General features: G+C 40.1%; 9 protein-coding genes and 1 non-coding gene across 16 annotated transcripts; 6 read left to right on the plus strand and 4 right to left on the minus strand.

Moving 5' to 3' along the window:
- Window positions 1–2403: 2403 nt before the first annotated feature.
- LOC138617172 (retinitis pigmentosa 1-like 1 protein) lies at window positions 2404–12988 on the minus strand. Its single transcript, XM_069691924.1, has 5 exons — window positions 12320–12988; window positions 9663–9822; window positions 9593–9600; window positions 7739–9002; window positions 2404–7324 (listed from the first exon to the last, which is right to left on the minus strand). Exons 1-5 carry the CDS (start codon window positions 12986–12988, stop codon window positions 2517–2519), a joined length of 6909 nt encoding a protein of 2302 aa, XP_069548025.1. The 3' UTR covers window positions 2404–2516.
- A 4434-nt stretch (window positions 12989–17422) lies between these two features.
- tcea1 (transcription elongation factor A (SII), 1) lies at window positions 17423–23692 on the plus strand. 2 transcript variants are annotated; one of them, XM_069692313.1, is made up of 10 exons: window positions 17423–17723; window positions 19116–19178; window positions 19265–19370; window positions 20393–20492; window positions 20656–20801; window positions 20882–20938; window positions 21284–21438; window positions 21544–21690; window positions 21869–21940; window positions 23271–23692. In XM_069692313.1, exons 1-10 carry the CDS (start codon window positions 17649–17651, stop codon window positions 23277–23279), a joined length of 930 nt encoding a protein of 309 aa, XP_069548414.1. In that variant the 5' UTR covers window positions 17423–17648; the 3' UTR covers window positions 23280–23692. The 2 variants fall into 2 exon arrangements, with proteins under 2 accessions (XP_069548414.1, XP_069548413.1); XM_069692312.1 differs by having other exon boundaries at window positions 17426–17723; window positions 20653–20801.
- Window positions 23693–25406: 1714 nt separating this feature from the next.
- On the minus strand, window positions 25407–33187 carry rgs20 (regulator of G protein signaling 20). The gene is made up of 5 exons (XM_069692314.1): window positions 33030–33187; window positions 31235–31401; window positions 29004–29078; window positions 28673–28907; window positions 25407–28019 (listed from the first exon to the last, which is right to left on the minus strand). The coding sequence occupies exons 1-5, from the start codon at window positions 33138–33140 to the stop codon at window positions 27831–27833; spliced, it is 777 nt and encodes a 258-aa protein (XP_069548415.1). The 5' UTR covers window positions 33141–33187; the 3' UTR covers window positions 25407–27830.
- A 6534-nt stretch (window positions 33188–39721) lies between these two features.
- On the plus strand, window positions 39722–61916 carry atp6v1h (ATPase H+ transporting V1 subunit H). 2 transcript variants are annotated; one of them, XM_069692315.1, is made up of 14 exons: window positions 39722–39744; window positions 40465–40625; window positions 41516–41615; window positions 42290–42379; window positions 43162–43275; window positions 44321–44425; window positions 45648–45707; window positions 46670–46767; window positions 47726–47918; window positions 51258–51436; window positions 51854–51979; window positions 53645–53746; window positions 54881–54994; window positions 61524–61916. In XM_069692315.1, exons 2-14 carry the CDS (start codon window positions 40522–40524, stop codon window positions 61591–61593), a joined length of 1455 nt encoding a protein of 484 aa, XP_069548416.1. In that variant the 5' UTR covers window positions 39722–39744; window positions 40465–40521; the 3' UTR covers window positions 61594–61916. The 2 variants fall into 2 exon arrangements, with proteins under 2 accessions (XP_069548416.1, XP_069548417.1); XM_069692316.1 differs by lacking the exon at window positions 45648–45707 and having other exon boundaries at window positions 39724–39744.
- Window positions 61917–70008: 8092 nt separating this feature from the next.
- On the plus strand, window positions 70009–77149 carry oprk1 (opioid receptor, kappa 1). Of its 2 annotated transcripts, none has more exons than XM_069692317.1 (4): window positions 70009–70918; window positions 71112–71435; window positions 72440–72792; window positions 74392–77149. In XM_069692317.1, the coding sequence occupies exons 2-4, from the start codon at window positions 71191–71193 to the stop codon at window positions 74928–74930; spliced, it is 1137 nt and encodes a 378-aa protein (XP_069548418.1). In that variant the 5' UTR covers window positions 70009–70918; window positions 71112–71190; the 3' UTR covers window positions 74931–77149. The 2 variants fall into 2 exon arrangements, with proteins under 2 accessions (XP_069548418.1, XP_069548419.1); XM_069692318.1 differs by having other exon boundaries at window positions 71115–71435.
- A 6541-nt stretch (window positions 77150–83690) lies between these two features.
- On the plus strand, window positions 83691–88350 carry chmp5a (charged multivesicular body protein 5a). Of its 2 annotated transcripts, none has more exons than XM_069692319.1 (8): window positions 83691–83867; window positions 84962–85066; window positions 85159–85205; window positions 85844–85937; window positions 86230–86301; window positions 86511–86619; window positions 87233–87348; window positions 87903–88350. In XM_069692319.1, the coding sequence occupies exons 1-8, from the start codon at window positions 83799–83801 to the stop codon at window positions 87951–87953; spliced, it is 663 nt and encodes a 220-aa protein (XP_069548420.1). In that variant the 5' UTR covers window positions 83691–83798; the 3' UTR covers window positions 87954–88350. The 2 variants fall into 2 exon arrangements, with proteins under 2 accessions (XP_069548420.1, XP_069548421.1); XM_069692320.1 differs by lacking the exon at window positions 83691–83867 and adding an exon at window positions 84629–84832.
- An 867-nt stretch (window positions 88351–89217) lies between these two features.
- On the minus strand, window positions 89218–89309 carry trnar-ucu (transfer RNA arginine (anticodon UCU)). The gene is given in 2 exon segments: window positions 89218–89253; window positions 89273–89309. It is a non-coding gene; the product is annotated as a tRNA-Arg (tRNA).
- A 209-nt stretch (window positions 89310–89518) lies between these two features.
- Window positions 89519–92868, plus strand: bag1 (BCL2 associated athanogene 1). Its single transcript, XM_069692325.1, has 7 exons — window positions 89519–89629; window positions 90416–90544; window positions 90775–90857; window positions 90938–91051; window positions 91181–91288; window positions 91384–91446; window positions 91591–92868. The coding sequence occupies exons 1-7, from the start codon at window positions 89593–89595 to the stop codon at window positions 91678–91680; spliced, it is 624 nt and encodes a 207-aa protein (XP_069548426.1). The 5' UTR covers window positions 89519–89592; the 3' UTR covers window positions 91681–92868.
- A 14-nt stretch (window positions 92869–92882) lies between these two features.
- Window positions 92883–95333, minus strand: myl12.2 (myosin, light chain 12, genome duplicate 2). Its single transcript, XM_069692326.1, has 4 exons — window positions 95217–95333; window positions 94343–94560; window positions 93967–94128; window positions 92883–93469 (listed from the first exon to the last, which is right to left on the minus strand). Exons 2-4 carry the CDS (start codon window positions 94524–94526, stop codon window positions 93297–93299), a joined length of 519 nt encoding a protein of 172 aa, XP_069548427.1. The 5' UTR covers window positions 94527–94560; window positions 95217–95333; the 3' UTR covers window positions 92883–93296.
- Window positions 95334–96168: 835 nt separating this feature from the next.
- myom1a (myomesin 1a (skelemin)) lies at window positions 96169–117582 on the plus strand. Of its 3 annotated transcripts, none has more exons than XM_069692322.1 (36): window positions 96169–96313; window positions 101757–101897; window positions 102022–102208; window positions 102306–102463; window positions 102670–102762; window positions 102900–102988; window positions 103408–103452; window positions 103940–104101; window positions 104201–104362; window positions 104915–105056; window positions 105414–105613; window positions 105694–105750; window positions 106727–106851; window positions 107424–107607; window positions 107797–107971; window positions 108435–108556; window positions 109463–109659; window positions 109905–110031; window positions 110746–110924; window positions 111028–111142; window positions 111279–111435; window positions 111586–111692; window positions 111903–111947; window positions 112142–112278; window positions 112408–112552; window positions 112884–112943; window positions 113031–113098; window positions 113191–113316; window positions 114266–114353; window positions 114464–114502; window positions 114651–114756; window positions 116100–116263; window positions 116394–116430; window positions 116672–116694; window positions 117016–117071; window positions 117206–117582. In XM_069692322.1, exons 2-36 carry the CDS (start codon window positions 101845–101847, stop codon window positions 117461–117463), a joined length of 4188 nt encoding a protein of 1395 aa, XP_069548423.1. In that variant the 5' UTR covers window positions 96169–96313; window positions 101757–101844; the 3' UTR covers window positions 117464–117582. The 3 variants fall into 3 exon arrangements, with proteins under 3 accessions (XP_069548423.1, XP_069548422.1, XP_069548424.1); XM_069692321.1 differs by lacking the exon at window positions 96169–96313 and adding an exon at window positions 97607–97803; XM_069692323.1 differs by lacking the exons at window positions 96169–96313; window positions 114266–114353; window positions 114464–114502; ... (4 more) ...; window positions 117016–117071; window positions 117206–117582 and adding exons at window positions 97607–97803; window positions 113895–114226.
- Window positions 117583–118746: the final 1164 nt, after the last annotated feature.

Genomic DNA, 118746 nt, shown 5'->3' on the forward strand with positions numbered 1-118746 from the left:
AATCTCCATAGTGACTGACAAAATCCTTGGAAAGTATCCAGAATGGTCACTTTGTAAAGACCTCCCTCTCTTTGTCCCCCTCCTTCTTTGTCTCACTCTGTGCATGAGTGTGTTTGCAGGGAGTGATTGGGTCAGGGACAGGGAGGGTAACCACACACACGCACGCACGCACGCACACACACACACACACACACACACACACACACACACACACACACACACACACACACACACACACACACACACTAATAGCTTGAGTACATCCCAGCATTTTCCTCTTTCATTACTGTATAATCATCATGTGTAACTTGTCGTGACATGTCCATATGAATTATTCCTATCCTAATTAACACCTGCTATCATCTGGTCATTCTTATTTCAAGGATAATATCCTCTGGTCACATATTTCAAGCCAGTCTGTCGCTGATGATCACATCATGTGTCACTTGCATATGCCTGACTGCATTGGGGGGGGGGGGATTCAATGACACGGAGTGACAGCTGCAGATGACACTCACTCTCTCCTCTGTCGCCTCACCTGCCCGAGGATCAGTGGATAAGATTGAGACAAACCATACAAGTGTGGAGAGAATGAAAACATACTTATAATACCTGTTCAGACCTTGCCATATTAATATTGTTTCCAAATTCAAAATTATACTAAATCATCTTTTTTTTTTTTTTTTTTTAACACCATGACATGATTGTTTGAAGACATTTGAAAGAAACACTTTGTATCCAGGCTGGGCTCTAGTACTCTAACGCCTAGAATAAACTAAGTATTATAAGCCCGAGGCTCATTCGGAATTCACATGCTTCACTTAGTTAATAACCTAACAAAAGTCAAAAGTCACAAGAGTCCAGAGATGCTACAGGCAATCATCACAAATGGGATCATTTTCACGAGTTTATATCTTAACCCTAAATGCTTTTTGTGAAGCATACTTGTGTTTGTATGCCGTGCTGTTTTTTCTTTCTTTCTAATAATGCATGAATTTGCTAAAGTCAATAATGTACTCCATCAAGCAAGTTTGTCACCTAAATCTCTTTCTGCTGTGTAATAAGTTGACAAAGACGCTGACTGAGTTACTGATGTGATGATTGATTGATTGATTAATTTATGGATAGAGTAGTTAACAAGCAAATGAAACTATGAAATCATGTCTTCTTTAGCAAAACTATACTGCTGTTAAGATTAATTCACAGCTAAAGATAGTGAAACAAAAACTGTATGAAATATGTTTCTTCTACTGTGCATCGGTGAACCTTTATAGGCTTGAAGTGCAGGTATACTTTTAATACAGATCAAAATATATGTTGAATATTTACAACAATACAACTTCAGCTACACACCCAGCACAGGTGTTGAGAGAAGGCACATATGGAAACATAAAACTTTGTAACAACATTTTTCTACCACTCGTTATCATGAGGATTCTTTTACAAGACCAACTGAGAAATTCCCTGAGAATATATCTGTGCATTTATAGATAGTATAACCTTTTGTTATTGTGTCATATTAGTTTAATGTCTGTCTTGTTTTAACCAGGTAGTTCTTGGTGAAACACGTAGAAATGTACAGACATTTGCATAAATTTAGCAGAAACAGTGAACACAACACTGACCTTTTCATCACCTTCTAAATTGATGTGGTGATCGTTACAGGAGCAAAGCAACATGATCGGTCTTTTGGAGTCGTGTTTGTGTCCACCTCATAAACAGGAGTCCAATATTTACTTTGTTTTTGCTCTGTTTCTGGTATCCACCAGCTCCTGAGGGAAATATCTGGTACTTTAGTTGACCCCTATGTCTCTCATTTTGGAGCATAAATCTGGGTAACAGAGGCAACCATCAGTTTATAGTCAACCAGTAATGTTTGAAAAACCCAGAGTGTTGTTTAAAGGCTCTTCTGCAGAATCCCCAAAGACTCCTCTAAACAATAGGGATGAAAATATATACTGAATAATAAAATACTTTTTTAATCATTTCCCACATTGCAACACAGTTTTATATCGAGGTAGCTAAGTGAAACTGACTTTCAATTAATGAAGGGATTTTGATTTTAAATCACCTCTTAATAAGTTGACATAGCCTTTTGTCAAAATCCTGTCTAATGAAATAAACATGTATTCACATTCTTGATGAAATGAAATGAGCAACAAAATAAAAGCAATACAGGCAATAAAATCTGCTTTCTTTGGCAGATACAGTCATTTCTCTGATGTATTGTTACTACATTCAAGAAGAAACGGATGACTTGTGGTAACACTGAAGTTATTGTGTGTAAACGTAGATTTTTGACCATATTCAAACCTAAATAAGAGGCACAACTCTCACCAGTCACCACACACATCTGAAGGTCTGGTGAGGCTGCAAAAAGGTTTGTGTTCATGGATACTTAACAATTACAATAAAACTTTTCTAGTTGCATCACAAAAAAATAGCCACAGTCAAGACTAACAGCACAACGTGCACAATCTTGTGTGTATATATCTGTGAAATATGATGTCCTGCTTTCATAGTATGGGGCAGTACTGTCCACATCTCACTTGTAGAGTGTCCAGTGAGTCCTGTGCTTGCAGTGCACTCCCTCCCCCAGTAGATGTCCTTCTTGACTGCGCCATGGCTGAGGACTCACCCTCGGGATGCACTTTCCTGTCTGGGATTTTAAACTCAACCGATGCAAATGAAGACGTGCTGCCGTTTTTGTTCGACCAAGTCTTGGAGGTATCGATAGGTGACACCCTGATGCCTCCTCGGCACAAGTCCTTTCTCACACTTTTGACACTGGCATTATCCAAGAAGGGGTCCGAGTCACTTCCGTGTGGCATGTTGAAGTAGTTGCACTTTGGAGTGGGAGGCTTCGCCAACTCCTCGAGCTCTGACGAGGATATGGCCGCAAGGGGGTTGGTCAGATAATGAGGCGAATCCTCGCTCGTGTTCTCCTGATCCGTGTCTACGGACGTGCTATCCAAATTATTGTACATCCCCAGGGACACCGGAGGAGATTTTCTTATGAGATGGTTCTCTTTTAGGAGCCATCTACCTTTTTCAATCAAAACCCCATCACTTAAGCCTTTTTCTGAGGAAAAAGAAATGCGCTGTACAGGATGTGTGGTGGCTTCGGCCTCCGCTTTTAATGAGCTTGCAGCACTGAAATAAGACAGATCCTCCTTTGAGGCTTTAGAGCCTGAGTCATTAGAAGAAAAACTCCCAGCGCTTTTTAATTTGGTACCCTGCAAGTTTTCTGAATTACTACAAATGAACAATTTAGAGTTGACCTGCTTCACATGTGTTCTCTCAGTCCTGCGCGCTGAACGAGTGTAGGCTGGGGAAGGTTTCCATGAAGCCTCCTCTCCGCTCTCTGAGAGAATATCTAGAGAATCCTGAGTTTTATATCCACCGCTCTCTGACGTTTCTGGTCTGTAATCAGATAACTCAGACGTGCTGGGGCTCGGGAGGCATTTAAAACCATACGAACTATCCTGTCTCTTTGGAATCGCAGTGGATTGTAAGACTCGAGTGTTTTCTGGCTCTAACCGAATATTCCCCCGAGTGTCGAATGTGAATGTAAGTGAGGAAGACTGGAGGGCGTTGTTCACAAAGTCCAGTAGCTCCTGTGATATTTCCACTGGATGGAATAAACTGTTGCTATTTTTCTCACACCGCTCCGCTCCTTCATCTGATTCGAGTTCATTGACAGTGTCTTTACCGTTGTCATCCTCACACTGATTCTCAGGGGAAGATTTGGTTGGCGATTCAGTCTTCTGTTCTTCACTTGAGACCATTTCTAGAACGTTTTTACAATCCGTGTCAGACTGTTCTTCTTCCTCTATGTATTTATCACTTTCTTCTTCGTCAACATCCTCACCATCTTCCTCCTCCTCTTCCATGATCTGCTCTTTCTCTTTTTCATTTCCCTCAACATCTTTTTCTTCTTCCTTCTCTGTCTCCTCAGTAATTGCACCTGTTTCCTCTTCCTCCTCACTTATATTTTCTACCTCCTCTTCCTCATAACTCTCTTCAATAACTTCCCACATATCCTTCTCCTCTTTCTGCATGTCAGTATCTTCCTCCGTTTCCTCCTCTACATCCGTATTAAAACGATCTGACTCTTCATCTTCCTCCTCCTCTTTCATTATCTGCCGTTTCTCTTTTTCATTTTCATTTCCCACAACATCTTTTTCTTCTTCCTTCTCTGTCTCCTCAGTAACTGCATCTGTTTCCTCTTCCTCCTCACTTATATTTTCTACCTCCTCTTCCTCATAACTCTCTTCAATAACTTCCCTTATATCCTTCTCCTCTTTCTGCACATCAGTATCTTCCTCCGCTTCCTCCTCTACATCTGCATTAAAACTATCTGACTCTTCATCTTCCTCCTCCTCTTCCATTATCTGCTCTATCTCTTTTTCATTTCCCTCAACATCTTGTTCTTCTTCCTTCTCTGTCTCCTCAGTAACTGCACCTGTTTCCTCTTCCTCCTCACTTATATTTTCTACCTCCTCTTCCTCATAACTCTCTTCAATAACTTCCCTTATATCCTTCTCCTCTTTCTGCACATCAGTATCTTCTTCCGCTTCGTCCTCTACATCCGCATTAAAACTATCTGACTCTTCATCTTCCTCCTCCTCTTCCATTATCTGCTCTTTCTCTTTTTCATTTTCATTTCCCTCAACATCTTTTTCTTCTTCCTTCTCTGTCTCCTCAGTAACTGCACCTGTTTCCTCTTCCTCCTCACTTATATTTTCTACCTCCTCTTCCTCATAACTCTCTTCAATAACTTCCCACATATCCTTCTCCTCTTTCTGCACATCAGTATCTTCCTCCGCTTCGTCCTCTACATCCGCATTAAAACTATCTGACTCTTCATCTTCCTCCTCCTCTTCCATTATCTGCTCTTTCTCTTTTTCATTTTCATTTCCCTCAACATCTTTTTCTTCTTCCTTCTCTGTCTCCTCAGTAACTACACTTGTTTCCTCTTCCTCTTCCTCACTGATATGTACCACCTCCTCTTCCTCATAACTCTCTTCAATAACTTCCCACATATCCTTCTCCTCTTTCTGCACATCAGTATCTTCCTCCGCTTCGTCCTCTACATCCGCATTAAAACTATCTGACTCTTCATCTTCCTCCTCCTCTTCCATTATCTGCTCTTTCTCTTTTTCATTTTCATTTCCCTCAACATCTTTTTCTTCTTCCTTCTCTGTCTCCTCAGTAACTGCACCTGTTTCCTCTTCCTCCTCCTCACTGATATTTTCCACCTCCTCTTCCTCATAACTCTCTTCAATAACTTCCCTTATATCCTTCTCCTCTTTCTGCACATCAGTATCTTCCTCCGCTTCGTCCTCTACATCCGCATTAAAACTATCTGACTCTTCATCTTCCTCCTCCTCTTCCATTATCTGCTCTTTCTCTTTTTCATTTTCATTTCCCTCAACATCTTTTTCTTCTTCCTTCTCTGTCTCCTCAGTAACTGCACCTGTTTCCTCTTCCTCCTCCTCACTGATATTTTCCACCTCCTCTTCCTCATAACTCTCTTCAATAACTTCCCTTATATCCTTCTCCTCTTTCTGCACGTCAGTATCTTCCTCCGCTTCATCCTCTACATCCGCATTAAAACTATCTGACTCTTCATCTTTGTCCTCCTCCTCCACTTCTTCATGTATAGTTTCTACTTCCTCCTTTTCATCTGTCTCCTCTGTATTTTCATCCACTTCTTCTTCTCCTCTTTTCTCCTTACTAATATCCTCCACTTGTGTCTCCTCAGTTTCCCCTTCCTCACTGTGTTCTTCCTCATCTGCCTCTTGTTCAACCTCGTCTTTTATATCCTCTTCGTATTCTGTCTCCTCAGCCCCCTCTCTCTCGTCTGTCTCTTCGACACTATCATATTCTCTTGCCTCCTCATCCAATAATCCTTCCTCTGACTCCTCAGCCACTTCTTTCTCTCCTAATCTAGCCCTCCATTCTTCTTCATCCACCGCCCTTTCCTCTTCTTTCTCAATATATTCCTCGACACTTCCAGGATCTATCTGTTTTGTATCTACATTTTCCTGGTCTGACTTTGTCATTGTCTTTGCTTGTTGGGTATAAAGGGATTGAATTTCATCAAGCTCTGCTGATTGCTCTGTTTCATCTCTGCATTGATTAAGAAATTGCTCCACATCTTCCTCTGAGTCTGACTGGTTTTTCTCAGTCTCTACAATTGTGCTCTCCTCCAGGGGGTAAAAACTTTTAACCTGTTGGAACGTCGAAGTAATCTCTGCTCTGAGGTCTTGCGGCATATTCAGCTCCTCCATCAGGTCATTGATGCCCAATTGCTGTTCCTCAAATACGTCAGTGCCGCCTTCAGAGACGACGTCCAGTGCAAACTCAGTTTCTGAGAACTTGGGAGAAAGAGGTTCACTTTCAAGCCTTTCCCTCAGAATCTGGAAATCCTTCCAGCGTGCTCTGAATTGAGAGGTTGCTTTGTCTTGTAAATCAGAAAGACTTGCCTTCTGTTCCTCCTCATCATCAATGACAGAAATTTTCTGCAGGGATTCTATCATTAACATGGCCTCTGAGGTGGTCCTCGATTGGCTGGCTTCTCCTACTTCGTCTTTCAGGCTGTCTCTCAGAGTCATCACCGACAAGAACGAAAGGAAGGCTTTACACGATGAGCCAAACACTGAGGCTACTTGTGTTTGGAAATCAGGAAGGCTGGTGGACTTCTCAAGATTGGATGTTGTGTTGATGTCAGATGCTCTTCTGATATTCTGAATCGATGAACAAATTTTCCGCAAGACAGGTTTTATCTTCGCTTTAGGGTTCAAAATGCTGGATGACGCCTCGCCATCATCGACTGAACCAATGACCTCGGCAGATTTGTGTTGCCTCAGCATGTTCTCCTGCTGTTCAGCATCACGTCTGACATTTGGCATGGAAACGCACAATCCTCGTATTTTCATTTCAGTATTCAGCAGAGCTGGCCCTTCAGGGAAAAGAGGGACTGATAGACAAGATGTGTATTTATTGACTGCATCACTGGTAGATGCATAATATTCATCTAAATTAGTGTTGGATTCAGTCTTTTCATCTGACTCAGAATCACCGCCTATCAGAAACACAACCTTGGACCGAGGTTCTGCTCCATCTGTATCTCCCTCCACTACATATGGCACTGGGTCTGGGCTGACTTTCTCCAACCAGTTCTCGACATACTGGTGGATTTCGGAAGGCGAAGGGTTGAGAGAAGGCATGGAAACACTCTCCCTCAGCTCTGAGGTGTTTTTGGGTGGCATTAGTCGGTTTTCCATCATGGCTTTTGGCTTGCTATTTCTTCTTTTGCCTGGCAAAAGTGATTTTTTGTTATGTAAAATGTCTGACATGTTCTTTTTCATTTGAGGCCTTCCAGTTGAAGTATTTTCATTATGGTCATTATATTTAGCAGCCGAGTCATTCATGCTTTGTCTCACGGGTTGTGTTTTTTTCAGTTGTTCGGTACTAACTAATAAGGCCGAGTCCTTCCTGGGCATCTTTTCATCTTTAACTGATCTCTTAAAATGAGGCATTTCTACCTTCTTCTCTACTCTTTGACTTTTTTGACCATTTTTAGCACGTTCTAATGAATTCAAACTATTTTTTCCCAGGCTAGCATCACTGCTAAGCTTGTCAGCAGATGAACTTTTGCTGTTTTTTGAGGGCCTAATTAATTCCTTTGTTTTTTTATCTAAACCGTTTATTGAAGGTAAACTCCTCTGACTCCTAGCAGGCCTAAACACCTTTTTCTTCATTACACTTTTAGCAGTGTTGTTTTTTTCTAATTCCTTCTGAATTTCTGGGTTTGTCGCCGTTTCAATTCCGTTCTCGGTATGCGCAGGCAGATTGTTTGTAATATCGTATGCCGGAGATAGTGGCTCTGATGACAGTGATAACATCTCCTCTTTCTGTCTTTGCAGTAAGTCAGCAGTGGGTGGCTGCCAGCTACAATCTATATCACAATCATTACTAGAGGAAAGAGGCCCTGATTCGATGGACGGTTGACTTTCTGGCAAAGGAGTGGAGCTATGTAAAGGACCGCTGTCTGCACTGCAATCTGTATTTGCCACATAGTTGTCATAGCAGCCTTGACTCTCATAAATGTGCATCACAGTCTCTGTAATCTCCATCCCGTTATTCTGGATCTGAAGGACCTCCGCTACTCCTGATGACCTCATGGAGGAGTTGATGCGTTTCTTGCTCGCTCCTGCAGACACTGTTTTTCGAGGTTTTGGGATTGGTTTGTTGCTGCTGCTGCTGCTGCTGTGTTTGACGACGCAATATCCCTCAGTTGTCTCACCGTGAGCGGCCCTCTCCATGTAGGAATAATGTCCAAGGGTGCTCTCTTGAACCCCCAACTCTGTAACCATTGTCACGCTCTCAACAGACACCTTCTTGTTAACATGCCGAGGACCTGGAGTAGGAGTGCGTTTGAGACTTTTGGTTTTTCCCGAAGTTGTAGAAGTGTAACCTTCATGTATTCGCTCATCATCAAAGCCCACTGCCTTTTCATCTCCAGCAGGATAGTTCTTTTCTTTGGTTTCATCCTCACTCATACGAGAGGAGTCTTTGGCAACGGCATTGTTTGAATCAGGTGAGCTGTTGGCTGACCCAGAAATAGAGGCATGAACCGTCCTCTTGGTAAGGTTAAGGCTGGAGCGGCTGAGCGTGGTAGTCCAATGGAGCATCTCCTCTTCCTTAATGGTCAGACGAACTTTCATCTCCACTGTCATGGTGCCGTCTTGATTCACTCGGAACGACTTTTCGATGTCGTCATCCTGAGGTACGACGCAAGAATGATGGCCATTGTCTACCCTCCCATTTCCACACGTCTCCGCTGACGTGTGATGGTGGTCGAACGATGCATTGTGGTGGTTCAGGCAGCTGTTCGTGCTTTCATTTTGAGACTTGTTTATCTGGTTGACAATATATCTCTCTGATGACAAGGAGAAGTTCCTTGAGCCTCTTCCACTCGAGAGAGATTTGTTCTTCGCTTTGGTTGGCAATGATGAAAATACAGGAGGGGAATAAAACGAGAGAAACAATTACTTCGGAACAAATGTCATGTAGTTTTTATATTGGTTTGATGGAACTACCTAAAGAAATAATTCAGCATTATGAGAAATATGGTATGAGAAGTTTTACCACTCTTAAATTTGTCTTTTAAAAATTAAGCTTTAGCCAGCAGCAGATTAGCTTGGTCAGTTAAATAGTTTTAGAGTTGATGGAGAAAATTCAGGTATCTCCAAACCAGGTCAGACAGAACCAAAACTATCTCAAGAGGTAAGGGAATTACTCTGTTTTTTGACAATTATAGTAAACTGAAACTTTAACAAGGAGTAACTACTGAATTTCACATATAAATAATACTGTAGGATCATCATAGATAAACAAAAGTGATGACATTGTTCTGTCTTTTAGCTATTGTATCTCTCTGATCACCAACTACTTAAAGATAAACTTAATTGGATGACAGCAATGTGTGCCAACAGTAAAATCCTCCATCTGTCTCTTAAGTTTTCATTGTTTTGACTTTTACATGCATTTACCATTTCTGACTATGTTGTCCTCAGAATACCTGACACACTTCTTAAATTTTAGAGTACAACACACTTCACAGTCTACCAGTTAGACTTATTAACACTTACGTGCTCCAAGTTGCAACACCGATGGTTCCACAGTGTCCACGAACATGGCTTGTGCCATCTGGCCCGTTCCGTGAAAACTGTGGCTTCCTAATCTGAATGGCTCGTTGCCCGCTGCCACCACGACTCCAGAGCACAAGATAAGCGTGGCAAGACCATCAACCTGAAAGAGGAACAAAAACAAGTTTAAAACGTAAGGAGCGTCAAAGTCAAAGGAAGCAACAGGGTTTTCTTTAAGTTCAATAATAGTTACTGTGAACTGGTCACTGTATATGTAGTCACTGTAAATACACTCCTGAACTTTACCTTTAAAAATTAAAAATGTAGTTTGCAAAGCCACTTACAATTTGCATGAACGACAGTGCAAACCAGTGATTACATCTTATAAGTTTGCAATGATGGATGTATTTTAAGTTTGTTTAAGGACATGTGGGATAACAGAGGTATGACTCACTAGGAAGCAGATATTTTGATGGCACCTCTTAATACTTTCTTGGAAGACTTAGATCAAGCATAATCACAGGGGAAAAGCCCTGATCTTTTACCTCTGAAATATTCATGACAACGAAAATAAAGCCCAAAAACAAACCTCTAAAAATTATTTTATAAAATCTATATATCAGTTCTCTGCAGCTATCATGTCCTTCTTGGTGGCATCTAAATCTTTATGATTCTATCATTTTCTAAAATTGATTTTGTGTGGCGTGACGATTAGATTAAAGGAAAGTTTGAGTATTTACAATTGTGTGACCACAGGAAAGACTCCATATACTAATAGAATCACGTAATACAGCCGAAAACTCTGAACAGGTGAAGTTGTGCATTTGGAGTTGAGATAGTTTTTTCCTAGATGTAGAGTGATCTGCCACAGGTAAAAGGGTGATTGTCAAAGTAAAGAAATGGTGGAAAAACACTTTCTTGTTGCGTGTTTGCTTCTGTCTGCCGTCAGCTTTTATAAGCCTTACATTTAAGACTATCCGATTTGAGTGAACCGGACGTATCCTTGCTTAATATAGCCTTCGGTGTCCTGATAAAGGAAGTAAGTTAACGACAACATCAGAAATCCCAAGAACTGAGATGGCTTGGTGTTAATTAAATTAAAAAGTGACAAATGACTTGAATACTTAAAGACATTGAATCGAAACTTTGTTTTCCAATATCTAAACCTGTGTCCCTGTACTAATATTAAATTTATCTTATGGTATATGCCAAGTATTTGTAAAAATATAAATAAATTGTTTATAATATCTAACTCTGTCAGTAAAAATATTTGGAATGACTCACCTTTATTTAAGATTTAGATGCCACCAAGAAGGACATGATAGCTGCAGAGAACTGATATATAGATTTTATAAAATAATTTTTAGAGGTTTGTTTTTGGGCTTTATTTTCGTTGTCATGAATATTTCAGAGGTAAAAGATCAGGGCTTTTCCCCTGTGATTATGCTTGATCTAAGTCTTCCAAGAAAGTATTAAGAGGTGCCATCAAAATATCTGCTTCCTAGTGAGTCATACCTCTGTTATCCCACATGTCCTTAAACAAACTTAAAATACATCCATCATCCTGCGAGGCAGTTACATGAATTTATCTAATCAAACGGGATTCAGAGTGACGAACCCTCCCATCATGTAAAACTACCCTTAAAATGTAGCTACTGAGTAGCTAGGAGAGCAAAAATACTCGTAGGTGTGTTTTCAAAACGTGTGTGAAGTTCAGTTACTCATCATTCATTCATTTCTCCCTTGTCAACCTCCTAACCCAACAGGTGGGCGAGGGAGGCGAGGGTGTAAGTAAACCGTCCTCTGCAGCTCCAGTACAATAAACTGTACTCACTAAACCACAGCAATTTATGAGTCATCCAATCAAACCTGAAGGACTAGATTTAAATCCCTCGTACTTGTTTTCATTTGAAAATATGTCACATTACTGAAGCTATTCTGCCCTCTAACTTGTTGTCGGTTAGTTTAGCTCGGCATAAAGACGGGACAAAGGTAAAAACACATAGCCTAGCTGTGTACAAGGGTAAACAAATTAGTCTACTGCCCCATCTAAAGCTTACTACTGAACCATCATCATTTCATGTGTGCTAGTGTCACGATTGTTGCCTCACCTTGGCATGAAAAGTAAGGTGTTATAGATTAAGCCATCCCAAAGGTTTCAGAAAAAAATACTTGGTTAAAGTTAGGTACAGAAGCTACTTGGTTGGGGCGACGAAAAGGTATCTTTAAAAAAATAAATCCACGTCACATTCCCTTAGACTCGAACCCTTGTCTCCTGAGCTCCATCCAACTGTCCCAACGTAGGTAGGTAGGTAGGTAGGTATATACTTTATTACCTACATCTAGTACCTTCATCCTTTGTACTTTGTCCAATTACCTCTGTCACATGATCTCCTTCTTTGACCCTGGTCATGCGTGTGTGTGTGTGTGTACTTATTACGGCTAGGTGAGGCCAAACGTGACATTGGCACGATAACTTTTTGTGGACTTTGGCACAATATTGGGGTCATTAAACACACTGCTTAATTAAATGCATGCTTCGCTATCCCTGCTGGTACATATTTGCAAATATAAGGACACCAGGTTAAGATAACACTTCAACCATTTCACAGCCCTATTGATCGACAATCATTCCAATTTTCAGTTTTCCAACCACTTACTCTTCTGCCATCTGTAGAGTAGAGTTTCAGCACTGGGAACGCCATTATCTGGGACAGGTAATCCAACAAAGCATCAAATGTTGGTGCCGTTCTTCTCTGCAGCACAATTGTGCGTTTAACAGTGGGTTCTCTGTTCTTGATGACCACAAGCCTCCTTGGTGTCCGTACTGCCACCCTCTCAGTGACCCTTGCTGGCCTGTTGGCGACTTCATTCCTTCTGCTAAAATGACCAAATCTGACTCCTTGATGCCTTCGTCGCCCTGCACTGAATGGTCTCGTGGTATTCCAAGGTACCTGCCGCCGGTTCACTTCTTCCATATTTAGTGGCTTCACCTTTTTCTGATCAGAACACACATAATTTCCTCCATCATGTAAGTCATCCAAAGCCTTCACCAGATGAGTTCCTCGAGGGGTGGTGATGGTCCTCACTCCAAACGGCAGAGGCACTTTCTTGGACAGAGCATCCAGTAGACCATCAAATGTCTTGAAGGTGCGGGCATTGATGACCATCCGGTGCCCAGTGAATTTATAGTCACCGCTTTTGTAGAAGCACACTCTTTTAGAAGCTGACGGATCAGAGATGGTCTGAGGGGGGCGGGAGGGCAATGTCTGGCCACTGCCCGTGGACAATCCTTGGACAGGGGCATCCAGGACAGGTGTGTTGCTCATATTGTAGTGTAGTTGTGGCTGGAAAGAAAGAACGGAGAGGGATGCTCAGATGTTAGACGGAGTTTCACTTTCCCTATAATGTACACATGTATACAATCACATTGGACTTAAGGTATACCCAGTTTATTACTTCGATATTCAGGTTTTTCTTGTTTAGATCAAGCCAACATGTGTTAATGGTGCCTGTGGGATAAACGGAAATAGGTAAATCCTTATTCCTGGTAAAAGAGTTTATTCTGAGCAGCCTTAATGCAAAACGGATTTTCCATTCTGTCCTGTCTGGATTTAAAAGAACTATCTTATTACCATTAAGTGAGAAGATAGACTGTACACTATTTAGTCCGTTGATATCTTTTTCAGAAAGAGACCAAATATCACGTGGTCATTCTTGTATTTTCTCCTAAAAAGTAAGTATCATCCTAAAATCCTGCATTGAAAGCAGCCCTATACAAATGACATAACTAAATTGACATACCAATTATTGTATTATTCATTGTTAAATCAAACCCACCTAATGCTGCAGTTCTTCTGAAGTCGGATGTGAAACTGAATCAAATTAATTGGCATAATTACAGACGACCACATTTCATCTTTTACTGGGAGTTGTTCCTCAGTGGGTTATAAGAGGTTGTTTTTTTTCATTGTGCCATAAGTAAAATAAAGTAGACATACATGAAGCAGATGCACAACATAATTCTTTTTTCTTTTTTTTTACTCGGTAAATGCTGTATTGCATTATTCGGTAAGGCTATGCTGTTATTTAGTATGAATGGGGTGAGGTATGAATGGGGTGGACAACATAATAGAAACACCCGGTTTATTTAATGAAACACGGTTTAACATTAATTACCCTAAAAAAAATAACCAGAAAACATAAACATATGTTGTACATTAAAAGATAACTTATTTACATCTTTAGAGCAAAGGGCTGTTGTTGTTTAGTATATTGAGAGAACATGGACAATCTGTGGAACAATGTCATAAATACATTGTAATTCACCACATTTAAACTAATATCCCATAAACAGTACTGTGAACAAGTCTAAGTCAATGTAGACACAGGCCTCAATCATATACACTAATCAGACAAATCACAACTTGTAGGTAAAAAAAAAAATCTAGCTGACCTACAACCAAACATGTTGATTAATGTAATGGTAAAACAAAAAAGGCTTACCGTACAGCTCACATTTCACCTTAATCATAACGGGTAAAACAACAGAAAGTGTGCATCTGTTACTCCTCCGAGCGCTGGTCAAAGCCTCTCAGCAGCATTCGAAGGCTATTTTTGGACGTCCAACATCACGGCCAATTTGCCTAATCTTTGCTCACACTTAATCAGCATTTCAAGATAAGGTGACAAAAGGAGACCCAGAGGAACTGTGCCATAGCAGACTAGAAATGTATACTTGTATTTGTGTGGCATTCAAGAATCTCTTACGAGTGTATTTTCCTTAGGGCCTGGGACATTAATATTATTTGTTCAAAACGGCTAAATTTGTATCATCTCTTATGTATCCTGCAGAAAATCTCAATAAAAAAAAATTAAAATAAAAAAGAAAGAAATTCAGAAGTCTTCTCTTCACATGCACTAAAAAAATAAAAAAAAATAAAAAAAACAAACAAGCAAGAAACCCACTGAGGGGATGAATGGATGATTAAGTAAAAGGCTTAGTAGGTGCCAGGATAAGCAATCCAAGGGGAAGCGGGTTAGTGAAAGTTCATGAAAGTAATGAATATTATTCCATCTTTACTGCTCCCAACAGATACCACAGGTGGCTGGGACTAGTTCTAATTTGCAAGCAGCCTCCTTAATCAGATTTAAGAGGTCTTGGCCTAATCTGGATTAGGTTAAAGTTTCTGAGCACTTGCTGGCAGCGTGAGGCAGAATAAGGTCTTTAGGGAGCACTTTTACCTCACAGCAGGTAATGGAAATCCACCATCAGATCTTAGAACACACGGTTCATCAGTATTCGGACCTGTCGAGTTTCCTGCTGTGTGTTATTGGTACAAAAATAATCATAACGTTGGAAAATCCGCTGCTTTGCTTGCAAACTGGGAAGGTTGACACATTACATTCATAGGAACATGTCGTGTAGTAGACTTTGAATTTTGGCCTTTTAAACCGTGGCTAATTGCATCAGGAGATGAGAGGTGTGTTACTGTACTGCAGTGGACGGACAGCCATGCCAGTTACCAACTGTCCCTGACTGATAGGAGCTGCTAATTCCTCCCATCAACATGTGCAGTGTCCTGGATGATGGGGGAGGGATTTGTGTTCAAAGGAGGTCCTGTTCAGGTCACACAAAGACAATAAATAACCCTTTATATTATTTGTTCAGAGAGTGATTGATCATAAAATAAAAGTGCGATTAATATTTTTTCAGGCGCGTTACTATTACCTCTTGCTTAAAAACAGTATGGATTTCTGTTAGAAAAATTACTCAGAGGCTTGGTTCAAAATCAAACACATCGGACATTTATTCTTGCAAGAAGGAACACATACATGCACCCTCAAAGAGAGGTGTCCAGCAAAAAGGGGGGGGCCTTCCCTCCTCTGTAGGTCAGCTTTTATACAGTGGGACAAACAGTAGATCATCACACCCATTCCCTTTGTACCTGCTTTTGTATGGTAATACAGAGTTGGTTGTAGGGCACAGGGGAGTCGTCAATTAGATGCGGAAAGAATCACTTGTAAATAAGACAGAAAACAAAGGAAACTTTTCGGGGCCTGCTTGACAAAGAGCCAGAATGCAAACAAGAGGAAGAGACAAATCTTTCCTTTCCATCATATCCCTCCTGTTTATACAAAGTATAACATAACATGTACATAAAAAGGAAAAAAACAAAAGAATCTTTCCATCATATAAAATAATTTTTCTATCAATTTGCCACAGTATTTGACCATTTGGTGATACTGTATTTTTTATTCACTGTAATTACCAGCGTACTACATTTTTCCTTGGTTAAATTATTTAAATCATTTGCGATGATTTCCTTACCTTCAATCACATGCTGATATGTTTGGATTAGGAAGATCCAAATTAGTGAGTCAATCAGTGCTACATCAGTGCAGTATAAGATCAACAGTGTGGCGTCACTGTGGCCTGGATCCTTACTCAAAGGTCACTGGTTTCATTTTTGCCTTCATCAAAAGCCAGAGTCCAACCAAAGGCTCCCTGAACAAGACAGAAACTCTTTAATGGACTTTTAATTACACTCAATGATACATTGTTAATTGCTGTTTGGAGCAAAACTAACACACACTGTATATTGATCTGTTTAATTTAAAGAATAAAATTGTAAACGGCACCAAACTGACAACATAACTGTCAAAACAAAAACCTAAATCCCTGGTTATCGTCTTTTTGGCTTAAAATGAAGCCATGTACAGTTGCGATTCATTGTCAGCAGTTTCCCATGTCCGCTCAGTCCTGCAGAATATGATGGATTTTTATTTTTCTTGTTTTTTGATTTGATCTTCAAATGAATTTACCTCCTTAGTCCCATGAAAGTTATTTAATGGATTATCTGAAAAAATACATATAACTCTGCATTGATGTTTTTTCTTTCTCCTCTGAGATATCCTGTGACGCCTTATAGGGATCCTAAACTGGAAATGGTATTTTCAGTTTGTGACAATACTTGGGCTTCAACTTGTTCTTATTTTTCTACTGATTATCTTAACTATTTTCAAGTCAAGTATCAGTATTGTCATTATAACAACAGTTACTATTAGTAATAAATAGATATTTATAAAAAAAAAAAAAAAAAAAAAAATCTGAGTCTGAGTTCAAAGCCACTGTGTAATACTTGCTTGGTAACACTTCTCAAGTGTGTAGTTGGTAATTGAAGAGAAAATAGTGATCCACGTCCTATGGCAATTTCTGAGAGCTCCAATTAATATTTTACAATTGGTTTCTTCACCTCCAAAATTCTATTTAGTACTTCAACTGACTTTTAATAAGAACAAATATTACATTTGAGAAGCTTAAGTCTTTGGATTTGGGCATTTTTGCCTAATTAATTAGTTAAAATAATCATTATTTCTATGCTTTTTGATTTTCTGTCAGTGGACTTATCAATCAATCAATCAGTACTTTGTATAGGCTCTGGATAGCAACCATACGAGTAAGTCTTTTAAGCGTATCCAAGAGAAGAACCAGCCATATTTGTTTGAAAAGTTGAATGGTCTTCAGCAACAGTCTCTTGTTGAACCAAGATCCAAGTGGTACTTTGGCGCTCTCTATCGACAGTCTGCGATACTGACAAAAAAAAATGCAGGCTTTGTGTTGGTAGCAGGAGAATAGATATTTGTACAGAACTTTACAAAGTATAGATTTCAATTGAGGTGCTCTTAAAAACGTAGTCTGATGACGACTACGCCTAAATGACAGTTCCAGGTGTGTGTGTGTGTGTGTGGGGGGGATCTCTGGCTCAGAGCTCGATTCATTCCCCTTGATCCCCCGTCTCGTGCCATCATCATCTAGTTGGGTCTGCTACACAGCGTAGGGGCCAGTGTGCGGTCCCGGTCCGCCAAGTAGACGCCGCCGCCGCCGTCACCGCTTTGACTCCAGCGGCGTGGTCTTTTGTCGCTAATTTTCTTTCCGGTTCGCTCCAAATACATTTTTTTTTTCACTGCACCGAAATCAAGTCCAACATGGGCAAAAAGGAGGAAGAGGAGATCATCAGAATTGCGAAGAAGATGGATAAAATGGCGCAGAAGAAAAACGGGGTGAGATGACTTGAGAGGAGCGGGGACTTGAACGGTTTACCTTGCCCCGCCGGCTCAGCCGACCCGGGCTTGATGTCGATGCGTTTTGAGTTTCACTCCTTTGTCAAACGCAATTCTGCATCTGTCTGTCATTTCACCAGAGTCCCGGTTCAACCATTCAGATCGCCAGTTAGCTCCGCGGCTAATACGCCTGCAGTTTATCAGAGCTAGCAGGTCTGTTTATGTTCTATGGGTTGCTAGGAGTTAGCTACCTAGCATCTGCTAGCTTTGTGCCTCGCATTTTGTAAATTGTCAGTTTTAGATTTTTATTTTTTATTTTTTTAAATGGCTTCGCGTCGCATCCTTAAGTACATTGGAGTAAAATAAAAAAAAAGGTACCCCGTCACTCTTCTGGTGTAAGCGGTGTTTGGGGAGGGGGGGGGGGGATTGTTTTTAGCGGCTAGGTAGCTAACCCATGTTGTGTTTACGGTTAGCCGCCTAGCTTCTGTAACTACTACGTTAATGAACGCGCGTGTGTTGTATCAACTCATTTATCGATTATTTTCCTCCCCAGTTATTCATTTGGTTTTAAAATGTCAGAAGATAATGAGGAGAAAAAAAAAAAAAAAAGTTTTGTTTTTTTTACAAATTTATGGAGCTCAAAGTAAAAAACTTGGGAAAGCACCAAATCATCACAACGATTAAACTGTTGTTGTTTTTTTTACAATTTCTCTTATTTATGGTTGTAGAATAGTTGTTTGCCAATTGACTTAATTAAATGTGTTGGTGTTTCCCCCTTTTAAACATAAATGTTGAACACTTACAACCACATATCGGTTGTTGTTGTTTTTTTTTGCCCGAATAATAACTTGTTTATAAATCTTTGAGGGCTCAGTTTAGTCCAGCTCACTTGCATCTGAAATATGTCTGCAGTAACTCCATGAAGAATATTGCAGTATCTGTTATACTGATGCAGTAGATGTTATCTAGTATTGATGGAGCAGCTCGGGGTTTGGGGAGGCTGACATGCTCTATACTTTCGAGACTAAAGCTTATAACTTGGCTTTAAGATGAAGCTTAGAGTTAGTGCAGACTTTAATGACTTTGAACCCTCACCTCGCTCTCCGGGCGTTGAACACGAGTGCATGTCGTTTTACCATTTCCGTTAATACTGACATTAAATTGGTATTGATATTTCTGTTCTGAAATTGATATTTTAATGACGTTGTTCTTTGTTTTTGTTTGCCACAAATGTTATTTTTAAGATGTATTGGGACTATGTACCATGGTGATTTTACACTATAAATTTTTTTTTTTTTTTTTTAAACCTGTTGAATTGAATTACTTAGTGTGTGAGATGGGTTAAAATGCACATACCTAAAACATCCTCCCTCCCTCCCCTCTCCTCTGCAGGCAGGGGCTTTGGATCTATTGAAGGAGCTGCGCAGTGTCCCCATGACTTTGGAGCTGCTTCAGGTATCTTCGCTCACTTGTTCTGAGGCCTTACTGTGGACACAAGCAGCGCTGAAACTCCCAGGCTCTGACACAATGTCTCTCCACAGTCTACCAGAATTGGGATGTCCGTTAATGCCATCCGTAAGCAAAGCACAGACGAGGAGGTGACGTCCCTAGCCAAGTCTTTGATCAAGTCGTGGAAGAAGCTTCTGGGTGATTATCATTTTTCGATGATAACCATACTTAAAATTGTGTGATTTACCGGAGAGATTTTTGCGTGACTCAAGCTGCCTCATTTTATCAAAGCCAATCAAGGTATGTTTTTTTTTTGTTTGTTTTTTATGGGCAACCTGTAATCATAATGAAGCCAAAGCCAGTTTTACATGTTTTTTTTTTTTTTTTTTTTTGTAACACATTGCACTCCAGGTGCACCAGCTGTCAAAAATATATTGTGGCTCTTTATTTAACATTTGCTGACACCTATTCTCAACCCACGGCGTTGAGTAAGTGAGCTGTTCAGCAGCACAAACAAATGAGCAGCAGCCAGCAGTTTCAGTCCAGATTTCAGTGAAGACTTCTCACCAATAGCAAGCATCAGCCAGAAAAGGTCAGAGATAAAAAAATAAATAAATTGGTTTATGAGGTTAAATCTACGCGTGTGCAGGAGGTTAAATTTTACTTTTATGCAATGCAGGGGATTATATTCAAATCTCCTCCATTTTCATTTGGTTTTCACCACAAATGCTTTATTACTGTATTAACTTCATGTGCAATTTTCAATTACCAAATTACTAAACCGACACATATCGCTTATAATACCGTGTCAGCTTTTAAAGTCATCATGCTTCAACTTCAGTGATATTTTACAGCTGGATTTCAAAGTTTCTTCTTTTGTGAAAACACTAATGCATATTTGCATATGCTGGTTTGATTCTTGGACCATTGTTACATACCTCCCCCTCTCTCCTCGTGTTTAACATGGATAAATCTTTAAGAAAAGATCCACGCTGACAATTCTGTCTCCACAGATATCATAAAGAAACACGTAACACTATTAAAAAAAAAAAAACGTTGAAGGCTTTTTTTCTTCTTTTTTTTTTTTTTTTTTTTGTAACACAGCGCTCTTCAGCTGTCAGGTCAATGAAAATGTTGACGTTTCTAACTTTGCTGTCATTTGTAACAGTCTCACTTAGTTCATATTGATGCCTACTTGATTTCTATCACTTGCGCTCCAGATGAGCCTGGAGGTGATAAATCTTCAGATGAGAAAAGGAAAGAGCAAACAACGCCTGTAGTTTCTCCCTCACAGGGAAGCCCGGAGGCAAAAGAAGAAAGGTAAGGAGAAAAAAAAAAAAAACATCGCTTTTATATACGTTTAGCATCGTTGACCATTTGAATGAAGAAATGGAAATACATTTTCTATACTTTTGAAGTTTTGTTTTCAAATGTGTTTTGCTTCGTTAACTGATTATAAAGTCTGTTATTCCTCCCACAGCAGCTCCAGCAGTAATTCCAGCAGCAAGAGCGAACCCACCGAAGTTGCTCCCAACACGTTAATCAACACCTTCCCTCGTGCCCCGGGCACCTCGGACTCGATCAGGCTCAAGTGCAGAGAGATGCTGGCCAATGCTCTGCAGACTGGAGGTACCAGACTCGCCTATTATTGTTTTACTCATGGTTTCTCCACTCGTTTTGTCCACCCTCTGATATTTTGTCTTTTTCAGATGATCATATTGCTATTGGTGGTGATTGTGACGAACTTGGAGCACAAATTGAGGAATATATCCTTTACACCGAATGCGTTTCAAGTTGATGCTTGTATTTTTTTCAGGATGTCATGAGATTCTGGAAATTGTTACTACGTTTTCAGTGACTAGCGTTTGTTTGAATACCAAACATGTGAAGAATTGATCAATTTAAGAAGCTAAAAACAAAGAATCGTAATCATGATTGGTAAATGATTAATCATTTATTGAAACGGAATAATGAACCTGTTAATCCACTGAATGTATCAACACGAACACCTTAAAGGCCGGATTGTCCGTGTAGTTTTAGGTCTTGCTTTTTGTAATTAGGCATGAAAAAAAATATCATTGACAGAATTGAATTCTTTGACTTGCCATCACGCATCTTCCAAGAGTTTAAGAACACAGACATGAAATACAAGAACCGTGTGCGGAGCCGGATTTCAAATCTGAAAGATGTGAAGAACCCTAATTTAAGGAGGACTGTGCTATGCGGGAGTGTAACCCCCGAGCGGATGGCTAAGATGACTGCAGAGGTCTGTTGGCTGTTGATGGACTCGATACTCGATCATACGTTTTACTTTCTTGTTTCAACGTAAACGGGTTTAAATTTGTTTACTAAAAGAGTTTCTGCTGCGTAGGAAATGGCCAGCGACGAGTTAAAAGAAATGAGGAAGAATTTGACCAAAGAGGCTGTCAGGGACCACCAGATGGCCACCACTGGAGGCACTCAGACGGATCTATTTACCTGTGGCAAATGCAAGGGGAAGTGCTGCACCTACACACAGGTAGAGTTTGCCATTTGTGGTAGCCTATATGCTTGATGGCAAAAATTAGTGTGCATGTAAAATGGGTGTATTCTGCGATTAGGTTACTATTCCATGACTTAAATAGACTAATGAATGACGTTGATAATTTAATTTATTGGAAAAAATGGTTTATTCTTATTTCTTTTGTCATTCCCAGGTTCAAACTCGCAGTGCTGATGAGCCAATGACCACATTTGTCTTCTGCAATGAGTGCGGAAATAGATGGAAGGTATGTGTCCTACTGCAGGTTTTCTTCACGCAATCTTTGAAGCCATTATCCCGTAGACTTCCATCACTTATCCGACTTTAGCTTGTCCTCCTGAAGTACAACCATTTCATTTAGCTGACGCTTTTATCCAAAGCGACTTACAACACCTAGGGTTCAGCGTCTTGCTCAAGGACACTTAGGCATGTGGACAGGAGGAGCTGGGGATCGAACCACCAACCTTCCGATTAGTGTGCAACCCACTGTACCGACTGAGCTACAGCCTTCCCATCGACCATCGACAGTTTTCAAAGTTTTAGGTTCAAAACTCCAGTCTGGTCTCTGTCCACCTTCGATGCAGACTGTTAACCTGCATTTACATTCTAAACCACCCGCCATGTTGAGCATATCAATGTTTTATGAGTTTGGGGATCTTGATGAAGGACATACCATACAAACACAATCTGCCTGTTGTGGTTTTATGGTATGTCATAACATTCTCTGAGAAAAGAGAGGACAAAAATCTAATGTGGTTGATTTGCGGGGGAGGCTGTGGCTCAGTCGGTAGAGTGGGCTGCACACCAATCACAAGGCTGGTGGCTCAATCCCCAGCTCCTCCCGTCCACGTCCCCGAGCAAGACACCGAACCCCAAATTGCTCCCGATGGTGTGCTGTAAGTCCCCTTATATAAAAGCATCAGCTGAATGAAATGTAATAATTTGTTGATGGAATTTCTTTCTTGCCCGCAAATGATAATAATTTGATGGTAATGAGTCACCACTTCCAAACATGGATTTATTGACATCATTAATCAGATGACCAAATATAAATGGTCAAAGGATACACACACACTAGAGTTCTCGAGTCTGTCGTATGATAAACATTTAGATGCATTTTGAATAAATAACTGAAATGAAGCAAAGAAAATAACTGCAACTTCCTTCGCCAAAACCAGCTAGCTTCTACTCCATTCAGACCAACACAGGATGTGGATTAAACCTTCTTCGGGGTCTGCCTGTCTTATCAGCGTCGCAGCGAGTTGATTTTTGCATGAATGGGGTCCGTGGTGACGACGTGGGTTTGACTTATATCTGACATGAACGTGCACCACCGATTGAATGCGTTTGCAATGCTTCACATTGTTCAACGCTCTAAAAGCACGCCTTAATTTGCGGTCATCTTTTTCAATTTACTGAATCGATATTTGGTTTTAAATTGAGACCAATAATTGAAATCAAATTACAAGTTTAGCAAAGCCTCACGACTATACTTTTGAGCTGCTTTTTAGTGACATGATCTTTAGCGACCAAATATTTTAATATCTGGGTATTCATTTGTGGGTTTTGTGTCCTAGTTCTGCTGAATCTGCACGCCTCATCGACGGCACTCTGACAAGTAGCAAAACTCCCGGACCAGGTTGTGTCTATCTATCTGCAACAGATTGGAGCTTCGTATTCTGTGGTACATGGTACACAACAATGCCATGCAACAATGCCACTGCAGTTACCGTTTGAATAAATACCTTGTTCATAGATTGAGCTCATTGCCAGTTCCCCAATGCCCCTCCACCTCAAAATCTTTTACTATTGTTATTAGTTGTTTCTCACTGTCAAATATATGCGATCGATCTTGTCTCATTCTCTTTTATCTGCATTTTTTATATGTAGTTTTAACACTTTGGACAATGTTGTTTTGCTTTCCCCTCACAACATTGCGTTGTTTTATTTAATTTCCCAATAAAGTGTAATCCATTTGATTAAAAAGAAGTGCTTTTCACTAGTTGTCTTTTATGATGCGCCTTCAGTCTCTTCTGGTTATGTAAATCTTTAACATTATACTAATGCAATTACGGATCTGAGAGCACAAACATTTTGTGTGTGTGTGTGTGTGTGTGTGTGTGTCGGGGAGTATATGTTTGTAATTGGTGGAATATTCATCACATCAAAGTAAATGCTGATGTGTGCATATTAATCTGCCCAGTGACAGGATAATGTCATTGGCTGGACCAGGGACGATGCACAATTGTTTCCTCTTTCCTCATGTTTTTTTTTTTTTTTTTTTTCAATGGCCAGGTGCAACCACTCTGTGTTGTTGAGCTGTTGTGCTGCCTTGCTGTCACACAAACTGACCAGTTATACAAGATTAAGACAGTTTTAATCATTTAAAAATTTTGATAGTGAGAAAGACGTGTTGATCAAAATGTTGTCTAATACCTACTCATTTAACACAAGAACAAGTGTGCAACATGATTTTTCTAATTCTGTTCATGTTAACTGCCTAACTTCACCTGTTTGTGTGTATTATCTAGGGTCAGCTTCTTGATGAAGTAGATGTACCTCACGTATTTCACAAACAACATAAACTGAATTGTAAATTTCTTCACCTGGACTCACCTGATGGACCAGTTTGTTAAAATACAAACTAACGTGCTTATTTTCTCTTATTTTTCTCAAATCTTTTTTTTATTTTTTATTATGAACTGTTGGATAGTCACATTTCTTGAGACCTCTGACGAAATGAAACACATTACTCTTAGGTTGAACTGCACATAATTCAGACATGTACAAAAAGGGCTTATATGGATATCTTTTAAAAGTACACTGCAATTTACAACTGCTCCATTACAACTAAAAGCCATGCATTAAAATATTCTACTAATGTAAATGAACAGAATAATTATTTGACCAAATTTATTTCCGTGTATGCAGTGGAAGCATTGATGTCTGAGCAGCATTCGCCTGTTAAAAGTTGCCACGGTGGAGTTAGTTTTAGGAAGGTATATTTCATGCTTGTAGGGTTTCGGGAATCTCTGAAGTATCACAATATAGATGTGAAAGATCATGAGATGGATTTTATCTTTTGGCTGAACCTTGTTTAAATGAAACCTTCTCAAAAGGTAATAAAGGGAAATGTGATAAGAGCAAAAACTATAAAAAAAAAAAAATCAAAATGCCATGCCTAAAGGTTGGACACATACAGTATATTGTATTTTCTAATGTTAACATGTGTTTTTATGCCGGAACAGCCGAGGCCGGAGTTTCTGTGAATTGAGTTTGAGCGTACGTACTTGTGTTCTATGATCGTAAACGTTATATCTCAGGGAAGCATTAAGGGAATTTCTTCTGTAATTTGGTACAAACATTTACTTGGAACTCCAAATGTTCTCCAAAACCACTTATCACATCCGAGCCATTATTCAACACCATAACTCGGGAACAGAAGGGGAGATTGTGACCCAATTCCAGAAGTGGTTGGATACCTCATCGGTGACACTAATCTTTTGTGTCTAGGTTGAAACTGGTGATTGTTTAGATTGTAGAGAAACATTTTGCTGATTATCTTATAGTTTATTTAAAATCTCTTTTGTTACCGATACAATATGTGATTTGGCTGGAATTTCTACAAGGACAGTAAATGAGTCAATTTCCCAGGTATTCTTTTGTACTTACTTGTGTTATGCGGTTTAATGATCAAATCATTCCAGAGTCAGTAAAATTATTGTGCTTTATTTTAGCTTAATCGAAATGCCCACAAGTCATTATTTTCTTGGAGAGTAGCAGAAAAAAAACTAAACCATATACTGTAAACATTCACATTATTTGTCTTTTCAAAAATGTATTCTTCAGTAAACTCAGCGCAAAATAACACATTTCATATAGTAAACAGAAAAAGAAACAACATTTATAGGCATCACTCCAAACCATTGGCTTAGATTGTGTTTTGAGGTTGATCTGCGCGGTGTACCCATCAGCTCAAATTGCACATAGTAAGTTAAAGTTAACTCTAAGACAAGTAGGAGTGCCACCGTGAAGCAACCAGCCATATCCACCGATCTTTGTTTGTCCTCAGCAAATAAAGACGTGCTGTCGTCGCCCTCCGCGCTACCAAAGTGAACTGACGTAGTCACGACTAAGGAATCAAGACAAAACACGCATGATAATTTGGCCAATGAGAGGGACAATTTCCAGTAAACTGGCTTCGTGCTCCAGTAACCACCCTAATGGCAAGAGCCTGAAACCAACTGTTGCCCATGAGAAAGATGTCATAAAACTGAATGTCAAGGCACTTCCCCATGTGAGGATCTTGTCTTTGAGTGACATTTTTGTGAGGCAACAAAGTAATTCAACTAAAACTATCAAGAGTACGTAAAAGTATTTAACACTTGGCAACTCCAATTTTAGTCAATGGAAACACTCTCAATAAACATATGAACACAGTTTACATGGTAGCTTTGGTGTTGCTGCTAACCTGGCCTGACCCCAGTGTCAATCCTGATCATAAGTCAATTTTATTTACAGGATTACATTATTTATCCTGTGATTTTGAAGTCAAAATCTTCTGAGATGATTCAGCTTGCTGTTGAAAAGAATCTGACACTGATGCTTTAATTTAAAGGTCTGTGATGTCTTGCTAATTTCCAGCAGGTTCTCCGAAAATAACTTTGTTTAGTAGTAATTATTGCCAGAATAGAGTTTAATTGGTACTCTTCTAATTAATCAATTCCAGTTAATTGCCAGCTTAACCTTCAGCTCCATTAGTCTGCTCAGATAAATGTGTCCACAGGCAAAACCTTTAAGTATAAGCGGAGAATGAAATACTCATATTCACTTTCTAGCAGAGCAATTGATGAGAAGTTCAGGCACATCCCTTATCTTCTCATCTTACTCTCTGCATGGAAGCAGATCAGACTATTTCTAAAAATGCTCAACTTTAAGTTTCCACTAACATATAAATAATGAATAAATTATTATTTGGGTTTAAAAGAAGCAGTTTCAATGAAATTATATTTTTTTTTACAGGAAACATCTCGGAGTTATTAGGAAATTACAGACCCATAAAATATATATATATATATATATATTTTTTTTTATAATTTCTTTCTCCATTTTCCTGACAGTGTAGTATAGATTACTTAAATAGAATCTATACTTGTTTTTGTTTTTTTCTGTATTGTCGGTAGATATGAATAAAGAAAAATACTCTCTAAGGTAAATATAATTACTTCGGTTCTTATGTCACACTGGTAAAATTATATTAAACTATAAGGTGTGCAGTAACACCTGATTGAAAAAAAAAGAAGAAGTGTCTTAAATAGGCAGTCTTCTGTGGTTAGGATTGAGTAACGAAAGTTAAAACAGCCTTCCATCATTGATTTGAGTTTCTTGAGGAAACAAATTGCACACCGTGACAAGAGCTGGTGTCCTTCCCGTTACTTCACTGATAACCACACTTGGAGTATTTTCAGTCACGTACAGGTTCTACGTGAACTGGAGTTGCCAAGTTGCTGTCACAGGTACCAAAGTGTGAGGTTAGGGAACGAAACGTGGAAATCAAGGGAAAATCGTACAGTACCCCACAAAGCTGCCTGCAAGTAGAGCTAACACGTAGCCTTTGACTTGAGCTTTGATTTTCATACGCAGTAAATAGAACCAGGCGTTTCCACATAAAATACCCACAATTCCATTTTTACTATTTACAAACTCAGAAATATATAGCCTACAGTAGGATTCATTCCCCCCCTCCCCCCCAAACAATCATACAAAAAAAACAACAGACCATAAAAAACTCTGAACACAAATAAAATAGATTATTTCTATCAAAAGAAAGAAAAAGAAAAGAGAAATAAAATGTATTCATATTCCTTTGGAGAGTTTTGCTATGTTGATCTGTAGCAGTACTTGTGATGTCGAGCCCTCGGGAGATTTTGAGACCTGAGTGTCTTCGGTCAGGTGCAGATCACAATAGCGCTGAGATCCCTGGGAGGGGCCTGGTTCATGTAATCCTACACTGAACATACAAAGAAAATTAAAAAAAAAAAAAAAAAGGGGGGGTAAGGATTGGGGGAGGGGGAGATGTGAGGAGGGATGGGGGGGGGGGGTTAAAGAGAGTTAAACGATCACAGGTCATCACCACCCTAAGATTCGGGGGACTGCTCTGACAGAGTGTTAAGCAGGTTTTTGTAGGCTGAGGAGTTCATGTAGCGGGGATACGAGTCTCTTTGCATCAGTGTGTAGATCTGCAGCTGGGCGTCGTCGAACGTGTGCAAGGAGGGTTCCTGCATGTTCCTGTTAATCGACTCACGCACACGGGAGTCAAGACTCACCTGCGAGTAAAGACAATTCACAGTTAGGAAGAACCGTGTGTTCTTGCGACAGAGATTTGAGAAATAGGATTGCTGTATTTCTTCCTGAGAGTGCGATGACAAACACAATACGCACACCAGATCTGAAAAGATACCTGAGTACAATTTTAGTTTGATCCATACAAAACACAAAGTCTAGAAAACAGAATTAATCATTTAGCAGGGGGGTTTCTGTTTCTGTCTGTTTCTTGGCTGGGACCAGTAACTTCCTGGAATCTCTGCTGGTTGCCTAGCAACTGCTCAGAACTGAGAAATACTCTGGCATATAACCTCCCAATATAACTTCAGTTTTTGGACGGACTAAATAAACCGGATACAATGTGTTAATTAGTGATCGTTAGGCCGAGTCAGGCAGCTGTTCCCTCCCGTTTCTAGTCTTTGTGCGAAGCTGGGGTGTTTACTGGATGTCGATTCATATTCATAGTGCAGCCACGAGAGTCGTGTTGTATATCCTCATCTCCCTCTCATTAAAAAAAAAAAAAAGTAAATAAAATGCCTAACTCTTTTCTTAATATCAGGGGAAGTGAGAAGAGACATTGGTGAGACATCCTGAAGTTTGAACACTTGAAACAATCACTACTTTAATAGAACGCTTAAATAAAGAGCCGTCAGACCTCTTTCGGCGAGAGAATGGAGATGTAGTCCTCGTAGATGACTCGAGCCTTCTCCTCTATCCCATTCTTGTTGGTCTCTTTGCTGAACTCGTCGCAGGCCAGCCAGAAGAGCATGTTCTCCTCGCTGAACTCTGTGCGAAGAAACTGTCGGAAAGCGTTCCTCCCCGCTGGGCAACACATCAGCTTGTCAAACGACTGCCCCCATAAACACACCTCCTCCAACGTGGGCTTAGGACTGCACACAGTTCGGGAACATGAGTGACTTCAAAATTTAGCACCAAAAAAAAAAATTTCAATACATGGGGTATTTTTTACAGTGACATCAACTGACCAGTCTTCACAGTCTGCGGTCCCTTCCTTGACGTCATAAGAGGCCTTTCGGTTCCTATCATCCCGGTCTTCATTCCTAATGATAACACAGACATAGAATCACACTGTGGAAGTACAAAATACACATTTTACAACCATAGCCACTATGGATAAAATATTATTTTCTTCAGTTTTTATGGACAATTTTTGTAATTTCTCATTAAAAAAAAAACCTCATGCATAGGTCTCAGTTCTTTCTTCTTTTATTCTGTAGAAATCATCTTACTGTACATATGTATGATTTAGATTAAGTGCAAAGTAAACATTATGTAACATAAATATCCTTTCACTGTCATACGCAAGTCTACGCAGACTGGATTTTGTAGGAATGCAACTAATTATGAATTCAATCAAGATTACATTCCCAATTATGCAATTCATTGTTATTATATAGCAAAAAAAAGGAAAAATTGCCCATGATAATTTCCTACAGCCCAGAAAGATATATTCAAATAGCTTGATTTACTTGAACAACAGTCTAAAACCCAAATATATTAAGTTAAATATAATATATGACTAGAAAAGCACCTCACATTGAAGAAGCTTTAACTAATAATTAAAATGTTGTTTGTTTTGTTTGAAATATTACTAAAACAATAGTAATAGTGGACTGTTTATTATATATAATGCTGTACATACTGTATAAACTCAATAGATGCACTTTAAACCACCTGCACCTGCAGTGCCAAACTTTTGTGTACCCCCTCTGCAAGCCAGAGTAATTACAAAAATTCCAGCGACGTGTGCTTACGTCACAGACTCTGTCGTAGCCTCCTCTATCGTGGCTTCAAAAAAGTGGATAAAGTATTTGGAGCATTAAAACCCCTGTAAAATGATTTGTTTCACAATCAGAATTTGATCTATTTGGTCCGATAACATTTAGGTAGCGGAGCTCATTGAGCATGCCTCGTATGCATTCATCCGGCGAGCACGGGAATGTCTCACCAGACACCAGATTTAAAAAAAAACTTCACATACTGTGAAATACAGAAAGATTTATCATTCGACAAGGACTTAAAAAATCCCGCACCATATGTGCAAATAGAGTGACTGCACTCTTAGACTACATGTACAACAACCCTTTAATACAGGGCTTAGTAACAATCGCACCTATTTGTATTACGTTAGATTAGAGTAGAATTTTTCATTAATTTTCAATGTTGATCTTTTCTCATTATTGCGCAAGTACTCAAACAACAAAATGCAGTTTGGCATCCAAACCAATACGATAGAATTTGACATGAAGGTGCCTCTGGTATGAGTGAGGTATGAGAGGAAATAGGGCTAAACAGAATTCTTTACAAAAAAAGGTGCTCCATTAAATGAATAAGGTGTGTTATGGTATACATATATACACGCATGCAGATACAATATATACATAAGTAAATATAGCCTAAATAAGAGGGACAGAATATATATATATATATATACAGTGAACCCTCGTTTTTCGCGGGGGTTACGTTCCAAATAGAAACCGTGATAGGCGAAATCCGTGAAGTAGTAACCTTTATTTTACAATTGAAATAGATAGAACTGGACATGAAATATATCTACATTACATATAGTCGTAATGTGATTTCAATGCACGATGCAAATCCGTGAAGCAACGAGACCGTGAAAGGTGAACTGCGTTATAGCGAGGGTTCACTGTACATATAAATATTTACATATTCTGTTGCTTGTTCATTTCTTGGCTGTATATAGTAACTGTATGTTTAATTTTGCTTATATGTGTTTTTCTAGTTCCCTTTTTTTTTGTTGCTATAAGTCTGTATCCACTCTGTCCTGTGAATTTTTCCTCTGCACTGAGTGAGTGTATTGAATTACTAAGAACTAGAGCCACATTTTCTTGTCCAAAACAGCTGCTTTTTTTTTGTAAATTCCTACGCTGTTTTGGCCATAATATTACTGAACAGTGGCACCGCTCATAGACTGCTTGTGATTCTATGCCAAGCAGATTCATTCCCAGCAGATATGTAGGTGATTTTTTTTTTTTTTTTTAGTTGTGTTTTACGCTGTAATGAGGCTTCTGCCAGACAAACATCCACGGATCGCATGCCAAAATGTCAGGGACATAAGACAGAAGCTGGAGCCTGCTGTTGAGACAGAGCAGCTCAGACTGTGCGCTCGCGTGCAATAATGTGGGCCATGCTGAGCCACAACGAGTGAGCTCTCAGTCGGTGGAAGACCTACCAGGAACAGCTACAGCAGCAGCACCAGCAGAAGCAACATGCATTCGAGCCCCGTGGGTTGGCCTGGCCCGGCTGGTCCTGCTGGGCCGGTGCAGTTCCCCCCGCTGCCGACTCCTGCTGCACCGACATCTGCCTCTTTCGCATCTCCATCCGCTCTGATCCCATGGGCTACAGACAGAGGAGAGGGGACAGAAAGGCACTGCGTTTACATTTCTGAATATTCAAATAAGAATCCGTCTTGCAAGAAAATATCTTGGCCTGCAATAGATTTGAGTGACACAAATCAGTGTCAGTTCAACACGATTAGTGATGGCAGCCCTGGCTGCACTGTAATATGACAGAAGAGGTGATGGCAGTGTTAAATTCTGAATATGGATCCAATTTTTTTTGCCAGCAACTTCACCTAAATAAGGATGAATTGAATTCATTTATATTTAGCTATGTGTGTGTTATATGTGTGGGGTTGCTGATGCTGTGTGACTGAAGCAAGTGCTGGCATGCCCAAAAGTCACACTGTAAAGGAATGCTGTTTTCTCTTTTGAGGAAAAAAGTATGGAAGAATAATTAGCTGATTTTGATTCCCCTGCTGCCAAACATGCAGCCGCCAAGAACATTTCAATCTTTCTAATCTCAAACCGGCTTTGTCTTCCCTGACACACTCTGACTGCATGTGAAAAATAAGGATGGATTTTAGACCATGGGTTCAATATCCATAATCCAAAATTTGAAATATCCCATTTGTGAAAGCCTGAGTGTAAAAGCAGTGCATTAAAGGATTTGCAATGCTCACTAGACCCAAGTGGAGCAATAAATTAAATACACTTCCAAATATTGTAAACATTTGTCTTTTTAGGATTAGTCCTTGTTAAGCGTCAGATTGTCATGAACCTTTAGGCTTCATTCATCATGCACATGAGGAATCACTGTGTTGTAATTGTGATTATAGGTCTCTGGTATATTCACCAGAATCCCTTTGGTTTGTAGGTCTATAGACGGGCAATGCTCACAGAATGACTTCTTGTCTGATTTTAACAAATGTGTCATCACCAGGTCAGACACTGCCAAATCCTGTCAGATCATTTATGTAACAAAGCTGTCGCTTCCAACACACACGGCACCATCCGGCTACTACCTGACACAAGAAACGATGCTTTAAAAAAAATGTCTGAAGATTTGGTTCATGGGAGCGGGGGCCTGAAGGCGCAGCTTGCAAATCTATAACCGCAGCATCTTCCTTTCAGTGAATACAATACCATTTGGTCATTTCTAAAATGGATCCGCGTTTTCACTCAGATTCGGAGCTGGCTTCAGCTGCAGATTTCGTGCGTCTCGCCAAATGGCATATTTTACGCGTTAGGCGTCGGGCACTTCAAAGCTGACACATTTGCAGTACGCTACGGTTTGACTCAACAGCTATAGACGATGAAATGGGAGTGGGGGTGTTCGTATCCATTCAAAGGATAAATCATGATAACACCAAATAAACCACTATTCTCCTCCCAGTCTTACAGCAGCACAAACGTGAACGACACTGGGATTTAATGGCTCCTGAGCGAGTTAACAGCAGAAACCATTGCATGATGAAGTCGCACATCACATCAATGGAAAGTGCCACCATGAAGAACCGTAGAGCTTCATCGCCCTGGACAACCACCGAAAAGACACTGCCTAGATCTGTTAAAAGCTACATAGTGACATGCCATAAAAAATCAAATAAAAATCCCCGGAAACGGCCTCAAACGCTCCGCTCACAAAATATCCGTGCAATGATTCATCGGTTTGCTACCAGTACTTACAATTTCACCATGTATGCACAGCGAGAAGAGGTAATTCTTTGCCTTGATTACATCCGATGGCACATAAGGCTTTTTTTTCCCCCCGACCGGCTGCTTCAAGTCAGTACGCATGCGTCTTCTCTCCAACTCGTAGTAGACCAGTGAGGAGCGTAAACCCCGGCAGTATGGCACAGTTGTACTGTGCATGTCCTTTACCCTTCCTTATATTTCTCGGATTATTCAAGGAGTAGCTGGACGATGTCAGTTTATAATAAAGAGGAAGAGACACGAAAACAAAATTAAGCATACTAATTAACACGCCAGGCATAAAAAAAAAAAAAAAAACATCCTCAAACTGAACTTGAGCTATTTATATTACTGCTGTTTACAAAGTTAAACATATTTCAAAGACCTGTCAGGAATATTACCTAAAAAAAAACATGATTTTGTTTGCTAAAACCTGCGCAATTGAGCTTTTGCCTGAAGTCGCTGTCTACGGTGCTGAAACCGTTAGCACCGCATTCAGCTGAAGGATAGCATGACTTTGGCTGTCAATGTTACATAATTTGTGAGGTTCAGTCTGACATTTGTCTTGAGAGTTAAGTGTTTTTAATTAATTTTAACTTACCATATGCATACTTTACACGCATGTACAAAATCCAGGACGTCCATATTTCAATGGATACACCGTTATGTACAGTGCACACACATACTTAGACATGGGTTTGTTGATTTTTGTTTTGTTTTGTTTCTTGATTTTCACCTGCATTTAAAAGCTTCACCGGGAAGTGGGGCTGCTTGTTTCAGCTACACACCACATGAACATTACATTTATTGCATCACTTCTCCCTGCATGAAAATAATATAATTGTATTGCCCTTTTTACATAGAAACAAATCAAATCATTGGCTGGTATTTCTCCTATAAGACTTATATACAGTACATCCTGCCTCATTCCCTTTGAACCTCACAGTCTACTTTATTCTTTTTCAGGTTATTGAAAGGCTGCTGTGTGTCTTTCCATCTACAGTGCAGGCCTGCAACCAAAAATGATGTAGAAGACAACACTGCCATCTGAAGGTAACTCAAGCACTAACACAGTGTGTTCTATATGCACATCATACGCAGGCATCCTGTATTGACCTATAGTGCTTTGATAGTCATGTGAAATTGAGAGAACCACAGCTATTTTTGCGAGATATTATCTCTTTGATATGACTCCTAATGATTTTACAGACATGTAAGATTCTTGTACTGTATGAATGTTGTGCCCATTTGACACAAAATTGATTTAGAATTAGGTGGGATGTGCATTCTTCACATATAACCTTAAATGTAATCTAGTCCTTATTGATACTTTGTTTGTTAAAGTGAACCCCATGACTTGATTTGTGTAATCACCACAAAGCTTTCTGCACTCAATACCTGTCTATTTCGGCAAAACTCGAATGTAACATCTATTTTACCAACTCAATTTACACCAATGTATTTGTGCTGTTGCCTTTCTGGGAGACGTTGCCAGTCAAGTCCACACTGTGGAGTAAGAAGTGCCACAAAATGGGAGCACAGACTCTCCATGGAGAACTGTTCTTGCGCTGTCAGCACAGACCTAGTACAGTTCTATTAAACTGCCGATGGACCCATTTCATCTGTTCTGTTATCTTGTCAAAAAAAAAAAAAAAAAGTGGGCAAAGATGAGATTTACTTCCTGTCTAGATTAATTACTTTCTGACTGGGCTGAACTGCACAAAACATCCGCACATCTTTTATTTCCCCCCTGAGATATAAACATGTGACTTTCTCCACAGCATTTCATTTAACACCTTCCCTTGTGTTCATGTTATGCAACACAGACCCACAAATAGCCCTGTGAGATTGATACGTACACACGAGCAACAAATGATACTTATGCTGCTGTGATTTGATGAACACACACTTTTCCCTCCGAGGGCACAATGCCAAGTGGAGGAGGGAGGACATCTGAATACATAAGGTCACAGAGGAGAGCAGGACGACAAAGCTGTGTGACAAGATGAATAAAGTCTTTTCAATATGTGATTAAGGGGATTCAAATCACTGTCTAGTTCAAAGGAAGATAGAATTAACTTTAGATTCAATCACTGGTGCTCCACACTCAGATAGATATACACAATTTCTCCTTTGATTATGATACGTCTTATGTGCATGCTGTGTGCCGTGCAGCCTGTTTACCCATAAAATAAACACCTGCCATCACTGACATAGTTTTCTGCTTCATTCGTATAACAGTAACCTTATGGGCATGCTGTATTCCCATGTTCCACAAAAAGGGTGGCTACCAACTTCAACAAAATCCTGCATGACATCTGTGAGCATTTTGAAGGTGAAGATGTCCAATCACAGCAACAAAAATGGAAACAGAATATAGGAGAAGTAATTTTCTCTCCATTTGATATTCAATTTAGTGCAATTGTTTTGGGATAAACACAATTCAATTCTATTGTGCTCACTTAAAGAAATTTTAGAGCCTTGCAGGAGAAACATTTTTGTAACTTTGTGCATGATATCATGAGGAAGTTGCAGGAAGTTGCAGTTATAATATGTTCATGTAATATATTGCAACAGTCCAGTCAGTGCCATTGTTGGTTCCTAGCAATGATTCACACGATTCAGAAGTTTTGTGCTCATACAACATCTACATGATGGTGGCTCCCTCTTGAGGCTCCTTGAGATGACATTTTTTTCAGTGAGTCACAGATTGAAGCACGATGTGGAGAAAAATAGATTAATAAATAATCATTAAAAAAAATTATAATATAAAACAATTAAATGATGATGAATTGCAATAAATTGATTATCAATAGAAATGATTAAGAATGAATATAAAATATATGTAGGTCTACTTCAGGCGTGAACAAGTAAGTTTCAGCTGTTATTTTGGAGGCTGCTTGACGTCCTCCCAGATCATATTCTATTTATTATGTTCTATAATTCTTTCATCTCGATTGTTTTATGTTGTGTGTATTCTATAGGTTCTATAGCGTGTTCTTCCTTGAAGACAGATCCTTCTTCAGTTGCTCTTCTTGAAGTTTCTTTTCTTTTCTTTTATTCTTTCCTGTGAAAATCTTTTTGAGGAGGAGTTTTTCCGCATCAATATTCGGGGTCAATAAATTTGTAAATTGTGATATCTGGCTATGAAAGTCCTTCAAATTGGCTTGAGAAAGTTACTTAGCCCCCAAATGTGCACACAAACAATATGATTATCTTCTTAAAAAAGTTCACTCAGTGGAAGGAGACCTTAGGTCTTGTTGCTCTGTTGACAGGAACTCTGAAATTAAGGTTAAGTCTTGGGGTCTTTTTCAGGACATGCCAATTGTAGAGTCTGTAATTGTGTCTGCACTGTTATAAAAAGGAATCTTTAAACTGATCGTTACAATTGGAGCATAATTAAGCGATGACTTGTGAACAGATTAAATCATTTCTATAGTTGAAAATGCTGTAGGTGCGTGTCCACCAAGGGCAAAGTGTGTACAACAAACACAAACTGAATGCATAGCCAATCACATCATGTGCCTGATATTAAAAGGTGGATGTGAACGATCATCACTGTGAGAGATGAGATGGCACATTTAGTGTAAAATCACAGTTATTCTAAAATAAAGCTAGGTCAGGGTGAAGAGGAATGTCCATGGTTCGAGTCTGGTGGTGGACGTTTAAACTGACAGCTCCCTGTTTGTCAAGTTAGTTTTGTAACATCTCTTTAGACAGCTAGAACCTCATTCACTTTCAGCGGCACACCGAGATCGAAAACGTCACGTAACTATGAACATAGTTCCTCCGAAAATCAACCTGAAAAGAGGTTTAATCAAACAGAATAAGTGGAAACACCTGTGAAGGAGTGCAGGGCTTCGTTACTGTTATTAATTACACCCGTGCTTTCCCCGCTATTATAACTTAAAATGTCTCAGAAAAAAAGATTCTTTAATGGACTTGGAACGAAAAATGGCTTTTAAAGCATATCTGAGTTTAAAGCCCTGACATGATCACCCACAAATATTCACTCTCATGGCTCGTCACAATCCCTTCCCCTCTCCCTACTACAGGAAGCCATCGTAAATCTTTATTTATCCATTTACCAAGAATGATTCTGTTGCCAGACTCCAAAAATAATCACATTGTAAGCATCTGAATGTATTCACAGCACTCGGTTTCTTAATAAATATTGCACTGAGATGTTAATTCTGGCTGTCATACATTTTGTCTGTCGATGTGACTGACTGTGCAACTTTGTTTTGATTTCTAATGACTTGTATTACACTATTTCCAGACACACTATCTTCTTCTTTTAATCTTCTTAAGCCTCGTTCAGACAGGAAGTAGTTCCCTAAATAGAGTTTTGGCATGAGGCAAAAAAAAGGGCTCCAGAGGCTTTAAACAAGAGTAGTCTAATAACAACAACAAAAAGCAAACACGGATGATTCATTTACTGAAGGTATTAAGAAGGGTGTGTGGAGACATATTAATACTATGAACTTCATGATTATAATTAGGCTTTCAAAATGCATCCTTTTAAGAGGACACTTTCAACAACGGACAGGTTTTTTTTAAATGTGTGGTTGCTATTGGAGTAATAACAAATAAGGGATACACTGATTAGCGTGCTGCCAAACAAATTATACCTGAAATGTGCATACTGGGGAGTCTCTAGTAAATTGTTGTAGTTATACTTAAATGGATGGTGACTCTATTTGCCTAATTAAGAATACCTCCAAGGTAATAATCAGTAGTAAGTTTAAGATGGTTAAGGAGGCTATTATCAAAATGCTTAATGCGGGAAATACTGCATATCCCATACCTCAAGGCACACCGTCTCCTGTTCCTCTTGGTCCGGGTCATTGTAGTTGACTGGGTACCCCGCATCATGCCGGCAGGACCGGGCCAGTCCCCGTATCCGCTGCCACATCAGGCCCCTGGTGCGTCTGATCCCCCGCAGAGCAGACGTGGGCCAGATCTCCCACTGCCTCACCGCTCTAGCACATGGCATGCTCCAGCCATGGGGCCTCACTCGCCACGTGAGGCTCAAGTCTGTTGGAGATCATAAGAAATCCACACTTCTCTCTCCTTTCCTCTATGTTTTCCTGGCGTCTGCTCTGCAGCACATTGTGACGGAGAGAGAGAGAGAGAGAGAGAGAGAGACAGAGACAGAGAGAAGGGGGAAACAAGCATCAGTGACCCTGACGGAGAGAAGAGTGTTTACAAAGGAGAGGGCAGAAGGGGATTAGGACAATGTTCCCACTGAATGCAATCCTGATTCCTCTCTGCTTTACTGCGTCTCACCAGCTTAGGCCAGATTAAGCCTGGAGGTCTTAGTGTTAGATGGACAGAGACGAAGACTAGTGACAGGCATGGAATCATTTGTGATTGTTTATGCTCCTTGATAACTTCCTTTCTAATACAGTAGATTAAAACACATTGGTAGATGGACCTTGTGTAGGAAACATATGGCCACAATGTACATGCAGCACCATTAATACAATCTGCTGGCAACTGTGGTGCCAATCTATTTTACTGGCAGGGGATTTTACTGAGGAGCCTCTAACATGTTGTATGTGTGGCTGTGTTGCTCATTACAGGCTCACACAGATAAAAACTCAGGTCAAAGCTCCTCAGGGTGACAAATCAACTGACTTACACTCTCTATCATCCACACGAGTGTATTTGTTTATTTATTTGATTGGCTGGAGTCAAGAGATGTATTTGCTTCTTCTAGCTCATCAGGATATTTAAAGTATTACTGACTGTATTTCTCAATATCACAGTTTTAAATCTGTCTTTGCTTCTTTGTCCATGTTTTTTTGTTTTTAATGGTTATTGGAGTTTCTGTCTGTGGTTTGACAGCAAAAGCGCAGACAAATATACACAGGCCTCTATGTAGGCTATATGTAACGGTAGTGGTGGGTTGTCATGTGTGCCTCACCATCCATGTGCAAATGCCCTTTATTTAGCTATGTTTTCTATTTACCCCGAATTACAGAATTGATTGTGAATATTTGTTTAATTAAAGGCAACTTCACATATCTTTGGTGAAAATAAAAACACATATTTTGATAAGGTCATGTTTTGTATGCAAAATCCTAATGTGAAAATTAACTACTGACGTAATGTGTAGTTTAACTGTAAAGGAAGGAAAAGTAGACCACAGCATGCCTTGAGTTGCCTTGGAGTAAAAGTAAGCTATAAGATAGCATGAAAAGAAAATACTCAAATAAAGTATAAGTAGCCTATCTCAAATTTGGACATCTGTGCAGTAACTGTAGCCTACTTTCAAAACGGTTTCATATATATATATATATATATATGTATATACCTGCCCATAATTTGTCTGTGACACGCTCCTAAAGTAGGCCTACATCTCTCTTACAGGTGACATCAACTCAGGCTTTTTTTTATTTTTTATTTTTTTAAATGACGTATCTATATTTCAATTTTTAGTCGAAATATGACAACTTCTAGTTTTGTTTGTCGCCTCTTCTCACCTCCTGTAAATGATTGGAAACCTATCAATAGCCTGAATGTTTATACTATGGTACCAAAAGTATTTGCGATATTCAAAAGTAAAACCGCATCTGTCCTCTCGAACTTCTCTGCTGCGGTCAGACTGAGGCGCATGTGACCCGACTGACTTGTCACATGACAGACCGTCACATGACTGACCGTGTCGTAGGCAGTCAGCTGTTCGGACAATACACTTAGCCGGGTGAGTAAACTCGAGTTTGTTTTTTTTTACTCCGTTTTTCGTTGTCATTTAGATTAGAGTTGGGCAACAAAAAAAAAAGAAAAAAAGTCTTTTGTCCAATTGTGTCAAACTAAACGTGACTGTCTGTTACAGAATGTCTTCGAAGCTATATTAGCACGGCTATCTTAGGTTAGCTCCCTGAGCTTATTTTGCTAACGGTTGCTAAGTATCCCTCAGCTGACGGTGTTTGTGTCGGTTTCGTTATGTTATAAGTTATATTTTTGCTGCAACCTTTACACAAATGTAATAGGTCACAGGCTACACTCTGCGCTGTTCTCGGAAACCCCGTATCGTGACTTGTCGTGACATTGGGTTAAGCTAGTTGTGCAGCATAACCTGCTGCTGGCTGGTTGTCAGCCTGCTAAATAAAACGAGAATTGATCCCCTAAAATGGAAAATGAAGAACGCTTAATATATGTTCACACGAAGAAATATCTTTTCATATTAATACTCGATTATTTTTATTTTGTTTTTAAGTCAGTGGCCCCAGTTTTCTACCTCTCTTCCTAGTTCAGCTTCTCTGAATCAGCTGACCGACCTAGTGTGTAATAAACACTGTAGTTTTCTGCAGGTGGTTCTGCATCTATTGTGTTTGCAATCCTATAACACCACAACCAAACCTGTTATTTCCTTTCTAACGTGGCGTGATTGTGCTGATGTTAAATATCTGTTTCTTTGCAGTTGGGTGTTGGATATTTTTTTTTATTCAGACGTACGCTGCAGGTTATATATCTCCAGATGGATATCCGCGGGGCTGTGGACGCTGCAGTCCCTACCAACATCATTGCTGCGAAGGCAGCTGAGGTTCGGGCAAATCTGGTCAACTGGCAGTCCTACCTTCAGTAAGTTCACATCACAGCTGTGTATCATATATAATAAACACCTGCAGTCTTAAAACAATTCAGTGGAACAACTCTGTCGTGAATTCTTCTTTTGTGGCGCTTGGTGAGATCGTATCTGTACTTCATGTTTGCCATCAAGGCAGTAGTGGTGGATATGCTGTACTGGACTGCATTATATGGAAAGGTGTTGCTAGTATTTTGTCCACCCCACGTACATAAATGTCTCCTCTGCTGCAGGAAGTCTGCTTCTCGCGAGAGGGCTGTATTTGACTTTGTGAATCCATATTTGGATAAGCCGCAAATTTTTCATATTTTGTTGTGATATTTTATTTAAGTCAAAACATTTTTATCAGACAGTACGTCAGTCTCTCTGAATAAAATGGTGGAATAATTGCAAACTGTGTGGTAATCTAAATGCAGCTCTTCTAGTTCCTGGATTGTGATTCACTGTCTTAAGTGATACTTCCTCTTTTAACTGTTATCTTTCAGTGCAGCAGCTCTGATTAATGACCGACAGTATGATTTTATTCAGGTTTTAAGAAGTTTGGACATACTATACATGTTTTCATGTAACTTCCTACGTTCGTAGAGCCTGGTGTGTTTTGTCTTGAGAGCATTTGCGTGTACAGGTTAATTGACATTATTGTTCAAGCTGCCCCATGCAATTTGCAGCAGCATGCTACTGAACAAGTACAGCCCAATTTTCTAGTGAGTGTGTTAATGGCATGCCTGTGTGCTTCAACAATAAAGGGAACTTGTTGAATTACTTGTGATTAACCAAAATAAACATCCCCTTTTTGTAGCCAACCCATTATTGCCCTTGCTCAAATCAAAGTAATCATTTGTCGTTACCAGTGACAGTGGCTGTGTTTTGATTCATTTTCTCGTAGGAGTCAGATGATCTCAGCAGAGGACTGCGAGTTCATCAAGAAGTTTGAGGTGGCCAACTCTGAGGAGAAACAGGTCATTCTGACCAATGAAGGACATCAGGTATAGAGGAGGGATTTCACACTACCTGTGCAGTTTTGTGGGGGTTTTTTTCTCAGTCATTGAATGCCTCAGCAGCTCTATAGATTTGTTGTCATCAACATGATCAGATGCTCACAACTGAAGCGACATCTAGTCGCATTCAAAAGTTTTCAGGTAAATAATGGCATTGCAGCATAAAACACAGGCGTCTTCCTTCATTCATTTCTCGTGCACTCACAGTAGGTGATTAAATGTACAATTACATTCACATAGTAAAACACATGGTAACATGTAAATGGGAGTCTGTGCAAATTTACAATTTAGCAATCAATAGCTATGGAGGCTGAGGGTGTGTTTGTCATGCTGAAAGATTTCAGAGTTGTACAATTCTGCCTCAGGAGACTTAAATCACCTGCAGTGTCTGTCTTGGCTTTTGAAAGGTACTGGTTCATATTTCATTATTTACCTGTACCCAGTACTAACATGCCCTCCCCAGTGCAGCCTCCTGTGTTGTTTTGCTCTTGTGCTTTTGTTGCTCTGAAATCACCGTTAAACTGTAAAATCACTGCTAATTGTGAAATTAATTCTGTTGTGTTTGGATTCTTTTCAGAGGTGTCAAGCAGAATGAAAAGTAAAGGCAGTTTGTTCAATTTGTCATTGCTACAATAATGCTGTTTTTTTTTGTTTTTGTTCAGTGTGCAAAGACTTTTCTGAACCTGATGGCCCACATCTCCAAGGAGCAGACAGTCCAGTACATCCTGACTTTGATTGATGACACTTTGCAGGTACACAGACAGACGCACTGGCTTTGGACAAATAGGACATGCATGTCTATATATAGACATTTTTAGGAGGCAGTAGGATTGTTCAGAAGGCTTGAATTGTTCAAAGATCACATTGTTTTACCCTCGCAAAGAGACATTTGATTCAAACCCTTGCATTGCATTCAAAACCTTGGCCAATAGAGAGATTTTTTTGTAATAATCCAATACAAATATTGACGTTCTCCCTTGTGCTTGGATTTTAGATGCAACTGAAAGCGGATTTAGTAATTATTACAAGCCAAAACCAGACAAAAAAAGGGCATTTTACATGCATAGAAAGCGGTGGATATACAGACTTGCTATATTTACAGACGGTGTTCATTTTTCCACTTAAATTGAGGTGAGATTTACTCGCCCCCTTTTTTTTGTTAATTTGTGTTTGCTGGAGGTAAATGAATTCATGATTTACATATTGCTTTTTTAAAATGAATGAAAACTGGTTTGTCAAGAAGAAATTCAGTGGGCTTATTGAATTGTTTCAACCGTAAACAGAAGTGCCACAAAGCAAAGCTAAAGTAAATAACAGATTTGGTGAATATGCAGTTAAAACCAAAAGTATGATGATCTGTAACCTGTAGAGGTACATGTGATTTATAACATCTAACACATTGTTAGATGTACTTTATCTGTTCAGTAAATGATGCCACCTCAATATAATATAAGTTTTTCCTTTTAAAGCTTGTGTAATATCCAAGTTTAAAGTGCAATAACTTATCCAAGACTGGATTTAAATTGTCACTCAGGAGAACCATCAGAGGGTGAACATCTTCTTTGACTACGCCAAAAAGACAAAAAACACCGCCTGGTCCTACTTCCTTCCAATGCTGAATCGTCAGGATCTCTTTACTGTGCACATGGTGAGTTAAGAGATTTGAGTTTGGAAAAATGCAAACGCAAGAACAATCAAAATCCAAGCTGTCCCTGCAAGACTAGCCTGGTTGGTGCATGTCATTTATGAGGGACATTGTCATTCTGTAGATCAAACATACAGTAAGTGCACAGTTAGCGGTGATCCAGGTGTGAAAACATCTGTTGTCCAGCCGTAAAACGGTGTGATAGTTTCAGGAAAGGATCATTGAGCGGGATTACAGTGAACAGTGAGTAGAAGACTTAAAATCATATTTTCACATCTACATATAAGATGGTGTCCTTCATCTAATTTTTCACAGAAATTTCTGTTTCTAATCAGCAAAGCATAAATAATTCCTCACAATGCAACCCTCCACTTTTTCCTTGATGAGAAGAAATGTCCCTGCCACCATTTTCTAATCAAGGACGGCCACCAAGGACTACGATAGGGCGCACACAGCTTAATTCAGAATGCCAGCCAGACGGCATCCAGCAGGTGGGCACGATGTGACCCCAAGTCTGTGACACAGCACTTAACTCAATCCAACTGTCATGCTGAGTCATGCTTTTAAGTTACAGCTTCAATGTTTCTACCCATCCTCTCCTGGCAAGGAGGAATTTGGAGAGATGAATTTGTTCTCGTCTCATCACGACACCGAGGGCACTTTCCCAATCAGACATTTTGTATGCGATAATAAACGGGGCCTCAGTCACTTTAGCACTTAGATTGAGTTGCAGATCCCGATTTGTGTTTTAGAGGAGCTTTTTGAAGAGGTATTAGAAACTGGAGGACTTATTGGTCATGTGTGCCCTGCTTTCACGCTTTTTTTTTTTTTTTTGTATTTCTCCTTTTCCTTGGAATTCAAACCACAAGATCTCAGTTACACTTAAAATGGAAATTCAACATGCTTTTTAATTGCTGTCAGCGTCATAAAAAAGTAACAGATATATGTCACTATGTTACACTATGGTCTGTCATTTTATTGAGGCCTTGCTGTAAATTCCAGCAGACAGAAGCGATATGAATGTAAAATCTCCTCCTTCACGTTTTAGGCGGCGAGGATCATCGCTAAGCTGGCTGCCTGGGGCCGCGATCTGATGGAGGGAAGTGATCTGAACTACTACTTCAACTGGATCAAAAGCCAACTGAGTTCTCAGGTACATGAAGTAGAATTTTGCTACAATAATGTCCTGTGTTGTTTAAAAGTGTTTTTTTTTTTTTTAAATAATCTCAGTTAAAGAGGTGATTTTAACTTCTAAGGCTACCCAGAATGTCTTTAACTACATGTGGAACCGACACAATTTTGTTTTGATTTGATTTGTTTTAAAGTGCCTTTTCTGCAACAAATTGTCTGCTATGTTTTTTTTCTGTGTTTAACAACAGGGCACTACAATACAGTACAGTGCATCTGTGAGTATTAGTAGTAGTAAATGACGCTGGATACGAGTTTCGGGTGAATGAAAGGTGATTGGGGAGACTAAAATCAGTAAATTTATTCTCGTCATGATTATTAATTTTCCCAATAAATATTGCATGTTTATAATTAAGTCTGGAGATTATTTTCATTGGAAAAAATAAATATGGGTTGTTTTGCAACTTAGCTCCTTTAGGTCACATGAATAACCAAATCATATTTAGTGGCTCTACGCACACATGGTATAATTGAGATAAGATTAGAGTTAGAATTATTCACTGTTTTTCTTTCTTTCTCTTCAAGCCATGTCATTGGGTATCATTTTCTCAGATATTAGCTTATCGGCCTCCAGAGATACTGGATTCTTCTTTCTCAAATGAAGTTAATTTATTGCTTTTTTAATCATCTACATGGCAACAATAATTTGTCATTTCTGTCTGAATTCATTTTCCCTTCCTTCAGTTCTGTTGTTTGGGCTCAAAGTGTGAAAACCTTGTCTGTATTGTTGTAATCTATTCATTCATATTGGGTTCGAGCAGACTTGTTAGACCTTGAGGTGACAGCTTCTCTGTAGGTGCTGACTGTGCCTTGGCAGACGTATGCACTAAAGAGTGGGATGATCAAACAGCCCGATATTGATTCCTAGTTTTCTTTTCTGCATTGTACGGCACTCTTTCTCACATTGTCTTCAAATCAGATGTGGACAGCTCTTTCAAAACCATGATTTTGTCCCGTCTCCCTTCATTTTAAACATTTCGTGTCTTCGCAAAATATGTTCTTAAACTGCTTCTTGAAACTGCATTTAATGTTAATTTCTCTCCGCAGCAGACAGGCAACGAAGTATCCGCTGTCCCCGAATTGTATTTGTGGCCAAGCTAATGACACGTACTCTGTCGTCCACTGCCACTGTAAGCGATGGGTTGTGAACAATTTAGCACCTGTTTCTTTTGTTTATCTCTCATTAGAATCTACATGGTACAGGTCCAGAAACAGGCATGGGAGCAGGAACTATTTCTCCCAGTGAAGTGAGTATGAGTGAAGTGCATCTCCGGTCACCGTGGCGCTTCCAAAAAAAAAAAAAGCACAAAAAGCAGGGTTTGCGCAAGCTCGAATCTGTCGGCTGTCACCGGACTTTCACATCTTTTCTTTCCTCCCTTCTTCTCTCCCATCCTGTTCTTGCACTCCAGTTTTTCATTAATAACTCCAGACTGTTGGAGCCATGAGTCTGATGACGAGCAATTTGAGAAAGCATTCTCCATTAGGACAGCATGATGTTTGCTGCCACTGGTTGTTTTTAACCTGTACAAGTGAGAAATTGCATGCTGTGAGCTAATTCTCCTTCATGCTGAAAGCGCATGACAAACAGCTTCTTCTGAACACAGAATAACGAGGGAAAATTTAAAGAGCATTTGCACAGCAGCAGCATCCGACCATTTACTATCCCATACTTTGTCAAGCATTGCGTAACTATTCTGAGAAGCGTGCTCCGAAATATATGCGAGACCGCTATCTAATAACTGATCATCACCTTTTCCTCTGCATTTTCAACCAGGTAACCTCCACTCCTCTGCTCTTCTGTCTTCACTGCTGCCTGTTTCTCTCGCTGGACTTCTCTGCTTTTATTCGGCCTCCTCTAATTAACAGATTAATGTGACCTATTCTCTCCTCTCTAATCTCAATTTACATTGTTCTGCTCAGGTGTGATGGGACGCTTTTCCCTTCTGTCACTCTGCATTGTCCTATTAGTATGTAGTAATAGCATGTGTTCATGTATACATATGATAGACTGCATGTGCAATGCGGCAAGGTTGGATAGGTGATGGTAATGCAAGTTTTGGACTGGGCCTCGTCGATGTGCTTATGATATCTCCGCTTGTCAACTTCTTCATCTTTCAGAACTTGACTTTCTAACGTGGTGTTTGTCCTCTTCATTAAATGACTCAGGCTGCTGCTCCTGTCTGACTGAATGTTGGCCTGTCATTTGCAGAGCTCTCAGTATGTCCAGTGTGTGGCCGGCTGCCTTCAGTTGATGCTGAGAGTCAATGAATATAGATTTGCCTGGGTGGAGGCTGATGGAGTCAACTGGTAAGTGATGATCTCCTTTTCACAAGATTCCTGCAGTTTTTCAGCCTAGAAAATAATTAGTTAATTTCAAACTTTATAACTGAGCATTCAAAGACGTTGATCGAGCCAGCAGAAACTGGACCCTTAAGGAAATTGCATTTTGTTTTAAAAAGTTAATGACTTGATAATAAGAAACTTATCGTGTTATAAAGACCTTCTGTGGCTTTTAGTGCCACCGCTTGGGAGGTGGAATCTGTGCCCAGATGGAAGCAAATGAATGCCAGTGTGAAAAACAGAAGTCTTTTTGTCTCACTGACTTGACACGTAGACCTAATGTGTCATGGTTGTGACACATCGGTGTTCAAGTCAAGAAGAAATAACCCTGAAGATCCAGAAAATTACCCGCAGTGTAGAGTTGTGTTGTTTTGCCATTGAGGTGATCAAAAACCTTGTGATAATCTTTCTGACAGGTTCATAGCATCAACTCGCACTCATGGATGCTGTACATTCTGTAGCCACATGTCTAAAGGGAGAAGGTCGTTGAAGCAGTGGGAGACTAAAAACTGACAGAAGGCTCAAAATTACTGATTCTGTCAAAATAGCATGTGGTACAAATTATGAAATCTTTCACCTGACCCCTGACTTTTTTTTTTTTTTTTTCCTGAATATATAATTGTAAAACCAGCCACATTGCCTAATATGTGTGCGATAATTATGATCTGCAAGATCCACATCTGTGCACTCAACTGCCCGTTGCTGTCATTAGCACTGTACTCTGCTTTTGGAGCAACTCTTCCATTATCTAAAGACTGTCTGAACATTTCATTCTGAGCCAGCATCAAACATAATGAAGCTTCAGCATGCTGGTACACGACTGTAAAAGCTCCTCTAGTAGTCAACATTTAGTGGGTATGAATGTGCACCCTTTTCCTCTTTTTGCCCGTTGTTATTCATTCATGTGATTTCTTTTCTGTTAAAGCATCACAGCCGTGCTGAGCAACAAGTGTGGCTTCCAGCTCCAGTACCAGATGGTCTTCTGTGTGTGGCTCCTGGCCTTCAGTCCTCAGCTCTGTGAACAGTTGAGACGCTACAACGTGGTGCCGGCCCTGTCCGACATCCTCCAGGAGTCTGTCAAGGAGAAGGTCACTCGAATCATTCTGGCTGCCTTCAGGGTTAGTGGAGAATTTCGCATTCATTGTGTTTTTCTCTGAAATGCTATTTTTCATCAAAAAATATTTTAGCACACTGACTGAATTGTTGCCCCACTTTCTTGGCCATTTGCCTGCGAGACCTGAACGTGATTCACTCGCACCACTTTCATACTGAGACCTTTACTCCTGCTTGGCACCAAACTCGCAGAAATACGGAAATGAGTGTAGCAGCTAAAGAGACAGATATTCTCCTCAGGAGTTGGAGACCAAAAATGAAGCTAGATGAAAGTGCGTAAATACATGAAGAAAAAACACTCTAAATGAATAATAATGTTGTTCCATAACTGCAATATGAGTAAAAAGACAACTGTTCTTCTTAAAAAAGGTGATTTCAATATTGTGTTTTCACTGATTTCACTACCACCAATTGGCAAAACAAAATCTGCTATTTCAAGGTTCAAAAATATCCTCAACAAAGTTTGTCAGTCCTAATTTCATGTCGGTACTTTTATATTAATAGAGAGCAGTCATTGTGCATTTTTCAAAATCTAACACAACAGTTTGAACATTTGAATTTGATTAGGCTTTCCCTCAACAAGAAGAAACCGCAACCGCAACTCGTAAACAACAGATGAGGCAGCCTATGAAACGACCAAGCCCGTAAATGAAACATAAATATAATTTATGATAATGTGGCCCTTTCAGCTTCCTGCCTTGATTGCGCACAACATCTGTTGAATATTTAATCTCGTTCTAAAATGTGTATCCTGGACTTATTGTGTTGTTCTGTATTCCTGCCAGGTAATTAAATCCACATAGTTTGCTCATAACGAAGACTCCATTTATATCCCCACACTAAGGTGATTTTTTTTTGATCTGCAGGAAGTTAGTGAGTCTGACAGGGCAAATCTGGAACATCTGAGGAATACTCTGAAAATCAATGTGATGACTTTCAGGTCCTCAGAGGGCTTTTTGTATTATGTTTAGGAAGATTATAGAAAGTGTGACTTGATTACACACACGACGCAGATAAAAAAAAAACACGGTATAATATTTCTGATGACGGTAATAATCCTCTGCTGTAACATAAAGCTTTTATTTAGCGGCCAACCTCATCACACATTATATCCAATGCCAAACGAAATATTCATGTTGAATTATGTTCCAGGGGAAGTATAGATTTAAATGAAAAGCCTCAGTCATAGGCTCCCGTTGTCCAACACCAGACAGCCTTGCTCAGAGCACATCGGGTGTGATAAATGGCATTGATTACATGACTGAAACATGGGATCATTGTCAGCGGTGTTTCAAACCCGATTTTCAAGAAGGGATTTGATGTTTTTTGTGCCTCTCTTTCAGCCTGTTTCCATCAGTATTTCACTGCTGTCGTCGTGACCCGAGTCGGACATGCTGCAATGTATTATGTTTGCCTTGATGTGTTTCTGGTTTCAATTCCCCCCCAGAGCTCCTTCATCACCTCTCATGTCAGTAGAACTGTCACATCAAGCGATTGTGAATGGACCCACAAAGAATGGGGATCTATTTTTAATTGGACCAAGAAGTGTGCAGTTTACTTTAATTGCTGTATCACAGCTAATTAAAAACAACGGCGGGCAGCGAACGGAAACCCTGAAACGTTTTGACGTTAAGTGGGTTTTCCCAAGAGTTATTCAACTTAACCTTGCAGTGTGTATGTGCGTGTGCGTTTGTGTGTGTTTGACATCGTGGCTACAAAACATTGTTCCCCACTAAAAAATGAGGAACTGTTTTATTGAGACCCAAGATGGTATTTGACTGCATATTTTGACAAAGTGTAGTTGGAATTCTGTTTTGATAAAATACTTTTTACAAAAAGCTTGAACATTACTCTGCATGTTGCTGTTTTCCCAAATGTCCTAATTATGGAAATGATTCTGCTCACCACATGGGACCTACAAAGTGACTTAAATTACCCCGAACATCTGGAAGTCCTTGAAAGCATCCGCAAAGGCAGCACTGCTGTGTTTGTGATGTGTTCGGTTTCACCTAAATGTGGTACTAAAAGTTTCATGTTTAAAAAAAAAAAAAAAAATACATAATCAACTGCGGTCCAGAAACATGAAATGTCTTGTTGCCATATGCCTTCAGTGCCAAGCAGGCTTTAAACATTTTCTGTGGCTTGGCTTATTTGCTGTATTGTGATATGTTGTCAACATATTCCTATTCAGCAAACACATTTTTGTAGATATGCCCTCAATGGTGGCTTTAAAGAGTCCAATCAGAGGATCGAGTGGTTTCCTCTTTCTCGGTCTCGCTGCTTAATCAACTTTTCTTTTGAGTAACTATAGGGCAGGGTGATGTGGACAAAATCACAATGTTTTTGACCAAATACCTCTATAACGATATTGCAATAACACTGTGGGAATGAATGTTGGAGCTTTCCCAAAATAATCACACCAGATTTTTTATAAATAATCATCAATAATGTGGATATAATGAATAAGTACCACCAGTCTAGTACAGTAAGTTCAAGTTTTGCAATATGTGAACATCGTGTTCTTGTTGCTAAGCACCTCTGTTCCATCTCCTTCACATCCACAACACCTGAAATGGAATCCAGGTTTAATAGGTGTGCTCTGAAATGTACTATATATCTGCCCTGGAAGAAATCAATGGCTTTAATGTTATTAAATATTAGGAGAGGGTAATATGGATTGAAAAAGTCTATATCACAGTATATTAGATTTTGTATTGTGATTTATAACATTCTCCCAAATCAACTGAGAAATTGTATTGAATAAAATAACCAGAGCAGTTTTAGCCAATTCCTGACAAGTTCATGTATTTCATCATAGTAAATTAAATACCATAGAGCAGTCCTGCTCATTGATTTCTGTGTTGTCAGCAATGGCCTAAAACAAAGAAATATTCTAGAAACACATTATGAATAGTTTGGCAATGTTTCTGATAATTGATAAATTCATTTCTTTACCCCTTTATTTTCTATTAATCAGTTAATCATTTTTTTTTTTTTTTTTTAACAACATTGATGTCAAGCCAACAGTCCAAACCCTAAAGATATAATTTATGGTCCTTTAAATAAACATCCTGACATTTTGCAAGGTGTTAAAAACAAATATTTAAGTTTTGGTCAATAAATGACTCGAACAATCATTTACCATAACTATGAATTCCTTTCCTGTCGGTGAACTGGTTAATTGGCTGATTATTTCAGCACTATACATGTTATTTACTCATCCATTCACTGATTCATTTGTCGTCCTTTCAAATCGTGAGTATCTCGTTTCTCCACTGAACTGCTTTCCTGTTCGTGACTTTGTAAACGACGTCTTGTCCTCACACTACTGGTGTCTTCTACAGAATCTTCTGGAGAAGTCGGCAGAGAGGGAGACTCGCCAGGAGTACGCTCTCGCCATGATTCAGTGCAAAGTGCTGAAGCAGCTGGAGAACCTCGACCAGCAGAAGTACGATGATGAAGACATCACGGAGGACATTAAGTACCTGCTCGAGAGTCTGGGAGAGAGTGTGCAAGATCTCAGGTACCCAGTGGACTCCCGTTCAGGAATAATATTCAATCACTTTACAGTTACAAGTCCTTCTCTTGCAGAAAACATATATACGATGTATGTGTGGGATAATCTGTAATTATAAAGAATGCTTACTGGAATTAAGGATATCATAGTGTTGTAAATTATTCTGCTTCATGTTTAAAAAAGAGGCTGTGAATGCAGCATTTTGTGTGAATGCTGCATTGATTATGTGCTTGTGTGACGTCTAGCTACTCTGTACTCTAAATGTGTTCCACTGCACCTCCCAAATCACTTCTCTGCACATCTGATGGGCGAATAGAAAGTAGTTTTTTTTTGTGTGTGCTGTGTGACCAATAAGAGTTCTGACCCTTAGTCCTCTTTTCTTGTTTTGAAATAACTCGTTTTCTATCTGTTTTTGATCTGCAGCTCCTTCGATGAGTACAGCTCTGAACTCAAGTCCGGACGCCTCGAATGGAGTCCTGTGCACAAGTCAGAGAAGTTTTGGCGCGAGAACGCCGTCCGCCTAAATGAGAAGAACTACGAGCTCCTCAAGTAAGATGAAGCGTTCGCTCTTGTGAGGAAGTCAATTTTCTGCATGGCCCTCGAGAACTGGATTTAATGTTACCGTGACGCCTCAGTAAGAGCAAAACAATGCTGCTGAAAGTGCAGGTTGTTCTGATACAGAGGGCCACAAAATATGCTTTACTGCAGACTATGATGCTGCCACCTGACAAGATGAATTAAATACATTTCAAGTGTTTTTATTCTGAATTTAAAACGCAAACTACAACTAAAGGACATGATATTGTCCTTTACTTGAATCTAATTAGCTTTTTTTTCTTTCTAATCTGAATATAGAAATGGGGCTTTTGGAGAGTTTAATCATTTAACAAATGTACAAACTTGTCACGATGTTGGCTTTGAAGAATATCAAGGTTACGACTAATGCGTGGATGGCCATGAAATTTGGTTGCTCTGGACGAGATCGGTTGCAGAATAAATCTGAGACGGCATCCTCTCTTTAACTGTGTCCTCACCAGCCAAACTTTGATGTTTCTGTGGTGAAGAGTGAAGAGAAAGTCTTCTCCAAGTTTCTCTGTGTTCTTCTGTCGGTACTCTTGTAGCTTTTATCTGAAAATGTGGGATTTTGGAGTTTAGTCTCACTGCTTTGTTCCCATTTGTTCTCTCGGATTTCAACTTTATTTGACTGTGTCTTGATCAAAGTAACTAGAGTGAAACTGGACTTTTCTTGCTGATGCTGCTTTATCTTAAAATGTGTCCCCCGTTAAAGCAGTTGCCCGCTTTTATTTGGAATAACGGTGGCGCTTCGTTAGTGGTGCTATCTTTCAATTATAAACGAGTCTAATAAATCAAATATGGTTGAGATATTTCTGCTGTTTGGTTGGCAGATTAGATTGAAATATTTCAGGGTGGAATAAGTCCAAACAAAAACATCCACAGTGAGCTGAGACAGGGCTGCAGATCGACAGGCTTGTAGTTGTGGTTTGCCACCAGGGTAAATAACTTTCATTGCCTGCAGCCATTCACAGCAGGGCTCGGTGCGACTACCACCGCTACCATGGGAAAAAAAAAAAAAAAAATCCTAATTTGCTAACAATTAACTCAAAATTCAGTTCTCTGGTAACACCTATTTAAAGTTTTAAGAACCCTGAAACAAATTCAACAGCATTCACCAAAATGTTTGTTGAGTTTGTTTGTGTTTCCAATCAAAAGACTCTGATCACAAGAGATAAAAGATCAACATGTGTTTGTGTTCTTTGTTATTCCAGTAACACACTCTGTTGTGCCCGTGGACTTTGACTAAAAATCCTAATCTGTCCATCTCATTGTCTCATCATTGTCCTCTCTCTGTAATCAGCTCAGGCATCATCTCGGCTTAAATTGCCTTCCTTTTCTTTTAGTCTCTCTTCCTACTCGCTCATGTTTTGTCTCACTTTGAGGCCCGAGGTGCCACTTTTTTCAGAGAATATTTAATGTGTCTTGTGTCCTTGAAGTTAGATTTTAGAGTTTGCGATTGCCTCAGTTATACAATAACATTGGCCTTTGCTAAGATTTTCAAAGCTTTATCAGACTTTGCCTAGAAGCATCTGAAAATATGTGATTTAGATCAGCGAGAAAACTTTGTGATGCAATTTTTTGATGCAGACAGACCTCCACATTCGAATGCGTCTCCTTCTGTCTTCCTCTCTTCTGTAGGATCTTGACGAGGCTGCTTGAAGTGTCCGATGATCCACAAGTTATTGCAGTGGCAGCTCATGACATTGGAGAGTATGTGCGACATTATCCTCGTGGTAAACGGTAAGATTTTTTTTTTGTGTGTGAAAACCAATTCTTATCTAAAACTTAAAGCCTCTCTGTAGAGTCTCTAACTTTGACAGCTGTTGTGCTCGTGTCAAAAGACAAACAGCAAGACACATTACTACCATAAATACCATCATACATGATGGAGAGGGGGGTATGTAGGAGGGAGTAGATGTAATTTAAGGTTTAAAAAAAAAAAAAATTGTGAAAAACCATATCAGACAAATGACAAATTCAAAGTAGAGTATTTTATATACATCTTTAAAGATGTGTAGAGGAGATTTTTAAATATACAGTTATTAAGTTTACTCCATATGAACAGTGGCCTCTAAATGTTACTTGAACATCAGAGGAAAGCAGCTCTTGGTCTGCACCGGTTTTCAACTTTATTAAGTCATAAAGTCAAACAAATGCTGACATTGGAATTATTTGAAAAAGACAAATGAATGAATAAAATAATTGCATTAAAAGTAAACACATAATGACTCTACGTACGCAATTTTAATTGCCATTACATTCTGGTCTGCTTGCTCCAATTAGGTAAGATGTTGGTTAACTAATGGAAACATCCTTAAAAAAACATTGTGTTTCAGTTTTTAACCTATTTAAAACAAATACATTCTGGGTGTGTTGCAACTACGAGAAGATTGAACAGCAGCTTTTGCATGTGTTTTTAAAAAGGTTTATTGTGCCAAAATATATCTTTAAAGTTTTTTGTTTGTTTAATTATTTGTCCAATAATTTATTACTCTATTGAAACAAACATTTCAACAATACACCCTGTAAAAAAACAACACAACTTGTGTATCTCAATAGGCAGCCTCGCGTTGGTCGTGAGACCCCACAAGGCTCAGGACACTCAAAAAGGATCACCAGTGCAAAGTTCCTCTAATTCCACCCACTTCTCTTTACACATTTACGTTGTTATTACAACTATAATGCAGGCCTATTTTCACAGCATTATATCCTTTTACAAGGCCTGCGACCCCTTTATATGAGACATAGAAATTTTCTGTCAGGCTTTTTTAGATTCCCTGATGGATCACTGAACGACACGAAAGATGAAAATAGTGCTTGTTTTCGGCGTGTAAAGGCTTTCTCGCATTATTTCTCATAATCCTTCCATTTCAGTGTGATTGAGCAGCTGGGAGGAAAACAGCTGGTGATGAATCACATGCACCATGAGGACCAGCTCGTCCGTTACAACGCCCTGTTGGCTGTGCAGAAGCTGATGGTCCACAACTGGTACGAGCACATTTACAGCCTCGTCGATGTGATGTTTCCTGTTCGATGTTACGCCACTCGCGTGAACTAGCCCTTAAGGTTTTCGCTGAACCTTCATTTTTTTGACGTGGAAACAACAATCAGCCGCATCTGTATGCAAATCGTTGAAGCGTCTAGCACTCACTGATACATGTTTTCATTTATTCTGGCTGATTACACATCTGTTGAAGTCGGGCGGAGTTGTGTTGGAAATGATGTGAAATTGATGTAAAAATCAATGGACGTCCGTATAAATAAGAATGCTATGGCTGCAATAAAGTCAACGGTAGAGTCACAGAGATGTCAATCAACGCCCGCCAAGGCCAGAAAGAGGTCTAATCAGCTCGGTCATTTCAGATGTGCATGAAAGGGCTGGTGGCAATTTTGAGTTTTGGAGCGTGTCGATTTTAGCCGTCATATTCCTCACAAATACAGGCAGGAGAGTATGTTCGGCTTATCGCAACCCGTGTTAACAATTTTGTGACATCACAACTTGTATGTAAGCCAATCATGGTCCAATATGCAACTTGCACGAGCGTGATGTGAATACTTGAAGCTTTCTGCACACATACACTGAAAATCTTTTTTTCTGACTCCAGCATTTCACTGTTGAAATGAAAAAAAACACAAATATTTCCATATTCATAGATTCTGATAAACAAATCAGACAAACATTATTTCATGCATCAGTGTTTTTACGTCTTTAAACATGTCTGGTGGGCTTCTCTGAAAATGTTGTTTCAGTTCTTACTTCATATCCGTGAAGTTAAAACCGTTGACAACTTATGATCAATCACGAAATACAGGGAAAATAAATGTGTCTGCTTTACAGATATGCTGGACCTCTAATTTACATTAGCAACAGCGTATATTTAGTCTTTTTTTTTTTTTCTCCACTTCAGTTTTACAAAGTAACTTTTAAATTGATGTCATTTGCAAATGAACACAGTTGCTTTCAGATTTAGATGTTTGTTGGCTTCTACTTGTATGTAACTCATTAACTTCAGCTCATGTTAATGTATTTGGGTAAACGTCAGTTGATAAGTACAGCAACAAGGAAAGTCGATAATGGAGTGCTAAAGGTATACTTGCGGTAATTGAATTTCTGATATGCGTCCATCAAAGCACCGATAGTTTTATTTTATAAAATATCTCGGTGTAATTTGACGTCCCCTCTCTTCAGTCTCCCTGCATCTACACCAAAAACAGGCTGCGTTGTGTCTGTGTCTTTAAGGTGCATTGATATCAATGAACCTTTCTTTTGATTGGCTGACTCTTTTCTAGCTGATTGCTCTGTCTTTTCTTCAGCATAAAAGGTTGGACAGCTGGCCATACTGAGGGAGGACAAATGACTTTCTCTGTGGACTTTCACAGCATTTAAACAGCACTTAGACCTGCTTTAGATTCCAAAAAAAAAGAAAAATGGGAACGTGACTTTACACAATATGGGACCTTTAAATTACCACTCACTTTATTTTCTCTTGGTCCAAACCCTCTTTTCACCCATCACCTTTGTGTGCTTTTTCTGTCGACCGGATTGCTTGGAAACAGTAAAAACCAACAAAGCAACAAGTGGGAATGTGTTTGCTCTGCTGCCAATATCTTAAACACACTCGCTCAACTCCCAGAGCCGCTGTGGACGGTGGATTTGTGTTTAATATCAGAGAGGAGTGCAGCTTTCCTTTCTAAGTAATGTTCCAGTGTAAACTACGCTGAAGTGTGGACAGAAGTTTATTTATTCACTGAGGTCAAAAGGTTTCCAGTCTTGTTTTTGGTAACCAAGAAGAAAGACAACCACATTTGTATTATTAGACTATCAGTAGGAAAAAAAAACAAAAGGTGTATTTCTGCTCTCGTGTCATGTTTAACATTTAAATTTGTCTTTGTATATTTTCTGGAATGAATGAAAATAATTTAATAGTTAAGTTATAGAAAGATTATTATTATTATTAGGGTAAAATAGGAAGAAGAACAATGTAGTACTAAAATAAAGCATGCAGGTAAAAAAACAAAAACAAAATGAGGGCTGCATACAAATGTTTAGCCGTAAAAAAACAACTGCTTCATGTGCACTAAACCTGCATATGAAATCTGATTTGATGCTAAATTCAGCGCACGCCTTCATACCAAATTGTTTAGATTAAATATGGAGATCTACATTTTATTGCTCGGAGCTTGTTTTTTTTTTTTTTTTTTTTAGCTTCGTGAAGCCATTGCTGCGTCGTCAAAAAGCCTGGCACACAGATCGCATTTAAGGACACACATCAATTCTTGCATTTTCTTTAACTTCTACTTGTCAGAAGACATAATTGACACAGAAGCTATGAGGGCAAAATCCCTCATTTTGAGTGTTTAACACAATAAATGAAACGCTGTGCTTTAGTTATCTTTAACATACTAATTGTGAAATCCAAGTTAGTGAGGGGATCTGAGAGAACGCAGGCCCAGCGGTCTCTGATAAATGATATTGTTTTGATACAAGCTGCATGTAAGTTCAGGGAAGATGACTTCCATGTCCTTTTCATTGAAAAGATCCAGCAATTTAGGTTCTGTTTGGGTTACCATAGAAGGCTTTGCGCTGGAAACAAAGTCCACACATGGAGGAGGGGTGGATCATTTAAGTGTGCCGGCGACGTGGAGGGACTCGAGTGTCGAAGGTTTTATTGTAGCTGCAGGCCAAAGAGGAGTATTTGGAAGAAGGATAGAAAAGAGTTTGCGAGGTCTGTGTTTGGTGAAAGAAGCACCCAATTTATTGAAGCACTCAAAAAAAATTTAAAAAATCCTGATTGTCATCCACTTGGAAACAACTTTCGCTCTTCTGTTCATTTCTGTGTGCTTTTAATGAGAGATCAGTAAAAGAGTTAAATTAGAGAATCCTTCCATTATTTTTCTCAACAACGCCAACCTCTCGTGACGAACACAACTTCAGGTGATGGCATGCTAGATTTAGAAATGCTGACGCAGAGGTACAATGATTGTTTTGTTTTTGTAATGACAGAATAGACTAGAGTTTCAAAAAGGCAACAGTAAAAATAGAACATTGTTTTCATTTTGTTTTTTCTGTGTCACGAAGTGTCAAGAAATGATCTGCTCCTACATTCTTTGCCTCCATGAAGCATAAATGCTCCTGTAGAATATCTGCTTTTTCTTTTCTTTTCTTTTTTTATGCTGAGGTGTCATTTATGCACACAGTGGAGATAATAGAAAGTAGTTCACTGCACCCGCTATCACCTTGAAGGTGTCGCCTTCTGGTTTCTGAGAGGATCTTCATGTCCCTACTTACCAGAGTACCCTGCTGTCATGACAACAGCACAGAAGAATGTGTCAATACAGTTTTATATCTTTGTGCCCTTTGGTTCACTTTGAAAAGTCGTCGTCTTTAAAATAGTTCCGGATGCTGAATACATTGTGAGAGAAGGTAATTATCCAATAAGCTCCGTATGGACAACCTGTCCTTGCGTGGTACTTGTCTCTGTGGTTAGACTGAACTGCAGAGCTCTCTAGCTGACGTTTTCATTTTAAATCACTGGATTACATTGTATACAACAGCACATCTTTTATGACCAACAAAATAACCAAATATGTGTTCAAGGTCACCATGTACTCTTTTGAAAAAGCCGGAGGCAGTAATTGTAATTTGACCTTGTTTAGGGACTCAAGGGACAAAATACATTCATATTTCTCTGCTCTGCACTGTGCTGATATTCAGTCAAAATGAGGTTTTTTTTTTACTTGTCAAATAACTCATTTTTACATTATAGTTGATCCAGTTTGTCAGGCACACTGCATGCACTACTAGGTCGATTTTTATGGGCATATTCAGGTCATTTTAAAAGCAGTAATGTCATTATATAGTCCAATCCAAACTTCACATTTACACAAATGTTAAAAAAAATTTAAAAAAATTAAAATTCTAAATAGTACAAAACATTTCCCAGTAAAACGTGGAACAAAAGCTTTCAAATTCACACCCTGTATTATTGGAAAATATTTTGGTAGAGATACAACATTTAAAAACAAATCATGAGATGGTCATGAAAAGATCAAAGTCTTTTTTTATATGTACTGTATTAATCCCCGAGGGGAAATTTTTTCGCTACAGCAGCATCTCGCAGCATGAACCTTTTTTTGCTGTGAGGCGACAATGCTAACCACTGTGCCGCCCAATCTTCAGTTATCTGTGGTGTTTGATGGAGTTTAATTGATCGAAAGCAGGTGTAATATACCCCAAACTATTTTTTTTTCTTCTTTAATTAACTGTACGCTAATCAGTGAAATCTCCTGGTGGGAGTGCAGACTTTGTTTGTTCGGGAAATATGTCCTGTTTATTTTGTTAGGGTTAGTCTTTGACAACCAGATAAACACTTAGGTTCAGGCGCAAAGTCTTAAAGCAGAGACGAGCCATATTTGGTTGTTTCAAGGAGATAATTCAAAAGACAAAAGTACATAAAAGTGTTTTAGAAGTTGTCGGTAAGAAAGGCTATTTTGCAGCTCTGTCTGACGGCTGCTTTCTGCGGCGTATTAATTCACTGCCGGGATTCATAATTAAATCAGTGTAAATATTGAAAAATGGCATCCTCGAAAAACAGAAGTAGGGAATTGTTTTATAAGGAAACCATAACAGTTCTCTGATGGTCTGAGTATTTTCTGTTATTAGTAGAAAATATTTTCTACTATCAAAGTAGTAGCCTGCCTTTATCGTTTTTAGGCTTCTGAGAGGCATTTGATATTTCAGGTACCAATAAGGTGAGTGTCATGGCAGCATATTTGAAAATGTTACCGCCAAGAAGAAACCTGAAGGAGAATTGACCTTTCCAAAAAAAAATTGCATTATATTTCAGCACTACACCGCGTCTGCGTCACGAGAATCGAGAGAAGCTTCATCAAAACGTGCTCTCGTATTAAATGATTAAGGCTCTTCTTATTCCACCGAGACCACAAATGGATTAAAGATAAACTACGTTTAATTTAGAGGAGTAGTCGGAGGCTATTACCGCCTTATCTGTATCTCTAAAGCTCACCGATCATATCATATTATATAGCGGTCGTTTAAGCCGTACAAAAAAAAAAAAGACAATTTTTGTTGATGCCACAATTTAGCAGGGATTCACTGCTCTCGGCAAGCAAATAGTCTGACACAAGGCTGAAATGATAACTCACTTAATCAATAGTTACTTGCCGGGAAAAATCATTGACGTGTATTTTCCGTGAATCATTTCAGTCATTTTTGAGAAAAGAATTGCGAGAAACGGACAAAGATTCTCTGAGCTCGGAGAAGATTTGATGCTTTTCATTGTAATACAGTGAACCCTCGCTATAACGCGGTTCACTTTTCGCGGTCTCGCTACTTCACGGATTTGCATCGTGCATTGTGTTCTGCATTCTGATTGGCTAAACAGTCTCTCCGCTTCTTCTCTACCTGTTTGTCAATAACGTTGCGGTTTAATATGTACACGTACGTAAAACAGCTTGCCAAATTAAAAATAATCGATGGTGGCATGTCGGTTTATAAGAATCTTTTTGCCCAGAAGAAAAAAGAGCGACAACAACTACCGATAACTATGTTCTTCTCTCGAAAAACCACACCTGCACCGCCGGCTTTAGAAGAAAGAACCGCTGCAGAGCGGAGTCAGGATGCAGCGGCTCAGTCAGAAGAGCAGTGAAATACACGAGTCACTATTTGTCCGACTGTACTTTGTATTTGTTTTCATAATCATTTTTCATTTTCTCCCGTTCTAATCCAATGACTCGGGTCGCAGTGGGGCGGTGCCGATCTCAGCAATTTGAAGCCTTCAGTTCGTATTGATGATTAAAATTATTATTTTACAGTACAGTAGTTATTTGTTAAAAAAAACACATTTATACAGTACTTTTATTTGTTAAACAAATGCTTGGGCCTGTAAAAAGGTTTTGTTCTTTGGTTTCAATGTATTATGGAGTATTTCATTGTATAATAATTGTAAAAAAAATAAAGGTTCCTACTTCACGGATTTCACCTATCGCGGTCTCTATTTGGAACGTAACCCCCGCGATAAACGAGGGTTCACTGTATATCGTTATAAACTGAATATGTTCGGTTGTTGGGTGCAAAATAATAAATTTGAAGACATTAAGTGTTGCTTTGTAATGATTTATTGGTTAATCAAGAACATATGCTTCAGATTAATCGATACTGAAAAGTTGCATCCAGTATTTGGCCAAAAAAAAAAAAAAAACATCCATTAAAAACCACAACCTGACAATTTATTAACTTGAGTTATTGAAATGAAATGAAGTTTAAAGGTGGTCCGACTTTGTTCCATTTGGAACCGGCTGGCTGTCCACACGTTTCTGTTGTCCATGCTAAGCTAAGCTAATTGGTGGGAGTTTTGTTTATCTTTTCACCTAATTCTAGAAAACAAATAAGCATACTGTCAAACTATTCCTTTAAAGGATTTAAATGACCTTTACTTGCACTATAACCCTTCTTCTGTTAAAACCGTAAAGTCTAAGTTGCATTTTTCTCTCGCAGGGAGTACCTGGGAAGACAGCTCCAGTCCTCCGATCAGCAGCAGCCTCCGGCTGTGGCAGCTCGAAGCTGAACCATTCCTGTGCATGCGTGTTCGTGTATTATTATGTGGATGAGTGTGAACTGTGCGTACTTTGGTCATTTTAACAATCAGCTCTTCATTTTGCGTAACGACCTGAAAACCGAAGCGGTGCGGTTTCCTCCTCCGCCCGCGCCCCCGGTGATCCTCGATGTCGATTGATGTGACTGTTGTGCTTGGTGTCGTGTCCTCTCAGCTCAGTGACGTGTGGTGATCGAAGTCGCACTTTATGTCTGTGCTAATGTACAAAACTACAAGTTATTTAAGTCTTAACCTGTAAAACGCTGTATGAATCACAATAAAGATGCTTATCTGTGGCCGTCCCGCGTTGCGTCTCCATTTCAGAAGTCGTTACAAATGCTGAATAGCACTGAGATTAACTACGTAAGAATGTCGAGTCTGTTTTTTTCCAGAGATCACACTCGATGGATTTCCAAGTAGTTGACAGCAGCACACATCAAGACGGGGTGAGTAACCATTTCTTTTTTTTTTTTAAAGGTTTTCTTTGTGTCCTGTTTGCATATATGTGCTCTAAAAGAAGAAATCAAATGTGGTCAGGATTAAAATATGGACGACGGAGGTATTATGAAATGATTTTTTTTTTTCCTTTCGTATGACTTTCAACGGGACTTTTGTAAACAATGTGCCAACAGATCATTCTCAATGTTTTTATCCCCACCAAACCCGAACAAAGAAACAAAGAGGAAATACTAGTTTAAAAGAATATTGAAAAGTTAAAAATAAAACACCTACATTGAAATGTATTTGCTTTACCTCAATTTTTCACACATTTTACATTCATAAAATAAATACTGTATATATTACATGCCACTTTCAATGACAATCATTTTCTATCTTCTTATAGATTCTGTTGGACTTTATTTCAAATAGAGCTGCAAGAATTAGTTGATGAATTGATACTTGATTGCCAGTGAATTTATTTTCAATTTTCTGCTTCAATACAGCGGGCTGCGTTAACATTTGCTGGTTTCTGTAGTCGTCTGCAATTGCAGAGGGAATATCTTTGGTTTCTGAACTGTTGGGCAGACAAGTCATATGAACATGTTAACTTGGGCTTGACCTAACATAAAAAAAAATTTAAAAAAAAAAAATTATTAAATAAATAATCAGTCACTCCGGTTTTAAAATGTATAAGGACTACAGGAATAAATTACCATTCAGTCATTGTAGCCTTCTTGGTCTGATCCTTTGTTGACAAATAAAATCTTCAGTCGCCTGTTAAATACTGTAAACTTATGATGTTAACAACATGACATTTAATCTTCATCCAAAATTCACAGACGTATTAAGGTTGTTTCATGGATCTTCTAAAGCTTTGGATTTCCGTCTTAACAAGACAAAAAGCTTCTTGTTATGCATTTAACATGGTTTACTGAACCAAATTGGACAAACTTCTTCCTTGCATTAACTTCTGTCTCGTGCACAATAACTGCAGAGCCCTGTTTTCACCCCGTCGCACTGAAACGGCAAAAAAAAAAAAAAAACACCTGCAATATTTTAAAACCTGCTTCTGCCCACGATCTTCCCCTAAAATTAGCATATCCCATTTGTTGTGGATGAGTGGCTCATGAAAGAAAACAATTTGGTGACTATCTTATACAGGAACTTGGGTTTCAGATGCTGATTTGAGTTGGTGGAGTGTTCCCTTCAGAATTTGAATTGAATCGGAGGTGTTTGACCTCCATTTCATTTGACCTTTTCTGCACATAAGCTTTTCACAGCTCTCCCCTCGGTCTTTCAGCTCATGCAGCGCGCGCACAGTAACTCCAACAATCAGCTGTAAACCTTACGATGCGACAGGTTCTCCCTGTAGTTAGAGGAGACAGCCAGTTGAATGAAGCCTGCCTTCTATCACAGGTGTTGATAAGGGACGACATCGGAGTTTTAAAAGTAACTTACAGAAACACCGCCCGAGGCTGTTTTTGTGTTTTTTTGCGCCGGCTGCACCGGGTTCAGGTGCTGCATTTCATTTTTCTTTTTAATAAATCCCTGAAGGAAAAGAACGCACATCTGTCAGTGTTGGCACATTTCTGTGGAAAGCCATAACTGTAATAAGTCTCTCACACTTGAAATAATTACTTTTGGTATCTTGACATAACAGACCCATCTTCATTAAATAGAAAATACATTTTTATGCCTGATCTTAAATCTCTGTTGTAAACTCTTAAAGTCACTGACAAACTAGCCCTCTTTGAAACAAGATGTTTACACTTTATAGTGCAAATTCCAACATTCCATACTGTAATAAAGTCTCACAAAGTCACAAAGTCTTGATGTGAACTAACACCAATGAATTGATCACGAAAAACTGAGATAGAAAGCAGTGATCCTTGCAGTGACTGAAGCTTTCCCACTGAGGACATGCAGCTTCTCTCTGACTCAAAATTTATCATAAACATTATACAAATTACACATTAAAAAGTGATTAAACTTCCTGCAGTATTATCCCAATACAACTCAACTGAAACATAAACAATTATTCATTAAGTTAAAGCATCATCATATTTAACCAGGAGTCCCATTGAAATAAAAAAAAAATCTCTTTTTCAAGGGAGACCTGAAATGATATACACCATTTAACTTTGTAACAGCAGTGATAATAATTCTGACACTTTAAACTTGCGTATGCCACAATTATTGTTCAAACTTTTTAAGAACTAAACAAAGTACGAGTGCTTTAACAGATGCAGAAAAGCTCATTTAGCTGCAAGGATTTTATTTCCTTCTTTCCCACTTTGAAAATCAACAAAACGTAGCGTTTGCCCTGCGGTGGCCAAACTTTTACATCCCGTACAACTGGGTTAGTATTTACAGCACAGCTACTGTCTGCTGTACTCACAGCTGCTGATACGTGAGGCAGCCAGACACCCAGACATGGCAGCAGCGTGCCCAGGGGAAATCTGCTTACAGATGCCTTCAGTGCGGAAGTTAAACTCCACGAGGAAAATAGATAGTTTTGCAACTCTGAATCCCCTGCAGAAATCAAACTGGCTCAAACAGGAATTAAACTCTTCCTTGAAAACAGAAATAATCTGCTTCGACGTTCCAGCCGACACCTTGCGATTCTCCCGCGTACGAGGTTTTAACCTTGGGAGAACCTCCATTCGACATCAACACCTGGTCTGTTGGGCATGTAACCAGTTCTTCATCTTTTGTTCGGAGGCGTTAAAAATCAGCTTTCTCCCTTTTGCAAACTGATGCAGTCATCCCTTCCTACTTTAAAAAGATGTGGAGAGCTGGGACGTACGCACAGTCAATATTGATGTAGAGGCTCAGCGCCTCTGGCTGCAGTCGCCTGGCGCTGCTTTGCTCTCTGAGCACTATTTACAGTGGCTGGCACACTGTGCTCTCAGTGCATCCCCACCTGCAGCTACTCAGTGAACTCTGGACTCTGAAACAGATGCGTTTTCTTCCTCCACTGTCTGGTTGTTGTTGGTTGGTTTTTTTTTCATTATTCTTTTCACTATGCTCCCTGCATTTGTTGTCAAGGCGAAGGGAGAGGCTGGTTGTTTGTGCGCACAGTCAGCCTCTGAGTTTTGGTTTACTAATGAACCTCGCCTGAAGATATGGCCTTCGTACGTCTTATCTCAACCTTTCAATTTACTGTATTCCCTCTCTCTTGAATATCTCGTCAATATCCAGGTACTTAAGTTTTCCAACTCGTGCTCCCGAATTGTTTTGAGTTGGACATCTTCATCTGCTCAGCCTTGCACATTATCGTATCCACTCACCAAGAGCGGAGCATTGTTGCCTTGCTTCATCGATCAAATCCCTTCGCTCTCTTAACTATGGGTCAGGGACTGCTCGTTCCCATAGTGACAATCAAAACAAGACTCTGCCGACAGCCACGCAGCGTGACGCTCGATTCGAGGCTGCAGCCAAGGAGGAACACAACTGCACATGTATTGTTTATGCTGCTCTGTAAAGCCTGACATAAATGCTCCTGTGTGCAGCATTACGTTGGGGATACATATTTTTCTCGCGCTGTGAGATCAGCCGTGTTGTATGGATGCTGGAATTCCGAGTCCTAAAGATTTCAGAGCCCGACTTTCTCTCCTTCTTGACCGAGTGCAGGTGCACAGCAATCATTTTCCTGCTGGGCTGTGTGCAGTCACACTGGGTTGGAATTTCAGACACTGAAACATTTCATAAATAACAATTTGTTCTTGAGTGACTTGTCTGTTAACATGAAATCTGACTTTAAATGTTCCATTTAATGGAGGTTTTCTCTCAGATGCCTACAGTTAGGAAGCACTGAGACTGTCATCCATTTACCTAATGCTGAGTGATGGCAGCTTTATGTATACTGTAAATGCAAGATCTGAATTCACTTCCCAAAATGCATTATTTACCAAGTAACGTTTTTATTCATGTATCAGTGTCTCAGTTTACAATTCTGTCACTCCTGAAAAATCCCTGCTGTCTGGCTAAAAACCAAAGTCTCCCAGATGTAAAAGAGATCCAAAAAAGTGAGATATAGAGATATAGTAGAATATTTCAGCCCTATAGAATGTATCTGAAAGCATGGCTGATGAGGAGAAAGGTTGCAGAGAGTGTTTATAACGGTGGTGACGCAGGCTTACAAAGTAACCTGAATGGCTCTGAGCACTGCTGCTCTTGAAACCGCTGCCTGCTTTTGACCAAATTTAAATGACCCTTTAATTTTAGGACACATCATTGTGTGCCCCAAAAGAACATTTGTTCCGATACGATGTCAGTGCCAAAGTGCCAAACTGCCAAACTGCAGCTGAATCCTGTAAAGGGACAACACAACACATGCCGATCACATTTTCACAAACCAGTCATTTTCATCCAAATCCAAATGTAATTAGTGGATGTATGCTACTAAGGTGTCTGTGATGCTCATATAATTGTTTTCACATGTATGGATGGACAGATAGATTAGGCAAGAATTGGCATCTGACGCACAAGACCAGACAATGCCGGATACTCAACATGTCTCTCCCTAACAGTTAACAATATTGTAATCGTATCTGTGCTCTTCCTGAGAATATTAATGCTTAAGTCTTTAAGATCCAGATCGATTACTGAGCCAGTAATTTGCTGCAGCATCATGTGGAGGAAATCCGCTCTAGATCTGGATCTGACATGAGAGTAAGATGAACGATTCCTGAGATGTTTTTACTTCTTAATAAAGGAAATGTGTCTCCAGACGTAAAGACTTCAAGCTCAAGAAAATGTGCAGAGTAATTCTCCATGTATCTCAAATTAAGTTTTTTAAATGATCAACTTTCTTAATACCTAATATTAACTGATAATATCATAAAACCCTCAAATCCTTTCAGTCATTTTTATGAGTCGATGAAATGTTGACATTTTGTAGAAGCATTTTACTTGCCGGACAGAAATGAACAAAAGCCCGTCACCCCTCTTTTCTTTGATTTTGCCCTTTCAGGATATTCCAGACAAAGAAGCCAGACAGGCGGCTTTAACATCTTCAAAAACTGAAAGTTGGTGCCTGACGCATGTGCAAAGTTTCGTGAGGTTTGGAGCATCGTTTCACCTTAAACATCAACTTCCTGTGTCACTGCGAACATCAAACTTGGCCGCATCACCCCGGCTATACTATATACAAAAATTAACTTTGGGTCACTTTTTGGACATGCTATAGTATGACTTTTTTTTTTTTTTTTTTATCACTTTTTGGAGTATGACCTTTTTCTGAACTGACATGCATGCCTCAAGTAGGGATCGAACCCAGTTACTTCTCACTGTGAGGCAACTATTCTAACCACTGCATCACTGTGTCATACTATAGCACGGCGTCCGAAATATGAAAAAAAAAGTCATACCATATGTCGACCAAAATATGATTTAAAAAAAAAAGTCATTAAAATGTATTAATGGGATTTTGGGCGATAAAGTTTGTGGATATTCAGACAGAAATCCAATAAGATTTAGACACACCCTTTATTTTTGTTTGAGTTTTTGTTTTAGGTTTTTTATTGTTGTTGACCTTTGGTTTGGTATTAGTATGATTGCATTTACAACACAAACCTGAAACCGTGTGGTTACCTTTAGGGTCACTCGCCCGCCGACCTTAAACAAAAACTTCCTGTGTCATGGTGAAACATCAGTCTTTGCCGCATCGCCACGGTGACGGCCTTCGAAAAGTCGCACGAACTCCTTCATATATTATCATCGACATGTTAAGGCTATTCTGACCCGAATTTAGGTTCAGTGATCAACCAGCTCGACGAAGCACGTGAAAGTATGAACAGTTTAGTTTCCAGCAGGGGGCGCTATGACTATGAGCAGAATTTGACCATACCGATGTCTTCAGGCCCGGACAGTTATCATACATGTAAAGTTTGGAGAAGGTCGGTCCATGTACATGAGATTTACAGCAATTATAGTTTCATGGCAAGACGCTTAAAATGGCCACCACGCCACAGGCACACCGATCAACGAAAACAAAATATTGATATAATAGCGGAAGAATAATAAATCCTTGGATAACAATAGGGCTTTCGCACCATTCAGTGCTCGAGACCTAACAAATCTAAACCATTGAATATCAGATAGGATCCTGAGAACGTACAGTCGCTTTAGAAAGTATTCAGAAATCGTCACTTTTTTGCACACTTTGTTGTGTTTAAGTTTTGGGCCTATTTCACGCCAAAGCGTGTAATACACCCGTCAGTCCACGAGAGGATACCGCGTCAGGGTAATGTTAATTCTCCCGTGAAAAATACACACACGTATGACCAGGGTCAAAGAAGAAGGTCATGCGATGACGTACAAAGACTGATAAAGTCCATGAGGGGAGGAGATCGGGAGTGGATGGATGGAACAAACGCATGGCTTTACATTGATTTCTTTTAAGTATGTAACTAAGTTACTTCCACAGCGTAACTTATTCACCTTATGTGGCATGTACTATGGAAAGTTACATATTTGAACCCAAACATTGATCTTCCCTAACCAAGTAAGTTCGGTGCCTAAATCTACGGCACCTTACTTTTCACGCCTGAACAAGGCAAAATGTGACACCAACACAATATTCTCTAGTGGCCTGATGAGTGTATTACACGCTTTGGCATGGCACCAGGTTTTTCCCTTTAAGTTATGGTCTGTAACTTTACAGTTTTGATTCACTCCTATCGCTCTCATCAGCCTCTTTTCCAGCAGGCAGCTGTTTTCAGCAACAACAGCAGTTTTTAATCAATTAGGTAAAACTGGATCTACATGATGGAGTTAAAGACAAGACAATGAACTCATAAACTGACTTCTTAGATTACTATAATATAAATCTGCGCCTCTTTCCCTTTGGTTTCATTCCTAATAGTGGATTCCAGTTTTCTGCTGTTCATTCTGTCTCTTTGCTCAGTGAGAAACACACTTCAAGTCTAATATTTTCTGTTTCAGTGAACTGCTCAAACGATGGATTTACCTTAGGGCTTGAAGCAGGTGAATCTGTACTCAGCATGGCTTAGTGTGGGAGGGGGAGGCAGATATTTTGAAGGTGAATCAATAATCATCAAATGGGTATTAAATTGTAGTTGGAAAGAAATTCTGTTTTAAATCCACATTTTGTTGCTTGAAGGAAGAGAGAGTTTCTTTTTATCTCAAAAGCAGCTCAGAAATTGAGGCAGCTGTTCTTTTCTGTTCATCTAATATAGCAATGAATGATCAACAGGACACTGACGGCCAATTTTCAAATTGAGAACGAAATGAAAAACACCAAAATGAGATACACTAGTAATTGGCTGGTGAAGCACACTTGAATGAATGTTTTTTTTTTTTTTTTACAATCATTTGGGAAATCCCCCAAAAAGGGTAGACTAATTTTAATGTTTTTCCCTCAATGTTGTGCACCTGTTTTCCTCATGAAACAATTATCAGAAGCCTTTTAACACCTCGGGTTGAAAAAGGGGAGACGAACGCAAAAGGGAATTTATTCTTGACCCTGCTTCACTGGAGGTTGCATAACAAGCATTTTCTCCTCCTCTGGAACTAAAAAAAAACCACACAAAAAAAAACGAGTGGCAGATTGGCACCGTGTCATTAAGATTCAGGGTAAGTACTGTATGTGATTCACTCGCCGTTACCCTCAGTTTCAAGTAGCAACTCTGTAAATTTGCATCAAATATTTGTACAGACAAACACAAGCCAGCTCGCAAAGTCAAGCCTGTATGGTCCTTGACAATAGCAACACACCTACAAAAAGGCTTTGTCATTCAAGCAACATCTGGCAATGATGGGTCTCTAAGCAACAACTGTGCATGAAACGAGGGAGAGGAAGCGGTGCTGGAGTCTGTCTCCGTTGGGGGAGAATAAAAAAGGGAGGGAGAGAAAAGCCTGTGATTTAAAAAAAAAAAAAAAAATCAATGGGAAGGGGTGGGGGGGTTTTAGATTCTCTTTTGACCTTTCAGTGCCCTTAGTATTTTTGTGACTGAGTCATTCATTTTTGTGATTGTGATTCATGGTTTAAGTAAATGTGGAAAACTAAAATTGATACATCTGAGGAAATTGCCAGCGAGTAAGGTGTACAGCTATTACGAGCTCTCTGAAAGCTGAAAGGCATTTATCAGAAGGAGACCCTTCTTCTCTTGTGGCAAAACTAAATATGACCAAAGTGGAGTCGGAACATGTTTTCTCTGAAGCAGTGTAGCCAAAAAAACGCCTTCCCTTTGAGTGCCCATCTCTGCAAATGTATTGTTTATCAATTTGTTGCTGCTGGCAATACACAGATGCAATCGTCCGAAGACTACTGTCAGATGTCCTTCTTATACTTCATGCCTTTTCAACATCGAGGACTTTGCATTGCTGCATGGCTACTTCTCTGGAGTTGCTAGGGAACATTCTTAAGGCATTTGACCAATTTCATGAACACCTGATTGAAGCACAAAACTATATTCTGAGGACAGTTTGGGTGAAGGTGGTAAGCAGATGGGTTTGGTCAGAGTTTTTACAAGTCTGAGGAGTCATTCGTTGATGCATTGTGCCGGAAATAATGCAAAATTGAACCAGGCTTGATTTTCAGCTGACTGATTCAGATGGTTGGAGCCTTTGTGCTGGCTGTATCCTCTGTCATAGCTCTTGGTTCAGCCTCTGATGTCACTGAATGAGCAGTGCGGGCGTTCAGTGCGCACCTTCGGGGACGCAGCGGTGGCACAAGCAGTGCATTTTCATGATCGTTCACGAACTGCTGAGAAACCTCTTGTTTCTGCCACATTTCCCACATCCGGATTTTAGTTTGTGATTGAGCGTCTAAGTATCTACTCTTCGTCCGACTTGGTTTATTTGAATGAACTTTTTGGAAGCAGAAAAACAGGTAAGTGGTTTTACACCATTTTGTTGTGATGCCCTTGAGCGGGCTGTTGCGCTCCTTGATCGGGCTGTTGCGCTCCTTTTCTCTCTCTCTCTCTCTCTCTCTCTCTCTCTCTCTCTCTCTCTCTCTCTCTCTCTCTCTCTCTCTCTCACACAGAGCCTGATAGAAGATTTGTTTTGTCTTTTTTTATTTTCAGCAGTCGTCGGAAAATCAGCTGTCTTTGTACCAATTTAAGTTGTGCGGTCAGCTTACGCCCAGCCGCAGCTCTCAGCTCCATGGCGAGCAGCGTGGTGCACATCTTCAAAGAGGACCGGTGTCCCTCGGGCCAGCCCGGGGAGTGCGTCCCAAACTTCACATGGCAACCCGGCTTATCTGACATCTTCAACTACACTCCCAACGGCACCTGGGATGTTGAACCCGAGCCGATGTCGCCCATCATCCCCATCATAGTCGCCGTGTACTCCGTGGTGTTTGTGGTGGGCTTGGTGGGCAATTGTTTGGTGATGTATGTCATCATTAGGTGAGTTTTCAGCTCGGACATTTGCGTGCATGTTGTGTCAAAAACAATGGCAGTCACAAAGTGCGTATTTGCGCGCGTGGAAATTGTCCTACAGCGATAGACATTGGTGCGTATTGAACAAGTTAATGACATTTCTAAGTGTTTGTTCATGGGCTGTCGTGAATGTATTTAGCTTGGAACTCCCTGCATACTCGGCTGCAGGATTTAAACAAAAAAAAACAAAAATCGCCGGCATCTCGTAGAAAAGGGAGGCTTAAAAGGAAATAACCGAATTAAATTAGTTTACACATAATGGATTTTTAGTTGTTTAAGCCACTATGGTTTCCTGGGGTAGCGTGTGTATTTTTGTTTGGTGTTTTTGTCAGTAAAATGATTTTCTATTTCCTAAGAATATAATGCGTTATAGACAAATTTGCAGTGATTGACATAGGCTAGACGGTATTTCCTCTAAAAGCTCATCTTTTCCATTTTGGTTCAGTGTAAAGTTTTTTTTTTTAAAGATCTTTACATTTTATAGGTTGCTTTTGAATTCAGATAATGAAAGTGGAAAACGGTTATTTTCCTCCCTTTGCTTCCTTTTCTTTTAGTTTTACTTTGTGTAAGCAGGTTGGCTGTTGAACGTGTAATATACCCTACAGTCCACTAGAGGACAGTGTGGCAGTGTCAAGGCCATAGATTGTATATAAAAATGAAAATTAGCTTTTGAGTCTGAAAAGTGAAGCCAATGCAGAAGTGTTTAAGGGTTTAGGAAAACAAAAGAGTTCGGGGAAAAACTGTGTTTGTGGTTGGGGAAAAAACACGTGGTTAGCGTTAAAACTGCCACAAAGACACACTGCCCTCTAGTGGACTAGGGATGTATTACATGCTTTGCCATGATACTGGGTTGAATCCTTCTCTTTAAAGGTGATTTCATTTCTACACTTTTCAAAAGACTGAAACAACAAAGAGGCAAAACCGAGACGAATGACAATCAAACCCATTTACTATTTTATCTCCAACTGCAGATACACCAAAATGAAAACTGCCACCAACATCTACATCTTCAACCTGGCCGTGGCCGACGCTCTGGTCACCACCACCATGCCCTTCCAAAGCACCGACTACCTACTCAGCTCCTGGCCATTTGGCGAGGTGGCGTGCAAAGTCTTCATCTCCATCGATTACTACAACATGTTCACCAGTATCTTCACCCTGACCATGATGAGCGTTGACCGCTACGTGGCCGTGTGCCACCCTATTAAGGCCTTGGATTTCCGCACACCCGTCAAGGCCAAGATAATCAATGTGATCATCTGGGTGCTGTCGTCAGCTGCTGGGATCCCTGCCATGGTGCTCGGCAGCACTAATACCCATAACGGTACATTAACCTCGCAAACCTTCAGTCTTTTGTTTTAAACGGTTATGACTCAACTTCTGATTTTTAGCAGGGTTTTCTTCTAATGCTTCACTGGTTTATTCCTGACTGTGTCTGAAGAGACAAAATATCTGTTGCTAAGGGACTATTGTAGTCCATTTCCAACTTAAATATCCTCTACATTCCAGCATAATTGCCTTTAATTATATCAATTGGCTTGGCCACTTCAAATTCCATGGACAAGATGATCAGTATAGGTTTGATAAGAGTCTGTATTAGCTACTTCGCTAGATGAGGCAATGACAGGCATAATGGCTGTTTCTTTTTGTGCCGTCTGTCTGACATCCATGATTCTAATAAACCTCCATAAGAATAATGCACTTTACCAAGACCTTTGAGGCAACCTCATGAATCTAATTCTGGACTTAGATTTCTGGATTGACAACTTTACTGCCCAGGAGCTGGCATTGCATCATTTAGTCTTGTTACTGGCACGGCTCCAAGGAGATGGAGCTGATTCGTTGATCCACTACTTTGGTCCAGACTGAAATGTTCTGGTCTAACTATTAATGGCTTTTCATGGACATTCATGGTCCCCAAAGGATGAATCCTAATTAATTTAAAGACCTTTTTTGATGTTTAGAGAAACGTCTGACCTATAAAAATGGACGTAGTCTCTGGGTCTAAAAAGTGAAGCCATTGCAATGTGATTGCATTAAGGGCCACTAGTGGCTGGCTCTAAAAAAAAAAAAAACTCTGGCACTAATAGACTCCCATTCAAAAAGCGCCAACTTCTCTCATAAAATACTAATACCTCTTCGAAAGGGTCAATATAGTGTCATTAGCTAAATTAAACCTTTCTGATCTGTTGTTTTGGTGGTTCTTCTGACAATAATTCCATCTTTAATTAGATATTTGGCCTTAAAGAGAGGTATGTTTGGGGGCATGCCTGGTTTGATTGACATGCATGTCTGTGGTGCCGTTGGGTTTCTGGTGTAGTATAGTGTTCTCAGTTAGATCGATCCCTTGCTGCTCCCCAGTATGTTCAAATATGGTCACTTCAGGCTCTAAAAAACTAAGATTGCAATGGCAAAAATGTCGGACTAGAGGTTTCAAAATGGCAGTTCACACACCAACAGGTGACATCATGGTGGGTTGCAACTTGGTCTCAACTGGACCAAATAACAACTGAGTGGATTACCATGAATTTTGGAAACATACTTATGTGCCCCTGGGGATGAACTTTATTATATTCAGTGATATATTTGATTTTTAGCAACACCTCACTTTAATTTCCTTATTTTGGCATTTATTAGAAGTATGTAAAAAAAAAATAATGTTTCATACATCTCCCATTAAGTGCCATCTCATACCATTATCGTAACACCTGAACGAGTAATTACATTCAGTTGTACTTTGCATTTTGTATTATTCCTACTAAACACCACCATGTTTACATACTGAAATTTAGCGCCGAGCAGCCCAGTGCAGATTCACAGAGCTACATGGCTGCACACTCTGAGGAAGTCTTTCTGTTTTCTGTATCGTTGTATCTGACTGGTCAAACCTGTTCCTCTAACTTTGCTGTTCTGAAACTGACAGGGACTACAGAGTGCGCTTTACAGTTCCCTGAGCCCTACTCCTACTGGGACACCCTGATGAAGATCTGCGTTTTCATCTTTGCCTTTGTTGCCCCCGTCATCATTATTACTGTCTGCTACACACTGATGGTCATGCGGCTGAAGAGTGTGCGCCTGCTGTCGGGCTCCCCCGAGAAGGACCGCAACCTGCGCCGGATCACTCGACTGGTGCTGGTGGTGGTCGCCGTCTTCGTGGTGTGCTGGACGCCCATCCACATCTTCATCCTGGTCAAGACGCTGTCAGTCAACGTGCCAGAGACTACGGCCGTCATGGGCGCCTACTTCTTCTGCGTGGCACTGGGCTACACCAACAGCAGCCTGAACCCCATCCTCTACGCTTTCCTGGACGAGAACTTCAAGAGGTGCTTCAGGGACTTCTGCTGCCCCAGAGCCCATGGACACAGTGACTGCCACAGGGTGAGCCGCGTGAGAAGCACCCTGCGGGACCACACATGCCCCGCAGAAGCTCGGGGGGATATGAGGCAGGCCAGGCCCGTATGACTAGCAATGGACAGGTCCTCGATGCCCTATCAGAGCTGGGAGGACTCCAATGACCTGGGCTTGACTCAAATCACCACTGCCATATGAGCAAGAGGCCAGAGAGTGGGCTGGATGTCATTCCTGTATCCAGCATGTCGGTCAAAGAAGGATAAGCCTGGTGCTTATCTATATTGTTTCTAATAGTCAACAAACTCCACGACAGACAAAAACAAACAATCCAACTAATTTCACAGGCACTACTCTGAGGCCATAAATACTCACCAGCACAGTGAAAGTAATTCCCCTGCTGAAAATAATCCTTGACCCATGCACCATTTACTCTTGTGTGAGTAAGTCTTTCTAAAAAACTATAGTGCAGAAAGTATTTAAGACTTTTTTTTTTTAAATCTAACTAACTACACAGTATATGTGACTTAATTTTAAAAAGATGTATGTCTTGAATAGGCCTAAATTGGCTTCTGTTTAACTTAAAAGTATTTGTTGACAAAGAGAAAAATACAGAATGACACGAGACTCGGTTTTTAAAATTAACTTTAGATTAAAAGCCTTTGAGATAGTGAATGTCCAAGTGCAAAGATGCCCCTGGGATTAAATCACTGAATATTATTTTAGATTCATGACAGGCTGTCTGAAGGAGTATGAGAGGACGTGCTCTTTTTAAATTCACATTGTCTATATCATCAATGCAAAGATGACAAAAGATGTCCAAACAAAATAAACCAAAAGTATTTGACCACATTCACATTTTGTTCATATGACCTGTATATTATAGACTTAAAGATCATTAAAGTAAATATTACAGTATTCAGATGCACAAAAAGTCTGATGTTTCAGGCACAGAATGAAAAAAAGTGATTGAACCTGGTTACTTTGGGAACAATGTGCACTATGAGCATTCTTTTAAACTGAATGTGTTTTACGTGAATTGTAGTGCGGTGCTTTGCTGTATTGTAAATCTGTGAATAGCCTTTATCTTCGAGTCGTCTCACTTTGACAGTAAAAATATGTAGGATATCTAATAAGCTCTCAGGGATCATCCGCTGTGATTTACGACTCGCGCACTGAAGATGCAGAATCAAAGTATTTTCTCCTTCATGAGACGGTTGAGTTTGACGAGACTTCTTTGTCAAAACATCAGCGGCCGTCGTTCTTTATAGCTGAACTTAGGAAGAAACTATTATTCCACACCTTGGGACGTTTTCAGCTGTGATGCTGCGCTTCATCTCGGTGATGCAGAATATTGTGCACAAAGTCACAACCACATGTGAAGAGGGCTCCAAGGCAAAAGCCAACATAACACAGCTTTCAGTTACATGTGTGACTACTGTAACTTTCTGCTCAACATGTCATCTTGTCAGCTTAATAACCGAGAGCGTGCGAGCTAACTGACAGCCTGGAATGTGATATTGAGGAGTTAATTTAAATAGTAGTGCGTAGCCTTCTCAGCTTTATCCTGTGGTTCTTTCATCTTTGAATGAAACAGTTTGTTATTTGGACTAGCAGTCTGTCAATGTTAATGTTTTTGATGTTGGAAATTAAATTTACATCATTTCACCTGGTACGTACCACTGTTTGATGTGATGTGTACAACGTCTTTGTTTCATCTTGTAAAAAAAAAAAAAGAAGAAATGATGCGACTAATTTACTGCCTTGGTTTCCTGGATTATTGTAGCTGTAATTGTCACTAGGTCAACCAGACTTAATAAAACAAATTCTTATTGTAGAGCTAATAAGTAATATATTTATCTGTTTAAATCTGATACAGTAGTTATAGCAGAAAATGTGTTTTTGTGCCTTGTTTGTGTGCCTTATCTTTGGCCACTAAATTCAGCTATTGTACTCATCTAAAAGATCAGCAATTAACCTCATCCATTTAAGAAAGTATAGTATATCCTGTATGAGCTTACTGCTTACAATGATTGTAGCATTATGTAAGAAATGTAAAGTCTTGCAGAGGAAATACCACTGTTAACTATTATTGCTCTAATACTGCAGCTTATATGATAGCATTCTGTATTCAGAAACAAAATCTCAGACAAATTCAGCCCTGAGGTCAGAGCCTTTGTGTTTGTATGATGTGCTGCCGCTATATCTGTTGGATATTTTTGATGTATCTTTTATCTTTGAGTGTAAAAACCTGCTTCATACATGCCCAATTAAGTCACAATAAAGCTGTCAAATGTGAGGTTGGTTGAATTAAAAGAAACGTCTAGATCAGAGGGAGGGTTTCAGTTCGGTTCTTAGTCATGTCCATGTGGGTTCAAGAAAGAAAAATATGATGTAGCGTCATAAATTTTGTTGCTATGAGCCTGTCGCCCACCTCTGTGGTGATTCTGTTTTTTAAATCTTGTAAAATTTCCATCAAGCTCAGATACAAAGTTAGTGTTTCCATGGTGCGAACACTGACTGAAAGGCAGCGGTCCAAGGCTTGCACTAATTGTGAGGCATTTTGTGTCTGTGACCTTGCGGAGGAATTTTCAATGACTGCAAATTCAACCCCTGTGTGAGGAGCTTAAGGATATGTTGGTGCGGTTGTGCTTCGGCTTTAATTGAACTTTTTGTTGGGCTGGTGTGTGTGGAAAACTTTCTGAAGGTGGGTGTATTTTGCAGTACAGGGCCGAGCCCACTTAGACCTGTCGTTTGCTGTGAAGTTCAGTGTCCAACTTAATAACGAATAAAGTTACTGTTATTCACTCTGAAACGCTCCAAGTACTTCTAATGACAACAGCACAAACACATGCAATGTTTGAGCAGCCTAGATCTTCGTTTTAGTCCAGTTCTGTCTGTATTTAGTCCTTATTTCTTCTAACTGCATCTCTGTGACTCCCTGGTACATTCACTTTCATGGGTTTACTCTTATAGCACAGCAAAACCTGTCAAAGATCAGGGTGGATGAGTGGTTGAGCAAAGCGTGCGACTTTGAGACTGGACATCACAATTTAAATCCCATCTCCTTGTGTGCAAAACAGCAGAACAAAGCAGCCAACTGTACCTAAGACTCTTGTCCTCACAGTGACCAAAGGCTCCAGGTTCACTGTGCAGCCATTACTTTAACCCTCCCGTTGTCTTTGGGTCAAAATGACCCACAGCTGTGTTCAACCAAGTTCTATTTTATTTCTATATTTTTATATTTTTGGGGGATCATTGGTGATCATTCTTTAAATAAACCCTCACAGCCTCCTTGTCACCAATGATCCCAAAAAATATGAAAATAAAATAGAACTTGGTTGAACACAGCTGCGGGTCATTTTGACCCGAGGACAACAGGGGGGTTAAGTTAAAGTGTGTTTGTTAATACTGCATGCACCACCAAAGGGACGTCATTAACTGAGACTATCGGTTTATTATTATTTCAGAGATGTGTTTGGTGACTTTGTGTCGCTAATCAAGTACGTTAAGGTTTGTAACCCTTCAGTTAAGGTTAGCGTTGCTACACAAATTGATCCATGAAGGATTTCTTAAACAGAAATTGTGGGATTACCGATGATGGCATCAAATCAGAAAACAGCAATGCAGGTTATTGCAGAGGGCAATCTACTCTGCAATTACATTTGGTGAACTTGCTGAGTACGAGTTGTTAGTGCCGGGATCCATTGCAGGCTTACCAAATGCAACCACTGCACTACCAAGAAGGAGTCACCACTGGGAATCCAAATCAGTGATGCAGTAGCGCAGATTCTTTTACATATAACTGCATATTTTTTTTCTATTACAAAGGGTAGTGGTTTTCCTATATTTGGCATTTGTCAAAGGCTCCTGGAAGAAGTAGCACTCTTCACATATCTGATAGCTTGAATGGGCTGAGGGATTCTTACAGGGCTGAGAGGCAAATTAAATCAGTCAGTCCTCATTTGCATTGATGAAGCTGTCAGCCATAATTACTAAGGTTATTGCGTTTTCTTTCTACTCTCTGACCCTATCTCAAAGCTATAGATGCATTAGAGAGCCATTACATATAGCAAGGTTCAGTTATAGGCTCTTCCTTCTAATGAGGATAACGTTGTTCAAAAAGCTCATTGCTTGAATACGGCACATGCAAAAGATAACAGTGGTGGGAAAAATGGAATAGGAATATACCATTGTAGAAATAATTGTATCAATTATGTCATACAGGCAGGCCATTACTCATTACACCTACTCAATAAGGCACCGATTATAAGGGGTTTATGGGTAGTTCCGATGGCATTATTTGGGGTTCATAAATTATTTAGCAAATCTTCATCAATTTCTCACAAGGACAAGTTAGGGCTTGACAGGTGGTGAAAAATCTCTTTGGCTGTAGCCAATGTGTTTGTCATTTTTGACTGAGCCTTGCAATTGTGATGCAAATAAAACACTGATAACTGGATTTCTGTCCAGATGCTCTGTAGAGCTTTCTCCCAAGGTAACTGTTGTAATTCCTGATTCCTGTTGTTCTGGGTTTTGTACCCTCATGGTGCACTTATTGTAAGTCGCTTTGGATAAAAGCGTCAGCTAAATGAAATGTAATAGAAATGTAATAATTGTCCACTGGAGCGTTTGTTCTTATTAATTGAAGCGCTAGAAAGACAAAGCAAGTATCATGCTTACCAGAGGAGGATAAACACCCGCCAGAATTGTTGAAATAATACCCATCTCATGGGCATAATGCCCATAATACATCTGTACAATTCTCGCACATGCCACTCCACCCAAATGTGTGAATAACAAAAAAAAAAATTCTAAATTTCCAAATGTAAGTTTTGAGATCATTTTTGGTTAATTGACTTATTATTGTTGTGTACATTGTTGAAAGTCTCACTTCACAGCAACACTTTTCCCTGTAAACGTCTCTACAACTCTTCAATAAATAGTCAGCCAATCCATTACTTGATAAACCAAAAATATATATGCAACTATTAAATAATCAAAATATCACGTAAGTCGTTTTTTAAACAAACGTGTCTGGTTAGCTGGTTCCTGCTTTCTGAGATGTTAGAACTTGCTTTTCTTTGTCATTCATGATCGTAAACAAAACATGTTTGAGTTTTGGTCTGCCAATCAGACAAAACAAAATTCAGATGTTATCAGTGGCTGTAGGAAACTACAGAAGGAATTTTTCATTGTTTTCTAACATTTTATACACAAAATAACGAATTGATTATTAGAGAAAAATTAAAAAATAAATAACCAGGAAATAGAGGTAAAAAAAAAAAAAAAAAAAAACTTTGACTAAAAAGAAATACCATCTTGAATATACAAAATGTTATTACAGATGGAGTGTGTTCTGATGAGATGTTAAACCGTCTAGCTGTAGCAGCAGTGTGTTGCCCCTCTGCACTACCACACACCACCTTGGTGAGTTGATTGTAAGATTGGTGTGTTTTAAAAATTACACCTATTCAGCTTTGAGTAGTGAATAGACTGATCCATATAATATATCGATATCAAATATAAAAAATATTGCAAATTTACACCAGAGTAGCTGCAACAAAATAGGGAATATGTTATTTATATTAACATCGAGCCAATAATTAATCATTTTTGTTGTTGATTAACTACAACAGCACTTATATATCAAAACTAGGGTAAATATGTATTCAGTAATTAAGTAGAAAAAACGACTTGAAATATTTAAAAATATTATAGTTACAAGTATTTATAAATGATATACAATAATCCGGGTATTTAAGTGTCATTGAGTGATTCATACTATACCATCACACACAAAAGAAATCAAACTATAAAGGCCCTAGATATTATCATGTATTTTTGACATTTAAAAAAAAAAAAACAAGAATACAAAGTGAAAAAAAAAACCAGAATTTAGAAGACTATAGCTTCTCCGACCCCTTCGAGCATTACTATTTCGTGGTAAAGATTCTCCGGTATCTCAAAGTCTCTCGGGCTTTCTGGTCCAGCAAATCATTTTACTTCTTGAGTAGTTCTACAATGTCCCATTCAAGACTGTGCTTTTCCTTCTTCAGTGCAATGTAGCTGTTTTCCATTTTTTTCATTGCGCTTCTCCAACCTCATGAGCTTCTGCAAGGCTTGGTTGCACAACTTCTTGGAAACCTCCAGGTCCCTTTGCAAATCCTCGACTTTTTTGCAATGGGCACCTGCCACCTTGACTGATTCTTGGCAAAGAGTCTCTTGTGTCTCAAATTCTCTCAGGCTGTCTGTCTCGATCTGGTCGGCCAGGTAGTTTTGGTTCTTGAGCAGCTCTACAATGTCCCGTTTGAGACGATCCTTTTCCTTTTTCAGCGCTGTGTAGCTTTTGTCCATTTTCTCACTGCGTTTCTCCACCTGTTTGAGCTTCTGCAAGGCATCATTGCAGGACTTTTTGGAAACCGCTAGTTTCCTTTGCATGTCCTCAATTTCTTTGCAAAAGCCCTCCGCCACTTTGACCGCCTCACGTTTGTCTGCCTCTTCTTTGACCCTTAATTCCTTTTCTTTCTGAAGTATCTGGTTCAGCTCCAGGATTTGTTGATTGAGACCCTCCTCCATGGTCTTAAGATCATAGTTGAGCATCTGACTTGTTACTGAGGGCTGTTGTGAGTTATTTATTTCATGCTTCTTCATAAGTGCCTCTCTTGCTTTGGTCTCTGCCGTCACTCGAAGGTCCCGCTCCAACTGGAGCTGGTCGTTAAGCTTCCTAACTTTTTGAGACAGAGAGTTGCTCATCATCTTCTCCATTTTGAGCTCAGCTGCAAGCACCTGATATTCGGTTAATTTATCGTCCTCCAGGTTTTGACCAGCTGTCTTCCAGGCTGAGGTGGGGGCCGTCACACTTGTCACCTTGTCAACCTTTGTAAAGTTGACTTTCTCAGTCTTTTTCTTAAGTTCGTCAATTTCTTGACTCAGGGCCATTCTTTCCTCCCTCTCTACTGCTAGCCTTTTCTTGTAGTGCTCTTTCATCGTTGCATTTTTCAGCAGCAGCGCATCATGTTCACCGTGAAGAAACGTGAACTCCTTCTCATACATTTGAAAGAGGTCCGTGGTATGGCGACGGCTCGTCAAGTACTCCATTTTGTGATATTTTAATATCTAGATATTTAATCCAACTGATAACTTTGTGAGAGCTATGTCTTGTGCACCATACACTGTTAGTCTCGGGTGAAGATCTGTGGGTTTCTTTCGTGGATGCACTGCTATTAACTGCTGACAACCTGAACTGTACTTCACTAGAATTCTAGAACATTACACATTATGACATCACATGACATCAAAAGTGTTCCAGGGTGGATGGATAGATGTTGTAAATGGGATTCCCAATTAAAGCACATATTATGAAAGTGTGTAGTACCTATCACGTTTGACTTTAACTGTTTTCGACTTCTAAGATTTCGTTTACTGATAAAGGCAGCAGAACTACACAGTATAAGCACAGCGGGATTCTGTCGAATCGCTTTTATCATGTAACCATCATAAGGCCAGGCAACCTAAACCCCATAATGTCATTATACAAACAAGCTCTTCATGAAATATTGGATCACAAGTCAATAAAATGAAACCATTGTAAATTTCAGAAAAAGTTGCCTGTAATTCATCTTTGGGAAATTTATAAATCACTCATTCATAAAATAGACTGATAAGTCTGTGAATTGCTCCAGAACTATAGTTTGTCAAATGATTTTAAAATATAGGAGAAAAAAATGCCAATCCAAAGGGAGCAGTTAGAGGAGACTGCAAATAAGAAAGACATAAAACATTTACTCAATTCTCTTGTCCATGTAAAGGCCTGCAAATTTTGAATCCATTTGCTATCAGGAATAAAAACAGATTGATTTTAAAGTTTTCAATACAAAGTCAAAACTAAAAAGCCAACCTGTGAACAATGAAATACATCAATCTTTTTTGTTGTTGTTGTTCTTAATCATTTTCATTGCTCATAATTGTCATTTGTAGAATCACAGTTTGAAGCAGTATTTTTGTGTATGTTTGTTTTATTGTATGTTTCTATGGCTGTATTAGAGTGTTTAAATGTGTGTATTGTCCCCTAAAAGCCTAACCAGGGACAGGGACTGAACATTTTATTTAAATGTACTATGCCTACATGTATCTTAAGAAATCTGGCAGGCCAATAGCTCATTATGGCCATTTTACATTACTGAAAATGTGTAAAAGTTCAAATCTAATATGATAGTCAATAATATAATGAACACATCTCAATTATTTAAAAAAATTAAATTAAATACATTTTAAAAAACAATTATTGTTTCATGTGAAAAGACTTTGGCGTTTTCATGCAGCGCCTCCATCAGGTCAAAAATATATTTTAATCCAAAACTTTAGTTAATGACCAATTACCTGCAGTACTAACTGGATCCCCATCAGCCTCAGCTGTTCTTGGTGGTTTTGTGCTAATTAACAAATATCAGATATCTATGATACATATTGACGAGTAAAACTGTCATTTCAGATATTCACAGTTGGTATTTTGACTGATAAAAATACAGATATTGACAATTATAATTACGACTAGTACCAAGTACTGATTCATTTTGGAGGGATAATTATTGTATAACATAATATAATTACAATATTATAATCAGTCGGTGTGGATGTGTGATATTAATATAGAGAGTCAGGTCAGTCAAGAATCTGACGAAAGCCTTCATTTCATAATATCTGCAGTGGAGGAGTAACAAAGACTCCTGATGGATGCCGTGTCAGTGGGGACAAAAGGATTCCTCTGAAGGCTGCAGTACCTCTCCTCACCACTGAGGGACGGTTGCGTCACTAAACCCTCATTGGTCAAAACTGCTTTCGCCAACCAATGGAATCCTTCTGCGTCCGGGACCGTTGCTTCCGGGTGTCTTCAATGAAGAAACCCCTTTTGCGTTTGATGCTTTTTTTTTTTGGTATTTTTTTTAAAGGGAAACTAAAAGGCCATAAAACGTTAAGAAAATGAACAGAATATTTGGTCGCGGGAAGCCCAAAGCGCCTCCTCCGAATCTGTCGGACTGTATCGGCAACGTGAGTACTGTCAAGGCTGAAGAGCTATTGTTGTTTACGTGTTTATTATCCTGACCTAACGGTAACGTCACCGAGCTATCGTGGTCACAAAAGGGTCGTAAAAACAGCCGACCGTGGGAGCTCGCTCCCAGCCTGCAGTTATAAGTCCCCTCCTTATATATATATATATATATATATTTTTTTTTATCCTGGTTTGTGGAGGAGGGATGTGTGTGTGTTTAAACCGCAGCAGGCTTTTACCTCCCTGTTTTCCTCTAAGACACACACACACACACACACACACACACACACACACACACACACACACACACACACACGCACGCACGAAGGACAATTTAGCTGGGGGTTATTTTCACATTTTCACATTTTCACAAACGTTTGGACTCTCACCATTACAATATTTATTTGAAAATGCATTGTCTGCCCTAAAAAAAATAATAATAATCATCAGAGAACACTGGTTCAACAAACCTTCTAGTGAAGCTATAATGGCTCAAGTGTTGTGAAGAAAACAACGTTGGTGTGAGAAGTCTCACTTCTTGTTAAGACTCAAATATACCGAGTTGGTTCACAACATTTTCTCCGCCGTGTGAATTTGAGACACGACTCAGGCAACAACAACAACAACAACAACAACAACAACAAAAACTCCCTAAGAATCACCTTGTCACCGGCTTCACTTAGTTATAAGTAGTTTCCGGTCTTTTTAAAAAAAAAAAAATTTTGTAGCTGCATCTCCCCTTTTTTCTTTCTCGCAATTTTCCCAGTTGGTTCGTAGGGTCGGCAGCAAAGATGGAGACGGACTTAACCTGCACTTGACCCACGTATTCACCGTTTTGATTGACATCACGACAGCCTTCCCTGGTTTCTTCTTCGCAGCTTTTGGACAAAAGACAGATTTTTTTTTTTTTAGAAAAGCACTTCTCCTTCAGCGTTGACTCTTAAAAGCTAGATCTACTCAAAATGTAGGACACGGTCTCAATATGTGGGACAAAGGGTGGAGGGTGGGGGGGGGGGAACAAACGCTCTGCGGTCACCCCAGTTTGTCAGGATGCTGGAAATCATTCGCTCCAAACAATGTCCTCCTCCCTCAGGTGGATGCCAGGTCAGAGTCCATAGAGAAGAAGATTAGCAGGCTCGATGCTGAACTTCTGAAGTACAAGGATCAGATGAAAAAGATGAGAGACGGGCCCTCCAAGGTAGGACGCGTTTGTTTCAGCCTCGGGTGTTTTAAAGGATGCCAGACAAAAATGACCGAACTTCAGTGTTATTTATTCCTTTTCAAATGCAGAACATGGTGAAACAGAAGGCGGTGAGAGTCCTGAAGCAGAAGAGGATGTGAGTCCTCCACCGTGCCGTCATGAGCACGTTTTAACACAAGAGATAGAAGAGCTGGAAGCTGACTGATACATATCCGCGTGGCAAAACCTTACCAGTAATCACGGATATATCGCGTTCAGATAAAGTGGCAGATAAATATCCAGATGCTCCAGTATATGTTAATGATGTGGTTATTTAGGGATGTGTTGCCAGTACATAGTTTGTAGATCCCACGGTACTGACGTAGAACGACCGTTGTCTATACGTCATCATTCACAAACATAGGGGGGCGTAACTAATGATTAATGACATCATACATGAATCGTTTGGTCGGTCAAATATTCCTCGACCCGAAAGGGCGATGTCGTCCGATTTCTTGTTTTGTCTCAAAGCCGAAGATATTTCGTTTATTAGAATTCAGTTATTACCATGTTCCTTAACATAGTGAAGTCCTCACAGCAGGACTGACTTAAAGAGTTCGTTTATTATCAAAAATAGCTTCCTTCTCTTCAGCTCTACGCAGATAACAATCGTCAGTATCAACGTCACCAGTCCAGTGTTGGTGGGACTCAAATGAGAAGTGAACTTAAAAAAAAAACAATCAGGTGCAAAATATTCGTTAAAAACGAACTGTGCTGTTTTTTTTTTTCACGCAGGTATGAAGGTCAAAGGGAACAGCTGGCTCAGCAGTCCTTTAACATGGAGCAGGCAAACTACACAATCCAGACATTAAAGGACACCAAAACAACAGTAAGCCCCACTTTTTTTTAAATTTTTTTCTTTTTTTTTAATTACAGCTTTTAACCACATCAAACATAACTAGATTTGTGACACACTTGTCTTTTATAGCTCAAGTTGATCTTATTTTCTTGGTGTAATTTAATCAACAAACATGTAGAATAATACCTAAATGTTGACAACTTCTAGCTGGAGAGCTGAACTTGAGATCTGACACTGATACCCAGATCGGGATGTTTGTTTACCTGGAAAGATATCGGCACAGATTATGTTGCCAGTGACTAAATATACTTTGTGTCCCCAGGTGGAGGCCATGAAGATTGGTGCGAAGGAAATGAAAAGGGCCTACAAGGACGTCAAACTTGACCAGATTGACGTATGGTTGTTACGTACTCTCCCATGAAACTGTTTCCGTTACCGTTCAGCAGTTCACGCGTGTTTCTGTTACCCGAGGCATCAATACTCACTAGGATGCGCTCATTTTCGGTCTATTTATAGAAACAGAATTGTTTACTCCACGTGCTTACGGGACTTAACTCGGTTTGTTCAGACACTGAGAAAGGATGCATGTATTTGGACCTCCAGGATTTACAGGACCAGCTGGAGGACATGATGGAGGACGCCAACGAGGTACAAGAAGCTCTGAGCCGCAGCTACGGCACTCCAGAGATCGACGAGGACGATCTCGAAGCAGGTAGACTGAGCTGACCGAGGCTTTTGTTTGCTTTTTTTTTTTACTTTGCGGGCGGACTCCTTTATGTTTTTTGGGGGGGGGATTCATTTAACAGGTAATGAGTGCAAAGTGCAAAAAGTGTGCGCGGCAGAGTTTGAATCGCACAGTGGATTTTGCGGGGAGCCGTGATCAACCAGAACCGCCTCGGGTTTGTATTTCTGCGGCATCCCGTCAAGATGCAGTTCACGTTTCACATCCGTGTCTGTCCGGGCCCGTTTCCGGTCCTGAGATTTTGCGTTTATAATAATGGGACAGACGTGAGGTCACATTGACACTGACCTCGCTGACATCAGTTCATCCTCGAGGCAAAGTCAAAGTTTGTGCTAAATTTGAAGAAATTCCTTCAAGGCGGTCGTGAGATATCGCGGTCGTGAGCAGAGGACAGACAACTTTAAAAAGAAAAAAAAAACAAAAAAAACGCCACGGTTGTTGTCGGCAAGTCAATCACGTTACAGGCATTTCACAGCAGGTGGAGCCGCACGCACCTGACCGGGGCTATTTTTGTATTGCTATCTTTATTTGATTTGACTTTATTTGTATTAGTACGACAGTGACAGTATAGCTGTGGTTTCAGAGCTGGACGCTCTGGGCGATGAGCTGCTGCTGGACGACGACAGCTCGTACCTGGATGAGGCCTCAGACGCCCCGTCTATCCCCGAGGGAATCCCCAGTGACAGCAAGACAAACAAGGTAACGGCCTCCGGAACAACTGACGGCGCTTTCAAAAAACACGCACTGTAGACTCATTCCTATGAAGATACATGAAAGTAGAAGTAAACATGCTTGGGTTTTCATGGGTTTTGCGTCTACAGTATCGCGGATGCATCATATTCTTTCTGCATTTTCCAACTTCCGGGCAGCCACTTGTTTAATTATTATTATTATTATTATATGAAAGTCAAGAAAAAGAGATTTGAAAGTTGTGGTTGTTAAAAATTGTATTCAGGATTTGGGAGTGTGTTTTCAGGAAAACAGTTAGAGCTTCCCATCTTTTAAGCTGTGTACTTGCAGCTCTACTGTCTTAAATGAACCAACCACATGAACAATAACGCTTGAAATGTAACCGTGTGTGTGTGTGTGTGTGTGTGTGTGTGTGTGTGTGTGTGTGTGTGTGTGTGTGTGTGTGTGTGTGTGTGTGTGTGTGTGTGTGTGTGTGTGTGTGTGTGTGTGTGTGTGTGTGTGTGTGTGTGTGTGTCGAGGTCTGTTTTCTTGTGATTGATGTTTTTTTTTCCTGTTGCTTTCAGGATGGTGTCTTGGTGGATGAGTTTGGCCTGCCGCAGATTCCTGCCACATAAAGAAGGAACCCGTTCAAACAACTGCACTTCAACTGAGAACACTTTTATATGTAGAGTAACATTTATACATGCAAAACCATTTGACCTGAGAACACTACGATTTCTAAGCCTTCACGGTGTTTAGGTTGTGTACTGTTATTACTACCGTGCTAGCATGAGGCCTTGTAACATACTGAACCTTTTTTAAAAACATTATTCCACTGACTCTCCCTCTGTCGTCCTCAACAACTCGTCCGTGTCGTTCATCAGTATTACTTAATTTATTCTGTTGCTAGTTGCTCTGTGTCTTGTTTAGTCATTTTGTTTTAACTCTCAAAAGGGATTTCCACTCTGCCTGTTTAAAATATCTGCAGGGTTATTTGAAACATGCAAAAATAAATTACGTGTTTCAATTTCACCTTGAGTTTTGGATTTATTAATTACTATTTAGCTTCATTTTCTTTGTCTTGCTGGTTGGTTTTGGTTCTTTTCTTTGTACCCTTTTAGCTGTTGCGGATTGAAGTCACAGAGCTTGTTGTGTCTTTCTCGTAGCTGCCGTCAGAAAACAATCATGCTCTTCTTCAGGAGGTGGACTACTGTTGACATGTGGTGGCTACAGTTCAACAGAACCAGTCTACACATATATACACACACACAAACCAAGCTGTATTCTCATAGTGTAACACAGCCCTTGTCACTGTTATAAAGGTTGATTAAACACACATGTACATCATGCGCAGCGTTGCATAATCTTAGCTGCGTTGTTAATGTCGTTAAAGCAGGCAGGGGTCAGACATTTTGGATATTGCTTTCTTGATGAGAAATAAAGGTCGAAATTGATACCATGAAGCTGAAAGCAGGCAGAGCGAGGTTAACTTTACACAAAGTCTGGAAAGAGGAACACAACCAGTCTGTCTCAGCCTAGAAGAAACTGCATCTGCCTACTTGGTTTTTGTTGTTGTTTTTTCACCTACAGGTGATTACATGTAGTCTAAAACACACGAGAACCAGAATCTGCCTTTACAGCATCTTCCAAATGTTATTGTTTTACTGTAAAGTGTAGCTTCTTGTCGTGTCCTCAGTACTAACAGAACATCTATGTCTCTGAATATGTTCACAGTGGATTTGAATGAGAAAACGCTTTGACATAACTTTTACTGGTATACTACACAACTGATAACCTACATGATGAGCACCAGGATTAATCGCAGTTATAGTCTTATTGTTTGAACCTTAGCTATGCAGAAGAAACCGTTGAACTGTTTACGCGCTTGATTAAAAAGCCCGACTCTGGTGGGACTCGAACCCACAACCTTTGAATCGCATCTCAACTGATTGACTAGAAGTCCAATGCGCTATCCATTGCGCCACAGAGCCAGTCGTGCGGCGGGGTCACATTGGACCGTCCAGTCGAAGTCCAAATCCGTTAGATCTTACACCATTATAATTTTGTACTTTTTTTATATGCACCTATTTCATTTGTATATGTGTGTAAAAAATATATATATATATATATATATATTTTTAAAAAGGTGTATAAATAAAACGCAAAGTGTTTCTGTTAATGCTAACTACTTCCGGTGTAACCCGGAAGTAGTTAGCAATCATTAACAGTTAGCTGTGTGGTTCATGTTGTGATTAAAGGACGCCAAAAGGCGAAATGTCAGCCCAAACGTTAACTGTGACAGTCGCATACGGTAATATGATGTTGCATTATTTTTTACACGATGATTACCAGACGGTCGAAATATAAAAGTTTGTGAATCGTCGACCAGAGCGAGGACATGCTAAGCTAACGTAGCTGTTCCTAAAACGTTTGCGAGTTGGTTAACTCATTTTTATTTTTTTTTTAGCTTTAACTTAGTTCCGTTCAATATAATTTACTCGTAAATACACTTGTAAATCCTGAGGAATAAAACCCTCCAGGAGGATTTTTTTAAAAGAGGACGTTTTGATCAAGTGTGAAGATTTTAGTAACTGGTTTCGTTTTTAAGACGGGAAATGTTTTTGTTATATGCTTTTAACTGGTTAAGTACTAATTTACCAAATGATTTACTCCTTTAAATGAACACCTTATTAAATTAATTTTCCTCACACTTCAAAGGCTTAGGAAAAAAAAAAAAAAAACCGGGTTACAAACCAGATGGAAAAAAAAAAAAAAAGCGTCTCGAATTTATTTCGTATGTGTCGTGTTTGCTTTTGTTTCGATGGCTCGAAAAGACTTAAAATGTCAAGTTTTTAAGTTGTTCTGGTACGATTTACTTCTGGGATCAAATCAACGAGAACAAATGGAAACTAACACGTGATGTCTGGTTTTCTGAGGCTGCGGAGTGAAAGTGATGGATCTGAATGGTCCTGGTTGTATCCGAGGGGATTTAGGAAACTTCCACTCCCGTTGTTGTGAAAGTAATTGTCACACAGGGAGGTGTACCTGCTTCTGTTTTCAGAGTTTCATCTGCTTTTATTTTTGTCTCTCGCTCCAGGACCAACTAAGCACAGCATCACACTAACTGGTCAAGATGATGACAAAGGTCCAACCGTTAAAGACCTGTCCGAGGCTCTCACTCAGGCCACCGGGGTCCCGTCGGCCTCACAGAAACTCATCTTTAAAGGTAAACCTGTTGGCGACGCTTGATTTTTAATGTCATGGACACGCTGATTGGTCTGAGCGGTGGAGTGAACGTTAAATGTGAACCGGGCTTCCAAGCTGTAATCGCAACGAAGAAAACTGAAGCCGTGAGCAATAGTGGGATCAATCTTTCACACCCGGGGGAGCTTGAATTTTTTTTTTTGATGATGTACATCTGGTTCTAAACTTTGTTAATTTGTCCTGGCGTTCCAGGGAAATCACTGAAAGACATGGAGGAGAGTCTCTCCAGCTATGGAGTAAAAGAAGGCTGCAAACTCATGATGATTGGAAAGCGGGTAAGGTATTTGCATGCGCCGTGGTCTCCGACGCGTGTCTTTATATGTCAAATGAAATACTGACAATGATCCACAAACAGAACAGTCCTGAGGAAGAAGCTGAACTGAGGAAACTGAAAGACATCGAGAAATCTGTGGAACAGACGGCTAAAAAGCTGGAGAAGGTCGATGGGGAGTTGACTGGACTAAAAAATGTAAGCGATCAATCATGGTTTGTAAGTTGTGTAATATTCCTGCATTGATTTGTCCTGTTTGCTTTATATATTTGTGTTAAAATTTATGTCACTCATTCCCCCCCCCCCCCCCCCCCCCCCCCCCCGCAGGGCTTTCTGGCCAAAGACCTGCAGGCGGAGGCGCTGGGTAAACTAGACCACCGAGTGAAAATAGCAGCTGAGCAGTTCGTGAAGATCCTGGAGCAGATAGATGCTATGGTAATCTATTTTTTTTTTGCTTTTAGGCATTTATTTATGAGTGTGTTTTATTTATATGTCACGTATAGGAAACTGAGCTGCTTCTCTTTCAACAGAGTCTCCCAGAACATTTTAACGACTGCAAAATGAAGAAAAAGGGACTTGTAAAGACGGTGCAGGTGAGCCTATATTTTATATATATATATATATTTTGTTTTCTTTTACCTCATGGTTGAAATGCACTTATTGTAAGTCGCTTTGGATAAAAGCGTCCGCTAAATGACATGTAATAAAACCAAAAATATGTTATTTTGTGTCAATAGGACTTCCTTGCCCAGTGCGACAGGATCGAGGCTTGTATATCGGACCACCTATCGAAGATCCAATCGAAAAACCTCGCCCTGGCAGAATAGTTAAGTCTTCCATATCAGCTCTATCCATTGCTCCGTGAGCAATGGCGAAGTGTAAAGAGAGCTTCAAGTGTGAAGCAGGTCCTGGTTTATTTATTGTTGGTGTGATGTGTTGGGAGAGAATCTTCATCACAAAGGATCGCGTGAGGAGGAGGAGGAGGACGCTGGATCATCGAGACCGATGCTGGGTACATCACGGACGGATTCTCTCGGTTCGAGACAGGTATGAAGTGTTGTCTGAGATATGGTGACCACAGACACTCTGAAAGGATCAGAGGTGCTTTGAATTGTGGTAAATGTCATAGCTTCATTTAAAACATCCAAACTTTGCGCTGAATGGAACGTCCAATGCCAAATGTCTAAAAAAAAAAATTAAAAAAAACTTGACCTGTTTATCACACAAACTATCGCAACATAAAGATGAATGTTGTATTTTCTTTGTGTACTAACTAGTTTGTGCTACACGGCCAAAAGTATACGGACACCCCAACATTAGACGCACGTGTAAAAGGCTTTACTCAAGTTTCAAGCCGCAGGGCTTTGTTCCAATTGCGTCCCCGCGGCATTCGTAACGCTTCGGTGGAAACGTTTACGGCTGCAGTTCATCCCGAAGCTGAACAGAGGTCGGGTGTCTCTGCAGGCCGCTCAAGTTTCTCCAAACTGCACATCTTTCTTTAACAAATGTTACAGGAAGGAGGCCTGTTCTAAAAAAGAGAGCCGAAAGTAATCGAATGATAATCGCCAGAACTTTTAAAAGGTAAATGTTCTCCCGGATGAGGTTTGCACTGCTTTTCTTCATCACGGGTGATCGTAAACTGACGATCTTTGGTTCTGTGACTGTTGGTCACAAGATGTGTGATCGCGGTTTGAAATTGTACGGATTTTTTTGTAATTATATTTTATAAACCAAAGGCTGTATTAATGGATTGAATTATTGTGACCTTGGCCCCAGACTATTCAAATAGCCCAAAGACAGGGATGTCCATATACTTTTGGCCACATAATGTATTCTACATTAAGCATCGTAAACAAACCACCAGCTCCTTTTGTTAAACTCGTGCGATCATGTGTCTTTGAAACTTGTGTGAAGTGTGGAACTGTAATTGCTTCACTCAGCCCGACACATCATGTCCCATTTTCCTTTAAAAAAAAAAAAATACATAAATAAAATAAACCTTTGTGAAAGATGAAGAGGGCTTTGGTGATTCATCTCGGAACACACTTTAATCTCAAAACGTATTCTACAAAATACAACCGATTCAGTCACAGCAACAGACGTGTTGTGTCGGGTTTATTTCCAGCTTTTGTCCGTGAGGGTCGTTTCGTACATGGTTTACTAGCTTGAACAGACCCTTCAGTGGTGTTATCACAGATGTGCAAAATGAGCTTTAAAAGTAGGGTTAGCGGCGGGGAGAGGGGAGGTGTGTGTGTGCGGGTGGGGGTGGGGGAGCGGGGAGGGCAACAAGCAGCTTAAACAAGCGACCTTCGGTCGGCTGTACCACAGCGAAGCTTTGTCACGAGCCAAGTAGCAGGATGAAGCCGTTTGAACTCGAATGGAAACCCGTTGCAAGATACACGTGACGTACATGAATAAACCTGGTGCGGCGCTGCCTCTGTCGCTAATCGTCTTTGTCCTTCGCGCCGTGTTTTAGAATGCGCGTGAACGCCACGTAGTTGAAGTTGCTTTTCTTGTCGATGGGCGCCTCGCGGAAGAGCTCGTCCACCTCCTCGTCCGTGAACCTGTCGCCCATCGTAGTCAGCAGCTCCCGCAGGGACTCCTCCTGAATCACACCTGTCGAGAAGAAACACACGTCTATATATATATATATTGTATATATGCAAGGTGGTCGCTGCCATTACCATTAAAACAAGCACCTAACTGATAAAGAGAAAGTTAAAAGGCCAAAAATTTACAAAGAAAATAGATGTCAAATCTACCATTTAGTTTGTCGAACGTAAGAATTTACTGTTGTTTTATAAAATCACCGACAAAAGCTTCATTTCTTTCTTTTATGTCACTTTCGGATTGTTTTTTTGCCTTTTTTTTTTTTTTTTTAATGGAATGAAATGTTAGCCTACAACGGGTATACAAATCTTTCCACAAATCATCCCTCCCACCGGTGAACGTGCAAATAACCCGCACATTCGGATACATTTTGAATTTCCTCGAGTTTGGACAAAACGATCGAGAAAATATTGGATTCTACGTTAATGGAAATATTGATGAAAATCCCTCCGCGCGACAGAAAAGCTGACCCAATCAGTTCGCGTCTCGACGCTCGAGCTCACCCGCGCCCTCCTCGTCGAAGCAGGCAAAAGCGTTGCGGATCACGTCCTCGGGATCGGTGCCGTTCAGCTTCTCTCCGAACATGGTCAGAAACATGGTGAAGTTGATCGGGCCCGGCGCTTCGTTCATCATGGCCTCCAGGTAGTCGTCGGTGGGGTTCTTACCTGGGAAAAGCAACAACAACAACAAAAACAAGGTCCGAGTCGCTCTTAACCGGCTGCAACGTTCAGGGAGAGCATCGGCTTTACAACAACACGCCGGAAGATTTCTTCCTTTTTAAAATCCCTTAATTACTGAAACTACCACCCGAGTTACTTCGCGTTTCAAAATCGGGGAACGTTTACGATCAATCGCGAGTAAAACACGCGGCATCTCCACCTAAAGAAGCCAGCATGTCGTGGAGGTCTTCCTTGTCGATGAAGCCGTCCCTGTTTTGGTCGATCATGTTGAAAGCCTCCTTGAACTCCTGGATTTGAGACTGATCAAACATGGCGAACACGTTGGAGGTGGCGCGCTGGGGGCGCTTCTTGGTGTTCTTCCCCTTGGCCCTTTTGCTCGACATGTTGCCGGCTCGTCGGTGTCCCCCTCCCCTCCTCCTCCTCCTCCTCCTCCTGTAAATACAGATGACACGACGGCAGCTTAAGTTACGAATGATTGATTCCCTTTTTGTTCAGGCTTTTATGTTTTTGTTGATTTAAATGCTGCGTGAAGCTAAACCATCCTTCAGTGTACCCTCCCTCCGCCCTCCACCCTCCCATGATGCACTGAGCTCCTCTCTGACACTTCCCACAGTCATTTCCTAAAGCAATTAAACGAACAAGACATCAAAGCAAGTTGCATCACGTGCGAGTTTGTTATTTTCGTAAGTAGAAACTGCAATTTTTTTTACCCTCTTTGTGTTTTTGCCTCAACTTGCCAATTATGAAACGTCCCCCACCACTTCTGTTAAGTGGTTTAACTGTGATATATATATATATATATATTTAAATTATTTATCATTACTCTTTATGAATAGTACTTAAATGATCATTTGCTTGCTGAAAATGTGCATTGTATTAAAACGGTGATGACGCTGCCACCGTTTCAAGGCCACATTGCAGACAGCAAATCGGGGCAAATAATTATTGACAGGTGGAAACTACTTGTATTTATAGGATATATTTATGCGCCGACATGCATCTGCTGCACTGCGTACTTCATCAAGCCCCCCCCCCCCCCCGACCCGAACAAAACCATTTAGTTATCAGATAACCAGCTGACCTGGAGTGACCGCGTTAGCTTTAGCCAGCCAGCCGAGACGACTTCACAGGAAAACCCAAACCGTTTTGTGTCCTCGAATTATGAGACCTCAATGCGAGATAGATCGGTCGTGCACCGTCGAGGGGGAAAAAAACAATAACCGAGAAGTTGGAGCCAAACAGCTGCACGCAGCTAACGACGCATCCACAGGATGATGATGATGATGGTGAACCATTAATGTTTTACTTCCTCTTTCCCAAATTGACCAATCAGGGCGCAGCTGGACGGAACCAAAAGTCTGGAATATTCCAAGTTGTCAGGTCCGCTTCTCGCTGTCGTCTTTGTTTTACATTTAATTAGATTAATTACTTAATGCGTGATGGTACTGGTAACGCACCTATGATTTCTACACCGACGCGATTATAAGCGCCGACTTACTTTAATCATTAGCTCGCGTTTGTACAAACGATTAATGCTCTAGTTAACGACCTTCACCACCAGGTGGCAGCAGATACCCGTGTGTCATACGAACATGGCCAAAGCTGAGAACAAGGTGAAGTTTGAAGCGATTCTTTTATCTCAATGTTAAGCTGAGGAGTGGACCAACTGCGTGGTTTTTGCGCAGAATGAGTGCGGACCGATGTCACAAACAAGTAAGTTGTCTAAGGTCCCATTCTGCTGCAGCCCTGTAGAGTGAATACTTAAAACCGTCAGGTGTTTGGTTCAGATAAGAGAACTAGACCCCTTGTGTTTTGGGGCTGCAGAAGCACTAAGGTGCTATAGGCCCACGATTTCCCTATAAAGGTTTCCACTTCACCCACTGAGGCAGTACAGTATGGCCAGGCCCAGGGAGAGACCCCTCAGCTCCTCTGGCCCTTCTCATGGTCTCATGATCTAAATTTAAAGCTACCCCAGCCTTAAAAGGTCGTGACGGTGTCTTGTGCATTCTGCCGAGTGGCAGCATTATTTTTGTTCTGTGGACTGCTGTCCTGTCCACTGCCCCTCACCCTTGCTGCTTTGCCTGGATCTGAACTTGCTTTAGCTACTTTTGGAATAACACACCTTTTCTCCTATTTGCAACTATTGTGGATTGGTGGATTTTTATTTGTGGTGAGTGATGCATATATTTTATTAACAAGTCTGTCTCTAATACTGAAAAAATATTCTATTTCATGCCACTTGGTCATCTTTTGAAAATCTTGATTTTTGCAGGCCTGAGGCCTACTTACACTTTATTGATTTCTTTTGTTGAATAATGTGTTTTAATCCATGTTTGTTTATCATCTCTTTTTCTAACAAGGATTTCTTCATTTCATAATACGGTGTTCTTGTGGATTAGACTGCATGTGTGTCACTGCAGTGAAATATCATCCTAATCTATCCCATTAACATAAACTTCACCTTAAAAAACACTAGGTTTCTATGACCCAGATTTCTCTCTCTCTCTTTATGCACTGTGTGCCCTCATGGCTTACAGTCCAGTTTAGTGTGCAGTTCTTGAGGGCATATACTGCTTACAGTGGGTGTTGCCTGAGTACATATTGAACTATTCATTATTGTCATAAATTAAATCCAGGTAAAGTGCAGATCTTATAGATATTGTAGTGCCCCGCAGTTACATGTTGATAGGGCTGTACCCAGAGGAAGTGGTTCATGTTTTTAACTTGTCTAACTTGAGGGATTAATTGCTTTGTGGATTCACAGGGAAAAAAATAGGCAAAAATTGTGATGATAAATAATTCTTTATGTTCCTCAAAATGTCAAAAAATTATCTTATTCTGATCTGCTTGTTTTGTGACAATAAACGGAAAACTTTTTGAATTTCGACTTTTATTGGCCAAACAAGCAGTTTGAATATGCCAACACTGAGTTTAGGACATTGTGATGGATGTGAAATGAATAAAATGAAAATAATTAATTTAAACAATAAAGCACATCATCATTTGTTGAAACCATTTAGTTATGTTATTATAATCAACCAAAGCCTGCAAATTAATTAAGACATTCCCAAATATCTTGTGCTTTTCCCAGCAGATCATCACAAAACACTTAATAATCCCCCTGCTGGAGAAGGAATTGAATTGAAATCTGAATTGAAATTTACATATTATCGCTAAAGACATAAAACCAATAAGACAAGTGTTGAGAAATCAATGCTGCTGATTATCTATTACCCGTCGCGTCATTTAACACCGTATCGTAGATGTTAACCAGAGTTAACACTTCAGCTCCCCCCCATCAAACTAAAGTCATCATAACACCATCTTACCGCCATCTTTAAAATTGTGGTTTTTTTTTTTTTTTATAACTAAATCACCACTCCTAATATCTAATCACCATCCCCTGCTCGGGACTAACCCCTAAAATCAAATCTACAATAATAACAGTGAGGTTGATTTACAGAGCTGGTAAAGTAAAGGACATTCATTGTAAGTTGGCGGAGTGGCCCTCAGGATGTCACGATCATTACAAGTGACGCAGAAGCAGCAGCATCAACGGCAGGAGACGCAGCAGCATCACTATGAGAGCAGCTGTTACCTGAGCACCAAGTCGTCCGTTAGCAAGCAGTCCTTCTCCACTTACAAGAGCTCCAGCCGTCGGTAAGACTACACAAGGTCCAAAATTCATGTATGATAGGTGCACCAGAAAGCTCAAAAAGAAAAAAATGAGGTTCCCTTGATGTAATATGCCACTTTCATAACCCGAGGAGTGATGAATGCGTTCAAGCAGACCTCTTTCAAATATTTAACGCTGTACTTAAGGTCTGGAGCGAAGTGTGTTCAGCAGCAGGAAAGAAAAAGCGTGTAGGGGAATTAGTGCTTTCAACCAGAGCAGGTGCTTTCTATTTGCGGGTATTCATATACAGATTGAGCTTCATCTTGTATGATACGTCAGGGTTTTATCTTATTCTCATTGATGCTGTAGCACAGTGGCCTTTCAAGTTAAAGTCAAGTATCCAGTCTTCACGAGCAAACTGCGAGGCAAGAATGATAGTATTTGAACACTTTCCTTTCAAAACTCACAAAGCTATCAGACTCACTCTTGACAAATACATGCTGTAGGTCTAATAATTGAATCCCTGTAAGATACATTATACAAGTTTACCATGAGTTATTATTAAGTGTTTTTGCCTTCAAAACTTGACTCAAAGAAGTCAACTCTCAAAGCAGTCTAGTCGAAGTACCAATTGGTGTTGCTTAAAGACCGAGTTTAGTCCAAGTGTACAGCTCTGTGTGGTTGTAATGTTTGTAACTACTTAGCCATGTATTTAAGAGAGAAAAAACAAAACATGCAATATTTATATGAAATAATTTAAGCGTAAGATAATTAGCCGCTCTAGCCATTAGCACATTGATATACCATGCAAAGTCCAAAGAATACTATAATAGCAACTTGCAAATTGGTAATTTTTCAAGAAATGACTGGTTTAAAGTTACAATATCGAAGATTTCCACTTTTTTTTTTTTTTTGGCGGAACCTGTGATGAAAAGCAGTAATCGCAACCATGTTGTTGAACTTCACTTTCCAGAGATCCAAACAGTGTGTGACGTCAGTCAGTTGGCAGTCGAAGAGTGTGCGTGTTGCGTTAGCACCACCGTCCCTCTCTGGTGGGAATAACCACTGCCAGGCGATGGAAAACGCGTCATTAACTTTGCTTGTGATTTTTCCCAAAGATGTGACCGCAGACACAAACTTTGTTGAGTTCATGTGCAAATGTAAGGGCTTTTTCATCAGTGGATCACAGGCTCAATCACCATTGTGATGATTCTGTGACAGTTAGCAAGTGATCACATATTTATTTAAATCCAACTCTTTGAAATTTTTACTTAAAGTTTCTTTAGTGTAAAGATTTCCTGCTTTTATTTATTTATCTACATTAGATTGAATAGCTTTGTTTATTGACCATTGATTGAATGAAATAAGCAATTTTAAGATGTCACCTTGCAAATATTTTGCTATTGTCAGATATCTTTCTGACCAAACAGTCAATTGGTGAATGAAGAAAAAAATAGCTTATTTGAAATCACTACAAGTTGGTGTGCTAATATAAGATGTACCGATGACCATAGATTTTCCAGCCTTAACTTGATACCGTAAATATATAAAAAAATAATAAAAAAAAAATTGAAAAAACCAGGACGTGGCATTGAGGTATTAACATAGAGATTTCTAATTAAACACGGGGGGACTGTTCATCACTTCCTTCATTTTTATGCTGATTAAACTTGTATTCAGAATTCTGTGTCAGATTTGAGACGAGGTTTTATCAAAGCCCAGAACGAGGCCTTGTTAAAGAGATACTAACCATCAAAACAAGTCAGCCTCAAGCTGTCAAGGACGTCACTTATTGATTCATATATCTCGATCTTCCATTGTGTCACTAACACTCGTCAGCGTTTAACACGGTGAGAGTTTCTTTGTCCTTGAAGCTGCGGGGCTCAGTGTACACGTTGGAAGGAGGAGAGCTTTCTAAATGGGGTCAAGGAAAGAATTTCAGCTGCGGTGAAGGGTTGCCAGATATATTCATGAACTGCTGAGCTATTTCTGTGGACATGACACGAGACGTCTCCATCGGGCCAACCGTAGGCATTGTATGGAAGTCAGGAGGTTGTAGCTGGTTGTGCACTAAAGGTTAATACTGAGTAACTCTTAAACCAGGATCAACATATAACTTATCAAGTTGATTGGTGTTTTTTGTCGTATTTTGTAAAGCCAGACTTTGTGTCTGAGTTTCCAACTTTTATTATTCAAACCTTACGACTGACACAGTGTAGCTTCTCAAACTCTAAGAAATGAAATGCTCTTTTCAGCGGTATAACTTTTTACACTTTCGACTTTCCTTTTTTACTCTGAACCAAACGGTTTCCTTTCAACACAACTGGTGACTCAGCAGTCAAAGTAACTTTACGACACTGCAGGTATCTTTGGTGAGACTCTCTCCATGTGTCTGTCTCCTGCTTGTGCATTGAGCCCCCCCCCCTCCCCTCCCCCCATTGATCCTGCCTCACCAGTATGCAGTAGAGTCTTATCAAAGCCGCGGGATCCTGCTTTTCCTCCAGGACAATATGGAAAGACAAGGGGGAGACCTGGCAGAGATTGCGAAAGGAAAGTAGGGCTTTAAAATGAACCTCTCCACCTGGCTGCATATCCACCAGTTCCGGTTCCATTTATAAACCCAGCGGACAGTAGGGAAGTCTGAGAGGCTGATGGGGAAATGAATCAGGGTGTAATATGGGTCGGGGTCCTGGAGGGTGGACGGAAATATATCTTCTCTGAGTAACTGGACTGTAGCATCAGCTGAATATGTCTTTATGTAACCAGCCGATTTATTTAAAGGTTTGTATGCAGAGGTTCAGTATGGGTCATGTTGTTCTTGTTATTTTTATATTGCGCTGCAGCTTTGAAGTCTTTCTTCTGAATATATCTTTTTCCCTTTTTTGATCATTACGAACAAATGTGGTGCATATACTGCGCTGTGTTTATAAGGCACAGATAGCATTACAACAAATAAGCTACAGCCTCCAGAGGACCTTAAAGGCAGGGGTGTAGTGATATTTGTTTAAGTACTGGGGCACATCTGTGACATTCGCGCACAAGGACTTTTAACATAAATGGCATGCAGTAAGTGTTAAGGTTGTATTAATGAGTAATGCAGTAACTTTAATAGGGAAAACGTAGCTGATCGAAACGAGGCTTCGATTTGACATTGCGAAACAATCAATACACCTTAAATGTTAATATGACAATTTTGACCATTCAATTCATTTTTACTGGCTCTCTTGCACGACACACGCTTCAGAGATGACCGGATCTTCAAGCACATAAGAAATGTCAATAATTTAAATTTGTGAGCATGTTATTTCTTCACTTGGAGAAAAAAAGTAGCGGAGCATCAGTTCGGTGCAGGACTTATGGTTAAAAAATGTCCAGTAACTTTACAAAATGGTTCGGCACTGCAGTATTCAGCAAATGTTACTCAAACAGGGTAGACAGCACATTTGTTTGGGAGTATTTCCTTCAAGGGATCAACGCCTTACCACTGAATTATATTATACGTTTGAAAGCACGAAGCACTACATTTCAAATGGTGTAGACCATTTGAAGATACCAATACCAACGCAACAATAACAACAGCTGCAGCAGTATTTGATTACTTTGTGATAAGAGCGAATACACTGCAGCGAAATGATCATTTCTTACCATTTCTGTCGTCTATAGGGCCACAGCGCCCTGGTTCATTGTAATGAAGGAGCATGTCACCCAGCCCTGTGGTGTAGCTCACTGATGTGTTTGTGGTAGTTTCTGGGCAACAATGGAGGTCAATAGCACAGAGAAATGTTCGAAACCAGTCTTTAACTACACAGAAAACACCTTTTACTGGGATCATTTCATTGGTGGTACTCGTCTGTCCATAAAGACAACAGAATTTCACCAACCTTATTCTTTATGTTGTAATGTTGTTGTTTTTTTTAAATGCAACAGAGTGCACCACAATCTGTACATGGAACCATTTGGTGTCCACGTGAGTTCACTGTTGTCTGTTACCTTGAAGCCAGAAGACCTCTGTGAAGACAGAGAAGGTGCAGGAGGTGGTTAAACTGAGCCCGTTACCCAAGAGAGCCAAACGCACCTACCTGGCGATGGACTCGGACAAAGAAGTGATCGGCTATGTTGTTCCGGTATTTAGAGCCAAGTGAGTAATATATCTGCAAAACACAGTTAACTGATCATTCCTTACGTTTTATAGTTACTGACACCGAACTGATTTTGAAGGATATTCCTCTTTTTTCACATCTTGGTGGTCTGGGTTGTTTCAGTCATGACGTGGTTCGGGGTCTGATGGAGGCCCACGAGGATGATGTCACGGAGGAGGGGATTCAGTATGTGGCCATGAGGAACCTGTTTGTCAGGGAGTCCCGGGAGGCCATGGAGGTTAAGGTGGAGAAGAAAAGCAGAACGAAGCATGTCAGGGAATCCGCTGAACGCCTGCAAATGGTCAAGACGGTAAATCCTTTTCATACTCTAAAATGATTAGCAATGACACAGGCATATATATATTGTGTGCTTTACATCGCAACCTGGCTTCACTCTCATGCTGTAGATGGAGGAATGGTCAGAGTTTCGTAAGAAAATGAACCCAGACAGCCTGACACACCCTGCGGAGTTCATCGTCAAGCCCCGCGGACAGACTGTCTGGGAGGGAAAGACTGTCAAGCTGCACTGCACTGTGGCTGGATGGCCCAAACCCAGGGTAGCCTGGTAAGTCCAAGTCCATTCATCACCACCTTCCCTGAGGCTGATGAGAGCGATGAGTCATGTGTGTGTGTCACAGGGAAGTTTCCATCAATACTTTCTCGTCATCAGCCACTTTTTCCCACAGCTGCAGCATGAACACACACGCCTCTGTAATTAAAGACTCTAAAGGCAATTGTAACTAAAAACAAGCTGTCTCTACTGTGTTCAAGGTACAAAAACAACGTACTCATTGATGCCAAGGCCCACACTGAGAAGTACGCAGTCGAGAGCAATTACAACATGCACTCCCTGGAGATCAAGAAGTAGGTAATCATTCAGCTGTCACTGCATGGCCTCACTTAGAATTAATGAACATCATACAAACTAACACATTTTTTTTAACGGTGCTCAATGAAAAAAGACCTGCCAATCATTTATCATGTGTGCATTTTATTTTCAGCTGTAATTTCTTGGACACGGCTCAGTACTGTGCCTCGGCCCTCAATGTGAAAGGGGAAGCTTCTTCTGTGGCCACTATTGTTGTCAAAAGTAGGTGACTCATTAACTGTTTTCTTTCACATGTTGTTCCCTACTTCTCTACAGCAGCTACTCCATCAGTTAGAGGTCAAAGTTCGAAGTAGAGGTATAAATAGTGCCATTTTAAACTCGGCACGGTCCTGCAGTTGTGTTGAGAGTGTTACGGCCTCTAAAATAAAAGCACAGCAGCAGAATTTCTGTTGCCTTCAAAATAAAAGTTTGTCTTTTTTACCCCCTCAAGTTTTTTTTTCTTGCACAGCTTTGCCACCCAATCAAAATGTCCCCACGACCCAAAAGTGGGTCAGGACCCGTCAGTTGAGAACCACTGCTTGAGAGAAACAGGCTGCAACAAAGTCTTCAAAGCTCATTCACCAGTTGAAAAGTATTTTTTGTGCTCACAGTTTGTCATAATTTAATATATTTTTCCACAGGGTTCCAAGAGGAAAAGGAAGCAGGCCCACTTGATCCGAAACCACGTGAGACACTTTTATATTTTATACATTGTACATTTGAGGTAATGAGGTGCTCAACACAAGACATCAAGTTTAAAAGTGTAACGTAAAAGTGCACCAATCAAAAGTGTCCAAAAAGTCACTCGTGGTGACCCTCTGTGCTCCTCAGCTGAAGAGTATTTTAGCATCTTTCAGCCTTTTCTCTATTACAGCCAATAATGTTAGTGTTTTGGTTCAGTGTCACCACTGTCATCGCCTCCATCACCAGCCATTACAGGCAACTATTTTTTAGTGAAAAACATTCTAAAAACCCAATGTACACAACTGGCTCAAACACAGATTGCAGCCACACAAAGTTAGCTGGCGAGCGTATGTCAGCATTTAGTGGTGGAGACCAAAAACAGAACAACAGAGAGAGAAAATAGTGGGCTACTGAATGAAAATGTTTGCTGGATGTGAGTCTTTGTTTGTATCCACTCAATGAAGTTGATATAATTTTCCATGTCCCCAGATGGTTTCTGCGCTGAGCATGGTGTCACCTTTTATACAGCCATCATCGACAAATTTGAAGTGGCTTTTGGCTATGAGGGGGAGACGTTGAGTGTGGGCTGTTCTGTCATCATTTATCCCACTGTGAAAAAATACCAGCCTGAAGTTGTGTGGTACAGAAACTGTAAGTAGAAGAATGAAAATTCTTCCCTCACAAATACTGTATATTATATCGCTTCATGTGTCTAATCCCACCTCTGTTTTTATTGACTTGTCTCATCAGCTGTCCCCTTGAAGCCCTCCAAATGGGTGCACACCCACTGGTCTGGGGACCGTGCCACACTCACTCTTTCCCACCTCAACAAGGAAGATGAGGGCATGTACACCTTGCGCGTCAACACCAAATCTGGCTTTGACACCTACTCTGCCTATGTGTTTGTCAGAGGTAAAGGACAGAGTGTGATTTCATTGTAAAAACAAAGACTTTTAGCTTTTTAGTTCTGAAAATTGAATTAAGCTTTGAAGCTACAGACCCTCAAGTCTTACAGTGTTTGTTTTTTTTGTTTGTTTTTTTAAATAGCATTATGTGCTATATGAAGCAACATATTACAGATGTGGTGGAGGGAACTGTTCAATTCTGCTGTCTTTAAGTGACACAACACTGCGTATGAGGTGTTTAGTTTCCTCTGAGGAATGCTGTTTTCTATATCTGTCTGCATGTCAGCAAAGCCACTACAGAGAGCGTGCTCTGTTTAAACCAAAAGGTTTATCAATAAGAGAGAATCTTTAAAGTCCCCTTTTTCATGTTTCCACGATATAAAGTAATGTATCTTGGCTAGTTACAGTGCCACCACACACACACTGTACTGTAAAGACGTAAGTAGGTCAGAAAATGGAAACTGAGTCGGCAATGGAGATCAGCCTGATTTAGAAACAGCGCTACTCAGAAGTGTGTGTGTGTGTGTGTGTGTCTTCTTGGATGTGTGTGTTGTGCCAGATGCCGATGTGGAGGTGGAGGGCGTTCCCGTGGCGCCCCTGGATGTGCGCTGTCACGATGCCAACAAGGACTATGTGGTGGTAACCTGGAAGCAGCCATCGGTGGAGGGCAGCAGCTCCATCCTGGGATACTACATCGACAGGTTGGTCAGGTCACTCTGCCACAGTTCACTTACATAGAATCATTTTAACTCAGTTTACGTTGCTCTAGTATCATTCCTGTATGCATGATCTAGAGTAAACTGGTTGTATTTTTGTTTCTGTGTAGCTGAACTTAGTAATACCGCAGAGACGTGGCACTCACCCAAATCTCTCCTAGATGTCTGTTGAGCTGCGATGTTGACAGATGAATGTTACCTTCCAGATAAATAACACCTACATATATTCCTATACCTGCCCGTCAATCAGCTGTTCACTTGCTGTGTGGGCACTATCACACGCTGCAAGTATTTCAAATACAGTGCTCACACGTCTAACTTGTAGATGTTTTGTGTTGGCAGGTGTGAGGTGGGCACCCATCACTGGGCTCAGTGCAATGACACCCCAGTCAAGTACGCCCGCTTCCCCGTCACAGGACTGGTGGAGGGCCGTTCTTACATCTTCAGGGTGCGGGCTTTGAACAAGGCCGGAGTCAGCCGCCCATCTCGCGTCTCCGACGCTGTGGTCGCCATGGATCCCTCGGACAGAGCCCGTCTCAGAGGTGAGAGGCACGCCAGAGTCTCACCGACAGGTTTAAACAACTGCATTTCTTAATGGATTTGTTTTTATTTCTCCCATCAGCTGGTCCCTCAGCACCCTTTACTGGGATGATCAAGTTCACAGAGGAGGATTCCACTGGTATGGAAACTTTAAATGTCATCACAGATTAATGAAATAGATTTTGGAGTCATCATGTCAGGCATTTTTTTAGCTTTCTTGTGTTGACCAAACAAAAGCTAGTGAATTAGGCCAGAGTGAATCAGAGCTGAGCTCCGCCTCCTGAAATCCACATCCCACCCAGCTACTCCCTTCTGAGTCACTGCATTAGAAACTCTCAAACAACTTTGGACAACTGTTTTCAGCCACCGTCTCATGCTGACGAAGCAAATGAAGAATGTAGACTTCTTTTCTTTGACTGTCTCCAAATAGAGAGAAACTTTACTTATTTACTTTCACGATATGTTTTTCTGGTGTATCAAATGATAAAGTGTTGATCTTTAAACAGATATATAAACAACATTGAACTTATCCAATCACTTACTGTAATTAAAAAGTGATAAGGCAACACAAACATGAAAATAAACTTTATTGTTCTCAGCTTTACTGTAGATACTGGGCTTGCCTCAGTACACCGATCTATTTTAATGCGGCACGGGAAGTTCTGTTTTTCCTGAACCATAAATCAAATGAAAAAATAAAAAAACAAAAAAACATTATTCTTTGCCACTGCAGTGTATTTGGGTTTTTATGCAACATTTGGGATATTGGTTTAAAAGTGTCCTTTCTTTAGATAAAGTTGATCACTCACAAATCAGGAATGTTTTTATAATTCTAGACAGCATTCAATTTAGACAGAGTTTCTGTATTGAGGCTTGTGTTGAAAAGACATTAAATACTGAACATTTCATATTTTTGACATTATTTTTTATAGGAAAAATTTGTTTGTAAAAAAACTAAGCTATAAAAAATGCTGCTGTTTTGGAAATTGGTGCTGAAATTCAACTGTATTTTAACGGTATACTGCTAATAACCAGCCAAACTGACTTGTACTGATAATAAATTACCCAGTTGAAGCGACCACCTTCAAATGATGAGTGTCCGCTTGCCCCCTCAGTTGGTGTAGTCCCCGGAGAACCGTCTGATGTTGTGGTTACCGAGGCAACCAAGAGTTATGTGGTGCTTGCCTGGAAGCCCCCAGTCCAGAGGGGTCATGAGGGAGTCATGTATTACATTGAGAAGGTGAGGACAAATGGGAAACTGTCTCTCAGAAACATGATAGTTTAAATCAGTGATCTGACATTTCTTTCTTTTGCAATCCAGCAAATCACTTAACTGGTATCTAACTATTCTCTTATGAAACCCTGAAGCTACTCAGTACTTGGTTTTACATTGCTGCCAATACCTCAACTATAAATTGAAAAGGGATACTGCTGCAAGATGATTTTCAACATATTATGCACATTGATTAACATCACTGTAAATGTGCCAAGTGTCAAGGTATTAATTCATAACTGATGACCTTTGGTCAGTTCTTACATTATTATGTAAACAAAAAGAAAGACCAAAAATAACACATATTTCTACTTTAAATGTTTTTGGGGGGGATTGGATCATTTTACTAATTCAAATGATCTAATTCAAATGGATCAATGAAAGAAAAGGCAGGCAACTTCACTATTATTCTACTGATGTGTAGAAGATAAACATATGGAGACTAATCAACCTTCATACCTTGCTTTTATAGACAGTTAAATTCCCACTGTCAGATTTCCCTGACCACAGTCATGTCTCTGCCTCTCTGCCATCCACAGTGTATGTCAGGGACAGACACCTGGCAGAGGGTGAACACCGGCATGCCAGTGAAGTCTCCCCGCTTCGCCCTGTTTGACCTGGCAGAGGGTAAATCCTACAGCTTCCGTGTGCGCTGCTGCAACTCCGCTGGTGTGAGCGAGTCGTCTGGATCCACAGGAGACATCACAGTTGGAGATAAACTGAGTGAGCCAGCAAACCTTGGTTGTCTATCAGTACCGTTGTTGCATACAGAGACTCCTGCAATGGGCTGAAGGAGATTAATATCACTGGTTTATTGTACAGCCATATTCCTTCATTACAGACCCCTGCTCCCCCTTTCTGCATTAATTTCCCTTCCTGTTAACTGTATTTAGTCTTTTCTTTCTCCGACAGACCTGCCGTCAGCTCCAGGTAACCCAGTGGTCTGCAGGAACACCGACACCTCTGTGGTGGTCTCCTGGGGGGCCACTAAAGATGTCAGTCACCTGGTTGGCTACTATATTGAATGTAATGTGGTGGGCACGGAGGACTGGATGCCTTGCAACAATAAACCTGTCAAGCAGACCAGGTGGGGGAATTTAAAAGACACAGTTAAAGTATTCTGCCACAGGTCGCTGAGGGCAGGAAATTAAAGCTGTCATTCAAATATTTCACGTGCTGCTCATTTATACTGTGTTTTTTGTTCATCTATCTATCCATAATTTAGAGCAAGTATATTTCTTCCTTTCACCATAAACGCTGCCATGTCAACTAAAGTCATATGTACTTCTCAGAGGTTTTTAAGATCTCTCACTCTCCTAGTAGGATATTCAGAGTTCGACAGACATTCAGGTTCATTTTCCCACTCGGAGGTCGGAACTTTCCCACATAAACATACCATAAATCCACTGATGTATTTTGTTTCCAGAGCAGCAATGTCCCCAAGTAACCTTTGGATTACTGAACAACCAGTCGGTATTGGTGATCTAAGCGTTCTCCTTTTGTTTATAAAATGAAACTGAGTGAAATGATATTGTCTGTATTCTGTTCAGGTTTGTGTGCCATGGCCTGACCACCGGGGCCAACTACGTGTTCAGGGTAAAGGCAGTGAACGCTGCTGGATACAGCCAGAGCTCCCCCAATTCTGATGCTGTGGTTGTAAAGGCTGCCATCTGTGAGTGTTCTCATCACTATTCATCTCCATTGTTCACTTTGCCTGGAGCATTGAACCCATTCTCTCTCTCACTCCATCATCCCATCCCGATTCTTTTTAAACATTTATTTATCCACAGAATGACTGTATATATACACATACACTTTGGATTTTTCTGTTTTTAAAAGAATCCTAAAGTCATAATATCTGCATAATATTTTCACTACAACTTTAACTAACCCACGATATCTCATCTTTATTGTCATTTTTTTTAATATATTTTTTAAATATCCATGTATTTTTGCACTTCATGAATGCAAATGACATGTTTATGCAACAGCAGGTTGATATTCTGCATGTGTATGCATGACATACTCATCAGTACATCTTGTCATTTTCCCATTCTTTTTTAATTTTTTAATTTTTTCAATGTTTTTATTTTGTATAAATATTGATTTCGGCGTAAAGCTGGTTTTGCTTGAGTTCTGTTTTACTATTTGATAACTCTTTAGGGGTGCGTCTCGATGCATGGCCAAGGTGAAGGCTAAAACTGTTCTTATAGAGCATGATCGTAATGAGAGTCTCGCCTGGCTTCGGAGATTTTCTTAGTGTGAAAGTTACCCTGCTTCTGTCTTCAAGTGTAAGTATTTTATCCGTTAAAATGACTCTTATAAAAAAGTGTGTTGCTTTTGTGTGCAAAGCATGAAGCATGTTTAACTGTAGCACTTGTAGTTACTGTGATATCTTAACACCAATGAACACTAAGATCAGCCCAATATTTTGCTAATGCCAGGCCACCTGTATGAAATTATGAGTTTTTCCACTGAATAAAGAGAGTTTGAATATTTGAAAATGATCTTTCTCAACACACTATTTCATGTTTTGTCCTACATTTGATGCTGACCAGCTTGTCCACTCTGACCACAGCCACACCTGGGAAGCCCAGCGGCGTGACCCTGCTGGAGGCCGTCAAGGACTACATGGTGGTGGGCTGGACCGCTCCTGCTAACAACGGAGGAGCCGACGTCAGGGGATATTTTGTGGACTACAGGACCGTGAAAGGAAATGTTGTTGGGAAATGGCATGAAATGAACCACCAGGCACTGACCACAACCTCCTATAAAGTAAGATCTTGTACTTTAGGTATCTATCGATTACATTTATAACGGAACTGATTAGACTTCACTGTGAATGGAGGAGTGAATATCAGTCAAAATTCCCATTCCCATCACATTTCGTCCATCAGTTGTATCTCATTAACATGTTGTTTATGAGTACAAGCACTCTGTGGGAATTGAACTGTGTCCTTGAGTATTATGAATTTACGTTTTTTTAATAATCTCTAATAATTTGCGTGTGTGTCTTTTAGGCCGAGAACCTGAAGGAGAACGTCATCTACCAGTTCCAAGTGCGCGCCATGAACATGGCCGGTGTGAGTAAAGCCTCTCTGGCCAGTGCAGCTCTGGAGTGCAAGGAGTGGACCATTACTCTCCCAGGTACGAGACAACATGCTCACCTAAACACTAACAACGAACCGACAATTTAGCAAGTAGGTATTAGAGTGGAAACAATTAAATTATCAATCGACTACTTAGTGAACAGATAATTGATCAGCAACTATTTTGATGATTAATTAATCATCGTAGCTGTTTTTGAAGCAAAAAAAGAACATTACGTGGTTAAAAATGTGATAGTAATGAAAGTCTTTTGGCTTTGGACCAAACACACAATTTGAAGATGTCTTTGGACTTTACAAAATTTTGATAGACAATTTTAAAGTTTTTATTGAAATTAAAATAATTTTTAGTTGTGGTTATACAAGACTTACTAAGCCAAAAAAGGTTTAGACAATAATCAGTTAAATGACTTTTTATTGGCCCCAGTCTCGAATAGATAATCCATTGATGGCATCATCAGAATACATGTAAAAATATGTCTTTATTTTTAAATTTAATAAACTGATGTAAGCTGCAGTACATTCTAGTAAATATATTTAAAACATCAGAACACAGTGGAGTTCCAGTGCAAATACCGTCTGAATAAAGTAATGTCTTCAAATATATCAAATTTCTCTGACTGTATTCCTTTTTTGAAACTCTCACCCTATTGTAAATATTTGTTCAATATATTTTTTTTATGATTTCAACAGTTTGTTTGAGAATCCAAAATCCCCCCCCTGATTATTTAAATGATTTGATTTATCCTTTAAGGTGCTCCTGTCGGTCTTCACGTGCTGGAGGTTCGTGACACCTCGGCCGTGGTCCTGTGGGAGCCGCCTGCATTCAACGGCCGCACTCCTGTCAATGGATACTACACGGACATCAAGGAGGCTGGGAAGGGAGGCTGGAAGGCTGCTCATGAGAAGGCCAACAAGAAGAAATACATGAAGGTGAGGAAGCCTTCCTCTATATGTCTTCCTGTGAAATATGCATGCGATACAATAAAGGAGTTTCGAACTGCCTCTCACCCCGACTCCTCTTGTGCTGATTCAGGTGACCGGGCTGAAGGCTGGTGCATCCTACATGTTCCGTGTGCGTGCTCAAAATCTCGTTGGAGTTGGAAAGTCCTCAGCAGTCTTGGGTCCAATCCTGGCCCAGACTCGCCCTGGTGAGTGTGATTAGTATGTAATTCGCACGTTCAATGCTGACACAACTTCATTTTTTTATATATCTCTAACTGTCATGTCTTACATTCCTACTGTTTTCACCTGTGAATATTGAAGTCACCATTTCCTCTCTCTCAGGCAACATGGAGATTTATGTGGATGTCGATGATGACGGTGTGATTTCTATGATGTTTGAGTGCTCTGAGATGAATGAGGGTTCCGAGTTCATTTGGTCCAAGAACTACCAGGCGATCACAGACACCTCACGTCTGACTATTGTCACCGAAAAGGGCAAGTAAGTATCCTCTACGTGCCCAAAGATCCCAACACTTGATCCCAAGCTGGAAACATTTTACCCCAACCTTAAAATCCACCTTTGCAGTTTAAATCAGCTAAAGTCCTTCCCTCCATTCCTTACATGATGTTGTTGTGTTGTCCTCTTCAGATCCAGAGCTATCTTCAACAGTCCTTCCCTGGAGGATCTGGGCACTTTCTCCTGTGTGGTCACCAACACTGACGGCATTTCCTCCAGCTACACACTCACTGAGGAGGGTGAGTCAGCCCACAGTCTCAGCTCTGTACATGCCTGTATGTTATCCAGTTTCAACAGCTGCTCTGTTAAACTGGGGGATACAGCGTGTGTTTTTTTTTTATCTTGAGGGTTGTCTCCGGGTATTCAGTGCTGTGTGTCTGTTATTTTCCAGAGGTCATGACATTCAACCTTTTTTTTTTATTCTGGTATTTTGTGTTCTTATTCAACAGGTCTCAAACGTCTTCTGGACATCAGCCATGAACACAAGTTCCCTGGTAAATATCAAAACAGCGGGATATCTTACTGACACCAGATTATTTTTTTTTTTTTTTCATTTACCCAGAATTTTGATGTTTTTTAGCACCAAATGCAGATTTAGATACTTAAAGCCCCAAAGGTATAACAATGTAAAAAAAAAAAAAAGTGTAGTTGGTTCTGCAAGAGCTTTCAAATATATGGCGCTCCCCAGTTATCCCCTTCAAGAATGAAATGGCCATGGATCTGCTTGAGAAGGGTCGCGTTCGATTCTGGACTCGGGTGGAGAAATTAACTTCTGCCTGCCAAGTGGAGTACGCTTTTAATGACACCATAATCTCTCAGGGAAAGGTGGGAATCACACTCAAATCTCATTTGTGTCTTGTTGTGATGTTGTTTTGTGTTCACTTAACTTTCAATGACCAATCTTAGCATTACAACTGATCAATTGGGGGTTTCTTTGTGCTTTACTGCTTCCAGAAATACACGATGAACTTTGACAAGTCCACCGGCATCATTGAAATGTTTATGGACTCTCTGGAAGTCACCGATGAGGGAACGTACACCTTTGACCTGGTGGATGGAAAGGCGAAGGGTACAACCAGTCTGGTGCTGATCGGAGATGGTGAGAAATTCGCTGCTTAACGTCATTTTTTACTTCCAGATTTCCATTATTTTCTGATTTGTCTGTATACTGATGTTAAATGTGCGCACAGAATAATTGTCCCACCCTTCAGATTATTTATAATGGCTCAGGCTGCTCTGCCAGGTGTATTTCATTGCTGCAGTTTAAGTGTATATCCATTGAGGGGCAGCAGAAGACAACCTTTCCTTACTGTCATATCTTTCTCATTTTGGATTGAGCTGATTTTTTTAATTGTATTTTCCAGTGGTGGAAACCTCAGAAGTTTAATAATCTGGTACTTAACATTCATGTTTTCTTTATCATTTTACAGAATTCAGGGAGCTTCAAAAGAAATCAGAATTTGAGCGAGCAGAATGGGTCAGGAAACAAGGTAAGGAATCTCATGCACTTGTCACATAAGTTTAATGCTTATCATGCAAGTATGTTTCCATAATTATTTTCTTTTTCTTGTCCTCAGGTCCTCACTTTGTTGAGTACCTCGCCTTTACTGTCACCCCAGAATGTGACGTGCTGTTGAACTGCAAGGTAATAAAAGTTTACGCTGCTGTTAATATTTCTTCAAAGAAGGAGCCTGTAGGCGACACAGCTTTTTCTCTTGTCTCTCCTTTCTTTCACAGATCGGAAATGTCAAACCAGAGACCGAGATCACTTGGTTAAAGGACTACATCGAGATTGCCGAGGATGATGAGGACGCTCACAAAATCGAAAGAAAGGACGAAGTGCTGACCTTCAACATCGGAAAGGTCAGCCGTTAGACGGAGTCTGTACTTGTCGAGGACTGGCAAGCTTATGAGATAAAGAGCTAAAAGTGGCACTGATGCAGCTGTGCTTCTGTTGTAAGCTTTGCTAGATGCTGCGCTGCCAACCTTCCCTGCCAACCTTCCCTCTCTGACATACACAATCACAAATGATGAAACACTTTCAGAAGTATTCATATTCCCGAGTCGTCCTGGAGATCTGGGAATCTGAATAGACATAATGGGTACAAATGACTCACTTTTGAAGCTTTGACTTTTAAATCATATTTTTAAAGGATCTATTTCTACATCATAGATTTATATATTATGTCAATGCAGCAAACTGTTCATCTGTGTTATTAATTCATTCATTTCATCTCTAACACTGTAATTCATTTAACTCCTCTGGTCACCTGATTCAAACATTTAAAAACTCCTTTTAATTTGGTTTGTAAATAAGCACGTGGTGCCAGTGGAGTTACATTTATGTTTCATGCAAACCGTGTAACTCATTACGAGAGGGTCATTGCATAACCTTCTGTCAGTCGCATTTGCAATAACTGGCTTATCTGTCTAATTCACAGTGGGTTATTAAGCAAGAAAAAAAGAAAGAGAAAGGAAGGAAAAAACCACCTGCAGACGACATTCCCCTGCCGCCAAGACCTAAAGTCTGGACATGAGCTTTCTGCCATAAGTTGACGCCTGATTTCTCCATGTGTCCTCGTCTTACCTTTTCCATGTTTTTCTCCATCCTTTCCATGTTTTTTCCTTTTAACGCCTGCAGCATCACGGGCGGGAGAAAAGCTTACCTTTTCGATTTAGTTGGTCTCTGTCTGGCTATTCTTCTGTCTGTTATCTGTCCCAAGAATTATGTTGTATTCCTGTCTGTTTAAAGGCTCCCGGGAACTCACCATTGCTTCGAGGATACTAATGTGGCTTCCACTTTAAACCCTAGATCTCCAAGCAGGATGCGGGTGTTTACGAGGTCATCCTGAGGGACGAGAGAGGCAAAGATAAGAGCGCCTTCAATCTGACGGATGCAGGTAAAGTCTCCTTGGTGAATTTCAGGAGCAGCAGATCAAGTGGAAAAGTGGAAATCGGTGGTATCAGTCAATGAAACCTTAATTACTCTTGTCATTTTTTTTTTTCCAAGGATACCAAGCTGTAATGAATGAGCTCTTCAGGGTTATTGGTGAGTCAAACACAACACATAGGCCACACATTTTCCTCAGCAATACACATTTACCGGCAATACACCGACATTTTTATGCTTTATTGTGTACCATTATTTATTTCTAAGGGATGTAAATAAATGTCTGTTTTTGTTATTTTCTTTCCAGCCACCTCATCCAGTGTCATCCAAGTTGTCAGTACCGAACACGGCATCATCCTCTACTCCATGGTCACATATTACGATCAGGACCTGCGTGTTGGTTGGCTCCACAAGTATGTAAAACTGATATTGTATACTTACATATTTGGCATCCTTTTTTTCCCAATGTGAACACAACGATTTTCATCTCTGTATTTTGACGCAGGTGTTTTAAAATTTCAGTTTTGAATCTCTCAGGAATTCATAAGACCAATAATAAAAGACACCATTACCTACATTAACTTAAATAATTTGACCAAAATAAGATATTTGCTGTACTACTTATATTAGAGACGGCACTAATCAATTAACAACAGCTTGCTTTGAAAGTGTCGCTTTAGCCAAGAGTCTGATTTTCATCTCCAGCCGCTCGGCAGGTCAATGTCATACAAAAAAAAACAATTAGATACAGAAAAAGGAGGTGAAACTACATCAAAGCTCAAATGAAAGGGATACAGCAGAACTGAAATGAAAACCTTGTTAAAGTATTTTCAGAACAGATGCATACAAGCACCTACAACAACAGACAAGATACAAAGGATAAAAAAAAAAAACTGCAGTCTTACAAGCAAATACTAAAGTTCACACAAAGCATGGATAAAAACAAAAACAAAGAATAATGCAGACACAAGGCAGTCAACATCAAATATTTAAGATTTCAAGTGTACCTGCTTGTTGTTCTTTACAAACTGAATTAAATGGATGGAGCAAGACTGTTAATATTGTAGACACATGCATAGCGTGTGTATATTTTACCAAATTATCCAAGCTTAAAAGATTGTGTTTCTGTACAGAAAAAAAAACCCACATAAGTTTCCCATGTTTTCCACACAGGACCAGTGATCACATGTATGACACATGTCGTAACATATGATAACATGTGGGAGATATGCGGAAAGGTTTTCTCATGGGAATCTACATGGGCTTCGCGCATTACACCATGAAAATGTTTCTCAAGTTTTTGCACTTGTGAAATTCACCATGTTTTTTTTCTGTAGACGTTCGTCTTGAGACTTTCAAAGTTTGTATGTACAGTGTCGCAATAGGCTTTCCCCATCTGAGACCAGCTATTCACGCATTGCAATATAAGGCAGCAGCATTCGATTCCTAAAGGATTTTTGTGCTTCTATAGATTCTGGTAATTAATATCGTGCTGTAAGAAAATGTTTCAACTACAATTCTCAGCATAGTTTCACAATCCTCTGATTGTATGAAAACAATCCACATATTGGGACAAAGTCTCGCCACATGTATGATTTTGGTCTAAACACAGGAATGATTATGCAAATTTTAATGGTCAACTGCATTTACTGCTCCCTACCTGAATCTTGCTTTTCTGTATACTTGATCTTATGATGCTCGAGGTTCAGTATATAAAGCGTCTACTTGATCTCTGTGTTCCCGATGTTTTCATCAGAGATGCTAAGATCGCTGCTTCAGAGAGAGTTAAAGCCGGAGTCACAGGGGAGCAGCTCTGGCTGAAGATCAATGAGCCCACTGAGAAGGACAAGGGCAAATACGCCATGGACATCTTTGATGGCAAAGACGGTGTGAAGAGAGTCTTTGATCTGACCGGCCGAGGTGAGTGAAAGTTTTGAAAGTCAAAAAAGGGGAGAGGTGCTCCAGGCGTAAAACGAATGACATCCCATTAACATTGGCTATTTTGGGGCTTTTATAACTAAATTATAATTGGTGATTTGTTCTGTTGCAGCATGGGAGGAGGCGTTCGAGGAATTCCAAAGGCTCAAGTAAGTAAACAAACTGATCCAACCCGGTCCTTCCTTTTGTGTAAGTCTGCCCTTCTGTCCTAAGAGGATGTTTACACAAATATAAAGTAACAGTCATCACATGCTTAAAATAAGTCTCCGTGCACTTTGTGAGCCCTTCCAGAAGCACACAGAATACATTTCCTGCCATTGTAGCACGTAGCAATAACCGTGATACCATTTTGAGATGCTTCTGACAATGCCTGTCACCTTCCTTCCGTAGGGCGGCAGCAATCGCAGAGAGAAGTAAGTGGTTATTTATTCCTCGCTATTCTCCCAAGAGGTATTGCTCTATGAAATTATGTAACACTTGCTCAACATAGAAACCTTAAATTTAGTTTTTAACTTGGCTTCAGTGGGATTGAAGTCAAGATTTCATTACCAGAAATGGGCTTTTCTGCAGATGTGATGACTCTGCTGAAATACTGAACTAAAGAAAGGTCATTTCTAAAAACTTAAACATATTTGGTTCAGTTAAATGGTGAATATTATGTTGTCAGCAGACAGCTGCGAAACAGGGGGATTGATGGTTGACATTCTTGGCTCACTCCTGTATTCCTTGTTCAGACCGTGCTCGTGTTGTTGGAGGCTTGCCAGATGTGGTTGCAATCCAAGAGGGCAAGGTAAATAACTTTAGATATTCACTGTGTTAGGCTCTTTATCTCGCCCTCAGCCACCACGATAAGATCTCCTTTTGGAATGCACGATCGTGTGACCCACATCGACCCCCCCCCTGCGATCCTCTCTTTCTCTCTAGTCCCTGAACCTGACTGGCAACGTGTGGGGCGAGCCTGTGCCTGAGGTGTGCTGGGTGAAGAACGACAGGGAGCTGGTGTCTGACGACCGCTACAAACTCAAGTTCGAGCACGGCAAGTTCGCCAGCATCACAATCGCCGCCGTCACCACGGCCGACTCCGGCAAGTACGCCCTCGTGGTCAAGAACAAGTACGGCACAGAGGCCGGCGAGTTCACGGTCAGCGTGTACAACCCCGACGAGGTGGAGAAGAAAGACTAAAGGAGGGTGCGGCGTGACGAAATGGAGGAGGAAAAGAATTCACGACTGAGCCGTCTCCAAAGCATTTTACCCCGGCACATGCTGGTGCAACAAAGCAGTGAAATAAATCATGAATACAGCTGCTTTCCTCCTGCGTCTTTCATGTGCTGGGCTAAAGAGCTTTGGTCCACGGCTTGTCAAAGAAGCAATCAAGGAACGTGATGAGGAGGGAAATTTTGGAGGCTTTTGTTGCTCGACATGTCTTCTGTCACTTGTGGCCAATATCAGCAGTTAATGTTTAAGTATGGGGAGATGGTTGATCTTAATCTTTGTTTTAAAAACAACGTAAAGGCCAGCAAAACACACACACACTCACACACACACACACACACACAAAAAAAAATTCTGTATTCTTATATTACAGTATGACATTTGGGTAACCTTTGACTCCTCTGACCACATCACGTTGAGGTTTCATACTGTAAAATAATAAAAAAAAAAAAATAAAAAGGTAAAACTGTCATGAACTTTCTACCATATATTTGGTTTGTGTTGAGTGACACTGGAAAAATGTGTCAGCAAATATGTCCACTGATCCGACCTCTTTGTCTGTTTATAAAAGGTTCATGTTTAAATTGTACCGTGTGCTTGTGTGTTATATGTACCGTCTGCACGTAGTTATCGCGACCGTTTACAGGAGAGGTGGAGCAGGTAAACACCTGGCGACGTATAGTGCGGGTACGACAACCCGCACCGGTTGAAACTGGATCACGGAAGACATCACATGCAGCCTAGGGGAGGAGGATGTTGTATTTCAGGTACAATACGGAGACTACAGATAAACTGCCCTGCGGCATTTGGCCTGAAGCTGCGTATCCGATGAACACGTTAAACGCGTGTGTTTCTATTCAAGGTGTTCCCTGTAATAAAGCTCCACTTGCTTTCGAGAGGTTTCCCTTTGTTGTTTTTACATAACCTCATATAAACAGTTCATTCATTGAGAAAAAAAAACACCTCACCGAGAGTTAAATAACTTGATTTACCAAAAGCTCAAGTGTTTTTAAGGGATTAACGATATTTCATCCCGCTTCCGTTGCTGGTGCCCAAAAGCGGGAGTTCAGGGCCTGGAAAGGTTGTCACAAGCATCTTGAATAGCTATTTTACAAACGTTACCTCTCACCCAGATATGCAATGCTTTGTGCAAATATCTGTCAATAAATGTCCTCGAACCTGGACGACTCAGGGTTGGGAGGGGGTCAAAGTCTTACTAAACACAGTAAAGATGCTTTCACTCCTGGCATATT

The sequence above is a fragment of the Brachyistius frenatus genome, unplaced genomic scaffold, assembly GCF_029030835.1.
Source record: "Brachyistius frenatus isolate BFR_SWC_R1_liver_20210118 unplaced genomic scaffold, ASM2903083v1 Contig_12, whole genome shotgun sequence".
NCBI lineage: Eukaryota > Metazoa > Chordata > Actinopteri > Embiotocidae > Brachyistius > Brachyistius frenatus.

What these genes read in the sequence shown, in the direction of transcription:
- myl12.2 (XM_069692326.1), bottom strand. Translation starts at nt 94,526, where the DNA reads ATGTCGAGCAAAAGGGCCAAGGGGAAGAACACCAAGAAGCGCCCCCAG. An exon ending in CGACATGCTGGCTTCTTTAG is followed by an intron (nt 94,129 to 94,342) that starts GTGGAGATGCCG and finishes TGCTTTTCCCAG; the next exon opens with GTAAGAACCCCACCGACGAC. An exon ending in CTTCGACGAGGAGGGCGCGG is followed by an intron (nt 93,470 to 93,966) that starts GTGAGCTCGAGC and finishes TCTTCTCGACAG; the next exon opens with GTGTGATTCAGGAGGAGTCC.
- chmp5a (XM_069692319.1), top strand. Translation starts at nt 83,799, where the DNA reads ATGAACAGAATATTTGGTCGCGGGAAGCCCAAAGCGCCTCCTCCGAAT. An exon ending in GTCCTGAAGCAGAAGAGGAT is followed by an intron (nt 85,206 to 85,843) that starts GTGAGTCCTCCA and finishes TTTTTCACGCAG; the next exon opens with GTATGAAGGTCAAAGGGAAC. An exon ending in TCAAACTTGACCAGATTGAC is followed by an intron (nt 86,302 to 86,510) that starts GTATGGTTGTTA and finishes TTGGACCTCCAG; the next exon opens with GATTTACAGGACCAGCTGGA.
- LOC138617172 (XM_069691924.1), bottom strand. Translation starts at nt 12,988, where the DNA reads ATGAGCAACACACCTGTCCTGGATGCCCCTGTCCAAGGATTGTCCACG. An exon ending in ACTCTACAGATGGCAGAAGA is followed by an intron (nt 9,823 to 12,319) that starts GTAAGTGGTTGG and finishes TTCCTCTTTCAG; the next exon opens with GTTGATGGTCTTGCCACGCT. An exon ending in GGTGTTTAGGCCTGCTAGGA is followed by an intron (nt 7,325 to 7,738) that starts GTCAGAGGAGTT and finishes CACTTTTGCCAG; the next exon opens with GCAAAAGAAGAAATAGCAAG.
- rgs20 (XM_069692314.1), bottom strand. Translation starts at nt 33,140, where the DNA reads ATGCGTACTGACTTGAAGCAGCCGGTCGGGGGGAAAAAAAAGCCTTAT. An exon ending in TGTGCATACATGGTGAAATT is followed by an intron (nt 31,402 to 33,029) that starts GTAAGTACTGGT and finishes CTCTGTCTGTAG; the next exon opens with CCCATGGGATCAGAGCGGAT. An exon ending in TGCTGCTGTAGCTGTTCCTG is followed by an intron (nt 29,079 to 31,234) that starts GTAGGTCTTCCA and finishes TGTTATCATTAG; the next exon opens with GAATGAAGACCGGGATGATA.
- tcea1 (XM_069692312.1), top strand. Translation starts at nt 17,649, where the DNA reads ATGGGCAAAAAGGAGGAAGAGGAGATCATCAGAATTGCGAAGAAGATG. An exon ending in CAATGCTCTGCAGACTGGAG is followed by an intron (nt 20,802 to 20,881) that starts GTACCAGACTCG and finishes TGTCTTTTTCAG; the next exon opens with ATGATCATATTGCTATTGGT. An exon ending in TGGAGCACAAATTGAGGAAT is followed by an intron (nt 20,939 to 21,283) that starts ATATCCTTTACA and finishes ACTTGCCATCAC; the next exon opens with GCATCTTCCAAGAGTTTAAG.
- oprk1 (XM_069692317.1), top strand. Translation starts at nt 71,191, where the DNA reads ATGGCGAGCAGCGTGGTGCACATCTTCAAAGAGGACCGGTGTCCCTCG. An exon ending in GTGATGTATGTCATCATTAG is followed by an intron (nt 71,436 to 72,439) that starts GTGAGTTTTCAG and finishes CTCCAACTGCAG; the next exon opens with ATACACCAAAATGAAAACTG. An exon ending in CAGCACTAATACCCATAACG is followed by an intron (nt 72,793 to 74,391) that starts GTACATTAACCT and finishes TGAAACTGACAG; the next exon opens with GGACTACAGAGTGCGCTTTA.
- bag1 (XM_069692325.1), top strand. Translation starts at nt 89,593, where the DNA reads ATGTCAGCCCAAACGTTAACTGTGACAGTCGCATACG. An exon ending in AACTGTGACAGTCGCATACG is followed by an intron (nt 89,630 to 90,415) that starts GTAATATGATGT and finishes CTCTCGCTCCAG; the next exon opens with GACCAACTAAGCACAGCATC. An exon ending in ACAGAAACTCATCTTTAAAG is followed by an intron (nt 90,545 to 90,774) that starts GTAAACCTGTTG and finishes CTGGCGTTCCAG; the next exon opens with GGAAATCACTGAAAGACATG.
- atp6v1h (XM_069692315.1), top strand. Translation starts at nt 40,522, where the DNA reads ATGGATATCCGCGGGGCTGTGGACGCTGCAGTCCCTACCAACATCATT. An exon ending in TGACCAATGAAGGACATCAG is followed by an intron (nt 41,616 to 42,289) that starts GTATAGAGGAGG and finishes GTTTTTGTTCAG; the next exon opens with TGTGCAAAGACTTTTCTGAA. An exon ending in TGATTGATGACACTTTGCAG is followed by an intron (nt 42,380 to 43,161) that starts GTACACAGACAG and finishes ATTGTCACTCAG; the next exon opens with GAGAACCATCAGAGGGTGAA.
- myom1a (XM_069692321.1), top strand. Translation starts at nt 97,658, where the DNA reads ATGTCACGATCATTACAAGTGACGCAGAAGCAGCAGCATCAACGGCAG. An exon ending in CACTCCCTGGAGATCAAGAA is followed by an intron (nt 102,763 to 102,899) that starts GTAGGTAATCAT and finishes TTTTATTTTCAG; the next exon opens with CTGTAATTTCTTGGACACGG. An exon ending in TTGCAATCCAAGAGGGCAAG is followed by an intron (nt 117,072 to 117,205) that starts GTAAATAACTTT and finishes CTTTCTCTCTAG; the next exon opens with TCCCTGAACCTGACTGGCAA.